We start from the raw sequence: 144,179 nt of genomic DNA, 5'->3' as shown, positions 1-144,179 counted from the left end.
AAATTAAAATAAAACATTTTATTTATCACGTAGGCGAACAAAGATGCACTTATTATACGTCAAAACGAAGCATAAGAATAATTATTATTTCTAAACAACTATTAAAATTACTTATATAATTAATTATAGTATATTAATTTAATTAAACTATGGACATTTTAAAAGCTATAAAAAATACAAGTAGAATTGACAACCTTCTCCTTTTTGAAATCGGGTAAAAATAACATTCACTCTCAATGTACTATGTTCGTGATCCTAAGATATTGAATAATGACTTTATCGATGACATTGAAGAGCGATTTTACCCTACATCGTAAAGGAAGGTCTGAATAAATGTGTTTCGGGTGCTAAGTGAAACTAGATGATATATTTTTTGCAATATGCGTGGAAAATATTATGCCGCCTTTATATTGAAGTGGGAGTGAGATAAGTGATTATGTGTATGACTTTTTGATATACCAGCAACGTGCACGGCAAAATGGCACCTACACCTGATGGTAAGTGGATTGGGCTCCAATAGAATGTCAACTAATGAGAGATGATTACCCCTCGGCAGACGCCACAATTTTGCCGGCCTATTGGAACCGAATAAACAATGAACCTGATTAACCTCAATTTAACCTTGATTATCCCCAAAACAAGACTCAACTAATGCACTTATTCGGATTATTCCTAACTTAGTACTATTCAAATACTATGCACTAAATCACTGAATATCGGTCAGTGGTTATAAATGGAAAGGTCAAGCCGTCTGCCATAGTTTGTCGAGCTCTCGTAATCTGCTTATAACTTTAGAACAAAAGGAAGGGAGTAACTACTTGATGCTTTAGTTCTGCGTAATAAGGTCAAGTTTAGGTTTGGCAAATATAGTTTAAGAATGTTCTAGAAAAAATTATCGTAGTCTATTCTAATACATATAGCTGAAAAGTTGGTTTGTTTGAACGTTATAATTTCAGGAACTCCTGGTTTGAATTGAAAAATTCTTTTAGTGTTAGATAGCATTTATCGGGGAAAGCTATAGGCTATGACATCATACTAAAAAATAGATTATAATACCTATTACTCTATAAAAAGTATTCGATTGAGCAATAATATTTCTCAAATTATTTAATGAATATAAGTATTTTAAAACTTGTTTGAAGGATTAGTCCGCGTATGACACATTTTCTCAAATTATTTCATAAATATTTTAAAAATTAATTTAAGTAATAGTCCACATTCTTGCAAAAACATATTTAAGGAATCAAGTCTGTCTACGTGCAGAGGTGACGTAAAATAAATGTCCCATCAATCTGGATTGTATAAAAAATATATCGTAACGTTGGCTGTGTTCCAAAAAGGTGGAATACCTCACTATTTATTGCAAACAATATCCTGACATGGTTTACCTCTTAAACCTTAGGAAAATTGTGACACCAACAAGGCTTTGTCTTAACTACGGAAAACCCAATATTATACAAAATTGTACAATTTTGTGCAATTTCTCAAATGTGTTTACCTCAAGCGTTAGGATTTCCCCGTTCCTTACCTTGTTCTGATTGTCATGCAAAAAGCGTGCTTACGTCCAACAATGCTCCTACTAGAATATTCCATCACATAGTAAAAAAGGTTCGGCAAAAAAAGCGTGATGGAAAACCGATTTCCTTTTACTTTTATTGAGTTTGACAGTTACAGTTTGGATTTCTGATTTAAGAACACTCAGGCTGAAACAAACCTTGACTTTAATTTAAATAAATAAACTAAAACGAAACAAAAAAGTCTGCTATAAATATAATGTAATATTTACTTAAATTATTCAGTTGTTAATATTAATGAACAAAGATCCTTTGAAATACAATCCAGGCATAGCTAGAATTAGCTTTAGCAAACTGAATAGTGTCTTAAAATCTATATAAAAAGGAAATGAATGAGATTAAAACAATAGCTACAATAATAATTCTCACGCTAAAGCAAATTTTTCTGTTTGTATTCGATCGAAAAACTCATTCGAGGTAGGGGATAGAAAAACAATTTTCCCACGAAACTCTGTATTAAATTAAGGTTGACGCAGACTTATCGCCCCTGCGTCACATAGGCACCGTCGCGTTGCCTTAAATAGTTTTCTAAAACTGACTTTATTTCTATTTGACACAAACAACATTTTATGTGCATATTTTATTTTTTGGAAATTATAATTTTGCGTCTACACGCTGATTCATTTAAATGTATTGTATAAAATATTTTATACTGTGTAAGCCACGTGATTGTCGCCCGATTTCAATATTCGTATTTTACAATGGAGTTGTGTAGATGTATTGCAATGCCATCCATCTCGGTGCCGAACAATCGAATACTTACAGTAAAATATACATTAAGAATGAGTCATGTCCCTTTTAAGTCGCCTCCGATTCTATAAATACATAAGCATATTTATGAGAGAGACAGATATTAACGTACCTATAATAAAAACAAATGCATAGGCTGAGTATTTGTCGCTCATTATCGCATCACCTCATTCTTCTCCTTAATTCTCAAGCGCAAATTCTATACCAAATTTATTTAATCAATTTCCTTTTGCGACAGGGGTGATAAGTGTGCGCCAACCTTTATATTATGACAAAGTGATATTAACGTTTTGCGTTATTGTTTCGTGTGTTTATTATTTCTGTTTACTATCTCGAAAAGTAAATTCTGTACCAAATTTATTTAATCAATTTCCTTTTGCGACAGGGGTGATAAGTGTACGCCAACCTTTATATTATGACAAAGTGATATTAACGTTTTGCGTTATTGTTTCGTGTGTTTATTATTTCTGTTTACTATCTCGAAAAGTAATATAGCGTCGGGCTTATCATTTATTTGGATAAAGTTTAAATACAAAATAAGAGATTTTTTTTACATTTTTATAAACGCGCGCCCTCTTATTGCTGACACTCAACCAATAGTGAGAGTACTAAGTCTTAGGTACTAAGTATAAAGAATGGCAATCGTGTGTTATTTTTTTAAAATTAGCTAAACAAATTGGCGACATCATACAACATTTATATGGAAATTTAGTTTGAGGATTTTTGTTTTCACGAAAATATTAAATTAAAATTTTACTTATATATCAAATGTACCTAGTAAAAGGTAATTGCAATTAATTTTAGACAAACTACAAGCAGTAACAACTAACATTTCAAATTATATATCATTTACTTCAATAGAAGATGATAAAAAAACTGAAATTGAAGTCAGATCTTAATGTAAACATAATGGTGCATTATGTTGTTAATTCACATAAAAACAATATTTTAATATAACACTAATATATAACAGCATAGTGGTAGTTCACGATTTTGTTAGCTTAAGTATCTCTTTTTTTATAAAGCCGTGAAAAACCAACTTTGTTGTTTCGTATCACAAAAATATTGCCCTAGGTCCATATTAAATTTAAATTGAACGTCTGCGTCATACATAAAGGGCGACAAATTTCATTTTGACCATAAATTATACTACGAAGATGTTATTTTGAACGCATTTATGGTCTTGCTGTTCCAAATGTGAATCACGCCAAAAATAACCTATATAATGATTAAAACGCTAATTGACTAAGCGACATTTAATTTTTCGAAAAATTTTGACTAGTTTAAATAAAAATAGATAAAAGTGCTGATTTTAAATATGTATGAAACTTTGTGTCTCAAAAAATGTTGCTTTAGTCAATTAGCTTTTCAGACGTCGATATTATTTTGGAATGGTTTTCCAGAACACGTTTTCCCTCCTTCCTATAACCTGGGGTCCTTAATTTTTTTTTAATATTTGTTTTAATTTCTCTACAAGATTTATATAGTCTGGCATATTTTAACATACTGCGTGAACTCCAAATTATATTGTGCTTAATTCGCTGCGCTTAAGTCACTTTTAGTTTAAATTATGTGCATGTTGAGTTTTCCTAACTTGGGCTCACATTATAGCTATAAGTTATAATATTTAAATTATTGTAATCGTAGCGTTAAGTCTGCTGGAAAACCTAATAAATAAATAAATATAACCTGGGGTCCTTCATCCGAAGCGTGAAGAAGCAAGGCAGGCCGGCATGACTATGCCGACCGTCCAGAGATGCTTATGTTTGTCGGTCGGCACTTTCTATGGGATTCATTTCGCTTAACATCTGGTGCAGTGCACTTTGCCGAGCTTACATAAAAAAAATCCTACGTAAAGGTTGTTTATACCTCGAACTGACTTAACCGGCAAATTTACGAACAGAAGCTACGATTTTATAAACAAAATGACGTGAAATTTCATCGCTAGAGTTTTTGGAGCGGCGCCAGACTTCAATAAGTTTTGTAGGCTCAAGTACCACGACTTCTTTCATCATACAATGCCCTCTTCTTACCAAGGTCAAAGAGTTTTGAGAACTTCTGAGTTGAACACAAAGTAGTTTTTTGTTTGGCTTATCACGAACAATGATAAAGAAATACATTGCATATTTAATATTTTTATAATTATTTCCCGTGAAGATAATCGTCTCGATCTAGAACATCATACCTATTATGGTATAAAAACGGTTTAAATAATTTAAATGAATAACTTAAATATTTTAATTGATTTCTATTTTGAGAAAATACGTTTGCATGACTGGAGGATTTTTGTCTTCCAAGTCGGGAACCAATTTATATAAAGGGTACGATCCACAAAAACAGATCTGATTTTTAGATAGCTGCGTTGTCCCGTATTATAAATTTTGATTGGTTACAATTATTTTAGGAAAATACCTTTGCTTGGGTGGAGGTATTGTGTCTCCAGTTAAGGTATGAATTTATATGAATGCAAACACATCTGATTTGTCCGTAATTAAAGTTTGTATTCAATATGGCCATAGACTTATCTTTTAATACACTGAGAGTAAAAATAAGCCTGGAAAAGCGAGTGTAAATTGCACCTCAGCCTAACCTTCCAACATAGATAGATAGATAGATGAAATAAGATAATAAATGAAGACTCATAATAAGTAATAAATGTAAGAGAAAAAGTATAAAACAAGAGAAAACTAAAAAAGATGAGACAAATACAAAAATTAAAGAATAAAAGTTAGAATTAAAACAAATAGAGAAAATCCCTTGTCCTCGATAGAGGGAAATAGAAAAAACCTTTAAAGATAAAGTGCGTTTATACCAACATAATAGGGGACCGGCCTATGCTTGATTTTGTACATTATTCTATATGTAATGGTTAATAATACGAAAAAGAAGCACTCCTGCGAAAACTGCATAAAAATAGGTTAAAAAATGAGCGAGTAATTCATATTTAAAATATTGTAATTTGCAGAAGTGGGCGCGATGTAGGGATATCGCTTCATCTCTTTCTTTAGCACGCGTCGTAATTCCCGATGACGTCACATGTGGGTATTTCGTCTCTTTTCTGTTTCTTGTTAATTACCCCTTCCACCGAAATTCAAAGACTTATAACTTGTTGATTTTTTACCGGATTTTAATAATTCTTTCGGTGTTATAATTTATATTATGTGAATATTTGATAATAGTAAAGAACAAAAATGAGTCCGGTACCCTATTAAAGAGCGAACAGCCAACGCTCTCCAAACCGTTTCCCTCGTCGCCTTGTCACATTTCCTCGCTAATAGCCCTCGGTCCAGCAGGCCATGTAATGAGCACTCACGACTACAGTCCGCCGCTTCCCATTTTCCAATATAGAAAGCAATCAGCTTTCGGGGGCGTGGGGCCTACTCGACCGAAGATTGACTCGCATACAGAAGGGTTAGACACCATACCATATTCCCCAGAATATGCAAGTTTTCAAATGTAAGAGTCGCTAAGCTTCTAAAAATATTATCTGCCTACATTGATAGGTGAAGTCAAGCCAAGATTTTTGTTATTACCAAAACCAGATAAATTTTAGTGGACCCTCCTTACGAATGGGGAACTCCCATTTTTCAGTCACGCCAACATAGAACCCCTTCGTGTCTTCCGTGGATGGCTGGGGGTTCACCTGGAATCAATGTTTTAGACAATTATTGACATCTTACTTACGACCAGTTTCTTCGTTGATTCATTGACAAAGTTACTGTTGGTCTTGGCCAAACTATGACGTTTATGTTATGGACTCTTATAGCTTTTATTTTAAGGGCGTTTCTGTTGTGCCATTTTTTAAGGCGTGTACTTTAGCGATTACTTTTACCCTTAAAAGTACAAAATGTAATATTATACAAGATACGATTTATAATCATGCGGAGCAGCGTGTAAAATATAGTCATTATAGTGAAGGTATGACGGTGGAGTCACTAACCTTCGTCATTGTTTTACCTATTACCAGCATCGATGATTGAAAAAGACCTCCGAATATATTGACGACGCTTCTGCACATAGGAAATTGCCTCATTACGTTATTTTTATTGGATTTAGAAAATTCGCGAACCCTGCTTATTTCATGGCTAAATGGGTTAGTATCAATTTGGTTATTGGTAATGTGTATCATGTATATGGTTTATTAAGCTACATCCATTCCGTAGTTTGAGCTCCACGTTGGCATAATATACAGGTAAGAGCTATTTAAAAGTATTTACATCTTTTTTAAGGTCGGTAAATAATTTACAATTACTTGTGCAGAGGCTCTCGGACTAAGTGTAAGCGTATGTAATTAATGTATATTGCCTTTTCTTGTCACTTCTTTTTTGCGGGCACTATAATTCTTGAAAGTTCATAAATTTTGTATACAAACCCGCCCCCCCCCGCGCGCCCTTCTTAGACTTTTTGATGGCAGTTTTTTCGATATTTGCTTTGGGGACACTGCCTGTCCCCGCATGCCGCCCCAAAAAAACCCTGGCAATTGCTATATAGTAAAATACATAAGCATAAACCAGTATTTATTCTCCCTAAAAATAAAAGCAGACTCTAATGCGTACACATTCATACAACATTTGTTTATAAAAAAAATCGGACAAAATCCCGAAATGATTACTTGGTCTGAGAATCAAACCGATCTCATATCGCTTTTCAACACTGCCATAAAACTCACAAGCTGTTCACACTTTTTAGCCATAATATATTTGGCAACGATTAATACCCAAGCCATGCGTATACCATGAATGACGGTTCGATTCCGCGGAACGTCTGGTTCGTTGACACCTGTCAACAATGTCACCCATTCCACGAACTTATCCAAAGTGCATCGAATAATCTTTGATTACCATACATATGGATAAGATATCCTTACGATGTTTATATGTTCACAATGTTGAGGCTATAAAATACTTTTTTATATTGAAAGAAGAGACGAGTATGTTCGTCCAATGATATTTATACTGAATGAAGAGACAAGCATGTTTGATGTTCATCCAATGATAGGACTGGAATGCTATTCGAAAGATTTGCAGCTAGACATATCTTTGTATTATTCACACATGTAATAACTTTGGTAAAACAATTTAAATTCAATAATTAGGCACTTTTTTCACTTTAGCTGGTGGTTTAGGTTATATTCTATATCCGTCTCATAGCGACCAATGTACACAAGGTGTTAAAACCCGCCCGGTGTCTACAACACGTCGTACATCAGCCTTTGTATATCCGGTTCCAACAGGCCGGCGTAATAGTATCAACTGCTGATGGATAATCATCTCTCGTCAGAAGATAAAAAAAAAACAAGACATCAAATCATCATACATATATAATATGACTTATGACTAATTAAATTTCACGAAATTATTAATTATCGACACTGCCACCGCAGTGTTCGTTGTACCTATAACCAAGTACATTATTATTGGCAAACGTAAATACAATTTGCAATGAGTAGGAATTCGAAATTAATATTCTCGGATATTGCTTTTATTACAAAATTAATTAATCCGTGTATACTCGACATAACAAAACTATTAATGCATTAATCCGTTGGAATTGGATAAGTTTTAAGCCTGTAGCCGAGCGCCGGCAAATTCGACTGCGGGCATCACGGAACTAGTATGATCATGTGACGGACAAAGTTACGGGAAATCTGCATGGATGTTGCTTAAAATATTAAGTTATTCTGGCCTTTTGACTATGCAATGACTGGAATTGGTTGATCGGTTGACCAGTTTTTTTTTTATCGGACCCTGCAGTATACACCGTGAAACCGGGTAGACTTAGCAACTGCAGTGCCCTGTAGGAAAGTGGGAGAGGATATCTAGGGAAGGAAGTGTAGGGGAAAGAAAAGGAACTCTCTTAACATCGGTTGAGGGGACAAAGCCTGGCAATGTTCGCGAATCTTGATAGCCCTTAATGTGTAGTTACAACCATGAGGTGTACACTGGGCTGTGTGCCTGGGATCGCGGCAAATGTCCCCCCGTGCATGGGTGTGCATTCGGTGAGAAGACCGAGCGCACAAGAATTGACATTTCAAAATGTAGACGTGCCTAAAACAAAAATATCGTGTCTTAATTTTTCTACTCTGAGTTTGATTATGTACTCTTAATATTTTTTAGCACTTAATTTCAAAGAAAAAAAATAAAAAACCAGAAAAATACTTTATGACGTCATACATATGGTTTAATGGAGTAGTTCGTTGGCCCGCCTTAATATTTATTTTAAAAACTAAGACACCGCCATATGTCAATGTCAATATTACAATAGGTACATCACAACTGTCACTTTCAAAGAGAGAGAGAAATAAAAATGACACTTCACTTCTTTTTTACTGCAAAGCAAAGGTCATTACGTCTTGAGCCGTATATATGACGTCATTTGCTGGTTACGTAGTTTTAGAATAAAACAAAATTTTAAGTGAAAATCATGAACGATCATATCTGAGTTGAGAAAAAGAAAAAATAAGGGTCTCATAATTTCATAAAATATGAACATTTGAGTATGTTTAAAAAATTAAATGTTGTCAATTGCCTCCGGGGAATCGGTTGACCAGTTATTGACTATTTCTTTAGTCTGTGGTAAGTAATCCCATAACAATCAAGCCTAATCACACTAATGATAGCTCAGTTTAGGAATTGACGTCAAAAACTTTCTACGTACAAGGTTAACGGTGTATAAATTCATCAAGTGATTATGATAATAAATTAATATAAATATTTTTCTATTATAAAATACGCAAGGGTCGTTTTTGATTTGTTCTGGAATTGAAATAAAACTATTTACGGATTTTATCGCGGTTATTTATAATAATAATAATAAGCCCCCTAAAGTCCAGCCATACGTCCGAGTCGAACACCAGACTCACGTGGGGGGCGGACACGTGATTTTTTTTATTTTACTGGCATGGCTAACATGGCTCTGGCAACCCATAAAATATGGAGACACGCTCGATGAGAAAACGATTAGAGTCGCTTCCCGGGGGCGATCGCCGGGGCGCACCTGGAGCCGGTGCTGGGTGCCACAGCATGCGAACCATCGGCGACGAGGAGCTGAACAGGCGGGCTCCCGTCGACAAGCATACTACAGCCGAAGACCAGGGAGGGCATGAGCCCCCCACATGTACAGACGAAACAATAGACAAGCATCGCTCAAGAACAACATCTTCATCTTCATCCTCAACACGTAGCCTATTTCAAACCCCTCCATCATCCCCACAATGGTTTGAACAACCTACATCCCCCTCAACGGTGTCGTTAAATACGCCAGTAGATGCTGTACAGGAGGCAAGCGCCAACAAACCTGTACCCACTGCCGGTAACAAACGCGCGAGAATCAGATGGACGTTAGAAATGAATACCCACATCTGGCGCAACTATCTAATGATCACCAAACTAGAAACTAAGAAGAGAGGCTACCTTAATTTACTACATGACAGGTTTTGTGAAAAGTTCAGCAACATTCAAATCCCAAAACAAAGACTGGGAGACCAATGTAGAGCCATAGTTAGAAACAACCTCATCCCCATAAACACACGAAAAGAAATAGAAGAGGAAGTAAGGATTTATCTACAGCAGTTATCACAAGATCCAATTGATACACGTACACATAGCACTCAAATTCAAACAAATAAGAGTAGAATGCAGTGGTCAGATGATTTGAATGAAATTCTGATTAGATGTTATTACGAAGTAACAGAAAATGAAAAGAGCACAACAGCATACAGACAAAAACTACACACTAAGTTTATTGAAACATGCCCTCACCTAAGTCACCTAACAGAACAGAGGGTTGCAGATCAGAGGAGATCGATAATTAAAAACAAATTAGTTAGAAATGATAGACTCAAACAAATTAGAGACAACATTGAAAACCAGAATCAAAACCCTAGGACACAAAACAACCAATTAACGCAGTCTAATAATGAAAACCCTCAACATAGTAGTACAGTAACACGACTCAACTATAATACAACCACATCAACTATAGATCATTCATCTCAGTCAAACATCTACCAACCACTAAACACTACATGCCACGAATATACAGATAACTCAATAGAACAAACAATAACACACAGCCCCGACATTCAGTTAAACTTAGAAGAAGACAAAGTAGTCAAAGATTTTGAGTTCGCTTTAAGAAAATTTAAAGACACTGACCCGACTCTTAGACCGTATATTCCTAAGCAAAAATCTTCCCGTAAATTAGCAAGTATTGTCGATCATATTAATAGCAACATTCTCACAAAATATTTGACACCGGAGCTGGACTTCACCACAACTCAAACAATTATTTACACATCTGCATATACAGCAGCTATATGTAACGGATGTAAAATTAAAGAAATAGGGTACAGCAGACAATGTTGTCAACAAAATTATATACCACCATGGCAAAAACGCCTTCAACATAAAATAGAGTCTTTTCGGAAAGCAATAGCTAGATTAACACAATACATAAACGGAAATAGAAGTCCAAAATTAATTGCACATATTGAAAGAGTCAAGAATAAATACAAAACTCATTCCCGATATGAAGAACCTAACCTAACTAACCAACAGTATTTAGATACATTAAAACAAAAACTTAATGCAGCCTCCAGCAGACTTAGGCGATATGTTACATGCACTCTTAGAAAACAGCAAAATAAACAGTTTATTAACAATGAAAAACAATTCTACAGGAAAATTACAGAAGACACACAACACGTACAAAACTCTACAAACTCTCAACCACCACAAACAGAAGAACTTCATCAGTTTTGGTCAACAATATGGGCTAACCCTATACATCACACTGAATCCGCAGAGTGGCTTAAAGAACAAGTACAAAACACAGATCACATACCCACGATGGAGTTTCAGGACATACCAATCACAATTTTTACAAAAATATTAAACAAAGCACACAATTGGAAAGCCCCAGGAACTGACCACATACACAATTACTGGTACAAAAAGTTTACCGCCTCACACCCTCTTTTATACAATCATATAAATAATTTTGTTAAAACGCCAACCTCAATGCCCACGTATTTCACCCAAGGTATTACATACATGCTGCCCAAAGATAATAATGATCACCAAAATCCTTCAAAATACAGGCCTATTACATGTTTGCAGACAATATATAAAATACTTACTGGGTGTCTGTCAGAGCTTTTATATGACCACATTATAACAAATAATATATTAGCAGAAGAACAAAAGGGTTGTCGCAAAAATAGCCAAGGATGCAAGGAACAATTAATAATAGACTCAGTCGCCATGAAACATGCCTTTACTAACAAAATAGATATACACACCATGTACATTGATTACCGCAAGGCCTTCGATTCAGTTCCTCACAGTTGGCTTTTATTTGTCCTAACACACTATAAAATACATCCATCCATTGTTACTTTTCTCCACCATACTATGCAGCTCTGGAACACCAAATTAAAAATAAATGGTAGCTCAAATATTCAAACTCAATCTATCCCTATTCGCCGAGGTATATTCCAAGGAGACGCCCTCAGCCCCCTTTGGTTTTGCCTAGCTCTAAACCCCCTATCTCTAATGTTAAACTCTACACAGTACGGACTCCCATTGAAAGCAGGACAACAACAGCAAAAACTAACACACCTCATGTATATGGATGACATAAAACTCTACAGCCAGACCAAGGAATCCTTACACCAACTAGCAGATATCACACAAACATTCTCTCGGGACATTCAAATGGAATTTGGTATAGATAAGTGCAAGACTTTCTCTATAGAAAATGGCACGATTCAAAAAATAGTTTTATTCTGTCAACGGGATGCAGTATAGATGCCTTAGCAGATAACGAGCTATATAAGTATTTAGGCTTTCAACAGGCACTTGAAATAAACCAGAAACTAACAAAAACAGAACTTATAAAAAATATAAACATAGATTAAACATAATCCTCCGATCCCGATTAAACTCTAGAAATTTAATTAAAGCTATTAACACTTTCGCCATACCCATTTTATCTTACTCTTTTGGGATCATCCATTGGACACAAACCGACCTAAAAAAGCTCCAAACTACTATTAATAACAAAATGACAGCCCACAGGAAACACCACCCTAAAACTTGTACACAAAGATTGACGCTGCCCAGAAAAGAAGGAGGGAGAGGATTAATTGATATCACTAACCTACATAATAAACTAATCTCATCACTAAGGAAATACTTTCACACACGTTCTGAACACTCCGAAATGCACAACTTAACATCACTCACAGATAAACGGTTTACTCCTTTAAACTTACACAATCGAAACACACAACGTAATATGAACGCACTAAGGATCCCAAAACTAAAATCGAGGAATGGAAACAGAAGAGCCTTCATGGGAGACACTGGCACGACCTACAGCAGCCACATGTCGACAAATCAGCGTCGAACGCATGGCTGCAGAGAGGCGAGCTATTTCCCGAAACTGAAGGCTTTATGTTAGCCATCCAAGATCAGGTGATAGAAACCCGGAACTATCAAAAGCATATCATGCGCTTACCTAACCTGCCCACCGATATATGCCGTAGATGTCATGGCAGCTCCGAAACCATTCAGCACATAACTGGAGCCTGCCGATCCATAGCACAAACTGACTACAAACACCGTCATGACCAGGTCGCAGCTATAGTACACCAACATTTAGCCCACAGATATAAATTCATTACAGAAAAAATGCCATATTATAAGTACACACCCACTAATGTCCTGGAAAACACAGAAGTTAAAATTTACTGGGACCGCACAATCATCACCGACAAAACAATCCACTTCAACAGGCCTGACATAACAATTTTCCATAAACCCAGTAAAACTATTTATCTCGTAGATATAGCAATTTGTAACACTCACAATATCGTAACTACACACAATGAAAAAATAGCAAAATATACGGACCTAGCAATAGAACTCAAGACACAATGGAACGCAACTACAGTTAAAACTTTACCCATAGTAATTTCTTCCACCGGCGTCATACCTAAGTCACTCCATGCTAGTCTCTGCACCCTCAATATTCACAAACTTACCTTCATCCTTCTACAGAAAGCCGTAATTCTAAATACATGCCGCATAGTCAGAAAATTTCTATCTCTTTCGTAATTACTTTCATATGCACTTGGCTTAGGCCCGTGCTAACCGTACCTCCGGATAGGAGAGATTTAAAAAATAAAAATAAATAATAATAATAATATCAGCCCTGTATTATATACTTGCCTACTGCTGAGCTCAGCCTCCTCTACTACTGAGAGGAATAAGGCCTTAGTCCACCACGCTGGCCTAGTGCGGATTGGTAGACTTCACACACCTTCGAAATTCCTATAGAGAACTTGCAGATGTGTAGGTTTCCTCACGATGTTTTCCTTCACCGTTAAAGCGAACGATAACTTCACAAAAAATACACACATGATTTTAGAAAAGTCAGAGGTGCGTGCCCTTGGGGTTTGAACCTGCGGACATTCGTCTTGATAGTCCGTTCCACACCCAAATAGGCTATCGTCGCTTTTTACTAGGCTATCGCCGCTTTTTGAATGAATGAATTTTATTTACGGACAAATCTATCAAGTAATGTATGAAGGTATAAGTTTATAAAAAAAGGTTATTAGTACTCAAAGGTTAACTTTTCACCCCCTTCTCCCTAAAACTACCCCCTACACGGCTTCATTACGTCGATGACGGATTGAAGCATCGTGTAGATTATAAATCTCAATGATGTCTATTGTAATATGTACAGCCGGGCACAAAGATAACTGAATAAATTAAAAATTTCAAATCACCTTTACATTACCCAGAGTTTCTTGCTCGTGCTTCTCTGGTGAAAACTGCTTTCCGAAGGTAGAATTAATATTGACGGAATCTAAATAATGTTTAACATTTTACAGATTCAAATATATTATTTCATTCCATTTCACTTTTGTGTCCGTACGAACAATCGTTTTTTCTTCACTGAAATAAACTTCAAAAGGCTTACTTTATTTTTAGAGAAAGAAAACAGAACACTTACTTGATTTGAAGTTCAGGCTAAGTAGTAAATAATAAATAATATATATTTTTTATTTAAGTGTGTAGAAGCGTTTGTGAAGTTTTCAATTTGTTCAGCTACTTTTGTGGCTGACTGTACATCAGATATGATTAGCAAGTCGTGGTTGGATTGGTATGCATTTTTGGCTAGCATAGTGATTGCGACTAACGTTTCTCAATCTACATCAGGACTTAGGTCATCATGTTTGTTCATTTTAGCATACAATGCTGGTTGAGTGACAAGTTTCTTGGATCGAGATCTTGCTGATAGCATAGTAGGAGCAGAAGGAGATATTTCACTACTTTTTAGACCGAAATATTATGTAGAAATCTTATTGCAGAAAAAGTATATTGGTAGACTCAGTTCCGAGCAAAAGATAAATACATACGTAGACAAACAATTTTCATAGACAAACAACAGACGCTCATAGAAAATATAAAATATATGGAAACGAGATATCCAAGCGATAGACATATCGATCGTATATGTCATTCCCATATACTTATTAAAATAATGTGTGTATTCTTTGTGAATTATCGCTTTAACGGTGATGGAAAACATCGTGAGAAAATCTGCATACCTGTGAAATCCTTTATAGGAATTTTGAGGGTGTGTGAAGTCTACTAGGCCGCACTAGGCCAGCGTGGTGGATTAAGGCCTAATCCCTCACAGTAATAGAGGAGGCCGTGCCCAGCAGTGGGACAGATGATGGGCTGGAATATTATTATTTTATAAATATATTTTTTTGTTTTTAATTAGCTTTAAAATTGTAGAAAGGCGTCGCGACTACGGCCCTTTCAATATTAAAGAAATTGATTACTCGGGCCTCAACCCAGCCTATTTGCGATAAATGGCATTATTAAGCGATCGATTTCTTGTATGACAGTCCTTCAAACAAGGTACCAACGTTGGCGATTTCTGCTAAACAGTGTGCAATATGAGATCAGATTCTGGTAACATTTACGTGATGATAACCGATACAAATCCCTTGAAATCCTTTGTTTCCTGCCCATTACTGCATCGCTACGCATAAGGTTGAGACATACGTAACGTCCCTATACATATCTCGCAATGTGTTACGTAACAACTCCTTGCGCGAACAATGCACGCAATGTACGTTGCATACATAATGTTCCAGTGAACGCATTATGTGATGTGACGCCATGTTTTCCTATATTGCTCTGGTTATATTTGTTATCTAATGTCTTAGTTAATCTAATTTGCATCGTATAATCAGAACATAAGCGGCGATAGCTTAGTTGGTTGTGGAACGGACTGCCGAGACGAATGTCCGCAGGTTGAAATCCTAAAGGCACACACCTCTCATTTTTATAAATTTATATATGTATTCTTTGTGAATAGTCGCTTGCGTTAACGGTAAAAGAAAACATCTTAAGGAAACCTGTATACTTAAAAAGCTCTCTATAGGAATTTTGAGAGTGTGTGAAGTCTACCAATCCGCACTAGGCCATCGTGGTGGACTAAGGCCTAATCCCTCTCATAGTAGAAGAGGCGCAGCAGTGGGACAGTATATAATACAGGGCTAATATTATATTAATTAGAACATTGGGTTTGTTTCCTTTATATGGATGATGCGGGCTGGAATCAAGACATATTTTTTCCATAAGCATCAGTGAATTCTATTAAAGAAAATATCTAGTAGTGCTACTGTCTATGAGCATTTCGTCGTTCAGTGATACAGAAATTATTTAAGTCTCACATTTCATTCAAAGAGTAACCGCACACCCCCAAGCCATCAGAAGCCTTTGAGCTAATTTTTGATTCATCAGAGCCTATTCAAACATAACAAAAGGTAGACGATCCAAAGCAGTACTTTATTTAGACTGACCCTTTGAAATTCCATGTTTAGATTTAGGGTTTATTTGCGTACTATGAAACAAAAGAGTACTCGTGCCCTTTTGTGAGAGGTCGTCGAGTGTTTACGAAACAAAAGATGCATCTTGGTAAAATTATTTTGTGAAAGAATAGGAAAGACTTTGTTATTGTGTAATAACATACCTCCTTATTCATAAACGTTATTTATCTAAGGAAGGAATATTGCTGTGATAACAAGTCTGTTTCTCAGCTTTGCTTATCTGACAGCTTGCTGTTTATTTAGCTTTGTATATCGGACAGCCAACTAGATTAAAGTTGTATCTCAATATAAGCCAATCACAACAGCCCTATATCTACGCACTACGAAGGCTACCATGCCGTCAAGCACTGAGAAACATACTTGTTATCACAGCAATGATCAGTCCTTAGAAAAATAACGTTTATGAATAAGGGGAATAGTGTTTTATTTACAACGTGCACGGCAAAGTGACCCTAGTACACATAGCGAAAAGAGAGTATTTAGTTGCACATGCCTATCCCCCTCTAGACTAAAAGACGTGAGTATATGTGTCTATTAAAAAAAAATTACGTCCCAATACTGTAATTCGTGAGAAAAAATGCTTCTTGTGACATCATTATCTCCTATCCTATTCCTGTGTAAATAAGGTATATTTTTCTCCAAGGCCAAACTTACTATTATCTAATACATTATCTGTAACCTTGAATTATACATTATATCCGCCATGTCACATGCAATTTGTCGCCAATCCAACCTACTCCACGAGATACATGAGTGTTTAGGAACAGGTTTGATCAGATTAGTAATAATCATTAATCAACCAACATCCCAGTAATCAATTTTAGATTTTAACTTGCTTTTCTTTGCGGTTCTACCCGCGTGAAAAAAAATCCGGGTAAAAAGTTGCTTGTAGCAGTCTGAGAGTAATGTAGCTTCCTATTAGAGAAAAAAAATCAAAATTGTTTGTGAGATTGATGCCTGAGATTGGTGCTTTCAAACAAACGCTTCAGTTGTATGTTTTTTTATTTCTTTTTTTATTGGTTTGAATGACGTGACGAGCTTGCCGTTCGCCTGATGGTAAGCGATATGACCGCCCATAAACAGTAGAACCACCATCCAATACCTCTAATTATCCTGACTCAATATTTTCCCTGGCTTGACTGATTAAACTGCACTTGATGTGAGCATTGAGTACATCGCAGTTCAAGAATTGACGTCTTGACTACGAATGATAGAGAATTCATAAAACGACGCGGACTTCGTACAAACAATTTGATGTATTTCGATTGGCCCTATATTGTAACTGTGCTAGAATACACGGAAGATATCTTGACCATGTTATGTGTAGAAGTTACGCTACCTATCCTCTCATGATATTATTCATTAATAAAACCACAGAGCCTATTTTTGACATTCCATCTTAATTCGAATATTACATTATCGTTTTTGCTTAATATTTTGACATGAAATTAAATCTGAAATCATCTATCAATTTATATTAATCTGAACAATTCATTTGTCTCAAGAAAATTCTAGAAATTTCTTTCTTGACACTTTTTATCGATGAAGATAGCGCGCCCGCTGCAATCGCATGCCCTCATTATATCAATTGAACCCTGCCCGTCTGATCTCTGTCAATGTTAACGTAGGAACAGCATAGCGACAGTGCTAATAGACGTACTATAATCTAGTCAACTCAGTAACCTGCTGACTAGTTTGATATTTTATAGATATAACTGACAGGTTCATACTAATTAATTTCGTACGTTTACGCGAATATTAGGAGATAAAATTGGTTTACGGATTTATCGCTGGTTTTTTATATTTCTCCGCGATAAAATTCGTAAAATAGTTTAATTTCAATCTCATCGCCATTTTGTATTGTCACGTGTGGATGGTAGCAAACAATACGTAATGATTCTAAAGCCTGGTGCAACTTCACAGCGCCTGCGCACCGCTTTAAAGTATGTCGTGAATGTGTTGATTATAGCAAACGGTCTTCCCTATTCCGCAAGCTGTAGAGATGAAGAAACTTCCAGTAATGACGAGTACCAGACTTTTATTTGCTGCCAGAGCGGTGCTATGATGCAGTGGATTAATACTTCAGAGTTTATCACTTTCATAATAGTTTAGTGCTGTGGCGCAGGGTCCACATAACCTGATATGTCCACCAGCTGCCCTTTATTAGTAGAATGTATGTAGAATTTAATTATCATTAGAACGATTTGCAGAACGTATTTATGCATATTAGTACCTACATATTGCTTCGGGTTCCCTTTCAAAAAATTTCACCTTTCGCCACTGGTGTAGTGATTCAACAAGACTCGATGCTCGATGAATTAGCACCTCGAAACGCTTCAAACCACCAGACTCAGGATAGATGTGCTAGAAAACACTAGGTAAAAATGATTGGTGTCCTCCAGTTCCAAGTATTTAAGTCTAGACATTGCTGTCGCCAGTCGACACCTGCGCGTTATCATGCGCGGAGACGACGTCCGGTACCGCTTCCCGCCGCTCACGATGTGATCAATGTTAATGATTGACGTGTTAGAAGACCTACCGCCTAGTAAATGAGTAACCCTTTTTGTATTGTTAAGTTACCCTACTGTACCAAATGAGTAATAGAGTATCGACTGACGAGAGATGATTACAGTTCACACGGTGATACAATTATGACGGACAGTTTGAAGCCGAATTTACACGTGATCCCGGAACGCGATAAACTTATATAGCCCAGTATTAGGTTTTACAACTGTTCGGTGGCCGATATCCGGGAGGATTCAAATATCCTATATCACTATTAAAATATATACCGCGTGTGAATATAGTACTCGTATATCAAAAGTCACAGTGAACAGGGTTTGCAAACTACAACGGTCGGCAGTATTATGATTTTCACTACTCACTATATATCGACTGACTCGGGAACGTGTACCTAGATGCGGTTTCAGGAGTTTAGAATTTCCATATCCAAATTGTTTGAACATAAATATTAAATCTACGTGTTCTATCTGTGCGTAAAAAGATCTATATTATCAATGCGCTACCCACCTTAAAGGAATATGAATAAGGGATGGTGTATATTTGGTCTCTCGGTTATCGCACTCAGCGTAGGAAACGCAACAAGTTGTCACTTTATATTGCATATGCTGTAGTGGTACTAACTCGGTAGAGCTGTATTCATGCTTCCGAAAACCATGCGCATATCATGACTGCCATTCTTGAATATATTGACTTCTGGACTGTTACGTCTTAAAGGATTTAATAATAGTATAACTACAAAATGAATTAACATCCACGAAAATAAATTATTTAGATTAATAGTTGTATGGTGTTTTTGTAATTTAAAATTTCCATACAAACGATATTTTATGATTAGTGTAACAATTGTGAGAATTCGTCAAAAAAGATGAGTGGTTCGTTTTAGGGGTCCACACTAACTACGTACAATTGTTAATTTATGCGCGAATCTCAAGTTAACGTTTATTTTATGCAACGTTTGTTTCGTTTTTTGATTTGATTTTCCCACACATGAAGTGTTTAAGGATTGATAGTGATTAGTGGTGCTTCTTCAATTTTTTATCGTAGCACAGCAAGATGTTTTTCTTCCATATCGGATCCCACATTCAACACCGGGGGAATCCTGCGAATGAGATGCTGGAAAACCTCGGCTTAACGACTGCAGAGACCTGGAGGAAATTTGGGAATAGCTGGGAAGGATAGAGAAACCTTTTAGGATGGGAGGATGTTAGAAGGCCAGGTTCGCGAGCCATGAAGCAACATATACGCGTGTAGAATAAAATAAAATTAATTGCTAATTATAAGAATTAAGTATTTAATGTAATAAGTATATTAGTTATAGCATCGTATTAGTGTTAACTGTAAAAGATGTCATAATTTCGTTTAATAAATAAATAAATAAAAAATAAAAAGATTATAGGCCTGAATGTAAATTGGTAGCCTGGAGCTATATAAACGTAACTATGTGCCTAGGGCCGCGACAAATGTCTCTCGTTCATGGGCGTTCATTCAGTGTGGAGCCCGAGCGCACAAGAATTGCTTAGGAGAAAACAGCAAGATTATTGAATACTGACATAGTAATTCTTATCATATTCTATACTAGCCGCCCGCTCTGGCTTCGCACGGTTATAACATAACAAAATAACAGTATTTCTCCACTATTTAATGGATGTTATTATACATATAAACCTTCCTCTTGAATCACTCCATCTATTAAAAAAACTGCATCAAAATCCGTTGCGTAGTTTTAAAGATTTAAGCATACAAAGGGACATAGGGACGGAGAAAGCGACTTTGTTTTATACTATGTAGTGATAAATAAAAATAAGAGAATCCTTTGAGGCTCGACCGATTTAGCTGATTTCTCTGTGGTGCAATTATTTTTTTATACTTGGTGTCATTAGACAAGGTTTGTATGATACAATTATTTTAGACAATTAATCCGGCAGGACGTATACGCCGTACGGGCTCCGTTAGTAAAAAAATAATAATTTATCATCATGATTGTTTATTTTTTACTTTTAAAAGTCGTCAATAAGGAAGACACACGATTAATTTATTTTTTAACACTAACGAGCAAAAAATATCAATAAACGTATGTTTGTTGTTTTTAAAAAATATATTAGTAATTGAAAAACAACAAAAAGTTTTGAATGTCGAAAAAGAAGCAACATTTATCAAAAAAAATATTAAACCTAAATTATAGTCTGTTATTTAAAATTACATTAAAATATAATGGAACAGTTAATAATATTACAATTAATGTTGTTATTCGAATGTTAAAAATAAAATTTAATAACCGTGTTATTTTATAATATTTTGTTTAAGACAAACATTTCCTACATACCTATCATATTTTTTAAAGTTATGCTATAGAATTATCTTACCCGTAACAATTCTATGCTATTTTCATTATTCTGTATGTAGACATCTTTGAGTAGATAGCCACGTCAACAAGTAAATTATAATTATTAAAGTAAGCTAATTTCAGTAGATATTTTTATACAATTGATTTACTAGCATCTCTCGCCTGATAGTAACCATGATAGCTATACACTAGTTTTTGCTAGCTGCTCCGTCCGTCGTCCGTCGAAAAAGTATACATTAAATAAAGATATTTTTTATCCGACTGTCAATTGAATACGGTTAGAAAGAGTCAGAGAGATACAGCGATCAAGCGGCTCGTAGCCTTTCCCGCCCTCAGACCCACCACTACAACTCCTATAAGCCAGGATCAGCAGTGGCACGCATTTTATGACACCGAGCGGTGAAGCTCGGCGAGTCTCAGGGATCTCTAATTTGTCTTTATATCAACAAGATTAATCAAATAGAAAAATAGAGGATTGGAAATATTAATTGTCCACTTCCCTCCATAGCAAAGCGGGGACAAAATAATGAACTACGAAGGCATTTAACCTCAAGTATAGGGACGTATACAACTAGATAAGACAGTTGTAAAGCACCACGGAGAACAATTAAACGAAAGGGTCCTATCACATGAGCTAAGCGGTTCGTAGGCTGGATATATAAATATATGTATAAAGTTTGTGCTATAGACTTGTAGAAAACCCCAGTATTGGCTACACAATATCATTATCCCTTTCTACAGAGTGCCCAATGTTATACGGTATTGCTCATTGTTCTATCTAGCAATAATATCCCCAGCACAATCACTTCGCGTTCCTTTACACCATTTTGAACTGAAATGAAGTTCAATATCAACTATTTCATTGACACTCAGTGTAGGCGTATAAGTCACGTCAATAGACGTTGTCACACAATACCATCAGATACAATAAGACACGAGCGCCGGCGCGTTACGCAATACGACGGCCATGGACGGACTTGGCAATACAATTATAAAGGAAAGATTTGTGTGATATATTGAAATGATTGGGGTCAAGCGTCAACAAACTTTAATGTATATACAGCAATGATGATCAAGAGATGTTATCTTCTAGCAGTTGTTAGAATAATGCCCGTATAAGTTGAAAAGCAGTTTTTCTTTATTGCGTCAAATGACGACACAAGTTTGCCGTTTGCAATGGTAAGCGATACGACCGCCCACAAGCAGTAGAAACACCATCCAACACATTGGATCACAAAGTATAGTTTGGTATTCCACTGCGCTCGCCATCCTGAGACATGAGATGTTAAGTCTTACGCCCAGTAGTTACACTGGCTACAATGTAAAGTTCACCACGAAGTGTCTCGCTTGAGCTATTGCGGCTTCTTTTTTGCTGATACTACGGTGGTCTCGGTTTAGTCGGATATTCCGCCGTCAACAGAACATAACTTCTTTCTTTATTTGACTAATATATTAGTTTCAGTGTTATTCACCCCATTACCTACAGTGTGTCAGAGTGAGCTCATATCTCATAACTCATTCGGGATATTAATCTAACATTCCGTGAAACATTTCTCATTTATAACTTAAATAAGTTATTTATATTGAAATTAATACTTTTATTACGTCTAATTACTGATATCGATTTAGCTATTTTCCTAAAAACCATATACACTACGAAGTCAATTACAACTTCGTGGATATATTTGTCTGAATTTATTACTTTACTATTATATTTACGAGATAATTAAAATTAGTTTCAAATGCTATTAAATGAAATTATTATAGAAAGGAGAACGCTACCACAGCGGCCAATGAATAATAAGATTTAAAGTTGTGGTTAAAATATTAATGTCCGTGTTTGAATTATTAATTATAGTACCATAAAATATTCTTAACTTATTTATGGGACATGAATATCGACCTATAATTAGACTCAGACCTTTACAAGGGGATTTAAATGTTTATTTTGCATAAATTAATGTGTTTGCGCTACGGCGGACATTTTTAATATAATTTTTGGAGGATACATCACAGCCGCTGTCTATGCGAATGAAATGGTGACAGCCTAGCGAGCATGGACTCTCGACATGAAAGTTGTGATTTTGGTTCCATTCAAGGCTCGAATTACACACATAGAAATATCAATATTATAAACAAACACAAAGTTGAGTTGTTGATTTTGTACAAAAGATGTTATATTTTAATACACGGGATATAATCATGGACTCTGTCAGGCACAACAAAACTATAGCAACGAAAGGTATCGTTATTATTGGAAGAAGAGTACCTGTGCCCAGTAGTGGGCTATTATGCACACAAACACGCCTGTAAACCCTAGACAGAGGTGTAAATAGGGCACCATCTTTTCGCCAAATGACTTCTGTCCCGTGATATTATGATTCAAGCCTAACGCCTTATCGCGCACAAATTCCAGACTCCTTGCCGCTATTGCGCCGAAAAACAAAATATCACTTCCCCAGGATTCGAACTCGAGACCTCAAATCGGTGATTATACCGCACCTTGTAAAGTACCTTCTCTTTTTATAATAATTGGCAAAAATTCCCCGGGAGAAATTTTAAAACATCTCGGTTTTTGTTTATATTATTATAATAATAATAATAATAATATCAGCCCTGTATTATATACTTGCCCACTGCTGAGCACGGGCCTCTACTACTGAGAGGGATTAGGCCTTAGTCCACCACGCTGGCCTAGTGCGGATTGGTAGACTTCACACACCTTCGAAATTTCTATAGAGAACTTCTCAGATGTGCAGGTTTCCTCACGATGTTTTCCTTCACCGTTAAAGCGAACGATAAATTCACAAAAAATACACCCATGATTTTTTTAGAAAAGTCAGAGGTGTGTGCCCTTGGGATTTGAACCTGCGGACATTCGTCTCGGCAGTCCGTTCCACACCCAACTAGGCTATCGCCGCTGTGTTTATATTATTAACATTTGAATTTAGAATTCGACAACGCTTTCAATATTAATGGTATTATTGCAAACTATAGCTCACGGTTCACCATGAAATAGTTGCTAACATTATTAATATAGGTTAGGTTGGGTTAGATTAGAACGTGAAATCTATATAACCGTTCTACTGATCCCTCCAGTGTCGATAACATGTTTCTGCCTGCGTTAAATTAAAAAAAAGTGAGAATAGACGCAGCCGATGGAGCGTTGCAGCGGGGAAGGGGGGCCGGCAAGTGGCTCAGTGCAAACATATTAGACAGATTGTTAAATGACAAATTATAAAAACTATCAACGACATATACAAATAGCCCACATGCGTCTTATTTTATACTGTAATGTCAGCCCACACTTATATCTTAATTGGTATCATTATACCATTTAATTGATTTAGAACTAAATTATTAGTGGTCTATATGTGTTTTGATTACAGATATAATAAATTGCTTATGGATATCATAATTATAGTATTACGGGATCCATATTTGTTAACTTTGTAAATTTTTCTGACTCTAAAGGATCTTATTTACCCAAAATATTTTTTTTTCAAGTTCTACTAAAATATAAAAAAAATTACGCCAATACCAGTTTTAATCAGTGAAGCCAAAAGAAATGTTGAGTCAGGATTGTGTATACTTTGTAATTCAAGGTGTTAGATGGTGTTTCTACTGTTCATGAGCGGTCGTATCGCTTACCATCAGGAGAACGGCAAGCTCGTCTCGTCATTCAAAGCGATAAAAAAAGTTTCTTCTACTAACAATAAATTGGTTTTATAGTTTGTAAAATTGATAATTATCTATTATTTGTTTCAAATGAATATAAATGTCATTCAACGCATATTTTTTTATATTTGTGCACATGTCTATCAAGACACTAGCATACGGGGTCGTAAGACATACTCCATGTCCAAAGGTTAGTATGACCAAAGTATTGTTTCGGTAAGTCGATTACGATTAACGCACGTGATACTGATTAATGTCAACACGTGATAAAATAATTAATAGTCATTAATTAATTATGTATTCTGCAGCCGTATTTCATTAATATCGGAGTATTAGATTTCACCGATCTAATTTGATATACATGTGCAGGAAATAGAAAGAAATCGTAAATAGTAAATACTTACATCTGGATTTTAATTTTCGGATGTGTGAAGTTCTAATATTTTTGGATTATATTTGAAGGTAGCCAGCAGTGGCGAAGGGTGGAAGTTTTCAGAAGCAAAAAAAATAGCCTTAATTAACATATCGCAGCCAATTTAACAGAAAACAAAAACTAAAAAAAAAATCTTAAAAGGGAAGCCGGTAGGAATCGGGTTGAATGGACGCTTCGCCACTAGTAGCCAGGTTATATTTTAGGATCCACGTGGATACGGACTTGTAGCTTTTTCGTATTTTTTTTTATTTTCATATATTTATAAAGTTGTAATGGTTACTAGATTATTAATACACTTCTGTGCACCAGTTTTAAAATGAGAGTTCAAGTTCCATTTGTGTAGAAACATTTATGTGATCCGAAAATTTTTGGGTGTGTTAATATCTCATGTAGTTTATACGACAGAATACTTGAATTTTATGTAGAAAATTGTATATGATATGTTGTTTATTATCGATTACCCTATGAATGAGCAATCGTGATATTTACCATACTGATGCGAGCGGCTCGCTCAAGTAATTTATTTGTTTGGAAATTGAAGATATTTTTTATTAATTTATTATGTAATGTGAGTACGTGAAATGATATCTTTGGCGCTTCTATAGCATAAATAAGTTGCCATATAAAATAAAGTAAGGTGTTATTAACTCGTATAATTTGTGCGATCTTTGGTACCATCATAAAAATTAGCAATTCTTTGCTGATGCTCTTAAAAAATAACTTACTAAAGTTTATTAGGAAAAACGAAATCTTATTTCGTGAAAAATATAATTTACAAAACAACGCATTAGCATCCTGGTTGAATGATCTTTCATATCAAAATACGCGACTTGGAATTCACAACAAAAATAATTTTAATTACGTAAAAAGTACTTTGCAAACTAAGTCCTTAAGGAATGAGGAACCGGTCGCCCACAGTACGTGAGATTTATGTTGAAACAGAAGATGGATTACATGCAATAACAATACACGTTGGGAACAGGGGACGTTTACAGGATAACCTACCATAACTCCTCCTCGTAAGGATGAAGTTTGATCAGATTGAGGGTTCTAACTAGGTCAGGGTAAGCAACCAGTCAAAGCTGACATCCTTGCAACTATTTACTCGTGAGTGACGAATGGAAGATCTTCATGGCCGCAAGGATGTTTCGTATGAATCTGAAATTTACCTTATTTCCTTAAACGTACGATACTAGACTTGTTTCTTAATGAGGTTTTAGAGATATGTGTTTGTGTAAAATGTTTATTAGTATTATTAGTTATACTGCCAAGATAAGTAGTAGTAGTCAGAGAGTAGAGTCTAGTTTAGTTTTAAGTAGCCTTCTTACATCTTCGAAATTTTGATGATTATCTCTCCAACATACAATTTTTCCTCCACTTGTAGTTTTAAGATTATGATGCGTCTCTGAGTATTTATTTTTATTAATTAGCATGATCTATATCCTTAAAATAACACTTCAACTTGTCCTTCATTAAGAGACTATTAGCATCAAGCTAAAAACTATTCCTCAACAGCCTTGCGATCATGTGACCACGAATTTTTTAGGAAGCGACAGTGCAATAGATTAGCTAGATTTTTTGCAGCATTAAGGTCGGCGAAATAGCTGTTTTTATTGTAATTAATTTCCTCAACTACCAACAAAGCATTTGCTAGAAGCTGCTATCAACAAATGCATGTTTTTATCGTAATGACTTCGTAACTTATTAATAAGAAACTTAGTAGTAGGTGTCACGTATGCAAATGTCTTTCTGGATGTACCTATGTTTTCTCTATTTCCGATCAATAGTGTCTAAGTATTATTGTTTTGATTTGAAGGATACGGTATTCCAGTGGCGAAGGGTAAAATCTTCTGAAAGGGAATCTGACACAACATGCATAAATGCATAAATATGGTCTGCAGAGAATTGTAATGATAATTAAATTGTACATAAATTACGAAAAGGAAGCGGACAGGAATCGGGCTATATGGACCTTTGCTACTGCTGTATGGATAGAAATTATTTGATTTGGACACTCTGTTGTTTCGGGGTGGAAGGTGGCGTACAGCGCCTTATTTGCGTTTTTATTTGAAGGTATAAGGTATTTGAAGGTTTTATTAATCTCGTCTTGAGGTACTTATATAATAATTATAAAAAAAAACAAAGTAGTGCCATATTATAATTTTATATATATATAAATAAGATAGCATGATCAGGACGTTAGTTTTCACAGAAACGGACGTGAAGAAACTTTGCCATTGCATTTGATGCTGCCATTAACGTTGCCAACCCTACTAAAAGGCCTATTCTAGAATCTTTATTCAATAGTACTAATCTACAATCACATAACTATCTAGTTTACCAGCTGTTTTCTATAAAAGATTTAAGTATATTTGCGTTTTTTAAGAACCTCCTTGTCCTAAATATGGGCAATGCACCATAATTGTGGATATTAAAAATCATAGTATTTTAGAACAAATTAATACACTTCTGTCTTAAAAACCCGACGTGCGTAAAGGTAGATGCTGGTAGGTATGAGTTGATCGTGCGCAAGTGCCCCTGAGGTCAAGGCCGCCACGATTACAGCACCGATGGGATGGATACAATTAATGTTAGTGCTCTTATGCAATAATGACTTTTATTGTTTTAAAGCTTGGACTATTTTACCTTGAACAGTGTACAATTTTAAAGTCCCGTGTAATGTTCCTTATACTGTCTTTCTAAGATGTTTCACTACTAATATTGGTATAGGCGGATACCTTAAATGACTGGTCAATACACACTAATTATTTTAAATAAAAATATTTAGACTTCTCCTTATACTGCGTTTCTAAGATGTTCGTCTACTTATATTGGTATAGCTGGATACTTTAAATGACTGGTCACCTCACTAATCAATTGAAATAAAAATATTTAAGTTGAAATAATTTTAATCAACGTTTTTTGTAGTTACGCTTGTCTAGATATATTGTTTGGAATTGTTTCATCTGAATACAATGTCGAAAAAATCTGCTTTCTTTAAGGACTTAACCTTTTTGTACCCTTACATCTGTTAAAAAGTTTTCTATTTTGGACATCTGAGCATTGTTACGGGACAAAAGCAGTTTTTTGTCAAAATCGATTCGATAGTTCAACCTTGAAGAGTCGAAACGTTCACTTTCGTATTTAGAATGTAATAAACTTAACTTTTAAATCGTACCAATCTTCAGCAAATTGGGAATGTTTACGTAATGAATGATTGAATTAATTGATAATAAAATCGTGTGCTAATGATTTTGAAATGTATAGGTTAGTTTTGTGGACCGTATCATAAGAAATATAAAACTAATTAAAATCATCCAATAAAGTTCTAAATTTTTGTTTTAAAATGGCCAGAAATCTTTTATCTTTTGCGTTTATTCGAAGCAAGTGATTCGGCCGCGGGTAACATCGCCTCACCTAAACAATTAATTCTTATAATGCCTTTTTTGGGTCTGCATGCTGTGACACCAAAAATTTCGTACCTACCTTTATTTATTTACTGCGCCTACCTTTATTATACAGTAAATAAAATACTGCAATTTGAATACTTAATGTTATATTGTAAATCTTTGTATGGAGCCAAGACGGTATAAAAATTAGAATATTATAAGGCTAAAAAAAAATAATTTATTTTTCAAGCGCTAAGCTCTGGACCAATGGCGTGACTTGTAATACAATGACATATCCAATTTGTTGGGAGCCCTTAAGGGCAGTGCGAACCCTTAAGCGCGATCTTAATTTAATGTAGGTATGGACCAAGAAGGACCTCTAAAGCTTGCGGGGCCCCGTATCACTGACAAACAGCATTAGCTACGTTCCCGTTCTGGACCTACTCTGCTCATTATTTTTCACTAAAAGGAAGCTAAAATCTCTGAGGTCATTTTTTATCCCAAAAGACTTATTTAGAGACGGAACTGATAGCAAAGGCTTTATTATTTTATGCATTTATCGTCCCCAAATCACTTCTTAGTAATTCACATGTTTACTCATATTATTATCGTACGGTCTTGTACACACAACAACATCATTTTGGTCAACATTTAATTATACAGTTCTGAATTACCGTCCATTAGGTGTAATATGTGTTTTGCCCTTTTAAATTCTGTTTACCTTGATAAAGATTGTTGCTTTTTCCTTATGCCCTTGTGTGTATTGGCGGGACTACTTTGCATATTTTTGCAGATATACTCGTTGGTACTTAACTTTAGTGACAGAAAGGTATCGCGTTTATTTTGAATCCTTGGGTGGTAATCAGTGGGAGAAGACATCATGCTCATAATGGAATCTTCAGCTTGTTCTGTTGTTACTGGGGTCAGGCGATGTATCTACCTTCATATTTAGTAAAAGGTTGGCACAATTTTGATGATGGTCGAAGGAAGTTATCTCTTGTAGTTGACATTATGGACTTATTAATGCTCTCATATTGCCGTGTCAGAAAAAACCTTTAGATTGGTTTCGGCGAAGAATTTTCACTAAATAATTCCAATCTATATTTAATCCGATACCGAGAATGAACCAATCAATATAATTCATTTGTAATCATGTCAAAAAAACTATGTTCTGATTGGTCTATTTTTAGGATAGATCGAAAAAGCGATTGTGATCAGTTTTAAAAATGGCGGTAAATGTGGGAGTTTAATCTTATTTCATAGAGGTAATCTAAAATAATAATTAACCCTACCATTGTCTATATTTGCGAGTAGTGAACCGTTTCTAAAGTGTTGTGGAATCATGCGTCGGTGCGCGCTTGTGTAATACCGGCCCGCGAATTTCACTGCTCGCAGGATGTAACAAGGTCATCAGTTGCATGTTTTTAACGCTAGATGGCGTATTTTTATATCTTTTTTGGTTAACGCGTTAGTAAATGTATGCACTAATGCTACACAAACAATTACGACATTTATGTTTTGAGCTAGATGAACAAATAATGTGTTAACTGATGTAAACGAAAATTAGAAAGGATGGTGGTAGCGCATGTCGGCGTGAAATAGAATGAACCAGGTTCTATTGCATTCAAATTCTTTATGTGTCACAAGTTTTTATAGTCCCGCTATACATTTTCCTGGGATAAAAAGCCTTCCTTCCCTTATGGGACATATAGTTATGAGATTATTCTCAAACTATATCCAGACCAAATTTCATCGAAATTGGTTCAGCCGTGAAAGCGTAACAAACAGAGTTAATTACGCATTTGTACTTATTATATATAGATGGAAGCATAGCTATGTTTATCTTTCACGTGACTATTCAAATTGTTAAAGCAAATAAAATTGAGTTTTTAGAGCAAAAAATAACAAGTTATTGCAGATTCGTTATTTATTTTAAGATTAATAACGCAGGTACCCTTAGCAGTCTACCTGCCTTTATTAAACAAGTTAATTATCGGTGAAGTATTTTTAGAAATATAAAAAAAATATCTTGAATAAACATAAACATAGATAAAAACATCTTATACAGGGTCTTTTTTATTGCCTTAGTAGGCAAACGAGCTAGCGATCCTCCTGATGGTAAGCAGCATCTGTTGCCCATGGCACATCACACATTGCTTTTAATGCCAGAGGCACAGACAAGCCGTTGCCTACTCGTTTTAGCAGTTTAATGATTTTATTTATAATTAGAACATCCTGTAGTTGTAACATTATAACTAGCTCCAATTATGTGTAACAATAAAAATAAACTTAAATGCACAACATAAGTACTAAGATGCCACAGCATACGTTGAAAAAAAGTAACACCATCAAACACCAATATTAATATTGATTGCATGATAAAGATCAGTAATGTGAGACAGGATAAAACATCATATTATTCATTATAATAGAGGTACATATCTGTTTGTTATTATAATTACTAACTGCGGACTTACTACACACGCACACACACAGTGATACATACACACACTCACGCGTTTTATCCTCGAAGGTTTGGGCGGAGGTGCACCGGTGCATCCACTTTTCGTTGTGTGTATTCCGTGATTCTCATGATGTGAAAAGGGATGAGCTTATCGCATAATCGGGCGCAAATTCCAGACTCCGAGCTGATACTGATTAGTAAAACCCAATATAGTTGGCCGACCCGACCGAAACCCGAGACCTCAGCACTGCAGTCGCACCGTAATACAACTACGCCACCGAGGCTTAGGTACTTACCAGTGGCGAAGGATCCATATAAACCGATTCCTGCGGATTTCACTTTATGTACAATCTAATTATCATTAAAGCGATTTGCAGACCGCATTCATGCTTATTAGTACAGATTTGTTGTGTTGAGTTCCCTTTCAGAAAATTTCTCCTTTCACCACTGGTACTTAATAATATCAGCCCTGTATTATATACTTGCCCACTGCTGAACTGGGCCTCCTCTACTACTGAGAGGGATTAGGCCTTAGTCCACCAAGCTGGCCTAGTGCGGATTGGTAGACTTCACACACCTTCGAAATTCCTATAGAGCACTTCTCAGATGTGCAGGTTTCCTCACGATGTTTTCCTTCACCGTTAAAGCGAACGATAAATTCACAAAGAATACACACATGATTTTTTAGAAAAGTCAGAGGTGTGTGCCCTTGAGATTTGAACCTGCGGACATTTGTCTCGGCAGTCCGTTCCACGCCCAACTAGGCTATCGCCGCTTTTTTTTTACCACTAATACTTACTATCATAATATTATGTAAGAAAGAAAGAAAGGAAAAAGAAAGAAAAACGATTTATTAGTCACAGTCGCAACATAAACAAACACAATGTACAAACCTCAAATTACAAATAATAATAAAAAATGGCTGGTCGCGGCTGTGGCCGGTAGGTGACCATTCAGCATAATGTGATGTGGTGCGAATCACAACACAACGCTGTTTTTCAGTAGTCACCTAAGTATATGTCGAAAATGTATAAAAATAAATCTACCCTCACTAATTATTCTGCATTTTCCTGCCTTCTTTATTATCCTCTATGACTAAAAGTATTCTGCATTTGCGGTTTTCTGGTAACAATAGGTATTCCATGTAACTTGGGGATAAATAAAAAAATACATAGATTTATTTAAGGCAAGCCAAAACAAAAAAAAAGCTATTTGGAACTTGCAAAATAATTTAAAATAATATTTAATTCAGATTAAGGGATAAGCAGCAGGCAGACGACACAAAGTTAAGGGGATATAAGAAGGTGGAAGAAATTGAAACGCTTAAAAAGTCTTATTTGAAGTACCTAAGTACTTAATGACAACCTTTACCTGAAAGGGCATCAACATCTAGTGAGGGTTGTATCTTTTCCTTCCGGCTTACGTACTTTCTCGATACCTTTCTTCCGGTAAGTGGCGAGTACTTTCCACTGCGCGTGGCATTATCAACGCGACAATTGTTTAAATGTTACAATTACGTAAATGCCATTGTAAATTGTGTTTTAAGTATTTTACGTATACAACTATAGAATCATAAAACAATCAATGTTTATGTTGATTTGTCGGTGAAATGTTTTACACTTGTTTAATGCACAATTTTACCATGGTTAATCGAGAATATTTTATAATCAATATTGGGAACACATTAGCGACTTATATAACGCGTGCGATTTATATTACCTACCTAATTCTGGTTACTTTGCATTGTAAACAAAACAATGGTTTCAAATTTATATTTTTTGTTTCAGATCGACAGCGTTGACGAGTCACATTGACGCCGCGGGACATTAAATCAAAGCTCCGGCGTGTAGTTCTCGTGGTGTTGTGTTGCGCCCGCGCCTCGCCCGCCCGCGCACGGCCCGCGTCGCACCGCACCGCCTGCGCCACTCGGTCGCCGCGAGCTGTCAGACGTGCACGTATTGCCGTCTCATGCGCGTTCCTCGCACGATACTTTAGTGACTTATTAGTTTTAACACGAATCCAACACGCTCCCGCGGTTATTGTGTACGAGTGAATCTCCAAGAATTTTAATTGTTACCGTTTTTGCCAACATTTTCACCTACAAACGAACAAGTGCATCGAGTGTAGAGAAGGCTGCATTCCAAACCGGTGTCGTTCTTTAACGGGCGAGCTGTGCACTGTGTACTACTTGTTGTGTATGTGTACTTTATATTAGCCGCTCGCGTGCAGGGGAGCGCCCGGTGTGAAACCTCCCGCGGGACACGTGGGAACCGGGAACGCGAGTGTTGTCAGAATGTAATGTAGTGATCGTCGACGACACAAAATGGCTCGAGAAAACGAGCGGCATTGCCTCGACGCGGCCGCAAAAAGCCAAACGGAAAGATTGCAAGACGCGGAAAAAACACCGACCGATTGCAAACCTAACGGTCTGCGAGTGCGCTTCCTGGACGAGGAGGGTAAGACTGAGCGCACAGTCAGTGCAGACGAGGTGGACTGCGCAGTCACGCGCGTCAAGAAGATTCACATCCTGAAGAACCGCAGCTCGAGCGAGACCAGCATCCTTCTCCGCAATCCTTCGCTCCTGAAGCGGCGGTCTAGCGACCGACGTCACAGCGACGGACTGGCCGATTGTGCCAACAACAATTCTGCTTCTAGCGAGAATTTGAACCGCGAACATCGCCCCGAAGACGACACTACCAAAGATGCGCACGGACACGGCTTTAAGAAAAACTGTAACGTGTACAGCGTACACCAGGCGAAGACTTTGACGCCAGAGCGGAAAAAGACTTTGCCGCTAGCAATGCCGCGACTTATTGGCCACCGGCTGCAGGAGGGTAAATCGATCCTGCCGGCAGAGGTGTGTCTTGCGGAGGGACTGTCCGGGAAGGACTTCACGGCGCGCGCCATCGGCCGCCTGTCCCGTGGTATCGGCAAGCTGCTGCGCCGCTCCAACAGCGTGCGCATCAGCGATCCCGACCCCGTGTACAAAGTGGCTTATCTAGGCAACGTCCCCACCGGCTGGGCCAGAGGTAAGTCTTATCTGTTCTCGTAATACCTTTGCTGTCTGGTATCCAGGTCAAACATTGCGAAACTGCGATCGTAAGAGCGGCACCGCACTGCACATGCAACGTCTAGTTACGATCGGGTAAAAAATGTCGATAAAGCATTGTGCTGATTACAACATGCGTGCTCATACAATACAACGCGGCACGTACCCACCTGTGACTTGGTTTGGCAACAACAACTACACAACACTAATCTAGATATCGATAGATAAGCTTGTAAATGTTCTGGTGTATTTTTTAAAAGACAAAATCCCGATCCTTGTCATACAAAAGATTTTAAAGAGTCGTCACAAAATATCGCGTACAGTCGTTTAGAAATGTGAACTACAGCTGTAGAAATCGCTCAATATTATATAAAAACAAAAATATTATGTAACATTTATATAAGTTACCGCTGATATCCATGCATGTCAAGATACTGCAAACATTTCCGCTTTAAAAAGCACATTGTAATTGCTTTATACCTACTCATTAAACATTTAAATCGCAACCTGAATGTAAAAAAAAACATCCCTATAAACTTTTTATAAACCAACAAATTATTTCGGAGTAACAAACAAAATAAAAACTTGTAATTACAAACCAAACATAAACCGCCAATTTCGTGTTTCGTAATTAGCTACATTAAAAAGAGCGAATTCGCGAAACTGTTCTCGAACTTGGAACTAATACACCGAATATTTTGTTTGTTCAGGTGTATCGGCCGCTATTATAAAACGGGCAGTAGTGCTTGACTTCACGATATCACACGCGAAAGACCGAATGAACCGAATCTTCGATGATCTAAAGAAACATTGCGTAATTAGTTCAAGGTAAATCGTTCGACCGAATCGTTTCGTTCACCAAACTAGTAGGCTTATTATTGATGATTAAATCCAGCGGAAAAACATTACCCTCAAAATATCTACTTGACTATATTACTTAAGACGTAGGTACAAATAGCATGAAATCGTTATTATTTTTTTATAAATTAATAATTTCCTCCCCCCAATTTTTACTCCTTCCAGAATAAATATTTTCCTGGGATAAAAAGGAGCCTTTAGCACTCAAAAGTAATGTAGCTTCCTATTAGTGATTTTTTTTAAATCATTTTAGTAGTTTCTGAGATTAGCTCGTTCAAACAAACACTCTTCGGCTGTATATGAGTATAAATTTAATAGTAGCATTTAGGCCAGGAAATAAAAGGGCGCCATTTAATTGCAATTTAAGATTGGCCACGGCAATCCGTGGACCATGAAAAAGTGTTTAAGTAAAGTGAAGTCTTATTTACCGTAATTAGCTTATCGAATTGTATGTTTAAGTGCTGTTATTACGCAACATAACAGCTCAAACAATCGTTATATAAAAAAGTAATTGGTAATTATCTCAGAAGTTTCATAAAAAAATAGGCTTAAAAATAAGTATAATGAATGGAACATGTTAATGCAAGAATACCCGGAAGATGAATTTCGAGAGGTTCATAAATATTTAATTTCGTTAAACATATACAGAGTGAATTAGAATTAATGATCAGTAAAAATACCTGTTTGATATAATAAACTTCGCCCCTCATACATCTCCGTTTATTATTAAAATTTCTTTACAACAATCATAAATGTCATATGACAGATGGCAATACCGTTTAATGAAAATGTATTTCGTGAAATTATTTTAAATTACGAGCTACTTTTGCTAACAAAAGCAAAGTAAAAACCATATGTTTTATTATCATTTCAAATAATAATAATATTGGAACATTTTATCGTAAATTATTATTGTCGGAAAACAGAAAATGAGGTCTTTATTATTTTTTTTTAAAATAAATGTCAAAATTACACTGCATTTTATAATTAATATGATAATGGATTCTTGAATGATAATGGATCTTTGAATATTTTAATTTTATTATGCAACCGCATCGAAATTACAGTTCGTTTGTAATAAGGATCCAACTCAAGGAACTGGTTCGTCATTTCAAATACAGAATGACATGTTACATCACTAATTTTCTTCTGCATCTGTAAACAGCCATTACTTCCGTGATTGCCAATCTTCACTTCCCTATGATAATTTAAAATGATGTAAATCGCGAGCATTATCAACGTAATATTTGACATTTATAATTATTTTTGGATAAAGCGAGTTTTTAAAATATTTGACATATTTTAATAAAATGAGGTAATTCAAAATAATCATTCATTTACGGGTTAAAAGAAATTTATTCTCAAAAAAGACAATATTTAATTACTTAGGAGTAGATGCAATATTGATCGGTATTCAGACAAAGATGCTCTTCGAACACATTCAACGTATTATTTTGTAGTCAAACATCAGTATTTGTCTCTAACATATTGAGCAAGTTTTTTTAATTACATTGTTATTTGTGATTTTATTCATAACGAATGCGTCATAAAATCCTATCATTTCTTTTAAGGCTTACTAAAGTTTATCGATTTTACATTTACGATAGTGTACATTGTAATAAAGACAGTTTGCAACACTGATGTACTAATAGACCTGTTCAGGAAAATGAATCAATTACAAAACTGTGTCGCAATCAAATTTCAACGATAAAAATAATAACAAAAGTACGTAGTTGAGTAAATGCTACCGGTTGCTTATTGAATTATGTACAATATTCACTTTTATCCGCATTTATGGATTACATTGTAGTCATTTTCCACGATAAAATTCTTAATCTTTATTTTATCTCATCTCAGTTATAATAAAAATCGAGCGAATATAACAATGTCTATTTTTTTTACAGTACAGTTACGAATTATGCATTTCTGGACAAAAAAATATGTCCATAAAGTATTCACATCTTATTGATCGGTTTACAAATTAAAAACGTAGCGTATAAATCTACGTACTTATATTCCTCATGGAATTTCAAAGCCTTGAGCCTGCGCGACGCATAGCTTACCCAGCGATGCGACAAAACACATTACTAAAGACAATAACACTGGACTGATATTTCTAACCAGAACATTGTATTTTTACCTCTCGTTTGTGCGTGTGTTTTGTTTATGCGAAGGAGAACGAGATTCGGTCGCTGCTGACGTTACGGCCAACTAGAAATACCTGTTACGTTCAACCGAATACATCCCACCGAACCACTTAAATACGCCACGACTCATATGGCGAGATATTCGATGTTTATTTGGAAAGATGACGGTTCTACTAAGCCTTTATTAAAGTACAGGGAAAATTCTTGTAATAATTCTGTACACTAAAACGAATATATGTCTATTAGACTACAGTGAGAATTCTCGTAAACATTCTGTAGACTAAAACGAATATATGTCTATTAGACTACAGATAGAATTCTTGTAATCATTCTGTAGACTAAAACGAATATATAAGTCTATTAGACTACAGTGAGAATTCTTGTAATCATTCTGTAGACTAAAACGAATATATAAGTCTATTAGACTACAGAGAGAATTGTAATCATTCTGTAGACTAAAACGAATATATAAGTCTATTAGACTACAGAGAGAATTGTAATTATTCTGTAGACTAAAACGAATATATAAGTCTATTAGACTACAGAGAGAAGTGTAATCATTCTGTAGACTAAAACGAATATATAAGTTTATTAGACTACAGTGAGAATTCTTGTAATCATTCTGTAGATTATATATCTATCAGTGGCGATGGGTGAATTTTTTTGAAAACGAACCCGATACAAAATAGATGCTATGCATAAATGCGGTCTGTAAATCGTTCTAATGATTATTTACGAAAGTGAAGCCGGCTCGAATTGGGTTATATGGACTCTTTGCCACTGATATCTATGCACATTGTATACTGCCGTGCTAAGCGCAAAAGCGGTATGTCAGGAAAACCTTATTTCGAGATAATCGAAGCTTTATAAATATAGTTTTGCATGTACAACCGAGATAGAGAAATTCTTTTAAGGTTTTTTTTAACAAGTTCTAAACAAGCTAGTTAGGTTAGTTCATTGGATGGGTATTTGACGACATAAAAATCAAGACTGTGATTTTTTTTGAGATACCGCTTTTGAGTTCAGCTCGACAGTATAGCCACGCTACAACTATTACGAGCTTGAATGGGCCGGTTTGAAGAGGCGGTATAACTTGGCAAAAAACTGATAGCAAGTGACAGCTTGTCGCGGACAGAGGGTTGAGGACTAAAAAAACTCCTAACTCAAACAAAAAACACATAAACTGCGTTGTTAAACCATTTTAACGATAGTTTTTGTAAGAGTTATTGGTCTACTGTTTTAGCTTGAATGGGCTTATCTCTGAAAATGCTTCGATTTTGAAAATTCTTGAACTAATGGAAATTTGAAAAGCTTCTACTACTAAATATAGTAAGACTAGCGACCCGCTTCGGCTTCGCACGGGTGCAATATTTCTCCACTATTTAATGGATGTTATTATACATATAAACCTTCCTCTTGAATCACTCTATCTATTAAAAAAAACCGCATCAAAATCCGTTGCGTAATTTTAAAGATTGAAGCATACATAGATAGGGACAGAGAAAGCGACTTTGTTTTATACTATGCAGTGATACCAGCCCTGTATTATTTATACTGGCCCCCTTTACCACTGCGAGGGTTTTTCTATCTCTGAGTGCTATAGGTTTTTTCCTGAGCACGGGCCTGACAGATACTGTTTACAATATACAAATATATATAAAAGTATTAACGGTAAGAGATAAAATGTATTTATAGATGTAAAGCTTTACAAACGTATAATTTTCAAACTGTTTGAAACTCGCACTTACATACAAAGAAAAATATCTATTCCAGATTTTATGATTGATATATCTCACGTTTTATGGACCAATAAAACACAAAAATAACCAATATCAACTTTCTGCATACATTACTTATATTGCTTTGAAATTTATGGCCCCCAAAACCGCGAACGAACTACGCATACTTTTATTATAAATTTACGATCTGCGAAGGAGTCACGCTGGTGGGAAGTGATCATTCTAAACCTCAGTCTATCAAAAATACCATAGAATAAAAAACCGCGATAGAATCCGAAAAGTAGTTTAATTTCAATGTCTAACCTTCGCGTAAACATAAGAAATCATTATGCAATACCATAGTTACACGTACACAGATTTAACATTACCAATCAAGTGGAATATTGTTAAAAAGGACAGGCTCCGATCCTAGAGTTCTCGAATCAAATTACGACTTACGCTGATTGCTTTCGGATGACTTATTTCTAATTTAGACAATAAAATGCTTTGTTATTTTTATCAGACAACTAACTGGCCTGCGGCTCCGTTCCGTAAAAATGTTTTTCGGAATCCGGTATATTTTCCCGAGATAAAAGGCAGCCTATAGCACTCCGAAATAATAGCTTACTATTAGTGAAAAAAAATCAAAATCGGTTTAGTAGTTCCAGAGATTACCGCATTCAAACAAACTTCAGCTTTATAATACTAGTATAGATAAAATTCATTTTCAATTGAATAGAAATGGTTTTACACTTCAATAGTCATTCCGCTTAGTTTGAAGATTTCTTTTTTACATAGCTAGTATGCTACTTAATTAGTTCTATTCCAATGTTAATTAAAATTAACATGCAATCAATGTCATCATGGGATCTATCTTTTCCTGATGTGTACATCAAAATTGATATAATAATTACAATATCTTACTAACAAGGAAAATATAAAGACGTGCGCGTAATTTATACCTATTAAAATGACCTCTAGTCATTCTAGACCTTCTATTGTAAACTACAGCCCGCATGTGGTCAGGATCTATTTAAAGGGTCTTTTGTAAAGAGGATATAATCATACAAGGATAACTTAGTATTTAAATAGATTTGTTTTGTGTAATTTCAGAATATTATGTTTTTTATTGCATCTAATGTCGGATGTATAAGATATTTTAAAACTGATATTCTTTCTGGATTTCTATGTCGTTAAAATATTTTAGAGCTTACTAGTTATGTATTTTATTTCTTAATTATTATAAGTGAGTTTTAATACGTATAATTTTAATTACGTAAACTGAGTTTTGTGTTGCAATCTTAATGTTATCACCAAGTTATTAAATATATATAATTATTTTTTATACGTACGTGCACGGCAAATTGACCCTGAACCTGATTGTAAGTGGAGTGGGGCCCAATAGAATGTCGACTGACGAGAGATGATCACCCCTCAACAGTCGACACAATTATGCCGGCCTGTTGGATATACAAAGGCTGATATTGGAACGCGACACACTTACCTGGGCCACTATGGCGGGTAATACCTTGTGTACGGTGGTCGCTATCCTGGTGGATATTAAATATATCCTACCACCAGCGATCAAATACCACAGAATACACTACAGTAGGTACTAGGTGCAATTATTCCGTTTCAACACACTGAGTAATTATTTGGCCACGACACAATAAGCATTTAGCATCACGGCAAAATTTACTAAATAAGGAGAATTTGGCACAACGATAATTATACTGAAATGCATTAAATTTGAAATATAAAAACTTCTGTTTTATACACAGTTGGTCTCATTCGTTTACTGTTTCTTATCTCGTGAGAGGTTTTGTGTTTGGATATATTTTTTTATATCCAAATGGCCACTGCAGAAACGAGAAATAAAATTTTGGGTCGGTCAAAATAAAAATAAATAAAACAGGAAAAATATATATGAACGCGCAAAAAGTGTTATGTCGGTATGGCTTTAAAGCGTTGATGACGTTCTCGGCACGCACTTTGACTACAGCGAAGTAAGGAAAGGCAATGGTTTTAATATCATAATGCCTATGTATTAAATTTGTATTCCGCTATAAAATGGTTTCTACAGATCGCCAATAGAGGTCTTTCGATTCGTCTTTAGTGTATAACGTTTAAAGGTTATATTATTATTTTTTAATTTCATTTATAAGTGAATTATGTAAAAGTATATAGTTCCCGATGAATACGTTGGAAGCGCATCGTAACATCGCTCGTTGTAAAAAATACGCCGTCTGTATATCATCTACATATACAAAAACTTCACATACGCATTTATAATACTAGTGATAGGAGGACTCCTCTCATAAACTGTCCATAGGAAGGAAGACTAGATGTTCTATTTATGTAATAAACATTTTCTATGGAACTTGTTATTGCATCTCCATGATTTTCCCGTAATTACACATTTATAGTAACTGCATGAGGATACATTGAACTGTAAATTATAATTGCAACTTTAATATTCGCATCCTTATTACTTATAGTGTTTAACACATCATTCCGTGAATGTTTTCCAGCAATAGTTCTGTTTAAAGTTGATGAAACGGGCATTTTGCTCGCCGTGGTAAGCGCTGTCATTTAAACTTTGAACTATAAAGTATTAATCACTCCACTCCACTGCGGTCATCCTTCGACATTAGACTTATATTACTTAGTAATCCAGCTACAATGTCTTCAAATCCAGTAGTACTAACACGATACATCTGGCATTGTACGTAAATGATCCAGAAGTTATAGAACGCTGGTTGCGATGACAGCCCTAATCCTTTACCTAGTGCCTGTAGAATGTGGCGATCCAAGGACACGAACTTTATCTTTATCTATTATATTGCCATTACTGCTAGTATTGTATATTGACGATCGAGAAACTTCTAGATCGCTCGAAGTAAACTCAGTCCTTTACCTAGTGATCCTATGGCATGAAACACTTCAAAGTTCGTTACTTGTAACTAATTCCACATTCTAGGAGGCAGGACTGGTCGTCTTAATCGTACTAGGAATAAAACCAGCCGAACTGCGGCTTTCACTAGCCTTTAGCATGCATCTGAAGATGGATGCCGCGCCGTGCAGTGAAAGTAACCGCGCAGAATCTCCGACTCCGTACTTTTACTTTTTTTAAGAGGATGTTTTATTGTGTGATTTGTATTCACTTGTGGTGCACAGGTGTGTTCGGTCTTGTTTGAACATCCGCCACGCCTCGATCCTGAGCATTCTGTATAGCATTTTTTGTAGTGTTTTAAAGATTCAACTTTCGATGATTGTGAGCGTATTTTTTTCAAAATTATCGCCGAAATCCAGTATATGACCGTACACTATACTACCATTCTTTGTTAGGTCAAAAAGAACATTAAAATGTATCAGATATTGTAATTTAAGTATCTGATTTTTTTGTTGGTGTCTTAATTTAAAAGAGGAGTCTATTTATTTCTTAGAGGGTTACCAGCCAGTTATTCCTCAAAATATTAATTACCGATAATGGACGTACAAAATAAAGTGATGCGCAGTAGACGTGTTAAGGTAAACATTTTACATTATCTACTGATTGAACCATTGATACTAGAATTTTCTTTGCTTGAGCTACCTTCTGGCGATAACATACCAGTGGCGAAGCGTCCTTACAATTCGATTCCTACCGTCTTCCATTTTAGGTTTATTTACGATTGTCTTAGTTTTTGTTTTCCGATTAAATTAGCCGTGATATGTAAACTAAGGCAATTTTATTTGGTTCAGGATACCGTTTAAAAAAAATCACTTTTCGCCACTATAACATACTATAGTAAATTTTATAGATTCTTTTGTCTTTACTGGAGGACCATTATTAATAAAAAATAGGAGAATCTACATAAAATCAAAGGCGAGAGGGCCACGTAATATTTTCTTAGCATTCTTTCTATCTTATCCTCATTAGAGTGTATAAAACCCGTTCAGCTATTTATAATATATGGACGAATAAATTCACAAACCGCAGATTATAGTGTTTATATTCATTTATAAGTCATTGTTATATAAAGTGTACTTATTGTTATTGGCAGCTTATTAGGCTAAGAAAGGACTAGTTTTATTTTTAATGTCTTCTAGTAGTTTTAAGGGACTTCATATGCCACAGATAAATAATCCTTATCTACATGATTTAAATCTTTTCACCCTAAACTATACAAATGAAGAAACAATTAAAAACCCAAATTATAATTCTAAATATAGTCTTTTATGTACATTATACCTCAGATCTGTTGAAAAATATTTGTAATACGTATACCCGACTGCTTACAGGGTGACGTAGATTATCTAACTGCGCAAAACGTTCAAATCCTTGTTAAACAGATTCCTCTGTGGTAGCTGTAAACATAGAGATAATTTTAATCTGCAAACTTCATTTAAAAAGTTATTACTATGAACGCATTGCATTCTTTGGCCTTCATTCATTTTAAACTGTCTGCCCTCTGATCTCATCTGGACATGTGATCAATATTTAAATATATTTGTATTGTGTCGTTTGTATTGCGTTATTGGCTAGCGCATTATTAATTAGTATATCAGCCACGCCTTAAGATTCTTAGGTAGATACTTCACATTCTTTTTAGTTTTTAATAAAAAATTACTTAATGACCGATAAAATACTGAATTTCTCAATTGTGGCTCCATCGTTGACAGACGATGATTTTGCCAATGTCAAAGTTAAAAGTAGGAAAAGTTACGGTAAATTTTTATGGGTCTAATATCGTATATAATATGAGTTAGTTTTTATTAGGAATTACACGAGTTGAAGCTTGAAAGTCAGTCAGTGCGAACAGTATTTTGTTTTTAAGAAGAAAAACTATGCACTCACAATAAATAACATTAGAAAGAAGGTTGCGTTCATCTTCAATAACCACTGTTATTTTCCGGGTTTTAAATGAAAAATATTCATTTAACACAAAGGATATTTGGCTACACATAACAAAGTATGAATGTAACAGTAATTTACAAAATTAATAAATGTATTGACAACGGTCACCACAGTTCACGCTAGGCAAGCCTGTATCGTGTACTCCCGTGACGTAAGAACTGTAATTTTCTAGAACAAAAACAGCTTACGTTCATCAGGACGTGATCTTACTGTATACAAGTATGTTACGGTTTTAGGCATAGTAATCTTTGTTTGCTTAATATCTATCATGTATACCTTATATCGAATTATTAAATATTCTTTGTACTGTAAGTCCTTACTGCAGATTCTAGAAAAATTGCCATATAAGATTTTTCCTTTCTTTCAGTCTCGTGTGCTAAAATCCGGATCCGTTCAAGAGTTACTACGTCTAATTACAAACTAATCTTCACAATCTATCTTATTCATATTAGTACATTGTAACCAATATGGATAATCATGTTAATACACCTTAAGCCTCGACTCCTCATTGTTGGATAACTCAGTTACGTCACAGTTTGCGTCAACGTTAAGCAACGTTGGAATTTAAAGCCGACATTTCGCGCAAATCTTCTTGGTATTGGAGAAAAGTGATAGGCCGAGTGTCGTAATGAATCTAAATAGATTAAATAAATACTTATCATAATGCGAGACTTTTGTCTGTTATGTCAAAAGCAATGAAAGCGTACGTAAATGTCCGTTTGGGTTCTACAAAAGAAGTTCGGAGATAACAAACAAAAAAAATACAGTCGAGTTGAGAACCTCCTCCTTTTTTGAAGTCGGTTTAAAAAGAAAACAGATCAAGCAATCTTAATCTTCAATCCGATTCAGAGACTTAACCGATCACAATAACTCATTTGTAAGCATGTCAAAAGAAACTTTGCTCTGATTGGTCCATTTTTGAGATAGAAAAAAGTGATTGGGATCGTTTTGTAGGATATGCGAATGAAGTTAAAATACGATGTTATCTATTTTAATATAAGCTATAGAGTTTCTTTGAACGCGCTAATCTCAGGAAAGACTAAAGTGATTTTGATTTTTTTGTTACTAATAGGAAGCTAGGGACAAAATAACCTATAGCACTCAGAATAAATCCGGAGTCCTATAAGCTATTTTGTCCGGGGAAAATACAAAGTGGTAGTTTATTCACGCGGCCGGAGCTGTGAGCAAAAATGAGTTTCTTATAATTTTTTTGGGGGTGTTACTAAAACAACCACATCAAAATTGTTTTGGAGTTTGCGTAATAAGGTTTTATATGTTTCATTTTTGTTGTTACATTAAGATTAAAGATTGTAGTTATCTGGTCAATGACATTTACTTAATGTAGGTTAGAAATGACAAATGTTCTTAATACAAAAGTTACTTATAAAGCTACTGGGGTCTATTCCCGAAATCGTCTAAAAGATTGCATTACAATGGTTGACAGGAAGCGTCTACACGGTAATTTGAATACACCTAACCCTTCACCTGTACGTGTAGGACGCGGTCGCTCTGACTGAACCCTCGCGGAAGTGCGCTTCGTGCTCCCGTCTCCCTCTCTCCCCTCTCCGCTCTCCCGTCTCCCTCTCATTCACGTCTCCAAGTTTTTTTTCCACATTCCAAGCACCATTGTTTGCTTGGTCGCTCCCACCGACACGGTCATTACTTCAGCTTTAGTAAGTCAACCTTAAAGTGAGACGTTACGGTTGGTTTTGCGACGCAAGAGTAACAAGTAGCTCGGTTACTTCACGCGGTTTGAACTTGACGCGTAGACATTTGTGGTTAATGCGTAAGTAAAATACTAATACTTTTAAATGCTTGTTTAATTTTAAAAAATGTACCTCAAACCACAGTATAATTACAATTGCCTGCGTTTCATAACGAAAACTTAGTATGAGTTATGGAGTTTGTACTAGGGGAGCCCATGAGGATATTTTTGGATTTACTCAAGCATGACATTAAAATATTTTACTCCTACGATCCAATCTTCCAAATTCAATAGATCCTCACGAGTCTCGAGGAAATTCCCATTTAGCATCGTCGGCTCCTCTATTATTGGAAATCACTCAAAACATTACTTCTCTAAATTAATACGGCTTTATTTCTGTACAATTGGCATCCATAGACTCTTTCTACCCCAAATTATAAGACTACTAAAATACATAGTGATGAATTGCAATTGAATTGAGCTCAAGGAACGTTTCAAGATATCAAATACCATAGATAAATGCGGTTCGATAGTTAATCTCAAGTTATCGCAGTGGTTCAACTGAGAAGTGTCACCTGAACGTGTATGTAGGTTAAATAGTGATAACGGCTAACCGTATGGTTATCAACTGTGAACTCTCGCGACTGTTCATTGTAGATATCATTTGTCACTTTTTATATGTATGATACGTTTCTCCCCTTCCTAGATCCGTTTCCTTGCGTCCGTCTTGGAAATCAAACCAGATCAAACCAATCTTGTACATGACTTGAACACAGACGGCGAAAAATTGGTTCCTTAATTGCACCTCTGCCTACACGTTCGGGGATAAAGGCGTGAAGTGTGTTTATTAGTTTTGTGTTATGTATACTATGCCCCACTGCTAGGAATGGGTCTTCTCTGGTACAGATAGGGGCGTTGGGCCAGTACCTTGGTCTAGAGCAGCTTGGAAGGTTTCACATACCTTTGAAATTCTTAGATATGCTTGGCATGTGGGTATCCTCAGAATGTTTTCCTTTGAAATTAAAGCGAGCGATAATTTACACTTGCACATGCAACTTCAAAAGTCAGACGTGCGTTTAGTTTTTGCTGTCGTTCGTCTCTCGTCTGTCGTTTATTTCTAACTAGGCTATCGCCGCTTTTTCAAGTGCAATTTTTACAATAATTTCCAACAAACATTTTTAATTACAACCAAATTGATTTAACAGTTCTAAGCGTCCGAAGAACCGGTTTGGTCGCATGTTAGGTCCCGCGCGTCTCCGGCGACCGCTAGCGACCGCTCCGCCATTCGACAGCCGCCATTTTTATGTTCTTTTTTTGAATATTTTTGGTTTATGCATATTTGTGACTCTGTTAGCTGTTATTAAACTCGTAATTGGTATTATTAAAATCTTAATTATTTTGCCTATAAATCTTTGTTTCAACTTACGTTCATAATTGACATGTATTATAGTCATTAAGATGCGAAATCGGGTTTTCGTTTTTTCAACTTGTATTACATTATTAAATTGTTATATAATTGGTATAGTGAATGAATATGGGTTGTGAACTGTGATGGTGTATGCCCAGGTTGAACTATTAATTTTTGAATTCCGCAAAATTCCTTTACTGAAACTGGACGAGGACTGGAATTCCTGCTAGAAGCAAAAGGCAATTATTTCGCCTCTGCCTACCCCTACGAAATATAAAGGCGTGATTTTATGTCTGTTGTTTAAAATCATGCGGAACTTGGTACCAAAACAATGATACGTTCACAATCGCATAAGGAAATCGTTGAAATAGTTATTTCTTGTAATTATTAATATATTGATAATGGTTTGCCGACATGCTGTTTATCTGACTAGCCACCTTGACACGGATGCCAAGGGGATACTTTAATATCACGCCACGAATAAGGTGAATTTCTACCCTGGTATACTTGGATGATAGGACAGTGCAGGGGAGTCAGTTGTTCATGAAATGAAGAATGAAGATGTTATTGGTTCTGGATAGAATTTATAAGTACTCCAAGTACATCCCAATTTTATCGGATACCCTCTAAGGGTGTAATAATTTGTTGAGCTAAAACATGGACTCTGGGTGACCTCAATCTACATCAGTGACATGAAATAAGATAGAAGAAAATGAAAATAATATTGATATAAAACTTAACCAGATTTTTTCCAAAATGCAATAACAATATAGTTTGTCTACAACGTATCCAATGGATGCAATGGAGCCTGCTGCGTGTGCTCACGTGGTCGCTCAAAGAAAGCGTAGCGTGAAGGTCGCCCCGCATAGCCTACTGCCCCCTGCGCCCCTCCGCGCTTCACTTGACTTTTACGCGTCCTCCTTATAGTATATGCCAGGGATAAATTTGAATTTCGGCCTTTGTAGGAAGTTTATAATCGATTTACTTGATGTTTTTTGTGTTTAATTAATTTTATATTAATTTGGGTATGGTCGATACAATTTTGATTATAATAATGCGGTAATTCTCTATTAATACAACAAATACGTTAAATAAATTACATAGCAATTAACAACATAGATGATTTTGTTTGCGGATCTGGCGATTTCTGTTGGATACCTAAAGAATGTTTTTATAATAACCACCGGTGGTTTTAATCCCATTGTTCGTTTTTACGAAGTATTATTATAGTTATCTAAAAATATATATTTTGCATTTGTGTTCCCATGAAAATAAAAAAAGTAAAATACAATAGGTAAAATGGCGAGTTAATATTCTTTAAATGCAAATTATGTTGCAAACATGAATGTCCGGCGTGATGTTACGCTCTGACACACACGGAGACAAACACACACATACACATTTATTTTGCACACCAGCTTGTGAAGAAAGACAAAAGATTTCACACCACATATTATGCATACGATTATATCAGCTCTGAATATAATTGTATGTAATGTTTTAAGTTGACTTTATGCTTTACCATATTGTAGAGTAATTTTGATTACCCCATTAAGGGCCGTTCAAGTATTATAACTCAATTTTCGAAGATTTTTGAGACCCCACCCCCCATGTAACGCGTCGTAACGTTTTCCTGTACTTCCCCGCCTCTCCCTCCAAAAGTTATGTAACTCTAAAGTGTAATTTTTTTCTAATATTCACAATTATGTTACGCAAAATACCGGAAAGCCGCTAAAATACCTTTATTATTGTTTAAAAAAAAATTGTTACATAACGCTTTGTACGAAACCGCCTTCTACCCTATAACGCATCGTAACGTTTTACAAAACCCCCCCTCCTCCCAAATTGCGTTACGTAATACTTGAACGACCCCTTTCTGAGGGACTGCCCAACCACAAACTAAGCAATCAACCAGAACGGCATAATACCAGCAGGAAAGAGGTACTATGCAGACCATTCCTCAGGCCATGCCCAACAATTAATTAATTCTCTATGCCACATATTATTGACAGTGAATAAGAAGCACGTAACACAACGCGTTTCGTTTAATATAGTTGAAATTGCCATACAGACTACCATTCCGCACTAATTTCACGAAGATAACGTAACACGGCCGCGTTTCGGGTATACTGTCATAGAGAATAAGGCCTCAGTATGCTATTATATAGTAAAGGACTAAGAAACCTATTCTATATCTCAGCGTTTGGAACTTATTAGCTCCGTTTCGTTTTGGCAAAACCCAGTATTATATCGAATATATATGTAATAAGTTATTAATATAGCTTGATGAAACTCGAATTTCAACTCGTATTGCTAAACATGAAATAAACGAGCTGTCGATACATTCCGTAACTTTTGTATCAAATGTCACGTGAATGTAAAATTAATATTCAAGAATTATTATTGGTAAACAGAAATGTACGAAATGTAATATTTAATATGTCGGTGTCGTTTATGTTCTCATTTTGAACTTATTTACGTAACGGTTTCTCGCATATCAAAGGCGGTAATCGGAAGTTTCAGTGCCTCAATTTTGTTCAAACACTTTGACAAATGAAATGTAATTGAAATTCGGGATTTCTTGCTTTTCTTATTTAAATCATGCATAGCAGTGGCGAAAGGTGGAATTTTTCAAAAGGGAACCCGACACGGCATATAGGTGCTAATGTGCAGGAATGCGGTTTGCATTTCGTTCTACTGATAATTAGATTCTAAATAAAGGGAGACGGCAGATATCGGGTTATACGGATTCTCCGCCACTGATACATATATACAAATTGGGTGACTTCTCGCGAACCAAAAGGTTCGGCAACTCATATCTGTGCTGCACCACCAGGCTGTGGAATGGTTTGCGTTACGTTTTCCCTCTTTCCTATAACTCGGGGTTCTTCAAACGGAGCGTGAAGAAGTAATTATGCAGGCCGGCATGACTGTGCCGATCGTCCGGGGATGCTTGTATATTTTGCCGATTAACATTTTCTTGGGCTTCACTTCGTTAACATCAGCTGCAGTTAAGCTTCTGTGCCGAGAAAATAAAAAAAAAATTATATGCGCCATAGCTTTTTAACATAAAAGGTCCTAAATCGCTAAGTATAAGATTTATATAGGACCAATGCCCTATCTATCTCTAGCGCCATAATGTGTCATATATCTTTTGACATACATATACAAAACAGGTACAATGATACAAACTGTGTGAACAGTAATATAGCCGTAACAAAGGAGTTGTACTTATTTTAATACTGCACACGTATTGCACGCCGGAAAATATATGGAGTGAATTATGAAATATTTACAAAGCATTGTTATAGGCGGCGGATGTCGCACGCGTTTTGTCACTTGATTACAATGCGAAAATATTTAAATTCGAGTGTGATATATTCTGTTTTGGAATTTGCGTGATTTTTTTCAGATTTTCGTTAGCCATGACCATAGCACCTACATCTAGAATCATGGATCTATTTTTTTAAATATTTTCGGTGTATTCTAAATATTCTCTCTGTCCGGTCTTTTTAAATAAACCATCCTAATCTTAATGTTCAATCTAATCCCGAAAACAATTCAATCAGAAAAGTCATTTGTGAGCATGCCGGAAATACTTGATTCTGATTGGTTCATTTTAACGATCGATTCAAGAAAGCGATAAGGAACGTTTAAGAAATCAGCGTTAAGGGGAAACGTTACATTGTGCATTTTTTGGCGTGTACTTCAAACAGGAATTTACATCGATATATATGTACTACGTACTAGATCTGGCGTACTACACTCATTGTGTTCGCCTGAACTGTACTGCAATCCGAACACCTGACTCAGTATGATTTCAACATTGACAGCGTATGGTTATGTACGGAATGGCGCTTATAATATAAAAACTCGAGTCTAAGTGTAAACCTGGATGTGAATAAAAATATTAGTCAAATTATTTGTTGTTCAAGTGAATAAATAGGTTATAATAGTGAAGTTTTGGTTGCCATTTTAGTTCATATGTTGAACAAATAGTTTATATGGACGTTCGTGTCTATAGAATATACGTTAATAGAAATATATAAACAGACATCTATGCGGTTTTATTTAACACAGAATGAATCTTGCATACAAGGGACCTACAGATAGACTAAAATATTCCATTAGTCCACATTAATATCCACCAACGAATTTCTACCAAGTTGTTACGCATTTAAGTATAATTTACAATGATAGCAATTAAGACTGGTCATGTCGAGGTGCTATTAACGTCGCCCGATTATCTGGTTAATGAGGTTATGACATTTGCTCGTTAGAGCGAGATATCGCTGTCTCTTTCTAACTTAGTGTAGTTAATGTTCCCAATGTTAATTCACGAAAATACTTTTTGTTATCATTGTTGATGTTAAAAAACGTTTTGACTGCAATCACTGTATTTTTTGCGACAAGTGGGCTTAATGTGGGTGTATAAAACTTAAAGGTAATGGTCCGACTAGGTCCGTTCGCTCATCTGAATTTACTCGCCAAAATTAGGAAATGGTGAATGAAAGCATCGCTAGTTTGTCTTCAGTTTCCGTAGGACTATAAAAAATAAAATAAATTAAAATGCTTTATTCATCACGTAGGCGAACATAGTTGCACTTATGATAAGTCAAAGTACATGAGAATATTTAATTATTACTTAATTAAATTAGCTTATATAAACAAAGACAATTTATATTGAAAATAAAATAAATTAAAAATATACTTAGTAAACAAAGAAGCCGGCTCGGGCTGGCAGGGAAGAAGAAGAAGAGAAGACTTCATCAAAGCTACTCTTTGAACTACTTAATGCTTGACATGTTAGCCGGCTAAGATGACAGCTACATGACAGTTAAATGACATTACGCGTGTCACGGGAATATAACTATTATTTATTACATAATAAGGTTATTTTTCCGTGACACGCGTAATGTCATGTAGCTGTCATGTTAGCCGGCTAACATTCCAATCATTCCGATGGCAAATAGGTTAAGCGATTTTATTTGCTACCTGCCGATATCTATATTAATAGTTTGGTCTTATTTATTTATATTTTACGTTTGCAAACATCAACAATGATGTTTTCCTCAATCGGTACTAGGAAACCATGTACAATTTAATCGTGAAACAAACGCGACGTTACTATAGATTAATGCTATTCGTACGTGATAAACCTTTGGGTATAAAACACGAGGTGATAGAAAATTCTCTGATTTTAACTTTTATAGCTAAAAAATAAATTACTAGGCTGACCTTGCGAATTAAATCCCATATTTCTGGAATATTCCGTAATAGTGGTCATGTGATAGTTTAAATAATAATGGACTAATTAAAAACTTGATATTCTCGTATAAAGAATTAATGATTTTATAACACCGGAGCACTTATGTTTTTTGCTATTTTATCTTTTTAATTATAACAAAAAATTGCACGACATTCATAATATCTATATATAATTATATTATAAAACAAATTATGTATGTTATCGTTTTTGTCAAAATCTAGTGAACGGATTTTTATGAAATTTGGTATGGAGATAGTTTAAGGCCCTGGGAAGGTTATAGGCTACTATCCCAGGAAAATATATAGCCGGACTTTTATCCCGGAAAACTCCTTCACGCGAGCGAAGCCGCGAGCAAAAGCTAGTTTTTAATGACAGAAATAAGTTCGTCTCGCTTTTGATTACAAGTTATTTTCAAGATAATGTCGAGTGTTAGATGTCATTAACTCTTTACTATGTTGCTTCCTGCGTCCTAATGTACGCTAATGAGTTTTTCGAACCGAAGTTATCTTTAGTTAACTGTAAATTAATCAATGAAGGAACGGCTAAAACAATTACATGTCCACAAGATATTTGAAATGCGCTCCGACGCCATTAAATACATTATCTTTTAAAATTATTTTTACTTTACGCCCTATAGTAAGTTTAGAAATCCGTATTATTCATCGAAGTCAGTGATATCTCATAAGTCTGGCGTATTAATTCTCTCAAATCGTTTATTATAGCTGCAGAGGGGTTTTATAAGGTATTGCGTTAATCCTGTAAGTTAACGGGGAATATTGCTACCATTTTTCGACGGCAAGATCCCCCCGAAATGTCTTCGTTAGTCGCTAGTGCCTCATTATTTAAAAATGAGATGCTACATGTGTTTTTTGCGTACTAGCGGCGCCCTATGTTATTTTTACACAATAATTTATACATCTATATATATAAATGAATCCCTATTTCCCTTGGTCACGCCATCACTCGTGAACGGCTGGACCGATTTCACAAATTTTTTTTTTTGATGTGTTTGTTATTGTCAGGAGAAGGTTCTTATGAAAGAAAAAAAATACATAACTGTCAATTGTTTGAAATAACTGTCAGCGATTGACAGAATGCCACTGCAAATTCATAGTTAAGACGGGACAATTCTGTCGGGTCAGCTAGTGTATTTATAAATTTAGAAGTAATTTAAAATTTAAAACTATGGACAATATATTTGGCATTTGCCTAATGAATGCACACGTGACTACTGTCCCGACTAGTTTGACCACTCTTGTCTGTTTTGGGACTTTAGATGCAATTTACGGCATTTGTCCGCTCTCTAGTTTACATTTTATAAACAAAAATATTTTAAATGCATTTGGTATTAGAGTTGCTTTTAAAAGTATCATTTTTATTATATAGATTGCTGATTATTGTGTAATTTTATAATTTGTTAAGTCTTATAGTGCATCCGCGTCGTAATGTTTTTAAAAGCAACGCTTTGAATAAATATATCTGTAACTAGTAACTACATAATAAATCAAATATGTAGTAATGATTTCTTAAGTTTACGCGAATGTTAGACATTTAAAAATTAAACTATTTTACGGATTTTATCGCGGTTTTTTTGACGTTTCGAAGACTTTGCAGCCTGTGGTCACGGGGGGAACTGAGGTATTGTTCATCCGCAAAGTCAGAGTAACAATATCTACCTACACTTTACAAATATACAACTTTTTAATTTTTTTTAAGCTGTTAGTGGTCCGATAAAATCCATAAAATAGTTTAATTTTTAAATGTCAAATATGAAGTGTCATCACTCATCACTTTGGTTTTAGTTCGAAAATGTATATTTTTTTCTGTATTTGCTATTGTATTTTGTCTCTATTTTCTGTTGTAGACTTTACAAAAGAACAATCTTGAACTCATTTTGCATCACAAAAGACATTGAGACCGAACATCTGTGCAAATGTAATGCAAAATACACCTTAGCCATTAAGAATTTGGAATTATTTTTTAAGGACACGAGTTCAATGTGCTGTTGTACATTTTAAAGTAATTTTAAACTTGGCTATCAGTGTGTTAATATCCCTTGAGGTAGATTTAATTTTCTCCGCTTTATAATGCCCTAGAGGTTTAAGGTTATTAATATATTGAGGAAAAATTGTAAGGTCGCAGATTCGTTTTGGAATAAATGAGGCATGAAAATATTGTAATATTAAATATTTTTATTATTCATAATTTTCTAAGGTATATCTGAAATCATTAGTAAAAGTTAATTAACTATGGGACCATATAATCTGATTCTTATCGGCTTCCCTTTAACAATTTATGTAAGCAGTATAGCAATAAATGATATTATTAACAAATTGAGAATTCACATTTCTAGCATAGTGGGTTAATATCCAATTATAATTAGTTTTATTTCTAGCAGTGGCGAAGGATCTATATAACCTGATTCCTGCCGGCTTCCCTTTCGTAACTTATGTAAAATCTAATTTTCACTGGAACGACTTGCAGGACGCATTTATGCATGTAAGTATGTATATATATGTATGTCGGGTTCTCTTTTCAAAAATATCACCCTTCGCAACTGTTACCTAGGTATGTTTTTGTCGGGTTCCTTTTCGGAAAATTTCACACTTCGCTGCTGGTAACTGAACTATTTTACTCATTTATCTGTGATTTTACATTAGTTCGTACGTTAATTTTACGAATATTCTTCAGATACGTGAGATAAGGACATAAATCTTTCATTAAACAGGTTATACGCTTACATACTATGATTTTTGTTCGCTAATTTTTCGATAAAATAATTATAGTATTTTACAACTTATGTCAATTTGTTTTGAAATTCTTTTTTAATTTGCCGCCGGATCAGTAAAAAGATTAGTGACTTCATCTATAATTTATTATTCTATCACAAAATTCGTGATTTTTGTTTTTTATTTATTTGTAACCATATGAATAAATTACTTGATGTAAAGTATCACTGTAAATAAAGTTTGTTAACGACTAACAGCAGTATTGAGATTGTGATGTCAGTTTGTTTTGTAAAATGTATTAAAAAATTAAATTATATGCTACAATCAATTGTAAATAAATAATTAGATTACGATTAAAAATACTGTTAAATAAACATACTTTTATGTATGTTGCGTCCGATTTAGTAGGCTTAAGAAAATTGTGTTATCAGGCGTCTGCGCAAGGTCTAAAATGCTTTTTGATAATATAATATAAACAAATGGCTGTGTGTGTCTTGCTTAACCGATTACGATAACACTTGTTATAGTAACTAAGATTATCGTTCTGAGTATAAAGGCTCGTCAAATGATTTACTGATATTTACCAAACTTGTAATAAATAGGGTTCAAAGTTCCCTATAAAATATCTGATTATAGACTACAAAAAATACCAACATATATTTTTATTATTAACATAATCTTGACTCCTGACTACACATCAAAACACAAGTCTTCTTTCGTAACAGCCAGAGTTGAACAAATCTTTTGCAGATCACATATTTGTCTCTGAGCCGGGATCAAACATGTGGAGTGTTTTTTCATGAAGTCATCGCTCGGCGCATCATGCAGGCTAATTAATATTTTTGATACAAAAGTATCGTATCATGGACAATCTTTAAAAATATATACGCACATACATACAAACCTGATATATATACATGAGTGTTTGTTTGTAAACAATAATGATTTGTAATCAGTCTGGAGTTTGTAAGACATTTTATTATCTCGAAGTGTAAACGTCAGACTTCATCGCTTCCATTAAATTGTTTCGAAGTATTTGGCGTGGAAACAAGTATTATTTTATGCGGCCAGTGCGTTCAAAAACACAAAAAAAAGAAAAATAATTTGAAGTAACCTTTTTAAATTATATTTAGCGGCCAGTACGTTCAAAAAAACAAAAAAAATATTTAAGTTTCCTTTTTGAATTTGAAATATTTTTAAAAGCCAACAGGTTGAAAAATAAAATAAAATAGTGGTCATTTTGCCACGGCATTTAAAAGTCGCAAAGGCAATCTTTACCTTTTAACACATTTATATCTGACGGTCTTCGAACAACTAGCTCGTTTCTTGACCTTGTAAAACGGCTCATAAATAATGAAAAGGAAAAATTACGGATAATACGGATCATATTGGACTAGTATTATCGAATAGCATTGTTTTTGCAATTTTTGTAGACCATTCACCTCTAACATGAGGTCAGATAACGATTCGAGGGCACGTGAAACACCGAAATAAACAATGCACAATGGATATCAACTAAAACAAATGTCAACGTGTTTGAGATGGGTAACGGTTTTTTTATGTTTACAATGTCTTGAATGTTATTTCGGTATATTTTAGGAGTGCAACACTGCTCACATTTAACTAATTGGCAAGTGATTTTTTTACGTATTATAGTTTATTTCTAATGTCTTTGTAACAAGGTATTATCTTATACGAAATATTATGTGTGTTGATTTTGGTCTATAGTTATAAAAAAAGGTTATAACAAAAATAATCTATACTTATTACTTCTATATTATTATAATAAAGCTGTAGACGTTTGTTTGAACGCGCTAATCTCAAGAACTACTAAACAGATTTTGATTTTTTTTCACTAATAGGAAGCTATATTACTCCTGAGTGCTTATATAGGTTTTATCCTGGGAAAAAAACATCCCGGAAAAACATTTTCAAGCGGGCAGAGCCGTAAGCAAAATACCTAATGAAATCACGTGCCAAATCATTTTCTTATAATTAGTACAATATAATAATTATTAAATGAATAACAAAGATAAAAAAATTGTTTGGGTTTTAATTACATATTAATTATTTTGATGAATAGGGTTTTTGTGTTACGATAAAATTACAATGACCTTATAGCAATAAAAAGATATGCGAGCGTTTACTCTTAAGAATTATTTATTTATTTACCATTTATACACTAACTTTTGTTCACGGTTTCACCTGTATGAAGGAGTTTCTCGGGATAAAAGTCCCGCTATATATTTTCTCGGGATAGAAAGTAGGCTATAACCTTCCCAGGATCTTAAACTATCGCCATATCAAAATTCATAATGGAGTGGAGGAGTACCCAACATACATATAGATATACATACAAGATTTTTTTTTTTTAAACGCATCAAAGTATACCATCACTATTTATTGTGCATCAGTGTCTCGTAATTGTTGACTTCTGGCCTCTTCCAGCGATAGCCCTGATTCGAGGTTCAAACCCGAATAAGATGTGCCTTCAGCGTGGTCGATAAACATAGTTTGTAGCGCCTAAAAGCGTTCACTCAAGGCTGGTGTAGGTGTATAGCCCAACTCTTGTCAGGTTATCAACTGTAAGATAAAAATATAATAGCTTCAAGCACTAGCTGTTTCTTCAGCTACAGTGCGCTTACGCTAGTACTTCGCGCTATAAAAAACTATAACTCCTAATGTATCATGATGAATCTAATGGAAAAGTACGTCTTCTAAATGGTTTCCTCAAATCAAAAAAAAGATATCACAAACCCGCCCTGTAATATACAATCTTATTGCTTCGCACAGGCCTCTAGTACTGAGAGTTTAGATCTTAGCCCACCACGCTGGCCTAGTGCGGGTTGGCAGTCTTCACATACCTTCTTAATTCTTTTGGAGACTTCTTATGTATGTTTCGTGATCTTTTCGTACAAAAAAATATATAATTATAATCGCATATATTATATGTAATAAAGTATGCTAATATATTTTTGACTTAGCTAAATAGCGTTTTATTAGCCCACAGTATAATTAAACGATTTTAATTTATAAACTCGAATTATTTTTTTTATATAAGTTAATAAATAATTAGTATATTTTTATGACCGGCCGACATTACAGTTAAAGTACGTTTAACGCAAACCTGAGGTCTCGTGATCTCGCAGAAGGTTAAGGTTATTTTTTTAACTAGTTTTTGTTCATATAACTGATTTAACACGGTTTATTGCACGGAAATACAACATTCTGTTATAAATAACTATTGCATATTCATACAGTTATCCTCATTGTATTGACATTCTTTGCATTCTTCTTGTTTTTTTAATTTTGTAAGTAAATAAATGAGCTAAGCTAAACTAAATAGATACCTAAACGTATTTTTTTTTATATACTGTACCTACTTTATACACTAATTGATTTTGAAAAGTGCAATATTAGAGCTTCCCGCCCGTTCTTTGCTGGAAACTGCTTTCCGAACTGCCAGTACAGTAAAAATTGAACTAAATCTAAATAAAATTTAACCCCCTTATTCATAGACGTTATTTATCTAAGGACGGAGCATTGCTGTGATAACAAGTCTGTTTCTCAGTGCTGACGGCATGGCAGCCTTCGCAGTGCGTGGACATAGGGCCGTTGTGATTGGCTAATATTGAGATACAACTTGAATCTAATTGACTCCTATTTGTTTTTACCTGGGGCCACACATCGTTCAGGGCCACTGTCTGTATGCCAATTTAAATTGTCATAAACGCTGTATATGTAATGTGCTTGTTATGAACTGCCAAATAACGATAGGGTATTAGGGCCCTGCTAGAATAAAGTTTAATATTTTTTCCTATCACTATGTCGAGGCTGCGTGCCGCGGCGCGGCGTGGTGCGCACGCGCAGCCGTCCTTGCTACGGTCGACGGCACACATACCGATATCCTAACAATACTAGTTGGTATGGATGTTTCGATTTAACTACATTGTTATTGTATTTAGTATTCGTTAAGCTATAATGGATTTTATAGTCAGCTACTTATAGTTCTTAATTGTTATTGTGGAGCAGGGGATTACAAAACTACTCTCTTTTTATCGGTAAAACCATTTGCGATAGGAATACGTTAAAAGTGATCAATTAGGTAGAGAAAATTTTGCATGCAATAAACTGCATTCGATTTTCTTATTTACGTTCAATATGTCTGTCAATCTAATTTAAACTCTAATTGCCTTGACCGCGAATCGAATTTAAGATCAGTTCCCTTGAAACAAACTCGTTAAGTAAGAAATATATATGTTTACCATGAGTGTTTTTCCGTAAAAAGTCATTGATAGACCAGGTGTGGTAACCCTACGCATCCTAAGAACATTGATTTTCCTGTTATTTGTTATGTTTAAACTTATTATATCTAACGCAATGCCAAATATGGGAATGCTTATTAAAATTCAGGAGAATTGTTTTATTCTTGCAATATTTTTTATGGAATAAATAAGTTCCCAGGCTACTCGTTTAATGATATTCACGACCATCTAGTAGTATATCGGAAATACCAACAAATGTCTGAGAAATAAGATGTTTAGTACCCAATATTTAAACGCAGAAGATACATTTTCCTTTGAACCGAGTCATTACATTACTTGCACTTGGAGGAAGATTAGACAAAACGCTCAGGAATCACTTACAAGAGACACATCTACTTCCTTATTAACATTGTACTTAGTGCTAATTTTGAATCGTCAAATAAAACTTGTATATCAAATAAATTAAAGCCCGACTAAATATGAATGTAAGACATTTGAACAATTTTACTCTGATACGTGTCATTCTAATTTGTTCATATTACATTTTATCCTACGTATCAATATTATATAATGGTTCAAATTATCCCTTAGTCAAACATTGTATGATCTTAGCCTAATTAGTTTGACGTATATTTGCTACCTTACGTCACTAATGGATTTATAGGTATGTATAGTACTCAAATACAATTTCGCGTCGTAGTTTGAGCATGATTATTATCTGCTTAATCTTGTAAGCTCTATAATAATTTGTGCAGACATTATCCAGAATTACGTAACTAAATAAATGAACTATAGATTTAATCACACACACACTCTCACGCAACTGGTACACTAACTTTCCGCCGTGAGTATTCTGTCCCAGAATGTGATAGGAGTAGGTCTATCGCTATATCGGTCACAAATTCCAGGCTCCGAGCTGAATAGAAAATCATTTTTTTTTCTATTCACTTTGCCCGACCTAGGATCAAAATAGTCCTGTATGCACCGAAAAAGGCCAACGCGGGTTTTAGTTCGTATGCCTGGTTGGGGTATATAGGGACTAAGGACTCGATTCAATGCTCGCTTGATGATATACTTCCGAGTGTCGACATTGACCCGTAAGACCGATGGAACCAACATAACAGTTCCACTCACCCTCCAAGTCGTGGTAGGTATAAAACTTTATGCATTATATATATTATAAACCATGTCTACACCTACTTCTTATAGAACCTTCAATTTGTTTTTAATAAGTGACCAAAAGAACAGGAACAACGTTGCTCAGATCATTCTAAAAGTACTGCATGAGATGGGCACGTGATTCTGACACAAATCCTAACGGCCGATTTCAATAAATGATTCCAATCACTACCTTCAAATCGAGGCAAATGGACCAATCAGAATAAAGTTTGACATACTGACAGATGGCTGTGATTGGCTTGTCCTTCCAATTGTACTAAGTTAGGGATGGGATCGATAACGGTCGCCTCATAATGCCCAGTGATGGCTTAATGTTTGATCAATGTCGGGAACACAATTTACCTCTCCAATTAGTTTTATTGTAATCATGCTCGAACGCGTCATAATAGGTTCGGTAATTGACGATATGTTTACGTAATAGTGGAAAAACCATTTACTATTATTAATAGTCTATTAGGTAAATCGTTGTGATTTTAGTTTATCTCTAAAAGCATATGCCCACGACGTTATTCACGTGGATATGAATGTGATCACGTATAATTAAGAAATAACATAACATGTAATAAGAATAACATCAAAAACAAACATTAATACTACATTTGAGAGAAGCCCTGGCTTTAGTCTGTTAAACGCAAAAATTAATACGAGATATGAAATGAAATGAAATGATTTATTTGAATCTGTAAAATGTTATACATTATTTAGATTCCGTCAATATTAAATCTAAACTATACAATTAAGACATAATATAATTAATATGTAATAATAACATCGAAAACAAAAATTTATACTACAATTGAGAGAAGCCCTGGCTTTAGTCTGTTAAACGCAAAAATTAATACGAGATAAACTATACAATTAAGACATAATATAATTAATATGTAAGAATAACATCGAAAACAAAAATTAATACTACATTTGAGAGAAGCCCTGACTTTAGTCTGTTAAACGCAAAAATGAATACAAGATAAACTATACAATTAAGAAATAATATAAATAATATGGAATAATAACATCGAAAATAAAAATTAATACTACAATTGAGAGAAGCCCTGACTTTAGTCTGTTAAAAACAAAAATTAATACTACATTTGAGAGAAGCCCTGACTTAAGTCTGTTAAAATAAAATGTTGTATCTCGCTTATTGAAGTGTTTGCTCATCGCATGTGTATTCAATTTTGTAAAAATCCTTAACCATCACGAGCGTTTGCATAGATTGGTACCATCGCTATGTAAATGAATTGGCCGCTGTATTGTTCTGTTGAGTACTCGGTTATGCAATTAGCATCATACGTCTGTTTGTGTTGAGTTAAATAAAATTATCAAGTAGCAACAGTTTCTGATCAAAGTGTAATTATAGCAAGAAACTAATATGACCATCGTGCGAGGCGTAACTTTATGACAGACTTTTTAAACGAACAAAAACTACCATTGTCCAAATAAACAGGTAAATTGGTGCTATTTCGTAATTTCGCATGTTTTGATGACCCTTGAGTTTTTTACTGTAATTTAATGTAATTGATGCAATCATTTCGAAAATAGATGTTAGTCAGCCAGGCAGAAATCAACTTAGCAACAGTTTTGTTAGCATTTCCACGATTTTGCATGTTTTTAATTATTTCTTTTAAATTATATTTTTTATGTAATGTTCACGTTTGAATATTCTAGCTTCATTTGGAAGGTTAAAATGGAAAGAATGAATGAATGAATGAATCTTAAATGGGAAGTTTAGCTATTTTATTATTATCAAAACACTACAATTGTACAGTTAAAATATATGCTAACACAGTAATAAGTTAAAAGCGGAAGCAGTGACGTTACGGCCATTACAGTAAAGGCGTGCAAGAGAGATAGCTATTCTCTTACGCATCATTACAATATTACAATATTAATGTTCTTTTTTGTTGTGTATAAAGTTAAGAAAATTTAACATATTATGTACGTATTTAATAAAATAAAATAAATTTCTCGAACCACAATGAAAGATAAGGCGCAGTTTATGTTTCGGTTTGATACCTTTCATTTTCAAATTCACGGTATTCAAGGCAGTTCGAGTTATTTCCTTTGCTATTGGAATTGTGATTATAATAAAAACAAGCGAGGAAAATCAATTGAATTTTAATTCAATGTCGAACGATAAGAGTTGTGCGTAATGCTACTTGCCTGAATCTAAAACAATTTTAAACTTGTTCTTGACATAACTTTATTCTTTATTCTCTTTCTTCATCATTGAGGAACAAATAGAAATCGTATACAAAGCAACTAATAGAATACTACGCTTTATTATAAGTATTGATGAATGCGCTAGTAAAACATATTTATTTATATTTGTATTGTTAATACTCTGTTGCTGTACTCCTTTTTGTTTTTTGGTTGTTATTATTTTATTATTGTTTTTAGTGTGTGCCTTCCTTATATTATTATTTCTATCCTTCTTCATTTCTTGACTACGCCTTTCCATTTGCGTCAGAGATTTTTAATTGTGAATAAACACGAATTTTAACGTATTTTTTGTTTTTAATTGGTTGTGTCACGTACACAACCAATTAAAAGATATTTCTGGAGATTATCTTTTTCATACCTTTATTTTCCTCGAGGCCTTAATGTGAAAGTATCAAGGATTTTACCTGCTTTAACAGAGTGAATCCCCGAGACTACTCGGAAGTATTTTGTCAATAAATATGCGTGTTTCGTAGAGGGAAGCGATACCAAGGCCTGCTGTTGACCTATAGTCCGTCAACCGGTCGAAGTAACCTCATAGTTCATTATACATCTATGCTTTTGTATACGCGTAATGTCAACGTATGCTGTCATGGCGAGCAAGCGACCCCGAAATAAGAAAGTGGTCGCACTTGAGAACAGATGGTGGTTAAAGTTCAATGTACTATGGTTTCAACATTGTTCAAGATATTTACAAAGTCTCTGAAGTTATCAAAAGTTGTAAGCAATGCCAGAGAAGCAAATTTAATTAACACAATTGATTGAATTATCACGTAACAAATTGCGTCACTATCAAAATATATAGTAAGTTACATAATTGATACAACAATGATGAAGAACTTCCACAATACTAAAATAATTCTAGTTATATCTGTCGATATTTTCATAAGTGTTTAGGGTTCTGAAGCTCAAAACATACCTTCCATTATACTAGAGGTATTCTGGTAATGTAGTCTGTCGATATATTCATTATTCTTTAAGGTTTTGTACCTCCAAACGGAACCCTTATCGGATCACTTGGAAACCTCAGTGCGCGAGTCCACGTGTCTGATTTTTAAAGGTATTTAAAGTACCAATAGTTTACCCATATAAATGTATTTGTGCAGTTTTCTAAATACCCTGATTGTACGTACTCGGTTACTCCTTTTCTACAAAACATTAGTAACGCAAACCCGTCTATTAATTCTATAATTAATAAATACTTCGCGGCTGTGGCATTTAAATTTATTTTAGTTACTATAGATTACATAAACGCCCACGACCTTCATTTAGTTCTGGTTGCGAAAATTATTCAGATGACGTATACAAATCGTTTAAAATATATATCGTGATGTTCGCGCGAGTCGTTTCTTGCTATTAATTTAGCTTTTTATGTGTATAATTATAATAAATATTAATACAATCATTCACACATGATTCTGATATAATTAATACAAGTATTCTGGGTTCCAATAAATCATTTAGGTATATTTTAATTCTCTTTAACATCCACCGACTATCTTCAAAGTATTCGGTAAAATTGGCGGTTCGTCAAAATTCTCAATTTATTAGTACTCAATTTTATAATATGAAAAGTCTACTTAATTTATATGTGTCCTATTGTTATAGTGTACTAAGAACTAATCACGTCGCTGTTATCTAATACACTATCAGTGTCAATTTTTTTTTTTTTTTTTTTTTTTAGCAAGCATTCAATCTCTGCAGTCAATGCTGTATGTTAAACGCTAAAACACACGAGTACTCATCGCACATTTGACATTGGCAGAATTGCCGACATCTGCACTAATTGCCATAAAAAAATATATGAAAAGTCTTGTGGTCGAAGTACTTCTAAAAACGTAATAATCGTGATGTCCAATATGAGTAATGGAGTGCGACGCGGGCCGCGGCACAATGCAATCGCATCAAATCACACATGCGCAGCACACATAATGCACGCCATTCCCGGTACACTTTCATAATTCACTGAATCAGGTCATTCCGGATGGTCAAGATTGCAGTTAATTTTCTGACACATAAGGGTCGTCTGCTAAATGCGTGCATCTTATTCACCTGTAAAAGTACTAGTTTCCTAATCATAGCTAATAAAGCAATTAGTGTCGTAGTCTGGTTCCGATGTAATTGAAGCCGGATTAATAAGTATTAACTACTATGCTACTTAATGTGTTAAAGCGAAAATGATAAATATTACTTTAATAAATTTAGAAGCTGTCCAGTTACAAGACGACCTAAATAGAATGAACGACTGGTGCAATAATAATAGAATGTCCCTAAATATCAGTAAGTGTTATTACATCCAGTTTACGCGCAACAAAATTACTAAATCTAATAAGTATTACATCCACGGTCAGGAAATTACACAGGTAGACACAATTCGCGATCTCGGTATCTTGATTGATAGCAAATTGAAATTCGATACACATATTTTAAACATAACTTCGAAAGCATTTAAAAGTCTCGGATTTGTTATACGCAATAGTAAGGAATTTAAAGAAACTAAAACAAAAATAATACTTTACAACGCTTTAGTGCTTCCTATCCTAGAATATGCCAGTGTAGTGTGGAACCCTCACTATGACGTCTATATAAAACGTTTGGAAAGTGTGCAAAGACGATTTCTATATCATCTCTCTTATGGGGATCAATTAGTCGCAGAAATACCTCATTACTCAGATCGCCTGAAGTACTACAATATAAGTACCTTAGACGCACGCAGAAAGATGATTGATCTATTATTTTTGCAAAAGATGTTTAATGGTAGGTTAGACTGCAATGAGCTTGTAAGTGTCCTGAGTATTAACGCCCCAGCTCGAATCCCACGAAAAAGCGTATATAATCTTTTAAGTATCCCCTTATCTAAAACTAACTTAGGTCACTTCGCTGCTGTGCCAAGGCTCTGTAGGCAGTATAATGCTCTTGCAAAACGCATGACCTTGATATCACGGACATTTCTAAGTACAGGAAACAAGTCCTGCAACTGTTACGTACTCACAATTAATAATTATAATTAATCACATTTTATTTTATGTTTTGTCACTTCTTATTATGTTTTATCCCTTTTGTTTGTTATTCTAAATTTTATTAGTAACAAATATTATTATTTTTGCCGCTGTATTAATACATAAATTTGCATGCTGTGGTCTCCTTTAATTGAAGAAGCACGTCACATTGTTAATTATACCAATATTACGACATTGTATTTATTATATGCCGTGTATCCTTTGTTGGAGGTCCTTAAATAAATAAATAAAAAAAAAAAAAAAAAATAAAAATAATAAAAACAAAATCGGTAGACAGTATTTATTTAATAAGATCACCAGAGCTAACGATATATTCAAAATCTTTGCTCAAAATAAAAGCACCCACTTTTCTCGGATACATAAGTCATATAACAATACAGAGAAGAGTGAACCTTCAATAATCAGGTCATGTTAACCAAGGTCTATCAAATCAGCAGTTTTTAAGCTATTTCTAACGTCCAAACATTGGCGTCCTCAAACATTAGCAAGAGAACATTCTAGAATAATAGCTAGATTAGTTCGAAACCTGAATGAACCCTCGGAGGCGCGGTGGCGGCTGGATCGGTTCGGTCGGCATTCGATCCCGTTACACTAACGGCAATGCGCACGCCCACCATTAACCATTTAATCGTCGGCTTTTATTTATCGCACAACTGCGGATGATTCCACGTAATGATAGAATAATATCAGCCCTGTATTAAACACAGTCTCACTGCTGGCTTCCTCTACTACTGAGAGGGATTAGGCTTTAGTCCCCCACGTTGGTTTAGTACGGATCGGTAGACTTTACACACACACAGTATTGTCAGTTTGTAAATTAATTAATAATTAAGTTCACTGCTGGACATAGGCCTCCTCCAAAGATTTCTAGACGGACCTGTCAAAAGCGATCTGCATCCAATGTGTTCCTGCAACCTTTATCAAGTCGTCTGTCCACCTTAAAATAAATTGTGTCTAAAAATTATCAGGTTACGTTTGCCTTACTTTTACCCATTTAATGCAAATTAACGTATACTTTAACTGAAGATCTGTGGGTGAAGAAAATACTGTTTATTTCTTTTTGTATATTCGGTGTGCTGATTTCGGTATTAGTTTTCCTTCAAACAAAACCTCGACAACGCCGTTGCGGTTTGTTGTGAACTATGGTAATCATGTGGTCATCATAATGATCTATTATGTATTGCATGTGGTTATGTAATGGCTTGACACGTGGTAACAAGCTGACAACCTAGTTAAATTAAATTCTGATCGGCGGGGATTCCCCTAGTTTCATTAAAGTTTTCATTATGATTATTAACTTGTACTGTGTGTATAGACATATTAAAAATTTAATTATGATTATTAGCCTGCAGCCCGTCTGTATACATATTGATTCGTTAGTTCCAATATCAGTTAATTTATGAGAAAGCATGGAGTTTGCTTCGTGATATAAAAGTCGAACTATGCTTTTTTGCGCAATAAAATTAAATTATATGTTATAGAATTTGGTATGTGTGTGTATTTTTAAATCCATTTAGCAATTGTATAAAACATTTTTGAATTTTATTTATAAAAAAAATTCTCACGAAGGCTATAAAAGTAACTGTTACATAATAAATGTATAATGATATATTTAATCACAGCTATAATTAGCTTTGGCATTTTATCCTGCGTAGATTCACTGTATGACGAGCCGACCGCCTGATTTAAAGACATGTACAGTCAGCCACAAAAGTTGCTCAACAAATTCAAAACTTTAAATCGCCAGTTACACGTTCAGTTCAATTCAAATCATTGTTTTCTTTGGGTGAAGTAAAGTACATTTTGAATTTATGTTGTGAATAACAAAAAATGTTGGTTGGAAAACAAAAGTATATAGATTTGACGTTAAGATTTAGTTTAGCCATGTATGTGGGTGTCTGTACATAGTAGCAATGTTGCCCACAACTTTGAACTCTATATATAACTGCGTAGCACAATGTATATTACTATTTATAACGTTCATCTTACTAAAATAAATCAGTAAAGAATTTTTGTACGTTTTTACTGTCAACGTGTCAATTGCTAGACGGAATTAGATGAAATTTAGTACACAAATAGACCATGTCCCGGAAAACTAGCATGTTGCTTTATTATATAAAAGGTTTTTCTCCCAAGAGAAGCTGTGAGCAAAACTCAAATTGTTATAAAACGCTTTGTATACATAATGATATCTTACGTTTACAGGAGTGTTAAGACATTAAAATAAAACTATTTTGTTAATAGTAGCTTTGTATACATTCAAACATTCCGAATATTAAATGAAATGGCTGGAACCAAAACGCAAACCGTGGTGATGTCATACGCTCATAATTCTGATCACACAAACATGCGTGATTAAACGAATCGATGAAAAAACAGGTAGGAAATTTGGCCGCGTAAAAAATATTTGCAGAAAAAATATTAATACTTTTAACAATAATTATCCTTAACCTTTTCTTGATAAAGTACCTTATTGGTTGGACCAATGATTTATTTATGCGTGGATTATAATTGAACGGCCATGTTTTTTTTATCGTTTTTTGCAGACTATAGGCTGGGTTCAATACGTCATTTTCCGGTAATTTTGCTTTTTTAATATTTGATTTATATGGAGGGTCTTGGAGGATTAAAATGAGAATAAAAATAGAAAAATTCAATTTATGGGTAATTTGTTCGGGGCCCGATGCCATGTTTGTATTTTGTCAAAGGCTCGGCCAAGTGGCCTTACTGCACTTGGTAAGTGAAGTAAAGCCAAAATATTCCGGCAAAACATAAACATCCCTGGACGGTCACAGTTATGCCGGACTGGTTAATTGCTTCTTCACACTGTTTGAATGATCCCAGGTTGTACAAAAGAACACGTGTGCTGGCAAACTGTTCCACTGCTTAAAGGTGTGACAGAATTATGAATTTTCGCAACTTGTTTCGAGCCGGGGTTAGATAGATATGAGAATGTTTTACTCTTAAGGTTTTTCTCTATTTGTTTTTATCGAATAACCGGGGCAATGTGGAGCACAATACATATTTAAGGATGTTGCAGGAATGATTCAGCTTAGTCTTTGCTTACATGCCAACCCTTTGAACTTTTTCACTCTTGAAATAAAAGAGTTTGTTTATGGTCAGTTTAGTCATAACTATTAAAATATGATCTGTTCAACTGACGGTGAAACGAAGGGCGTAGAGTAATTTTAAAACTGTCCAGTTTTAAATGATCGTGTGTAACCAGCATAATGTACACGCATATTAAATGTATGAAAATTAATACTTATATAAAAAAATATTTAATGCCGACATTATATTATGACGCTTTGATTTGTTTTATAAACGTGTTTGTAGTCTTATACATTCCGCGCGGAATTTTTGTCACGTACAACTTGCGACAATACATGCCACTTCTACAAGACTATAGGATAATTAAACGTCGTTGGTAGTAGATTTTCCTGATGAGAGTTCTTTTAAGTAAACATTAACGCATTATTTATTGCTGCTGTCAGGTAGCAGAGAACAAATACTAATTACTGAGATCTGACATGAACATGCTACAGTGCTTTATGATCAAAAATAATAGTCAATATTTTTGTTTATGAGCCATTCATTTTAAGCGTGATAATTACTTTGTCATTGATAGGTACAAATAAATTATTTACGTACGGTAGCGATACACTAATCCATAACTCAGTAAATCCTTATTTCAATACCTCAAGGAATTCGTCCAGTCATACATAATTCAAACCGTGGTCATTCGACGGGTTGTCAAGCAGCTATATATTTTTTTGCGCCGCAGCGTTAGCTAACTTAATGTTCTGAAACGAGACAAAAAATAAAGAGCTCATTTAATTGTTAGCCTTTGATAATTACTTAATTGTTGTGATTCTATTTCGTATGTATGATTTAATTGCGATAATTATGAGTGATAGAGATGTTATATATTTTAAGCTTGTTAATGCTTTAACACAGGTTAGTTTCTTATAAGACTGCTATGCCAAATATAAACATCTAAGTAATTCAATTATACTAATGAGATGAATTTAGTCTAAGTACCTTGTTTTTGTAATGCTGTACCTATTTCTAATTTTAATTCATTATATTGTATAAAGTTGAAGCTAGAAGAAAAGCTGCTTTATCCCAAAGTAATATAGTCTAATTTTACTAGAGAACAAACGTTTACCCGGGGAGCCGCAATTTTTTTTAACAGTTATGTCATCTAGGACTTACAGTTACGTCATCTATTGAAATAAATCGAAATATTAAACTATACTATCTACTGGTATATTACATTTCGATTCCAATTGAACCAGAAACTTCCCTCGGGACCCTGTCCCGGGCGACACAATTAGGGCAACAGGCATTTAGCGTGGATAACTGGATTTCGTACACGTTACAGCTGAACGGATACGGGACATCAGAATTGATTTTGGATATCTGATCTGGAATTCGATGATGAAATTTTGGAAATGTTAGAGATGTAATCATTCATAGCGTCAAAGCCCACCGCAGTCTCACTTCAAACTGGTTTTATAGACAAACAAAACATAACATTACCACGTATGTATATTTGTTTAGATGTAAAGCCGTTGGTCGTGCGCCTGAGCTCCGGTCATGTTGGATTGCCGTCTCACCGGACTATGAGAGTGAAGGAACAGAGAGTGCACTTGTGTATTGCGCGCACACTATATCTTCTGCATATTTGACTGATCTCCGTTGCGATTGGCTGCCCTGGCCGAAATTCGGTTAGGAAGGAATTAATTGTTTAGGTGTAGCTTCCGACCACAAACGTAATGCAGTCGTGTACGGAGATAGGTACGATCTTTCTACACCCATGAGAGCTAATATGGCAAGTTGTGTTTTCGCTGGTGGTAGGATATATTTTATATCCGCCCGGATAGCGACCACCGTACACAAGATGTTAGAACCCACCACAGTGGCCCTCGTGTGTCGCGTTCTGGCATCAGCCTGTGTATATCCGGTTCCAACTGGCCGGCATAATTATGTCGACTATCGATGAGTAATCATCTTTCGTCAGTCGACATTCTATTGGACTCATCTCCACTGACCATCAGGTAAGGTCACTTTGCCGTGTCCGTTTGAAAGAAGTTTTATATCCAATATATATCTATTTATAGAAGTGACGTCAAATATGAAATAGACGTAACTACCGCAAATAGCCCAGCACAAGGCACATAACATTTACAGCAGTAAAATTAAGAAAACATTTCAGACATGTTTATCGATAACGTAATTCTATAAGAGTGCTTGCATATTTGCAACTGTTTGCTTTTAAAATTACATTATTACCAACGATATATATGTACTACGTACTAGATTTGACGTTCTGAACATTCACTGTGTTCAACTGAATTGAACTGCAATTCATTCAAACTGACTTTAGTATGGTCAATATTGATAGCTTGTGGTTGTGTTCGGAGTGGCGTTCATGATAAAAGAACTCGAGTCTAAGTGTAAACCTGGATTTGAATGAAAAGTATTAGTCAAATAAGTAAAAATATTTGTTGTTCATGTGAATAAATAGGTTATAAGCCTAATAAATAGTCTAAAAGGCCATGTAAGTGTGTCGCGTTCCGAGATCAGCTTGTGTATCCGGTTCCAACAGGCCGGCATAATTGTGTCGACGATCGAGGGATAATCAATACTCGTCGACATTCTATTGGACCCCACTCCAATTACCATCAGGTGCAATGGGGTCACTTTGTCGTGCCCGCATAAAAAAACAAACTTAAACTCAAAGTTTTTTTTATTCAAACAGTTTTAGCCTCTTTTGAATCTTCATGGATCTACTAACGCTTCGTTTTAAAAAACAAAGATATCCCTGAGAGCGGTGACAGAATCGCAAATAGTTGTCACACTATAGCCAGAGCATATTGCCGTTCCACGTGCCTATAGCAATTTCAGACATTATATTCCAATCCTAGACAAATCAATTGTTTTTTTAACTTTAGAAATACTTCATTCAGCTTTTTTATGAACTAAATTTGATATCACTAGCAATGAGATGACTAAAATGAGGCAAATATCCAATTGTGTGATGACTGTCTCATACAGTCAAAGCTTTATATTCCTGTTTAACCAAATTTGTAAAACCCAACCACGCACTCCTACTCATGCGATGAAAACATGAATTTATAACGAGCAAAAAGCAGCTTCAAAGGACAATAGAATCTGATACAAAAACTCAAAGCCTATTACAAAATGTTTGAAGTAATTGTATTATCATTTATAGTTTTTATAGCTTAGTTATTGAATATTTCTTAGGCCTACTTTGGTTCATTGACCGCAGTAACATGGACATTTAGAATATACTGAATCATCTTTTAAGTTTTCTATCATAACTAATACATAGATACGAAAGGTCCTAAGTTTCTTAGTGAATTAACTCCAAAACTCATAGCTAAATATCTGAATAAAGTTTGATGAAGTTTAATATACAGATTGAAATTTTGGGAAAGATAATATGGGACGTTTTATCTTCGAAAACGAGTGGAGCTGCGAGCAAATGCTAGTTGTTTCACGTATCGTGTGAAGGAGCTATAAGAATTGAGTTATGTCTTGAAACGCGGCCAAAGGGGGAACATCTGGCGAGTGCAAAATGCACCTCTTTATTTTTATTATTACTCCGTATAGGGTTGTCAAATAAGAATTACAACGGTATTTTAAAAACCAAAATGTTTTGGTTACGTGTGCAAAAAGAGGTCAGTAAACTTACAAATGTCTTGAGTCATTTTAGATACAAAATTAAGAGCCAAATTTTTTTATTTTGTTGATGTTAAAGATGTAGTTTGTAGATGTAGTTTAGAATAAAAATGCTTAAAATAACCTAAACTACGGAATATTATGTGATCATTATTTGTTAGTCATGACTAAGAAATCTGATCATACTTATATCCAAACATCCAGCTGATTATGTGCTTAGCGATTTCGTGTATTAAAACCTCTAGGAAAGCATGTAGTTTGTCAAAGAGAATTAGTTCAGTTATAACTGCCAGCCCTGTCAATACCTCGGTATTCCAACTAAAATGCTAAGACCGTTTCTGATTCGCAAACAAACGTGTATTTTATAGTTGCTTTTTCATTTTTTACTGTCATTTCGTATTTATTTTTAGATTTCGAACCGGTTAGTTTCTAGAAACATCTTCCAAGGAATGTTTTTTGTAATTTGTTTTTATAAGTTACATATAAAACGAAATTACCCAAAACGTGCACACAAACACGTTTCATATGAGTTTTGATTACATCTAGAATGTTCGGTTGTTTATACTTGTCTAGATTTTAGTGTATTCCTAGTATTTCATTCTGCATCTACGTAATATTGTTGGTAAACTCACTAATTTAAGTTTAATGATTTCTTATGTTTACGACGCGAATGATAGACATTGAAATTAAACTACTCCATGACCATGAAGGCTGCAAAGTTTTCGAAACGTCGGGAGAAAACTAAAATATAAAAAAACCGCAATAGAATCCGAAAAGTAGTTTAATTTCAATAATTTAAGTTTGTTAAGACGTAATATAAAACAATAATTTACGTGTTCCGATGCTAAATTGCTTTAGTAAACCATAATCAATATGCCAGGTGGCAGAACTATCGTATGTAGCAACAATTATATATTAATATCAGTGGGTGATAAACGCAGTGCAACGCTTCACAGAGTTTTGTAATTTAAAGTTCTTGATGGTTATAAAACGCCTACTATCACGAACGACTTCAGGGAATCATTTATTTATTAATAAATATTTAAATATGAATGAATACCTACTAGATGTAATCATCCGTAGTAATTACTAGTTACTAGTATTCTATTTTATTACCACAATTTTATTGTTTTCAGTGAGGTGACAACCCTAAGCGCTATTAACATAAAATATCTATATTTCGCTGACAATAGTCTTCACCAAATTGTATTGAAGATTTATATTCTGTTTCTTATAAAACCGTGTTTATTTTGCTAATTTCTTTGCATTCCAATTTTGTTATCTGAAAATAGAACTCCTGTAAAACAATTACTTGAATGGTAGTCCTAGCTAACTTTCGGTATAAAACGATTTTTGGGTTTTGACCGAGTTCAACTGGGGTCAAGTGGTTGCGACTGGGTTCTATTTGCAGAGACTTAGTTTGCTTTTCGTTGAGCCTATTTACTTTTGAGTACGAACCCAAAAAGATATATATGTTATCAGATCATGGCATAAACCGTAACTTACAAATATCGACTAAATAATATTATGTATAGAACTTAAATTCAATTGTTTTCAAAATCCTTCAGATCCAAATAATTTCCGCTATTAAATAAACATTATGTTACACGCAGAAACAACGCACCGGGTAATAATGGCTGTTTGAATTACACGTGTTAAAGTGCTCGATTGTAAAAAAAATCATAAGTAGTTAATATACTTTGAAGTTCAAATTTCGCTGAATTGTAGATTGATGTCAGAATTACTATATTAAAAAATGATTACATAGCATCTGGTTCAGAGTAGAACTAGTTCCTCCATAGCCTATATGCCACAACAAACACAGTATTCAAAAATCCCGTACAACGTTTCAGAAAACTACAATTCCATCTTCTTCTTCGTATTCTTCAATATGAGGGTTTCTTTCTTCTGCATTTCTTTTTCTCAAACAACCTTTCTCCATCTGTTTCTGTCTCAGGTGGTGTTAACTCCATAAGGATACCGGATTCCATAAGTACTATCTTAAAAGCATCACTATAGACTCCGGTTAGACCCGTTATGAAAAATATTGCGTTACGTATACACTGATGTTTACATAGTTATATGTGTAATGTTTACCGAACGCGAATATGCAAATCCTATGGAATTTGGTAAACATGTTTAACATAACTGAGCATTGGCAGTTTCCAGTTCGTTTACATTATAACTAGTTTTATTTAATATTGCAGACATTGTAGCCAGTATGTGCAATGAGATTGTCTTGTTAAAGGTGCAATACTTTGTAATAGTGATTTTATGTCGGTATATGCGCTGGTGTTGATAATCACGAGCAATCATGTCAAAAATATACATTTAGATAACAAAGTACCTTCCTAATACAAATACAGGTCGTCGACAGAACCTCTTTTTTTGAAGACGGTTAATATTAGGTTTAAGAAAAAACAGTTCTTTTCCGTCGTAACATAAACGAAACCAAAAAGCCCTAATTACATTGGCCGATTCACTGCACATACTATGAACATAATATTCACGATTCAATAAATTATAAAGACGGATCAGGATGTATGTGACTTTACAACATCCCCACTAATCTTCATCTAATTACATTCACTCACCGTTCCCACTTATTACCAATTAACCTGACCTGCGCACGCGCACGGGAAGCGGCGGCGCCATCTTCTTCCAACGTGACTTCCTTTGCCTTTCCACTGCTTGTCAACTGTCAATGTTTTATATAATGTTACGTTGTAACCGGAAAATTTTAGACATTTATCATGCAATAAATTTGAAACCATACGTTATTTATTATAAGAGTTACTTTGCGATGTTATATTTATATTGACTATTAATCTTTAGAAATAAGGGTTCTTTTCGCATGTCATCTATGATATTTGACCTCATATGTAATAGATGGGTGTCATCTTAATTATAATTATGTAATAGCGGTTCTGTTGAGTCACTGATGTGTAGATTGATGTGATTATGTAATTTTTTTCTAACGCTTACTGACAGGCCACGACACGCCAAATCATTGTCATTAAAGGATTTTAAATCTTAGTATAATAATATTAGTGATTGTATTAGCACTTAATGAGGGAGAGACTAGTTTGGCACACCGTGGTTAGTAATTTCGTCCTTCCCTACTCGTTTGCCCCGGAAAGCCGTGAGTTTTTGTATCTACCTAAAGACTGGCAATGCATCTATGATATCTTGTATTTCTTTTATTAATACTGCGATAATCACCTATCAGGTGAGTGACTTACTCATCTGTCTCTTTAGAAAAAATATATTGGTAAAAGAACATAAATGAAATACATTAGTACGAAAACATATTTATAATATTATATTGGTAAAAAATACAAATAAAATATATTGTTAAAAACATAAATGGGGCAGGAAGTATAACACGTGTACTGAAAACTTACTCGCACTTGTGCAATCAAACATTTCAAAACAAAAACAATTGAGTTTCGCAATTTTTGCGGTTGCTGATTCAAAGGTGCTTATAATGTAAAAAACACGAGACTCCGTGTCGTTTCTTTGTGATTGGTCGAGAGACGAACACGTGACTAACGCATTGGTCTCTCCACCAATCACAATCATGAATATAAAACGACATCGACTTACGAGTCGCGTTTATTTAGTTATGTAAGGGTTAGTAAGTCTGAGCTTACTAATAAACGTTATTATTTAATATTCCACATAATCGTTTTGTCACATTCTTCCCTATGTCAAATAATTTGAATTTGAAAGAGACTAGGTTTGTCACGTACGCGTTCATTGCCAAAGCCTAAAATAAGTTTTATCTACATAAAAAAAGAATTACTAGGTTATTGCGAATTCTCGAATCTTCTAAAATGAAATACAAGTCCTTTGTAGTGGGCAATGAGTGTCAACTACAAGGACTTAACCGTCAAAACTTTCCGTCAATATTTGATGATAGGAAATATAGCACTAAATTCACAAAAACATATAAAATATTTTTATTCAAATGGACCTTTAAATTTAAACTATATTATAAAGGCAACCTAATTACTAGTGGGTTAAAGTGTAAATTTGCGATACCCGCATAGGTCCAGTGGCACATACACATCCTGTCCACTCGCGTGATGGCCCCGCTGACCGCGGAAGTGGTCGACGCAAAAAGATATAAAACGCAAGTGAAAGTACGCAGGAAGCCTAAAGCTGACACACTAACATCTTAAGGTTGTCGCACACTAGTTGAATCGTATCGTATAGCATTGAGCAAACAAAACGTTCTATCAAGGCATATGGATCTTCTTTTTGATTCTAATCTAATACGTAATTCGGTAAAAATTCACGCGGACTGACCTTCTGGAACAATTACTTATATAAAACACGAAAAAGACACCTAAGTTACTATAACCCTTCGATCTGGTGACAAAATAAGTCTTAACATAACGGAATTTAAAATCCTCATGTCCTTATTTACACATAGCATTATAATAACTATTCCTTCCGCGGAACGCATCTTAAAAATGCATTAATATAACCCATAACGCATATTTTCTATATAAAATATCCATGCGATATTATTAATAAAAAGTTGTCTATGCTATAAATAATAGTATCTTTGTGTCAAGCGTGGCGATGTGATCTGCATGAATGGGCGACGAACTTTAACTCAACCTGTTTTGACCAGTTTACATGTGCGGCTTCATTGCACTTGATGGTAAATCAAATACACAGGTGAGTAAAGAAAATTCACGATTTTATGTTAAGACTCGCGATTTCCACTCGTTGAAAAACCTTATCAGACCCTTCCGACGAATTTTGTTTATACGTTAATTGGTACATCTTATATAAAAGACTTTGGTATATGGCATTAAACGAAAACCCTTCATTCGGCACAATTTAAAGGAGCAGGGTGCTGCGCGCAAGCAATACCGTCCGCATTAGTCCCTTAACCCTTTGGTGACCCTTTTAGTCACCTCTTATGATAGGTATACCGTAGTTGAATTCTTCAAACGCCACCAATCCATAAGGCGAGCTACGTTAATGCCTTAAGAATCGGCCGACATAACTGGATCATACCATGACCGTGGCATGAACGTATTAAGCACAGAAAACACGACACGGACTACAATACCCACAAGAAGATTCAAGGTATTTAGCACCCCTTTCGCCCCTCGCGCGCACCGCTTCGGCACGTACCATACATGAAGCGCAGTGGATTGGCAAAATATTTTCGGCCGACAATTCTTGACGGTCCGTGCATGGCACGCGACGGTGTAGGCCGGTGACGGAACGGTCTTGAGCATAATCAATTTTTTCAATACAAAGCATACATTTTTGCCTGACACGATCCATCACGATCTTAATATTAACGAGTGTAGTGAGCAAACTCATTTACACCAGTTTTATAGTCTGATCAGTGCTCACGTTACATATAACGGAATATTACTTAATAAAAACAGATAGGATATCATTATACCTAGTCTTTTTCCGGCGTATTGTTAAATACCTGTCAAGATAAATGTGTTCCTGTCTACATATTTTGTGCTTGTAAGAACAGGTTTATGATATCTAATACGAGTGATCTGTGTGATTCAGGATCGATTCTCGGGTTGGTCCAATTATATATTTTGTAATCGAATGTTATATTAAAATATAATAATCTATTGTACAACACTTATTTTGTTGTTCTTCTTTTTTTTGTTGTTCTTTTTCAAGGGCACCACTGGCATTACCTACTATAAACTAATTTAATTTAAAATCTATAAAACGTTACTTCAGTTAATGAGTTTAATATCACGATAAATCTAGAAGTTTCTAAATCTTGTCAGTCTGTCCGGAAATACCTTCCCGATAAGTAATGCGTAACCGCTACGCTGTGGAGGATGCGGACACGTCACCCCGGGCCTTTTAGCCTGGAATATTCCTTCGACATAGTTGGAAATACCTTTTGGGTCACATAAAATTGTTTTTACTACACTGGTTGTTAGTATTGGCCACTTTTGGGCAAACATAGTAATATTGAAATTTCGAAATAAACCACATCATCATCTTAAAATGTCAGATGTTTCAAATCTTAGAGCCTAATACAGGCTATGTTCTTTAAAAAGGAATAACAGTGCTCACACACTGATTATGATTATTTTAGTGAACATTGCAAGACACTTGTCTTTCGTTGGATTTTAAACTATATTGTACCTAACATAAGATCCAAAAGTCATTAACTATACAAAACATTGATAACAACCCAAGCAACTGGTTACATACATATTAAAATGTACTAATTATTAACATATACGATTACGTTGGTTCTTACCTGCGGGCTAGTCGCTCTCGCAAATAATTACAATATGAATATTAAATCTATACAATTGTACTGTACGTTTAAACATTTACGTATAATATCAGTAATGTTTAGAAAACTTAAGTTATAGGAATTTATATGAAACGAAGTTTAACCCGTATGGAAGCACGTGTGGACAAAATAGTAGATTGAGCCATATATGTATTTACTAGCGACCCGCCCCGGCTTCGCACGGGTGCAATGCTGATACTAAATACACTACAGAAAAACTGTGAACGTTGTATATAAAAACATAGCGGCCTGCTCTGGCTTCGCACGGGTATAACATAACAAAATAACAGTATTTCTCCACTATTTAATGGATGTTATTATTATACATATAAACCTTCCTCTTGAATCACTCTATCTATTAAAAAAAACAGCATCAAAATCCGTTGCGTAGTTTTAAAGATTTAAGCATACATAGGGACAGAGAAAGCGACTTTGTTTTATACTATGATTACCCTTTCTTTTACATAAAATCCGAAAACAAAATCCAAACGCACATACGAGGCGCCAGATTGACGACTGACCGGCGCCTTGTACCCTGTGGATGGAACCTAGAGAATTCCATTGCGGTATCCTCTTGATGTCGGAAATATGACTAAATGGGGATTTGGGTAAGACCGTTGAAACTAACAACCGTTCCAGGCGCCCATCAGTGGCGATAGCGATAAAACTGATTCCAATCGATAAAAAAGAAAAAAAGAAGATGCATAACTATACTTAGAAGATAAGCAAAGAACCGGCTGTTGACACGTGCTCAGCATTGCCTGTCAACAAACATCGTAGATCTCTAGATAACCTTTAAGGAAACGTAATTTGAAACAGTGTAATAGGTTGCTGTGGTAAAGCTGCTATTTTTACTATGATCTCATCGTCTTAGTGTATAATCAAATTCAACTACAACGTCCAGCGATAAAAAGAAATTATTTCGCAATATTTCCATTCACGTTAAAAGTAGGGCGAGCAAAAAATATTAATTAAAAAATCCAAAAACTATCAAAACTCCAGTCCATTCACCTTGAATCGTAAAGTATAAAGATATGTAATCGATTGCGTAACTTGGACGCAACTCGCAACCGGCAACTAGTTGCTCGTCGCGTAGAAAGTTATCGGATTGAGGTCACATCGTCGTGCGCCACTTCCCAACATGTATTTTGACAAATGATATTGCATTGGCAATCCAACACAACTGGAGTTGGATTTCTGGGTCGTGTTGGATTTTAATGTGAAAAATGGATTGCCCGGATTTCTTCTCAAGTTTGCTTATATCGATAGGCTCGCCCCCTATCATATAATGGGACGGAACACACTTGGTGTAAAGTGGGTGCCCTGGTTGCGTATCTGCATACTTCGGAAATAAATGTGTGATGTTGTCTGTGTGTGTAAAACAAAAATTAATGTTCTGGAAATCCCCACAAACACATAAAATGTTACAGGTGGTAGTAACAAAAGAAATACGTAACGCAGGTGAACATTGTGGCCGTTTCTGCGCATTATGGTGACCGACGACCTTCAGTACATGTGTCATGTGACACCCCCCCCCATTAGTCACGTTGACATTGTGTATTGTTCTTTTCTCTGAAAGTTATGTATTTATTTATTATGTTCTAAAAGTATGATGTAAGTGTGGCAGATGCTAAATTATCTCATTGATGAACAGGCATGATCTAAGGGAGTTTAAGTTCGATTCCTGAGTTAGGAATTTACTTCGACCATTTACTTCGAGTTTCGATCCATTTCGTACGTTAGAATAGATAATTTGAATCTTAAATGGCTATAGGCTTGTAATAACTTATTTATAGTATATTAATTTCTACCTTTTTTTTAGTCGGCAAAATGTCACCTGATTCTAAATGATCCTATTTTCCAAATAGACTTTAACAATTTTAAAATAACTGTCAATTTCCCTTACGAGACACTAACACTATTCCAGTCGAGCTGGCTAATTCCTGCTGTAGACAAAAGTCAACGGAGGGGGGACATTTGCGCAGCAGGTGTCACACCATGCCTTCCACATCAAAACGACGTGCGCCTTTGTTAATTCAGTCTTCTAATTTGTTCCTATTACCATCTAAGTACGCTGCTGTGTATTAACGTACTCTGGAACTATGGAAATACATACTTACTCAGTACCATCCTTGGAGTTTAACCCATTTACCAGCGGAATATAACGTTATAATATACTACATAATAAGGTTATTTTTCCGTGACAAGCGTAATGTCATGTAACTGTCATGTTTGCCGGCAAACATTCCGATGCTAAATGGGTTAATATTGGACGCTAGAGTTTTGTCTCCCATGCAACACAAATTCCACAGCGTGTAAGCATAAACTCTTAAGAGTGTATCCCCAACCAACTCTACAGCATCTCTTTCGTGTTAGCATAAACTCGTTAATTATAAAACAATATAAAATATAGCAAATCAATGGAGATATTTAAAACAAGGCTAAGAAAATTTGTAAGGGAAGAAATATCTTAAATACATGTAAAGATTGATTGAGCTAACCATAGTTTTAAGTAATTTTAATTTACTAACACTCATTGTAAGTGGACATCTTTGTCTTTAATGAGTAAAATAAATTCTCTAAACCCAATTGCTTTCACTGTCCCGCTCCTCCACAGAACAATCCTATTGTTAATTGCATTCATTTTGTCTACAATTCGTGCCATCACACGAGTCGTGATTAGCAACTAACGAGCAACTGCTTTCATCGGGAGCGTGACCGCTATTGTATTTGCAATTAACCTCAGCAATTTGTATCCCATTGTTTGAAAGTAAGATCTAGACATGCTTTAGGTTTAAAGAGAATGCCTGGCATGCTTGAATTAAGGACGGTTCGATGGAGAATATTAAGTGTGGAGCAAAATTATCAGGAGAAAGGTAATACTATAGTATATTTCTGAGACCGAGCACTGTTGTTTTTGAGTAAAGAATGTTGAAGCCAGTGCTGTAGCTTAAAGTTAAACCTCAGAATGACAAGACGTACATATCTTTGTAATTTGATGATTCTTTGCTATTTTAATCAAAATTAAAAATATGCATACAAAGAAAGAAAAAGAAAACTCATAACCTGATGAACTAACGAAAAACCGAAATGTTATCTTAATTATGTAAGTAATAAAGGTTGTTATTAAAATATGCTGTTCGTAAGTAGTCATGGCTTAACATTAAATTGGAGTAAAAAACAGTCACCTTTACCAAATACCCTGTACTGTAATAATACTTGTATTCCTCTACTCGGGTTTAATACATGACTCACGAGGGTTAACTATCAAATCCCGCAGGCCACAATTACTCATAACTCGTGCGGTCATAGTAGATTGACTTAAACGAATTAAAAGGTCAATATGCTTACCGAATTAACGAGTGAACGAGTAACTTAGAATCTAGATTCTGGATTGTATTTTAATCGACATTTATTTGGTCTTGTAGCAGAGAATACGGCCTGCGGATCGGAAGTTGTTAGGTTCGATTATCAGATGTGGCATTTTATGCGGATTTTAACAAGCTTTCAGACAGATCCCCCAAAAGGATTGTTATGTAAAGGCTGGGTCCTAACTACGCTAAATCGTATCTACATAGGACACTTACTAAATATTTGCCCCGATCTCGTATAGAAGTGAGTTTGACGCGTTCTGGTCTGTCTTTGTATCAAATATCCAAATCCATTTAGTGATTTATACATTCATATACATTAGCTGTTTAATAAAATAACAGTTAAACAAAATTTACTTGAAACTTGTGAAACATGCACTTCATATATTAAAATTCTAATATATACCTATCGTGTTTATGACCTTCTTTTAGTTGTTTAACGCTTACTAAGTTATCTCTATGAGGTTCTGTACAAATATCAGCTCGGAATCTGGAATTTGTGCCCAATATGGCGATAGGCTCACCTCGTTCATATCATGGGCCGGATTACACACTACGGAAAATGGATGCACCAGTTCGGCCTCTGCTTACCCTTCGGCGATAAAGGAGTGTGCGTAAATTATCCCTATATCTGTATGAAGTGGTTCAGTGACTGTATGAGAAAATCCTTGATGCAACAATAGAGCGGGAGAGGGGAACGGACATTTACAACTTTAGCAATATCCTGTTGTGAAAACTTGACGCGAACCAGCACAGAATACAACGATTTAGATTATTCCATTTATAATTAAAATAAAGATGCATAATAAATGTTTTAGTTTATTACTTATAAATAAGTGATATAATGTGTTGATGACAAAACCCGCCATGACACATCGGTTTTCTGTAATGAAATAAATAAACTGCGATATCATTTGTGTATTTGAATCTTACTTTTGTGCTTGGATTTTCGGGAAGAAGGTAGGTTAGTCGAAATATCGGTCTTTTAACTGCCCCTATTCCACTCCGGTGAGGCGTCGGGACAAGACAAAATTATTCAACAAGTTGGCTCAGTTTTTACGATTGGTCGGCGGCTTGATAAATTTTGTTAGAAAAATCTAACCTAGGTAACAACCAAGACCTCCGAATTCTTTGTATGTTGCTATTAGACAAACGATGGAGTAAAAAGTGTAATGGATGTAAAATGGATGACGCCTTATGTATGAAATTTTTCTGTTCAATTTCTCCTCAAATAATTTATAAAATACCGGTTTCTATTAATCTTTATGTTCATAAACAAACATACGTTTATTTTAGCCAATGAACAGAATTAAACGAATATTTATTAAAATAACTGGACAGCAAATATTCACATCAAAGACTTCATAACAAAATTATTAAATTAAATTGTTTACAATTATTTCTGACGTGCGAGGAGATTGAAAAAATTAAACATTCAGCTAACTCGTGTTAAATTCGCTTTACGTCATTTGGTCGGTTAAAATCCTATGTGCGACTTCAGGGCTTGTCTATCAAGTTTTTTTTTAAATCTTTATTTAAGGAGCTTGGTCGTTATTTCGCGACTATGTCGCTCCGTACGTCCACCTTTACCCGTGCCTACTGTATTAAAGATGATTAAATATATTGTTAGGAACTCCTGGGCTCTCTTGGCTTGCCGGCAAGCCAAGACAGCTACATGACATTTACGTGTGTCACGGGATTATAACCTTATATATTACATAATAAGGTTATTTTTCCGTGACACGCGTAATGTCATGTAGCTGTCAATGTTTGCCGGCAAACATTCAAGATACGTCACGAAGTATATTGGTGAGGTTATTTCTGACAGTTTTTGCTATAAAAATTGTTTGACAGACCGAGGTCATTTGGTCATTGACAGCTTATAAATCTTTTGTTAGGTGAAATAGTGAAATTATTTCTCTTGTCAGTGATTTTTTATTTTTGACTGACTTCATTATTTTAATCAAAATCGCTTCAGTTACTAACAACATAAAGTTTCGGATTCTTGATTACTTTCGTTATTTAAGTCTTTGTCGGCTGACTTCAAAAATTGCATAAACCATTTTCGATAAATTAAGCACACTTTATCACGTATAAACGAATGCAATAACAACGCTGTAATGCATTCAGGTCGCGTCGAGTATTCGTGCTAATTGCATTCATAGTATGTACGAGTTTTTAATTAACTATGGAATCATTACCGTCCGTTGTCAATGCTTAATCGTTTTAATGAGGGATTTTATATAAGTGAATTACGGGACGAGCGTGTAGCTCTGATGTTGACCTACGTGGATATTGATTAATAAAATCAGATAGCTGTCTGGAATTATGCATTAAAAAATAGTATCTTAAAGGGGCCCCTACGTGTTGGATCCATGTCCTCACGCAAGCCTTCCAAAAGGACCGGCCTTTGTACCGCGATTTCTCGCAAGAAAGATACAATATAATAAAAAAAAAAAAATAAAAAAAACTAATATCTACGCAAAATGAGCTCGTTGGCTGCTAGTATTCTGACTGATCTACTGAATAGTGTGTACACGTTCGTCTAGTAATTACACTGCTTTCCAAGTCCTTATACAGTATGGCTGTCTTAAATGCTTCTTCACTGACTGGAGCCATGACATCAATTTGACGTCAAATGTCTGTGAGATTTCTTATCTTTAACTCCTTATTTAGATTCTTGCCGAGTACAGACAAATAGTAACGAACGAGTGTGCAAACAGCTGATACGGGTGGATTGTTTTTTATTGCTTTAAATGACGAGACGAGCTTGCCTTGATGGTAAGCGATACGACCGCCCATAAACAGTAGAGACATTACCAACAACTTGAATTACAAAGTATTGTTTGGAATTCCACTGCACTCGTTATCTTGAGACATGAGATGTTTAGTCTTATTATGTCCAGTAGTTACATTGGCTGTGAATTCGTTACCCATAATTCATAGTCATTTTAATGCACAAATTATTCGCCAATATAATCAGTGAATTCTTCGTCAAGCTATTCGCTTAGAGACTAAACGTGGCATAAGGATAAAAAAAACAACCATTCACAGTTGCCTTGACTCATCCCTTTTTGTAAATAATCGCTGTTCATTAATAGATTTTGTACCAAATTCTAAATGTCAATGACTTGCAAACGAGATTTATTTGGGCTCACGCTTACGTATAAATCGGTTATACAACAGTTTTGTGTTTTGTAATAAGGTAGTTTCAGTTCTTAAACTTCTATGATTGGATGTAATTTCCTTGACGCCTAGAAATATAGAATACATGCATCTCTGGATCAGGTGATTCCTTAATCTAATACAGGATTATCATCTAGATTTCTAAGTATTTTATTTTAAGTTTAGGTGGGAGGAACCGGTAATGTCAACCTTACGATATTATAAAATTTGGAAAATATGCCCAAACATAATGTGCATAGGGTTTCTATTAAGTTAATGTAAAATTGCTTGAAAGATGCCTACACGTTATTGTTACCGACTTGTTCTTTAGTTTTAGCTTAAATGCATTATGTGAGTTCAGTTATATAAAACCAAGTCTTACTAAGTTATCAGATTGTCACAGAGTATAACGTCGCTAGTTGTCCCATTATATTCTATTACGAGACGATTTAATTGTGCGTGCCATCGCGTTTCTGCTGACACCCTGATGTCGCCGCGTGATAGTAGCGGTACTTAATGACACATTGTATAAAGAACTGTTATTTCAAGGTAGCTTGGGGACATCTAATATCCTCAAACCATCATAAAAAAGTTTGATTTTTATATCAGAAATAAAAAGTACATTTCTTGAAAAATTTAATAGGGATTTAATTTTGGGTTTTATATTTTTGTCAATTTGTCGTATACGGTTTAGTGCAACGATTTTGATAATTTAAACTATATTTCATAAACTTGACCTCTACATAGTTCTATGTATATATACATAATTGTATTAATGAAAACATAGCGATTTTAAAAGATAATACATCTTTACAGTTGTATAACATAAATCAAGCGTATTTTAACTTTAATTGTGGGAATCTTTTGAATTGTTGAATTCAAGTTCAGAGGTCATATGAGAAGGATAAAACAATTTAATGCATTGGTGCGCAATTTTTTGGTATTTTTATGATGACGTGATATCATCTCACATTTTTGCAATAGTTAAATGGTTATTGGAATAGAAAAAAAATATGGCGAAAAAGAAAAACAAAAAAAATGATGGCCAATTTGCGCATCCATAAGAAATTATTGCGGTTTTCGGGATAACTTGAATTATATCCATTAAATACGTTGTTCCATTTATGCCTCGTTTACCCCGAAAACAGGAAAATAATTTTAATTAATACGAATACAGCTACAAATGAAATTGAAATTATTTTGGAATATTATTGATCGTGTTTAACACCAAAACCGAGATAAGTTTAATAATTTAATTTTATAGTTGTTTATGACATACATTAATCAACGTACTGAATTTGTTAAACTTAACGTTGAAGGTTTTTTTTTATACGATGACGGCAGAGTGACCCCTCTGCACCTGATGGTAAGTGGAGTGGGGTCCAATAGAATGTCGATTGATGAGAGATGATTATCCCTCGGCAGTCGTCATAATTATGCCGGCCTGTTGGAACCAGATCTACACAGGCTGATCCCGAACGCGACACACTTACGTGTGCACTATGGCGGGTTTTAACACCTTGGGTACAGTAGTCGCTATCCGGGCGGATATAAAATATATCCTACCATCAGCAAAGCAAGTGAAACTAGTATTGGCATGCTGTGGTGACCGTTTTGACAGATTATAATAGTGAGAGGAAAGAAAAACAAACCCTGCGTACTGTATAAGTATCTGAACATATTTGAAACTTCAAATAAATAAAAAAAAGTCGTTTAAGTATATTTCTTCACGAAAATAAAATACAAGCATTTTACTTTACTTTACACAAACAAAAAAAAAATACAATTTCACTTAACGTGTACATGCGATTTGAAGTATTGGATTTGTTCAGCTACTTTCGTAGCCGACTGTACTAGTTTTATATTTGCTTACCCCTTACACATAATTTATGATACAGACTTTAAATAATTTTACATATAAAATATGATTCAGATTTTCATAAAACTTTGTTTGTTACAGGTAAGCATGCTGTTATATAAGAAAACTTCGGGTAAATTGTTCCGTACAAATCCTACAAACTGTATATCTGTGGTGCATCATGCTATCAGCTAACTGGAGGCCATAGCCTCGACCTCACTCCGTAGTTTATTTTTTTATCGCTTTGAATGACGAGAGCTTGCCATTCGCCTGATGGTAAGCGATACGACCGCCCATAAGAAATAGAAAAAACCTTGAATTACAAAGTATTGTTTGGTATTCCATATCGCTCGCCATCCTGAGACATGAGATGTTAAGTCTTATTATTTCTAGTTACACTGGTTACAATGTACTCAGTAATTAATAGTTTCTTTTTATGGGTAAAGTCCCTCGTATTAAATATTGTTATCTTAGTGGTGTTACAACGTTGTTTGAGTGTGTTTTTTTTATTTCGTGCATTTACGATCGCCAGTAAGTTAATATTTGGCGATACGTATCTTGTATATACGTATCTATAACGCAATAGACAGGAAAGGATGGAGACAGTTGGAGAAGGCCTATACCCGTGAAGGGACCTTGACTTCTTGAATATCTTAAACATTTTATTTTATTTACTTATATATTGTAAGGCATGGAAATAAAGGCTATATTATAATTATTATTATCTTGTATACGTAATTTGTTGCTAAAGTGATGATTTTAACCTCGCAATGTCCTCGTAAAGCCGCTAGAAAATTTAAAAACTAATCAATGTGCTAGTGTCTTCGTTGCAACTAGAACACATATGGATAGGGATTATTTTTATTTAATGTGGAGTCTTGAACCAGGTTTTTTTTGTTATTTGGCAACTGGCTGGTATATTAATATAAAAAGAAGGTTCAATGTCCCTTATTGTGACGACTCATGAATTTTATAATTATTAAATATTAGGGATACTGAAGTAGGACATTTTCCCATAAACGATGTTAAAATAAAAGCCACGATATTGCGTAATAAATTATAATAAAACTTTTAGAATATATTTCCAAATTTGTTATTGTTGCACGTAAAAAAAAATATTAAAATGTTCTGCTAATAATAAAACAGATAATGAGTTTCAGTAATCTGCTTTATGGCATAATATAAATAAAATCAATATTCCCGTAACGCCGGAATTCGACAAGATATTTGCATTTGGGTACAGGAAAGAGCGGAGGAAATTTAACGCACCAAGCATTGTAAGCAAGTGCACGCGAACTGAGTAAATATTTTTAAAACCAGCAATATAAAAGTGACGCATTTGTTAGATAATTTGGGTGCTGTAATAGTTTGAGTCATAATGTGCAATTTTAATCAGTGAAGGTCGTGATTTGATAAGCCTCTTTATACTACTATATTATGAATGTGAAAAATTTAAGGTGTATGTATACTAATTTTAAAAGAAGTAAAATAATGAATTGAATTTGGTGGAAATATACACAAAGTATATTCTCAGGGCTGGTTTTAAATGTAGAAAGAAAGGAGTTTTTTTGTCAATAAAATCTAAAGAATATTAAGTATAAAACACACAAAAAGAAACTTAAATTGAAGTTGTCACAAAACGGCTCGCACTGAGCATAACATGGATTTTGGATCTTGATGGGCAGCTTGATGACGTCACGGAGGCCAAGACAGACTTAAATTTCAGATTATGGCTCCATTATACCTATACAACTATATAACTGTAAGTCTTTTAATAAATGTAATAAGTTATTTTCCTTATGAAAAATGCACGGTGCTAATTTTTCCTAAGAAATGACTCACGCAAAGAACGGATTGTAAGTGAATAAATACAACATTTTTAAAGGTTTATAATTCTAAAAATATTCTGATTTCATATTAAATTCATTTTGATTGATTGGGATTTTCATACCTGACTATTATTTAATGTTTACATTCTTTCTGTATATTAATGAAAGAGATAGCAAACCTTAAGACAACAAATAATAAACTCACACTCTTCAGTAATAAGCTACAATATTCTCTAAACAACGTCACACTGAAAGAAACCGACGCAGACCGGGCAGACTTACTATAGATATAGATATTATGTTTGTATATTTCTGAGCTCATTAATTAATACCATCTTTACTTGTTTTATAATCGGAGTGCGTGTACATTCTGAATCACCGTGTAATCGGCTTTATACGACTTATAAACAGACATTTAATTCTATAGCAAACAATAGATAACGCTAATTAACGAAGGTTTAATAGTTTCGTTTAAAATGTAACCTTTTGCATGTTATTTTAGAGTATCAATTACCTCGCTAGTAATGCATGTTCTGAAAATAAAGCTTCTCTATGATTATTTTAACTATTTCAGTATGTATTACTCATTACGTATTTTATTACTCATTACGTATTTTATTAATTGAACTGTGTAGTATTGCTAGTCGGTGTGGTGTGCCGGGGTTTCGTCCTATAAATAATTAATTTATTATGAAATAAAACAATTTAACGGATTTTCTCGCGGTTATTTATATTATTATTTTCTCTTGACGTTTCGAAGACTTTAAAGTCTCAATGATCACGGGGGGGGGGGGGGGGCTGAAGTGTAAGTCGTCCGAAAAGTCAAAGTTACAATATCTACCTACATTTTACAATTATACAAAATTTAAAATTATTTTTGCTTTTGACGGTCTAATCTACGCAAAATGAGCTCACAGTCATGAAGGCCTGCGACCATGAAGGCTGCAGTCTTGAAACGTCGGGAGAAAATAATAATATAAAACATAAATACGTAAAATAGTTTTATTAGAATGTCTAACATTCGCGTAAACAAAAAAAAAAAACATTATTAATAAATTTATTGACATATTCGTGTTATAATACATAATACATACATTTCCTCGTTCTTCGGCTGCCTTTCTTATAATTATTTGTTTCGAAGTATATTTCCTCTTTATCTTTAAACAGGCGATAACTTCTGTAACTGAGTCAAGGTATGTTTACCAAGGCAATTAGACCTCTGTAACACAGTAAAGATACTTGTAATTATCTGTTATTTCAAACTCTTAAGAGTTAAATTTCATTGAATACTCACTTAATAACCTAATGATATCGCGCCTAAAAGTAATGAGAACAACCTTACTCAAACAAAATTCGACCTTACCCATCTATAAATAGAGATAAGATACATAGTTAACAATTCAATGGCCAGCATTCCTTATTTAGTACAAATGACGCTGTTAAGTCCATATTTGGTGCACGTGCACTGGATAAGCACCGCGCGGCGAATGTTAATGTATAATGTTTACATGCCATTATTACGAGTAATCAATCCTCAATTGTACGAACTACGAAGCTATATTTATGTAAAGACTACGTTTGATTCATATTTAATACATAAATTGTTATTATTCAGTTTTATAATGAGAATTATTAAACTGACAATGTGTGTTTCATATTTAAAATGCAAATTGTTATTATCCTGGTTTTATATATAATATTTATATTATTAAACTGACAATATGAATGCGTACCTAAAATTGAATTGTTAACGATAAAAACATGTTATATTTCAAATTACTCACATTTCTAAATAATATACTTTTTTTTCTTGCCTCATCATTTCACTGGGCGTATATATTTTCGCAAAATTTAAAACAATATCGCCTCTTGTATGTACGAAGGGGTGGCGGGGGTGGTCGAAGTTCCGCTATTGGATACGTAATTCCGCCACCTCCGACATAGTTCCGATATAAGTGCTAAAGTATATTTAACATACATATATAATTCATATCTATTAAACGGTTTAGTTTGATAAACTAACCTCTATTACTTTTAAGCCTAGGTAGAGCAAAAGCTTGTATAGATTTTCTGCTATGATTTGTCCGGTACAGAATCCCTCAGAGCAGTTGACAAAGGCAACTTCGTAGGAAAATTTAAATGAAATTCTTGGACTAAATGTTTGAATACGGGTGTTGGGTTAAACAGACAGGCTTGGGATAAAGGTTGGTAGAAGTGGAGAAACCTTCAAAACCGCCACCTGTCCATTAGTTGGAGCTTCGCCCACAATTACACACTGATGCCATTGACATTTCATTATTTCGGCCACAGCGTGGGATAATGTAGGCGCCGTAAACGCCTAGACTATAAATTATGTTGCTTCGCTTACATAATGAGGCTGGACAGAATGGGATGTTAAGCTTTATGGTGCGAATTATAGATTAATCTAAACTTATTAAAACGGTAGTCGATTCGTTAATTTATTTGCGTATTTATATGTTTTAATTATAACCGATATTCTAATAAAGGCAGGTTAAAATCTACATAATGATATACCTCCATATCATTAAAGCAACAAAATTATTCCAAACGGAGAAAATGGCAGGTAGAAAATAAAATCAACTTTTATATCTTGTTTCTATATGCATATCATATTACTGCATAAAGTTATTAAAAGTATATTTTGTATATTTTGCAAACAGATTTGGAATGAACAAAACATCTATTACATGAAGACGTAATCATCAAAATCAAGGTTAAGAATATGCTTGAAAACGTTCCTAATGATGAATGAATGATTTATCGAAGTGTGAATAGTTGATATGAAACTAATTTATCATAAATTATATTTCTATACGGCGTGGAATGCGCACAAAAACTAATTAGACACAAAACAAAATGTTTTGTGTTTCGATATAATATATTTTTTTATAATAATACGTCAAATTATTCACATTGTCCTTCCTAATGTGTTAATTATTCGTGGTAGGTCTCTCATATATATATGAGAGTCCGCCTGGGTAGGTACCACTGCAATGTCTATTTCTGCCGCCAAACATCAGCGTGTAGTCACTGTTGTGTTCCGGTTTGAAGGAAATTGTAGCAAGTGTAACTACTGGCATTAATGAGACTTAACATCTCATGTCTCAGGATGGCCAGCGCAGTGGAAAACAATACTTTTTAATTCTAGGTGTTGGATGGTGTTTATACTGTTTATGGGCGTATCGCTTGCCATAAGGCTAGCTGGTCTCGTAATTCGAAGTAATATAAAAAAAAATGTTTTAAGTTACCTTATTCAAACGCCTACTAGCAAAATTCGCAAATCTTCCATACTAAGTACTTAAGAACTTAACTGAATTATTTAAATATACATAGATTTATAAGACAATCATAACAAAATATTAAATTGGTATACGAAAAATCATGTTTTAATCTTGCGATGTAATTATTTATATAGGTAACAAAATAACTGCCGCGATAGCGTAGTATTAGCAAAATGATATCGAATTTGTCTACTTAGTACTAGCTCGGAGTCTAATGTTTGAACCCGATATAGGCTCGCCTATCACAGCATGGTACGGAACACAAAGCGGAAAGTGAGTGCACCAGTTGCGCCTCTGCCTACCCCTTCGGGATAAAAGGGTGTGTGTGTTACCAAGTAATGATTTGGTGCACCTCATTCTGTAGGATATGATACATATTTTAAATGTTTACATTATTAATTCCTCTAGCAACTGATGTATGGTATACTCTTGTTTACTATGAATTGCTGACAACAAGAGACAAGAGATATTATATCATGATATAGTCGTAATAAAGTTGAATTAACCATAAAACATTATTTTGGTAGGATCCAAATATAACAAAAACGTAATTATGATTGATCTACACCAGATAAACAGAACGATTACATCTATTTGTCCGTAATGAGTAATGACAGCAAATTTTTTATAAGCAATCATAATGTAATGCAGATCGATTTTCTAGACGACACGTGGCAACTGATAAGAGATATATTCCTTATCCACACATTGATACGAATATTAGTAAACTTCCTGGTGGATGCTATTCGATATCTTTTTTTTTGTATATGACATACCTACCTTTGTTAGGCTAACATAGGTCGACTTATACAAAAACACCGGACTGTTGGGTGAGCGCTGTAAGCACTCGCAACCATTGAAAATTAAGCGACCATGCTGAGGGCAAATCACTAACGGACTACGAACCTCGAGTCAGGACGGTCACTGGGAGAGAATTGAGACATCAGCGATTAGGGATGAGCGTAACAATCTTTCCGTTACTGACTTCGTCGGCACGCGGGTCGGATCCATAAGAAAGGTCGGGGGAGAATGCGGTGAGAACTTCAATCTTGTAGAGTCAATATTTTGTACCCGATCAGAAAGTGATGGAATACATAGAGAATATCTCGCCATAGGCCTCTAACGAGTAGTACTATATGCCAGGTTTTTGTAGAGTAATTACTAGGCTTTTTGGGCATATTCTTATGTGTAGTAGCGAGCGTAGTGGAGTATTCCGCAGTACTCTATAATACAAATATCGGTATAATGTTGCTACTGCTTATGAGTGTCGTATCGCATACCATTAGCCAAGCGGCATGTTCATTTCAATTGCAATAAAAAGACGCGCGGTGAAAAATACGTATGTGAGCGCGAGGAAGGCAGCGCCTAGGAAGACGCACTTCATTGCGTGGAGTTACAACACAACTACCTACAACTGAGATTTGAAGTCAGCCATTGGTAATTCAATCTTCGCCAGAATCATTCCAGTATTGGAAGTCCATGACTACAAACTAGCACGCGATTCACGCTTGGGTTTTCATCGTGTGAGATCGTTATCACGTCTGGTAAAATATACAGAGAACCCTCCATTGCCTTGTTTACATCCTATAACTCTTAAGCGGAATAATATGCCAGTAATGTTTACACAGTACACGTCAGCATCATACAGGAATTTTCCTGTACTAATCTATAGATTAACTTCATTTTTTAATAGTGGCTATGCACATGCTTTGGTTTTAATTCAGATAAAGAGCGGCTTCAGAATAATTCATCTAGCAAACAGTTCAAGATGTTTTCAAAATCTAATTATTATCTTATAGAAGTGCACTTTGGCGAAGAAGCATAAACATACATCAATCTTTGGTATTTTACCTAATAAGTTTGTACAATTAGTAAAGTATACACGTAACAAAATGGATCGTAAGTTCATTCAAATTAAATATTAAGCTAGAACGGGTGTAAATTCGAGAGATCACACAGAATTAAGCGGATCAAATGTTTAACTTCAATTAACTTTGGGGTTCAAGATGTCTCTAAGTCAAGCGTAAAATCAGTTCAACGGTTTAGCTGTAAAGGACAGACAGAATTTAATCTAAACTAGTTTTTGGCCGCGGTTCTGCTCGTGTTAAATCCGTCCGTATAAAAGTTGATTCAAACTATATACAGAAGCCTAGCACTCCATCACATCCTAATTTCAATAGAGAAGATGGTTGGAAGCTTGCACAAGCATGGGATCCAGTTCTACATTTAATTAAATCGGAACCCAAAAGACCAGCTGCCAGACTTCAAGACACTGTGAGCTCATTCTGCGTAGATCGGACCACAAACAGCTAAAATTTTTTAAAAAGTTGTATAATTGTAAAATGTAGGTAGATATTGTAACTTTGACTTTACGGATGAACAACACCTCAGTCCCCCCGTGACCATGAAGGCTGCAAAGTCTTCGAAACGTCGGGAGAAAATAAAACACCAATACCGCGATAGAATCCGGAAGTTAGTTTAATTTCAATGTCTAACATTCGCGTAAACATAAGAAATCATTATTCCTATTTTTTAAACAATTTTAAGAATTGATCCCACATTTTTCCTTACAAATAAATGAAAAAACCCAAAAATTCTTATACGTGCACGGCAATTTGATCCGATTGCACCTGATGGTACGTGAAGTGGGGTTCGACTGAGAGATGATTACCCCTCGGCAGTCGAGACAATTATGCCGGCCTGTTGGCACCGAATAAGATTGTAGTTCTTGCAGTCGAGACAATTATGCCGGATTAGTACCGAATAAGTTTGAACTCCTTACATATAGACATACAAATTTATAATATTACTATAGATGAAAATCGTGTTAAACAAACAACTCGTGCCTCGCTAAGATTTGTAGCAAGTAAAATATCCCGAGTGCCAATATTTCTTTTAATGTATACTGTGGAAAGTTTTAGTTTGAAAACGCGTTGATACATTTTAAGAATAACTTGTTTTGGAGATGTTGAGTCTATAAAATGAAATTAAATTAAAATATTTGGACCCGTAAAATAACACATTATTAAGATTGCGTTAAACTTAACTCTACCACCAGTTCGGAAAGCAGATCTCACCAGAGAAGAACGGGCAAGAGATTCTGGTGTTGCTCTTTTCAAAAGCAGTTTAAAGTAAAAACTACAGTACATAATAAGGACAACAATAAAAAAAAACAAATGTTTTTTTATTGTTGTTTAGAGCATTTCATTCATATGCTATCAATATATTTCAAGAATTGGTAATGCTTGTCTTTTCTGACAATTGTCAAAAATTAAACCCAATAATTACCGGGAATAATGAGACTGCGCGCTATCCTCTTTGATCAAATTTTGTGTATTGAGTTATTAATTGCTGTTTATTGTTGGTCGTGGGGCGCACTATCAAAGAGTGATTCATTAATCAAGTCTTATGTATACTGTGACATAATCATGTTGATATATGTGTAATATAGTATTATATTCGCATGAATATCGACCACCGTACACAAGGTGTTGAAACCCGCCATTGTGGACCACGTAAGTGTGTCGTGTTCAGCCTGTGTATATCCGATTCTAACAGGCCGGCATAATAATGTCGACTGACGAGGGGTACTCATTTCTTGTCAGTTGACATTCTATTGGACCCCACTTCACTTACCATCAGTTGAAGTTGAGCAACTATGCGCTACCCGTAGAAAAAAAAACATACTATCAAATTTGTTTATACCCGCACGACTCGACTCAGCAGTCTCAGAGATGTAGCAAAACTAGCAGATGTGTTTTTTTTGTGAAGTTATTTTGTTATGCCGTTTTCTGTTCCATCAATCAGTAAAACATTCACAATTCCATCGTAGTTTTTACGCGATGTTCCAATTCCATCAGCTATGTTTACATTCGCTCTATAAAAACTTCGCGGATCCCGGAATGCCAAAACATGAGTTGTAAAATAAATAAATGCACTATTTGAAAGTGTGCTCTGAATGTAAACTGGAATTGTTTGTAAGCCGCTGCAAATACATTACACGCGATTGCTAGCGGCTTCCATAATACTACAGAGCCGATAAAATTATTAAGTGATCGGATCCGAGGGCTATAGCGTGATATTTTATATATTATGTTTGATTGTAAGTGCCGTTGTGCGATTTGTTTTCTACGATAGTTTTTTTCCTCATACAAACTTCTTGTAGAACCAGTTGTGATTTAAGAATGTTCTAGAAAAGGGTTAGAAATCAGGCAGAATCTAGAAGTAAAAAGAGATTAGTAGTAAAGTGTGTAGGCAGGAGTTCTATCTTTCTAGTTTCTGTAATAAATATTTGTACCGATATACCCAAAGTTTAGCATAATTTATACTGGCTGGAATTTCACAACATTTTATTATAAGATACTCTGCCAAAATACTTTTATAAATTTCGTCACAGAGGAAAATTTAATTTTGTAGGAAAACTCGAAGTTTTCCTTATTATTTGCAAATAAGGGAAAACTTTATGCGAACGTCTCGATCGACAAGCATCGGTTTTTGCAAAACATTAACCTCATATGATCGTAATGCTAATGATTTCTATAATAACTACAGAAAGTGAAGTACTAAACCCCCAGTAAGCGATAGTTCCTTTTGGGTGGGTATTGTGTACTTCTGCTTTTAATATTTCTCCAGCCAAGCAATATACAACGAACTGATGTAAAGGGTTGTAGTCAATTGCTGGAGCTATGACGTAATAGCGTAGGATAAAGAACGCAGTATGATGACATGCGACGGCTTTCAATGTTCTAGGTAATGCTCTCTTTCCCTCTCTCTCTCATTCTCTTTCTTCCAAGTTATAGATCATTGTGTGTCATTTGGGCTGGATTTCCTCTTTTTTCTCGCTCTAATATAATTAATATAATGCTGATACTAATTATGCGCAGTCGTAAACATTTACAATTATGCGACCTGTTCACTACGTCATTCGTTTGTATAGTTATATAATGTATAATATATATAAATGATGATATAGTTTCGTATATTTCAACGCGCTGATTACTGGTACAATAAAAATGTATTAGGACTACCAAATTAGTGAGTTCTAAGTTGAGTTGTAAAGACTACTTCTGGCCCGACATCGGGCTTCTACGGACGGAATCACGAGAAAAATTCAGTAGTGAACAAAACTTTAAATATAGTAACACAGTGTATATAATATATTAATATCAGTCGTATATTATATACTGTCCCACTGCTGGGCACGGGCCTCCTCTACTACTGAGAGGGATTAGGCCTTAGGTCGCCACGTGGGCCTATTGCGGATTTACGTAGACTTAACACACCGTCAAAATTCCTACAGAGCACTTCTCAGGTAAACAGATTTCCTCAGGATGTTTTCCGTTTGCCGTTATAACATTCATAACACAGTGAATGTTGCAAGAAAAAAATATTAATATTTCAACAGTAAAACTAGCTTAATACGTCATTGTAAATCCAATCTTACAGAACTGTATTTATGACATTCTTCGCAACACTTTTTGTCCTTCGACATGCGTTAATTAATATTTTCAAATAAAATGTCTTATTTATAATATTTATTGCATAAACCTTAAGTGACTTTCAATCAAAATTTATTATGAATAGATGAACCTTTATTCTTTATTTTTATTGCTACAACGATATATATAACATATTCATGATTTCTATAGAATTGCTACTGAGTAGAATTTTGTTAATGCAAGATTCAGATAGGATTATAAGTAGGACGAGGAAGACGGGATGTTGATCTAATGCATGGTCTCAATTCATTCTGTAGACATGTTACACTTCTGCTTACCCTCGATAAAGGAAAACACATGATAGCTATATATATAACATTGAACTGCGCACGCACAGCCCCGAGCGATCACGTCACACTAATTAAGCACCCGAAACGACAGGAAGAACGAATCAACCATCAATGCCGGAACACGTACAGTTCCTGCGAGATAACGTCACTGCTGTCATTCGTGAACTTTGCGTGAAGTATTATCGTTAGAAGGATTAATATACAAAATAACATCCAAACAAATTGAAAACATATATACCTTCCCTTTTTATCACCCCCAGCCCCCATTAGCTTATCCGTTTGTCAGCCACCAACAAAGTAGGTAAATAATGCACCTACATAATAATTTCTTATGTTTACGCGAATGTTAGACATTAACACCAATACCTTACCGGACCTTAGTTCATATCCACGAATCCCCATAACCATGAAGGCTGCAGTCTTCGAAACGTCGGGAGAAAATTGTAATATAAAAACCGCGGTAAAATCCATAGAATAGTTTTATTTGAATGCACCTAATTCTTCGAAGTTTATTTCTTATAACGGGGCCACGCTAATGTTAATGTTTAAGGTGTTATCCCTATAAATAATCAGTAGAAATATAGTAATTCAAATCCGTTTAACTAAGCTGGGAATAGTAAATTGAAAAACTAATAAAAGGCTGTAATATTTTTTTCAAAATTGTGTTAGACATCAATTCCGTAGAATACAGTCATTAATTTTTTTTAACAACTGTACTATATGATTTTGTTGCGTATATATAAGTATATCTTACAGCACAGCCACAATGCGTCATTACCTCAGTAAACAAGAGACTACCAATATGTTGATATTACATCTATGCGGTTACGCAAGTCGCTTTCTTTCTGCGGGCCGCGGGTTATTGCGTAAACTAGGGTTGTCAACTATGTTGTATTTTATTAGCTAATTTAAATTTATTAAATGGTGATACTTTTGAGTCTCAATCATTTAACACGTTTGTTATTGATTACTAAATGTCAGTAGCAGATAAAATTAAACTGTAAGTATTACTTACTTCGATCTTCGGCTTTACCTGCGTGTATGTATCGCGGAATAGTATTCCCCTTATCACTTTTACAGAAAGCAGATGTACTATGTTACTTTAGAACTTGTTCTGTGTGTAAAATTTCACCCAAGTTAGACATTTATAATATTCATAGGATTTTATCAGTTCTAATACTAAAACGTCCCAACAAGTCTTTCTCTTATTGTTTATACTAAAGTCTATTCATACAGTCAATATACTGTCAAATCGATGATAATCGAAGGCGTCTAGACGTCTGTACAAAGCCGAATAGTGACAATGTTATTCTGAAGTGTACCACCTGTTTTAGTCACTCATAGATGATATCGGCATCTTGAACATCAAACACGATAATTGCTATAAGAATAAACAAAAACAGACGACGTTTCTATTTGAACGCAGTAAGCTCTGTTTATTGTAAATTAAAGTATTCTTTTCTTTTATTTTTAAGTAATTAGACAAAACATTATTGAAACATGTTTTTTATTATGCCTCTGACCATCTACAAATTGTTGTTCGAGGATAAAATGTTCTGTTGATTAAACACCCGATTCTCAATAGATCTTTTATCTGATTTGTAGTGGTAGTCTTTGAGCCCTATAATCTATTGATTCCCAAAGTGGTCCAGGTGGACCCTTAGGGGCCATGACGTGGGCGTGACCGAAAAATGGGGATTCACAATTTGTAAGCAGGGGCAAGCAATACCACGAAAAGTTATTTGGTTTTGATGGTAAAAAACTAAAATGTTGGCTTCACTTCACCTATCAATGTAGGCAGATAATATTTTAAGAAATTCAGCGACTGTTACGTGTAAAAACTCTCATATTCTGGAGAATATGGTAAAAATTTAGGTGCACCGGACAGATCCGGACGGTCCGGTCCACCGGAAACAACAAAATTTTGAAAGTGGTCTATGAGAAAAAAAAATGGCAACCTGTGCTATAATCCATAATCTTAATATTATTTCCTTTCCATTTGTATATGGCGTCAACAATACCAAAATATAATTATAAAATACAGTTCTAACATACTGGCAACCCTAGCGTGAACTGTCGCGAGTCACTTCCCGTCTTTGTTACGCAAGTGAGATTAATTGAATATTTTTATTAGTAGTAATTTTAGGTAATACGCGTATTAATGGAGTGTAGAAAGTTCTTTGTTCAGCTAATAATTGAGGGTATAATGTAATGTTTGCTATTTTTAATTTGGTATCTATTGTAGGGCATTATATAATGTACAGTGGCGGCTTTTACCGACGCGAGGCCCCGCACAGAGCCAAAAAGTTTTCCGATTGTAAAAGGTTCGTAAGTATGCTAAAAAAGGACCTACTGGTGGTAGGTCTCACATATGTGAGAGTCCGCCTGGGTAGGGACCACCGATGTCTATTTCGGCCGCTAAGCAGCAGTGTGTAGTCACTGTTGTGTTCCGGTTTGAATGACATTGTAGCCAGTGCAACTACTGGAAATAATGAGACTTAACATCTCATGTCTCAGGATGGCGAGCGCTGTGGAATACCAAGTGGCCCACATACGTGTGATGCATTACGGGATCAGGGGCCTTATTCTCTATCCCGCACGTTATTTTGACAGTGTGTAACAAGCACGTAACACAACGCATCATGTTTAGGATTATAGAAATTTGGCTTACAGAATACCATTCCACACACATTTCTCGAAGATAACATGACACGGCCGCGTTAAGCGTTTACACTATCATACAGAATAAGGGCCCAGCCTGTGTATATCCGGTTCCAACAGGTCGGCATAATTATGTCGCCTGCCTAGGGGTAATCATCTCTCGTCAGTCGACATTCTATTGGACCCAGTTCCACATACCATTAATTACAGTAGGGTCACTTTAGCGTGCACGTAAAAAAAACATTACTATTACTAATCCTATATTATTAACGGGATAACACTTATCTTTGCCATAGAATAAAACCATAAAATTGATGTTGACCTAAGCTTTGTTCTTTTTTGCAGTCATTAACTTTATTAATCAAATATTGAAATAGCTATTTTATACGTACTTGAAGCTTAGATACGCTAGTAAAACTGCGGTATATATTGTTCCACAGAATAATGAGACTAAGTATCATCACCGTTAACAACAGGACAAACTATGGGACCGAGTTTGCCAAAACGGACTAAATACTTTAAAATAATTTTGTGGATTGTTATAGCTAGATTTTTGTATGTATAAAAACATGAGTCGAATGGTTTACGAATACTTTTTTGTATCAGATATAAATATTATTATCTTGATGTGTTTTGCTAACAGTAAACTATCGTGTTAAATATTAAGATGTTTTCGGTTAATTTGTGGGTTGGAACATTTCGAACATTAAAAAATACAAAAGATGATTCTTTTGACAAAATAAAAAAAACAGTATTTGTACCAGTTTTTGTCCACGGCTCGGTCCCCTAAAAAAGTCTTTCCAGGATAAAAGTGACGCTTTATATTTTCAATCAGAAATAATATAGCTTTCTAATAGTAATAGAATTTTCAAAGTCGGCTTAATGAGCCAGATATTAGACACTACAGAGCTACAAACAAACTCAAAAAATGTTCCTCTATAATTTTAGTATAGATGAATAATGTATGTGAAATAGTGGACGGTCGTTAGTATAAAAACAGCTAATTCAGAGAAAGGGACCTCAAACTTCAAATTCCACGCCCTCAAAACACCGGTAGAGGTCACACTAATTCACACTATATTGTACAAGACATCGGAACTTTGTCGACCTACTAAACAACACAAAGAAAAGTAGCAACTCATAAATCTTATTTTTTGATGAATACTCAGTGACAATGCTGAGGTCTTGGGATCGAACCCCGGGTCGGGCAAAGTGATATTGGGTTTTTCTACCCAGTATCAGCCCGTAGTCTGGTATTTGTGTCCGATATGGCGATAGACTCGTCCTGTCACATAGGACGGAAAACGTATGGCGAAAAGTGGGTGCTCTGGTTGCGCCTCTGTATACCCCTGCGGGGATAAAAGCGTGATGTTTGTTTATTTTTTTAAAGTCGTGGTAAGCCTCGGGTGTGGTTATTGGTTCGTATTTAAAACAACAATATATTACCTTTACGCACCTATTAATACACTTGTTTATATTAAATACAGAAATAGCGAGCGACTGCAGTGTTTGCATTTCGAAGAAATTTCACAGCATGACAAATGAGTTCCGTGAAACAACCGACCGAATCAAAAGTTACGAACGGAGAGCCCTTTGTTAGGGATCCGAGGCTTATTAATTTGTTCGGGTAATATTTATTTTAGCATTGTGGTTCGATTTTAGAAATGATATTTCTGAGAAATTTTATTAATTTTTTATACTTGAAATAATTGCTTCGCCGAGACTTGTTCCGGGTCAACGGGTGTTAGATTCAAAATAACTGTTTAAGTGTTCAATCATAACGTATTTTGACACAAGTATAAGCGGCATGTTTTGTTAATTTCAAAAATGGAATGTGTTTCACTAGTTGATGAACTGATCTCTCGTTACTGCAGTATTATTTCTAGATTTTTCTAATTCGTTCTTGTTTAGGTATAAATCATAAGTACCATAACAATACGGTTCTTTAAAAGCAATATTACTTTTTATCGTGCGGAGAAAATCGAAGTCTTTTGTTGGCGGAATGAGGCGTGATATCAGGGGTGTCACACATGAATTATTTATTCAATTAGGGTTGGTTTAATCAGCAGCGTACTTTTGAGATAAATTACTTTGACATGCAGATAACATTGTTTAATGGTTCTCTATAAAAAATATAAAAAGTATTATTATATATTTTATAATTAGAAGCTGGCATTAATTGCTGAACACATCACTTGACGGATAAGCAAGTCAGTCAATCAACCCATGGAAGTACTAACTAATTTAAAGCAGTTACTTGTAAATTGGTAAAATCTGAAGTTATGTTATTAAATAATATACAGCTTAAATTGGCCGTTCAGTGAACGAAATTCAACCGTTAAATTGAATATATACTATCTTTTTTGTTTTTTTTTTTAGTCTGTTACTCATATTATACGGAAAAAAAATTTTTTTGGACTTCTCTATAATTTGATATTCTTCTCTACATTTAATTATGTCTAATCTGAAAAGGGATAATAAGAAAAAAAAATTCACGTTTTACTATAAATTGCCTAAAGAAGTGTTTAAAGAGCGGTAGTTTTTTGATAAATAAAGAAAATATATAAAAATGAAACAATGTTTATGAAATAAGTAGCAACCATGGATACAGGTGGAATACCATTATAGCATTGTTCGATGGGCGGTGACGCGCGAGCATTGTGCCCGGTCACGTGACACGCGTCACACGCGCGTATCGGAATGACGTCATTTCCTGACCACTGCATGTGCAGGACATTGTTGACGCAAACCGAATATTTTGGGATATTCCACATTACATTTGTTTGTTATTCTTTCTCTTTCACACAATCGTAAGAGTCGATATTTTTAACTTTAATAAAATAGAAATAATAAACATATACTTTCGATTGACCTGACCAAACCCGAATACAATTCGCATCAAACATACAAAGTTTTAAAAATAGAGATGAAATATTATTTAAATATTTATATCTGAAAAAGCTTTTATTCACATATATGACCGCTACTACATTAATATAGATATGTAAACGCTTTTAGGTCATTCAAACAGCGAACAAATACGATTCCCATCTGTATGTTTTAACATAAAACAAGCAGATAATCCGATAATCGCTTGAATGTTAAGCAAATACAATGAAGTGGGTTTATGTGTCGTGCTGTTGAATCGTGTATCTTCACGCTATGCTTTGTAGAGTGCGGACGTGGCCGGATGTGGATTACATATATCTTTATTGTAATATAATCGTACAAATCAAATTGGGTCACTTATTATTCAGCAGAACACACAGAAACTGTGTTAGATTGTTATTAGAAACAATTATCAATCCATTATTAAAAGTATATGCTAATTTAAGATTAGATGTATTTGCGTGCCAAATTAAGCTAAATTCATTCAGAATAGCCAAACGTCTTCACAAACATTCGCACTTATTCTAACTGAAACCAGTAGGTCTTAAGACCCTTCCTCGAGCAAAAGACCTTGAGCATTCGTTTTCATAAATTCTCGGCGCGTGCGTTATGGCAGAAATATGCAAAGATTTAACAATAATTTATTTAAAACATCAGATCTGTTTAAAACAATTTAAACTATGAAAATATTTCTTATTAATTTGTTTATATATAGTGTTTCAAATTAAAACGATGTATTTCGGTGGAATTGCATGGAATCAACAATTTCAGTGGCATTTTATTATGAAATTAGTGACTCATTATGTAGATAATTGATTGAAATATTATAAAAACATTTCAAGTTAATATTACATATTTAAAAATATAATGTTTTTATGTTTTATAAATTTTGAGTAAATGGCTTCTCAAAATACGCTTAGTGCGCCTTAACAAGTTTCAAAGGTAATAGTAGAAATCGTCCAATACAGACCTCTTTTTCGCTGTTGGATATAAATATATTTCGCTTCACATTTAAACGCGGAAATTCAACCGCGATTTCTCGTTTTATATTTCGGCTTTGTTGTGTTGTCCTTCGGTTTAATTATTGCAAAAATGTGACAAAAATTTATACTGTAATAAAAATAACATGAAGTGAGTAAATTTTACGAGATTGGGATTTTAGCAAAAAAAATTTTTTGTTTAAATGTTAACTTATTAATAGCCAATATAAGATTGATTTTATTACATTAAATATTAAATTATTTTTCGGATTTTATTTCTATTATTTATATTTCTCCCGAAGTGTAAGGCGACTGTTACAATTTAACTTGTAGGTTTGTATAATTGTAAAATGTAGGTAGATATTGTAACTTTGACTTTTTGGACGATCCACACAGACCCCCGTGAAGGCTGCAAAGTTCTTCGGAACATTCGGAGAAAATTATAATATAAAAATAGCGATAAAATCTCTTTTATTACAATTTCTATAATTTTTGTAAACTTAATAAATCATTACATATGACATTAGTCGATGAATAATTATGAAAATGATGCATCGACACAATAACAATGACGCAGGTTCTAATGTAGGCAACGTCGGCAGAAATGGGTTGCTTTAGTACAAAAGTACCTTAACAAAATTTCAAATCGCATTTAAACTTTTGTATCCGTATAAATAATTGTTTCTTCAATAAAAATATTGTGGCTGACTGTACATATATCCCGTCTACGTTAACTGTCAACAGCAAAATACGAAACACTCGAAACTGGATATCAGTGGCGAAGGGTCCATATAATCCGATTCCAGCCGGCATCCCTTTCATAATTTATGTAAAATCTAATTATCATTAGAACGATTTGCAGACCACATTCATGCATACTAGTACCTATGGATGTTGAGTCGAGTTTCTTTTTGGAAAATTTCACCTTTCGCCACTGCTGGATCTTCTGCTTGGCGATTATCCCGACCTAGGTGCTAGGGTCCGCCATCCTACTTCGATTTTTCCATTTCGCCCGATCTTTTGCATCAACACCGCCACTACTGGATTTGAACGACTTAAAAGTCTTTTTATAAAGTCTTTTTATAAGTACATACATACATACCACGCTTCTATCCTACAGGGGTAGGCAAAGACTATGGAAAATAAAATATTTCATGAATAAATAAAGTACTTTATGATTATACAACTCCAATAACAAATTCATAGACAGTAAAGCGTAAAAACGATATTTAAATTTATTGCATTATGCAAAGTTTATATCGGTTGTTCGGGTCGTTGGCCTGTTACAGTGAGGTCGCGGGGCAGTTCCCGGCGAGGTACATTGGTTCATTAGTTATGAACTTTTTGTGTACAGTTCAAGAGTTCAATTTGTTAGTATTTTGTGTGATTTTTAACCGTATCTTATTAAGTGTAATTTCGTAAAATGATTGCAACTAAATCTTGTTGCTGTTGGATAATGTATTAGAGTAGTTCACAAAATGTGCGTAACGAAAATGTTTGTTATTAAATTTTGTTAAGCTTTTTTGGTCTTATCTGCTTTATATTTGTTATATTATTTGACAGAACGGATAAACTAAACTAAGTCAAATAGCAAAAAGAAAACAGATGAGACAGAAAATTTCGTAACAATATTTCATAAAAACTATTTCGTTACGTACATTTGTTCTAAGAAATTAATTTAACTTCACCTAAAGCTACAAAGCCCGCGAAAGCTTCACACATTCCTCGATTCTCGGTGAAAGCTGTCGCCTACTTACCAGACGGCCCTTAGCCGAGCTTCGGATCGTAAAGTGACGTCAGCATGAGAACTCAATCAGGGGTCTTATTCTCGACCATAGTGTAAACTCGTAACACGGCCGTGTTATCTTTGTGAAATTTGCGTGGAATGGTAGTCTCTATGCCAATTTAAATTGTCTTAAACGCGTCGTGGTGCGTTACGTGGTTGTTACGCACTGTCAAAATAACGTGTGGCGTAAAGAATAAGGCTCCTGGTTCGTACTAAGGTCGATAGTTCAATGTCACACTTACCGATATAACTAAGTCATTCGAACTATTCAGAAACCTAACTATATTTATGAACTTTGTGGGCAACGGGGTTTGTGGTATTACTGAATTAATGTTTAATTATACATGTAAAATAATGTTTTTCTGGAACGATGAAAATGATAAGGGCTATCATTGTTGTTTTTACAAAAATAATCTGTGTATAAAAAAGTATAGGCCAATTTTGAACCTCCTTTTTTTGAAGTCAGTTAAAAAATTATAATCGAGATAAAAAAACATTTGAAACTCAATATGAAGTTAAAGACAACGCACGTATTCCATCGCAAAGATTTTTAAGATGCACCGCCAGAGGCGCGAAGCCGACGCGTAATGCATACGAAATTAGATCCGGGGTGCGTTTCCTCCGAGTTTCCTCGTGTTTTGAGAAAACGACGCGGAACTCCGCATTAGCATTCTGCGTGAGACCTAGGATGTAGTTCTCACTTCGAACCTAGATAATTGAATGGGAAGGTGATGAGAATACAGAAGAATGGAGAAATATTAAATTTGGTGAAAGACTTCAATATACATTATAATCTTGTAAATGCCATTGAACCGATTTAGATATTCATCATCATTCGCGTAAACATAAGAAATAACAATTTTAATGAAGTTTAGAACAGAGCATGATTTAATCCTAAGAAAGGATAAAGATGACTTTAGCTATTAGCTTGATCATCGTTCATTTCTCGAACTTATATAATGGCAATTAAATTAACCACCTTCACAAAAATAATTTCGTGCAAAAAGCAACTATCGACGAGTTAAAAGGAAGTTAAAAGGACCTCGGGTATAAATTTAGACGCTTAAAGTCATTCATGGTCATGGAAAATGGTTGAACCCAGGCATTCGTACGAGACAGGAAATTGAGATAAAATTATAAACAAGTACTGAATTTAATGCGTCAGTGACGTGGTTGTATTACGGCACAACTGCAGTGTTGAAGGTTCGATGGTTGGGTCGGGTACAGTATGAATTTGTGCGCGATATGGCGATAGGTTCGTTCCCTATCACATCATGGATCGGAACACGCATGGCCAAAAGTGAGTGTACCAGTTGCGCCTCTATCTACCCCTTCGGAGATAAAAGGTGTGAGTGAGGTCGCAAGTTTGTATGTAATTGTGAATTATCGCTTGCTTTAACGGTGAAGGAAAACATTATGAGGAAACTTACATACCTGAGAAGTTCTCTACTGGAATTTAAAGGGTGTGTGAAGTCCACCAATCCGCACTAGGCCAGCCTGACGAACTAAGGCCTAACCCCTCTCAGTAGTAGAGGAGGCAATTGCTTTGCAGTGGAACAGGATATAATTCAGGGCTGATATTTTATAGGTAAAAGCGGCGATAGCCTAGTTGGGCGTGGAACGGACTGCCAAGACGAATGTCCGCAGGTTCAAATCCCAGGGGCACACACCTCTGACTTTTCTAAAAAATCATGTGTGTATTCTTTGTGAATTTATCGTTCGCTTCAACGGTGAAGGAAAACATCGTGAGGAAACCTGCACATCTGAGAAGTTCTCTATAGGAAATTCGGAGGTGTGTGAAGTCTACCAATCCGCACTAGGCCAGCGTGGTGGACTAAGGCCTAATCCCTCTCTCAGTAGTAGAGGAGGCCCGTGCTCAGCAGTGGGCAAGTATATAATACAGAGCTGATATTATTATTATTTTATAGGTCACAAAACATTTTTGAAAATCTCACAGTTTCATAAACCGGTAGAGCAATACGGTAATCAATGCTCATATGAACAAAGAAATTATCTTTAATTCCTTTTATTGCAGGCCGCGATATGTATTTTATGTATAAGCATTAAGGAAGTTTAAACCGGTCTATCCAAACTAGTTTTTTGCAATGTTTATTGAAATTATATTTGGCAGCGTCCGTAGCATAGCGGTTGATGAGCTCGTTGCAAACCGAAAGGTCGTGGGTTTAAAACACAAGAGAAAGGAAGCCATCAGTAACACAAGAAACACCAACAATCTAGAATTGGATGGATGCGTTGCCGGCCCTGTGGGGAAGGAAAGAACTGTATGAAACTACACACCAATCCGTTACGTCAAGTAATGGCTATATTTGTGGTTTTTTTTTATAAGACAGCAGTGTTACTTATTGAATAGGCTATTTGACGCTCCCTGGAGCCATACCGTATGTATGTATGTAGGGTATACAGGGGTTCGGGACTCGGTCTAATCGCTCGGATGATATACTCCCGAGTGTCGACATTGGGCTGTGAGACCGGTGTAATCAACATAACAATTTCACTCCACTTGGAGGGTCCAAGTGGTAGTCGCGATAGTGGTAGTCGCGATAACTTTCTCTCAACCACTTCCAGAAGTATGACGACACCGATAAACCGGGATCATCAGTGCTACGCATTTTATGAGACCGAGCGGTGAGGCTCTGCGAATCTTTGGGGGTATTTATCTTTCTTTTTCCCGCAACGATATTAATCAAATAGAAAGATAGGAGTTGGAAATTGGATTAACAACAGGTCATACCAACATCGCTTATTGGCTCTCTTCACTAGATTTAGATTGTTTGACTATCACTAAATCAGAACAGACCCTGAATAAATGTTGACACGAAAATCAATCCCAGCGCGAGAATTGAACTCGCGACCTTCACGGCCTTGTCCGTAGCGTCACTGAGGTCGTTCGGAACGTATGTGAATCGATTTTTAAATTGTATTTAACATTAGTTAACAAAAGAATGTTGCTTATATGTAGAGAGGTAGAGAGATAAATTAAAAAAACATAAGAGGGAAATATTTTAGCGGGCAGTATCAGTCATGGCCCTAAAATACTTAGTACTCTTAGGGCCTTCTTCACGAGTTTCTAGTTAATTTTATTTGACAGTTGTCGTATTACATAGCTAATGTAGATAGTACTCATTTCATTACCATTTATTCAAATAAGGACGACCGATATAAGTTCTTCGGAACATAGTGTGATTTGTTTATTAGGTCGGGTTATACATTTATGTGACGAGTAGCATTTACTCAGATTTAAAAAGGTCCACCACAGTGACAGTATGCTTAAATTGTGCAACCGGTGTCCCAAAACTTGATTCCAAGTAGCATATGATTATCGTTTCCAAAATCTTCCTTTTGGTTTTGTCTAACCGGCTCAGTTCATAAACAAATTATTCACGTAGAATTAATGTTCCATTTCAATTTCAGTCTTATTTCTTTATAATATATATAAATAGACAATGAATGTACTGAGACGTCGAAAAATAAAAATGAGCTATTCTCAACTCAGATCCGCCAGATGTTACGATAACGATGTAAATAAGTGCAAAAAATTGCAAAACGACATAATTCTTACGAAAATTGAAATGTGCGAATCAGTATCTTTTTTTCGCAATACACTTCACATTCCACAATATTGCATTTCGTATATGTCGTGTTGCTTAAGACGACGAGGATTGTTTATCATTAAATAAATTAATAATTTTATATTATGCTCGCTTGTATCGCTTACCGGGCGCGTCACGATGCTGCGGGCTGCCGTGTGGAGCGGCGCGGCTAGAAGCAAGAACAAACCTATGGGGAAGTATGAAACACCCCAAAAGTCACCGTCCGAGCGACAATACTAGCGTTTTGTACCAAGCGGCGATTGACAGCGATGGGTAAGCGAGACAGATGTAAAGGGAAATAGGAAGAATGCCCAACACAGAGCGGTGCGGGGATAGCAGCGTCCGTCCTCGTAGTACGTAGTATTGGAACCGCGCCACGCACTACACCGCTTGCCGTGCCGCTCGCCGCTAAGTATATTTTTGTGGCGAAGCCCTAATAAGTTATCATGGTTCTGCATAGAATTCGTCAAGTTTATCGTTCCAAATTGTTACAGTAACTGGCATTCGAAAAAAGAGGAAATTCGGACTGGGCATATGTCATAGCATTTTCTCATACAATATTATAACTCAATTCGGAGACCGAACCCACTCTCACCGATTTTGTAGCTTAATTAGTCTTACCGAATGTAAAAAGGTCATTGGCCCGTAGACCATGGGATAATAAAGTTGAAGCCTATTGAATTTAACATTCCGGCTCGAAGGATCAGTTTACGAGGGGCCGATGACCCGATGCACGCCCGAGGAAAGTGAAAGTCACTGATTCACAAGTGTTTTAATTTACACTCGGAATAAACCTGTGAAGTTATACTAATAAAGTATTTATTCTATGGCTATCTTAAATAAGGTTATTGAATATATCGGAGGCCATCTGCTTCGATCTATTTTTACCTCCCAGCACTGTTACGTTCTGGATAGAATAACCAGAGCATCTATTGGACATCGCGTCAAGTTACTAAACGGACTCATTGCAATGCAGTATTAAATATCGCAGGAGCTATATTTTCGTTTTTGACAGGTACCATTACGATAGCAAGGTACTTGCTCGTCTCGCCACGCAGTTTTACAAAAATATTGCAAAATAATTGTGATGTTACTATATCTTTTGTTTAACGCTGCAAACCTATTTTTTTCACGAGCTCTTTCAATCTGTTTTTTTTTTCTCTTATTTTACGAAGTATATGACTCTATAATATATCCCTTAATCCTTTTGAACTTTCGAACTTTACCTACCTCATAACACGTGAAAAGTCATTTCAGTTAATTCCTCAGCTTAAACCTTCCCATCAAATGACACTTCGCAATGCTTCCCACTCTTTTATATAGGTATGCATATCCATGCAACTACAGCCCGCACACCAGCCCCTACGGCTTCATTCACCCTTTCTGAAAACAATAGCTGTCACGCGGCTCGTGACTAACTTCAGCCCGTAGGATTACTGGCGAGATGGATTAACGTTTTAATGAAAATGTAGGGAAGATTGAAAAGAAAGTAATATTTAACGTCTATTGTTACAGAGAAAGTAAATAGATTAGTTTGACAGTCATTTAGGTCTTCAAGTTGGTTCCTCCAGTCTTACGACCCAATGTCGACGTTCTAGAATTAAAGACTATAGTTATTAATAAATTGAACTCAGTTTCGCTCTGAAATGCGATATGAGCTGTGACGCTGTGAAATTAAAGACAGCATCTCAAGCTAGTCGCTGTTAATAAACCGATATGTGACGGAATTTGACAGCTGATTATTTTTTTAACATGATTTTGATTTCTTTACTTAACAACCCCGACTTAGATAACAAGCTCTTAAATGAATGCTTCAGCTTGGTTTATAAAACAGTTAAATACATTAAATGTCTACTTGGGATTTTACTATAAGCTGAGATTTATTTACTAATACAGCTCGTAGTCATATAGGTCCTTAGTAACATATTAAGATAAGTTGTGTCTCAAAGAGAAAATGAGAATCCGGTCTGCACTGTCCAGCGCTCTAGCGTTTCCTCGCTGACATTGTAGTATTGAAATTCAGTTACTATGATCAGAATAAAAGACGGAGTATATAATCTTCAGTACACATCTGATTATGAAATCTCAGGTCTTTTTTCTTTGGACGAATTTTTAATCAGATAGAACCAAAAGTTAGTGACAGAAATTATCGAGAGCTTAGTTTCCGCTCGTAGACATTCCAGCTGTCGTCTGATGCCGAGTGAAATGAGGACGATAGTAGTATATCAATGTTCTATGCACTTTCTATCTTAATGGACAGTTCGAAACATCGGGCGATGCGTGCAAGTAAGCAATTTAATATCTAATAGCGAGAAATCTAAAATATTCAATCACACGCGCCCTAATTTCCCTTCAAACTCTTTGATTTCCTATTTCTTTATGTTTAATTTCACATAGACGTTTGCTTGCGTCTCGACCTGCATACCAAATACGATTGGAGCTGCATCAGTAGCATACACTGCTTCCTTCACCTTTATTTCTTTTGTGCTTTTCAACTTCAAACTCTTTTATTTCGTATTTGTTTCTTATGTTTCATTTTACATAGACGTTTGCTTGCGTCTCTATCTGCATAACAAACACCATTGGAGCTGCATCAGTAGCATACACTGCTTCCCTCACCTTTACTTCTTTTGTGCTCTTTAACACTACTGTTAGCTCGCCTCTCCACCGCAAGACATTCAGAGTTCCAAAATTTCATCCATTATATCTATTTATTAATCGAAAAAGCAAGTTTAAAATGTAGCGTGGGACGCCTTCTGGCCAGATGGCGACGGCATCGGCTGGATGCATAAAGCAGCAGACCGGGCTCTGTGGCGTACCTTAGAAGAGGCCTATGTCGAGCAGTGGACTGCAATGGGCTGATGATGATGATTATTATGATTATGATGGTGATGATATAGTTGATGATGAAGATTGTGGTAATGGCTGTTCCAACAATATGGTCGAGACGGCTCATAGATGCCATAGACATAATTAGCACCATCATAGCTTTACAATTCATACGATTGCTTATTTATTAACTACAATAGGTGTAAATAAACCTAACGTCACTTCTTTCTTGAATCAGTTCCTAAGAAACCGTTGCTAATTTATCAAATAAATACACTGTGTACGTTGTAATGACTGCCCAATTGGCACGGTTGTATGAATCGTGATTACCACTTTGTAAACACATCACGCTAATAGAGTGATCACAAATTAATTACTACACTTTAGACACACAACCGGGTCGACAAACGTGCCAAATGCAAACCGAACTTGTCAGAGCTTAGTGCTTATAAAGGAAATTAATTAATACAGAGTTGTCATTAGGGCATTCACTTTTTGCTGAGTATGTTCCGCCCAATGATGTGATAGGAGGCTATCGCCATATGGAGCAAGAATTCAAGACTTCATTCGAAATCTGGACTTCATAGCGTTGCGTACCGTGAATAAATTGCGTCACCGAGGCAGTCATTTTTAATTGTTAATCTTATTCCTTTCAAAAAGGCTGATAAACGGGCAAATGGTTTACCTGATGTTAAGCGATAATCGCCCTTAAACACACAATTCCGGACGATTAATTCTTTACCGGCTTTAAATGGAAAATAATAGGAATTATGAAAGATAGTGTGGTTGTTTAACATCCTGTTATCGATTTGTCATATTATTCCCTTGTATAATTCAACGGCACGACCTACCGCCTGTACTTCGCACGGTGGTGTGTACAAAACTTTACTTTGCTTATGAGAGCATGCCGTGGACAAACAATTTGCACAAACTATTCACAATATTTGGTATCACACATTTTTCTCGCTTCCTTATTATTAACACATTAATTTGCTAAACAGATAACTAAATATTTACAAATATATCGCGAAATAAGGCGTCCGGTATGAACAAAGAAATTTAAAGTGACTTCGCCAAGCGCAAGGAGTAACTTATACGAGCACCTAATGTGAAATGACTATCATCCATATATACTAGTGGCGAAGGGTGAAAATTTATAAAGGGAACCCAACATAACACATAGACACTAATATGCATAAATCAGGTCTGCAAATCGTTGTAATGATGAATTAGATTTTACATAAAATACCAAAGGGAAGACGGCAAGAATCGGGTTATAGGCCTTTCGCCACTGATATGAATCCCAGCTAGCCGAATTTCGGCCACGGCGGCCAATCTCAACGGAGATCAGCCAGGTACGCAGGATATATTATGTGCACAAGTGTGTGCGCAATACACAGGTGCACTCTCTGTTCCTTCACTCTCATAGTTCGGGGAGACGGCAATCCGACATGACCGGAGAGAGATCAGGCGCAGGACCAACGGCTTCACGTGCTTTCCGAGGCACTGGGGTATCACACCGCCAACTTACTGACTCTGAGCTGTGACTGAGTAATTTTTAAAATGGAAAACCCAATCACAATTATTTTGGCCCGGCCCGGGATTCGAACCCAGGACCTCAGCGCGGCAGTCGCACTTGTACCGTGTACACTTACAACTACGCCACCGAGGCAGTCAGCCACTGATATACCCATAATTCCGTGACAGACGCGCATGCGCTGTCAGATTTAAAGAAGGAATGGTTATTAGGAAATGTATGGTGCGGACTGAAACACAATAGCTGTCAATTCGTCTGTTTTGTATGAGACAGTGCTACTACTCCGGTCGAGCTGGTCCATTCTTGCAGTAGAAAATATCATCGGCTTGACTACCAATTGGCATATTAAAGACCACTTTTAAATAGGTATACTTAAAAGGTCGGTAATGTCTACATGACATTTTTGATATCTGGTCAGGAATTAAAAAAAAAGGATGGCAGTCACTTATATCAGAGACCATATTTTGGATCTCTTGGTTAAGAGTATCCTATGCTATAAATATTAAATTAATGGATGAACCAATGCTTTTATAAAAGATATGTATATGCCAATTACCTATAAATAAATACATAACAAAAAATGGTAGTTTTGACATAAGTAAAATAAACTTAAAAAGAGATGAATTATTGTTTACATTATACATTATATGTGGACTGCATTTTGTTTAAATAAAACCAATTAATAACCGATAAAAATAAAAAGGAAAAGGACACGATAAAAACATATACATTAATATTTTTTAACCAGTTTATTGGTTGTAACAAAAACCCGTCAAATCCAGCGTATTAAAGATAAGTGACAGCTAACCCGTAAACGGTCGGCCATTAAATACGAACATAACGTTTAATGAGCCTTTTTATTTCACACTGACCGGGGCTTTTACGATTGTCTTGTAACCGTTTTATATCGGATCGACCGAGAGGCGCCGTACGATTATGTCGTACTGGGGCCTTATTCTCTATCCCGCACGTTATTTTAACAGAGCGCAACAAGCACGTAACACAACGCATCATGTTTAGGACTATAGAAATTTGGCTTACAGAATACCATTCCACGCACATTTCTCGAAGATAACATGACACGGCCGCGTTACGCGTTTACACTATCATACAGAATAAGGGCCCTGATCTGTCGCTTATGAAATTTAATTAACTACAGCTATGTTTCTTGTGGTTTAATGCCTCTAACATTGATAAACTGTATATATCTATTATGTTAAATTATCATTTGGTTTTAGTAGTTTTGAAGGCGGTTGAATTTCTGGTAAAAGGTTTTTATTTTTTTGTGTTAGTAATATGAAAAAAACTTCCTCGGTGGCGTAGTTGTATTGCGCAGTCGATACGGCTATCGTGCTGAGTTTTAAACACTCTTCCTTCCCTGAAAAGGGAAAAAAGGAGTGATGTTATATATGTATGTATGTATGTAGGATGTAGACTCAACCCAACCAAACACAACAACATAATTAAAAACGTCACAAGAAAGCAAAATTCGCAATTTCGTTTACTTGAACTACATAGTTATTCTAGTTATTTTAGTTTTAAAACAAAATTACTGAAGCGATTTTGAAAAAAAAACTATGGGACCAATCTGAAGGTACGTTATTTCGAATAATAAAATAATTCCAAATCGGGTTCATAAATAACCAAGTTCTAAGCAAACAAATAATAAAAAAACAAATACACTTTGAATTGATAACTTCCTACTTTTTTTTGAAATTGGTTAACAAACACTAAACAATGATGCGGCGCAAATTGCCATCAAACTGTTGCGATATTAAATAATATTTGCGTAGAAATAAAAAGCTGTCGTCAAGTGGGGAATTTCACACGAATCAATGTTCAAGTGTTACTACAACACGTGTTTGTAAAAATGTAGCAAAAACTATATTATAAACAACGTGATGACGCAAAACAACATAACAACCTATACAAATAAATGAAAAAACTTCGTTTTGATTGGTTCATTTTTGAGATATTTCAAAAAAAGATATGGGGATCATTTATTTAAAATGGCGGCGTAGCGACATTTTTTTCAAAATTGAGTTTTATACATATTTGAAAACAGCACATTTTCCTCTGTTTTTTATACCTAGTTCTAATTATTCGATAAAATGTGTCGTTTAGGTCATTTAACCTACCAACCGTATAATCATTAGTCCCGGGACAAAGAAATCCAGAACCATTCTTTTCACTTACAGCTTGTGCCATAAGATTCTCATCTTGCACTAATTACGTGATATTAAAATAAGTATCCCTTCCTTACTTACGACTCTCTTCAACTCTCATTCAAACTGTGCTATCATTGTCACGATCATGCAAAAAAAATAATAAGATGTCTAACGTTCAGGTGATCTTGTCAAGTCGTTTTGATGATTTAAAATAAAATATACGAAGGAGTGGATTGAATCATAAATCAAAGAAGTTATGGATATGGGTTCCTCATGCCGTTGACCATTTTTAGTAATCCTTTTGTTTGTCAATTTTCTGATTAATGTAATTTTTATTTAGAATACATTTTTATGAAACTGTGTAATAACTCTTGATCCCTAGAAAAGACTATGGTATAATATAAAAATCATTAATACATCTTATTGTCTGTGACTTTAACCACCAAGAAATTGACTCTATGTCGTATTCCATTTTCAAAATCTCCAACGGCCTAAAGAATATCTTAAATTAATGTCGCTTAATATAAACAGGCAACATTGTCGGTTACGCTTCAAAGTACACGATCGGATTATCGTGCAAAAACAACTTGTTAATTGTGTTAACTTGTTCGTGACTTACTATTAAATTATAGGTAAATCATGTATTTTTTGTGTACAGTAACTTCGTGTATATATGTATACGTAATTATCGAAGTTTTGGGTAAACATTAAGGAAAAACAAAATGTGGAATTTGAAGTACAGTACCTGTTTTGTATACTTCGTAGTATAATTTTGCAACAGTTTTTGCTCACATGTCCTATAAACTAAAGGTCAGTGATATCATTAATATTGCATCAAAAATATCAAATATTCGAAAAACAATTTATACATAAAGCTATTTCAAACTTATAATTGCCTATAATAATGAATTAGGAGTAAAATATTTTTAACTAGCGACCCGCCCCGGCTTCGCACGGGTGCAATGCTGACTATTTAATGGATGTTATTATACATATAAACCTTCCTCTTGAATCACTCTATCTATTAAAAAAAACCGCATCAAAATCCGTTGCGTAGTTTTAAAGATTTAAGCATACATAGATAGGGACAGAGAAAGCGACTTTGTTTTATACTATGTAGTGATAAGTGTCTTAAACCTACACCTACTTAGTGTCCGTACGCCCCCTGGAGTCCTCATCTGTGACAAAGGGTCCATATAAACTGATTCCTACCGGCTTCCCTTTGAGGAGAATCTAGTTATCATTAGAACAATTTGCAGAACGAATTTAAGGATATTGGTACCTATGTTGTGTCGAGTTCCCTTTAAGTAAATTTCACCTTTCCCACTGGCCTTCATTGCAAATCAGAGCTGCAGTATCAGTCAGGCTGGTATTGCAGCAAGGAGCTGAATGAGAGTCCCCGTTGTTATTACAAAGGGTATTCTTACTTTTTCTTTATATAATTTGTTTTCCTCTCCTATTCCTGTACATGTTGTACATTAGGCGAAAAGTGGGGGCTTTGGTTGCGCTTCTGCATATCCTTCGGTGATAAATACATGATGTTGTGTGTGTACATGTTATACTATTATTGTCCTAATAATAAATATTTCCTTCTTCTTTAAAGTTATGCAAAACTTTGTTAAAATGGTATAAACGGTAATAAGTAGGAAAAACGTTTTTTTTTAATCTCTATATTATTAACATTATAAAAAACAGATGCACAAAAATACGCATGCGTAGATTTTTCACATCATTGATTAGTTACATTTTAAAGTGTAATACGTGAACTTGATAAATTTCTTTGATTAATCATCGATACCTACTTTTAGTATTACTACCATTGGTAAGTACCAATGGTAGTAAAACTAAAAAAAACAGTTAAATTGAGAATCTCTTTTCTTGAAGTCGGTTAAAAAGAATAAAACGCATAAATATTATTATCATTATACCGCTTATCGAAATTTCCAGAATTAATAATTCCCAATTGGTCTCAGTAATTGATATAAGGATATTTATATAGTTTATGTAAGAAGCCACATCGTAGATCCAGGAAGGAAAACGATCCTCACAATAACAATGAGCGCTGTGGATTGTGGTTAACGATTATACATCTATATAAACAATAGATCGGCAGATACACGCACACATACACACTTTACTTAACACGCCTTTAAACATAGGAGTAGGCAGAGGTGCAATCAACGCATGTTGTTATGTTTTAGATTTTAATTCAATATGTTGTTAGTGGTAAATGCTGTGTTCACCTATTAGTAGCACACATATCAGATGCTGTACCTTATCGATTTTTTAATATTCATTGATGTAATATGTAGTGCTGTTGGTGTAACTTATTACAAATAAATAAACGCATCCACTTACATACGTGCGTATTCTATCCCATGATGTAAGAGCCTATCGCCTTATGACGCTCAAATTCTAGATTCCGGGTTGTTACCGAGTAGAAAGACCCGACCTGGGCATCGAACTGGAGACCTCAGCTTTGCCATCGTACCTTAACACAATTAAGCCACCGAGGCAGTTTAAACAGCGCCAGATATACGCATTTATTAGACGTATAATAAAAAATGTGTTATTGCTGGACTTTATCGGATATTTTTTGTGTATTAAATGGCTTTAATTACTATACTTTTAGTGAAAACGTTTAGAAACTTGAATCAGAGGTCACCTATATTTATGTTAGGAGTCCCTTTGAATGTATCCATAAGACAAATTATTTACGTGGTAAAATATGTTTTTAGCTATTTCGTAAAAAATCCATGTGTGACAAAATAATAATGCGTCAACTGCGAATAAAATAATATAAAACAACCAGTTCCAAAACAAATATATGTGGATTAAACTTACATTTTCCTCTACTTAATGCGGCAACTTATAGATAATTTTCATGCCATTTCGAAACATAATAACGTTTATAAACTAATGAGCATTATCAGTAATGCAAGCCACCATTAAATATATAAATAGTCATATTGCCCAATGTATGAAGCAAACACTTAACCACAACGACAAACATTGCATTATAATCGAACCAGTAGTTAAGTATCTTGTTAATCTTCTGTCAGCGCATTTCAATTGTCAAATTGAAAATTGGTTTCGATTCTAACGTCAGACGTTAATGTGATTTGTGATTTCAAACACACATTATTTGCCTCGAATTTGCTTTCTACTTAATAAGCCCATCAAACACTGTGATACCAAAATACTCTAGGCTTACCTTGCGTGCATTAGTTTGCACCCCTGTTCCCTTCATTGATAATATAAACGTGAGAATATAAAAAACAATCCACTTACATTATCTTTTTCTTTGTTTCCAGGCGAGAGCTGTATCGAAAAGCCACTGGCGACACTATGGCGCAACTACCAGCAGTCCACCAAACCCGACGTGGTGATGAAGTTATCCGTCACCAACTCCGGCCTCAAGGGCTTCACCAAAGAGCACGGGCTTACCGAGTACTGGTCCCACCGCATCACCTACTGCGCAAGCCCGCCACACTACCCCAAACTATTCTGCTGGGTCTACCGGCACGAGGGAAAGAAACTCAAGCACGAACTCCGCTGCCACGCCGTCCTATGCACCAAAGAGTCGATATCAAAGAAAATTACAGAGGAACTACAAGTTAAACTGAAGCAAGCACTAGTCGAGTTCAAAAAGGATAGGATTTCGAAGCAAAATGCGAGGTTAAGCCTTGCAAATAGCGTATACGATAATCCAAGCATGCCTCGCAGAAAGATCCTGTTGAGCGTCGGCGCTATGAACTACAGGCCGCCACTCGAGAGATCCAAATCTGCTCCTAAACTGGGTGCGATCGAAGAATTATGCTCCGAGGAAGATGAAGAGGAAGCAGAAATGATTGCACGTGAGAACATTACCAATGATTGGACACGGACTTCGTTCTCTAAAAACATGGAATTGGATAGTACATACTCCACACAGACGCTTGACAGGCGGCGGCCGGAGATGAAGAGCCCGAGGAAGATGTCCTGCCCCGAAGGCGTCATGAACCGCACCCTCTCTGACTCTGCCACCGAAACCGTCACTATCTCCGACGAACTCCTCGACCTAATAGCTAAAGAGAGCACGAAGAGTGCGGCCGAAACCCAAAACGACGAGACGCTGGAGGCAATAGCCGAAACAAACGAACTGATCGACGCGGCGGCTAACAAATTGTCGAGCAACTTCCTCGTCACGGACAGCGACGACGGATCAGTATCCTCGGGCTGCGAGACCGCCAGTACAGCCGCCTCGGACACGGAGCCTTCGTCGCTCCCGTCTCTCCCTCAGGAGGACAAGCACGCCGACGCGGAGCCGAGTTTCGATCATGACGCTAGCAGAAGTTACACCAGCGCCATCGAAACGAACGAGGTGAACCACGTGCCCATTGGAGAAAAGGGCGGCTTCAGACGAAGATCAACGTACCCGCCTCTCAGCTCCAGTATTATAGAGTATGAGGGTAAATTTGAATCTCTTATCGACAACCTGACTGATGTGGACAGCCTTAACTCCAGCACGGAGACGGACGTGTTCAAGAGTGTTGGAGATAACGATAGCGCTTGTAGTGACGAATCTGGCTACTCCGAACTCTTGGATGGCAAAGAGAGCATCATTGGCAACACCATCATGGTTTAATAACATAATATGGTGGACTTTAGCGACCGGAAATCGACTGTATAATTAAAAATGTGGTATTTTAGATAGTTGTGGTAAATGCTTAGAAATATTTACAAGTAGTCTACTACTGGCTGTCGACCTAGACGCGCCGAAACAATGCACATTATGTTAGGCAAATTTTAGAAAATACGATATTTGTAAAGTGAAATTTGAATTTGTACATAACAGGGTAAGCGTTGTACTTTATCCAGTAAAAGTAAATTTTAAATGTTTGTATATATTGTAATTTAAGTTTGAATTTTAAATGAAATATTAGAGATTTATCTAGAATTATATTTAGTTATATATATTGTGAATGACCTGATATTGCACAGATGATGTTTAACCAACAGTTTGAGTCGAAAGTTGAGCCCGCAGCTCAGATACTGTGACGCCGCGGATACATAAATGTATGACTGGAAATATTTGGACTTAGTCAATGCCCTTTTCCCAGCTTTTGAACTAGTAAAGTGTGTAGGAAAAGTTGTGAGCTCGCGAATGTTCGTAGTTCGTAACGCTTTAAACAAGTTATCTACGTAGTGCTAACTTATTTAAAGTTAAATGTGAAGCAAAATGAAGTTATGTAATTGATTTATTGGGAAACTCGAATCACGGACGCTAGAACAATTTCCGGGTTTTATTGAGGTTGCTTATTAAATCATCGACACACGATCTGGTTTGCGTTGATGATTAAGTTGAGCGAATGTATTCTCCGTTTTCATAAACGTATTGTAAACTGCAATATGATTAAGTATACATATGTTTCGACTTGATGAAATCTGTGGCAAATTTTTATTTGTAATTACTAATTTATACATGAATTTAACTTATTTACTATGTGTCGAGTCCCGCGTGGTGTGACCATTCTGTATATTTTGTATGTCTGTGTTGTGTAGTTTTCTTGTCTGTTGATTAAACTATCATACTGTTTTTTCTCACCATCAAATGGTATGTAGGTACTTACGCATTCCACTTGGAAATACACCGGTCGTTCAATATTGTAGTGATTGAAAACAAAAATAAACTAAAAAATATTTATTTCTTGTTTCATTCCTAAAGCTATAAGATTGATTTTGACCCGAAGTTATTCTGGAAGACGGCTACAATAAATTGATGGTAATTGTGTAAACGAAGCTAATAGTAAACTACTAAAAATCAATGTTCAGTCAGTCATGTTGATATGCTATTAAAATAAACCGTATAGTGATTACCAATACATTTTGAAATAAAATAAACCGCATAGATAAACAAAAGTCTGCGAATAAGCCGCAGATTCGATCTCTGCGCAAAGACGTTCAGTCTTACTTATAAACTTGTTTTAGCGTCAAAAGGTGATTAAGAATTGCTTAAATAGCTATCAAAAACATCACCGGTTTCCTAGTTTAAACTTTATTAAGAAACAAGATGGCGGGTTTTGACTCACAGCTGATCGAGTAAATGTGTGTTTTATCTAAGCATAACAGGGGCCTTATTCTCTATCCCGCACGTTATTTTAACAGTGTGTAACAAGCACGTAATACAACGCATCATGTTTTGGACTATAGAAATTGGCTTATAGAATACCATTCCACGCACATTTCACGAAGATAACATGTCACGGCCGCGTTACGCGTTTACACTAGCATACAGAATAAGGGCCCAGTGCGAAATTTTTATAAGACTGAAAATATGTAACCTGCAAAATTCCGGGCGTTCCTCCCTTGATTGATTCCCACGACATAATGTGTTGGTTCGAAGCCATGAATGTGTGATTTTGTACGTATTGATAATATATGAACTGATGAATATATGAACTGATTTGACTGCCTTAAAAGCGTAGTTACATTACGGTATGAAAATAGTGCAGAGTTCTCGGGTTCAACTCCCGGGTTGGACCGTATCTGCCCGGAGTCTGGGATTTGTGCCCGATATGGAGATAGGCTCGCCCCCTATCACGTCATGGGCCGAAATACACCGGGGTGCACCAGTTACGCCTCTGCCTAGCCCTTCGGGGACAAAGGGCGCGAAACATACCTACGTGTATTTGAGGAAATCGGAGTTCCGCTGGATCATTTCTAAAAGAAAGATTGATTATCTTTTTGCGACATAAGGGTCAATGCACGATAAATAGGATAAAGGTGAAGGGTCGAACCAACCCTTACCTTCGAGTTTGAGGAAATTATGTACAAACTAAAAGAATTAAACATCAAGTTCTGCTACTTTCTTAGAACAGGTCAAGTCAGCAAGTGGGTATTTTACATACTAGAGCCCCGTAGCCAATACGACTGCAATCGTTAACGCTTATAGAAACCTTAAAAAAATATATGGGAATGACATATCTAACGCTAAGTCTATCGCTAAGATATGTCTTTCGCGATACATAACGGTAGCGTCAACGATTGTAAAAAAACATCTATGCTATGGCTTCTGATATACTTAAAATAATAATGTGATCATTACTCCGATTTAAAAATAATGCATAGTTGTGGACAATAAATATAGACAAAGCGCTTAACACACTGATTGCAGTGCCAAATCAATGAATTGTCCAGTGCTTCGCACCGAGGTGTTGTCCCTCACTGACCGTTGGCTGCACGACGCGAGTAAGTGAGACAGCCTACAAACAATCTGCAGCCTGCACGTGCGTTGCGCCCAAAAAACAACTGTCACACGAACCGCAGTTATCCTGATAACTTTAAGACCTTCCTATCCAAATACTTGTACACACATCTACCGTCTAGTAAAACACGTTCGATTAATGATCACATCTAAGTACGTTACATATTCAACCGAATTACCATATGCAGGGCATACGTTGGAATCGGCCATGCATGACGCCATCGCCATCTGTGGCTTGTGACAACGAGACGCCATAAAGCATATTTAGCACAGCCGCGTATGATGGTATACTAGCCGGGAAACTAGTGCATATTACTGTGATATGGGATTTTTTTGTATGTAGCTACACTTATAAAAAATGTCCTACAACGCAGTGTGCTCATGTTGTTTGCCGGCTATATAACTAGTAGTGGTAGTGTATAAGCTATGCACGGAAAGGATCCGAGTTTGGAACCCAGGTGTCCTATCATTGGGTTTTCCTGAGATGACTTGCTCGGGACTTTAATCTGTAATGGTAAGAGTGCCTAGTATTTAAAGTATCAACACCATAAAGAATATATACCATATATACAAAATGCTATATTTATAAGGCCGTATTAATAAATCAATCTCACTTTGACAAAAATTTCAAATACACATATATAGTCTTACATATAAAAATCTCGCTTAGTTAAAACACAAATTTACTCGATCAGCTGTTAGTACACCCGCCATCTTGCCTCTTACTAAGGTTTAAACTAGGAAACTGGTGATGTTGACAGCTATTTAAACAATTCTTAATCACCTCTTAACGCTAAAAGAACTTTATAAGTAAGACAGTTAATGTATTGAACTATTTAATAAAGGAAGCTTAAGTTGTCATTTAAGAGCGTGGTCTCAGCTGAGTCGGCGCTGTTATAAACAAAACACCTGTCAAACTCCGTCACATGCTGTGAGTTAAGATATTATTCGAAATGTTGATATCTATTCATGTAATAGTGGCGATCTTAAGATGCTAATTTTAATATGAGAGCGTCTCAGCTGATATCATACTTCAGAGCGAAACTGAGTTGCATCTATTATTAAGAACCATAAACACATACAAATTTTTATTTGCTCATTTGCCGATAAATGCATTAAAAATAAAAGGATAAAATGGGTACTGAGAAAGGAAACAATATTCGTGGTCATGACTTCAACATATTTTGGGAGTCATTGTAAATTGGCACAGATTGGTATTTTATAATTTCCTTATTTATAATACTTGCAGCGATATTTAAGCGGCTATCAAAGGTTGCCTTAACTGAGAATATGCGACGCTCTCAGCACATTTTGAAGTTATGTAGTTACAATAGCTGGTAAGCAACTTGACCACTGCACTGCACTGCACAGGTATTCTCAGACATTACCTCGTGGTCAGTGACGGATTAATTTTTAATGAACCCATTGATTTTGAATGATATATCAAAAAAGCGGTGATAGCCTATTTCGGAGTGGAACGGACTGCTGAGACGAATGTCCGCAGGTTCATAACCGAAGGTCATACACCTCTGACTTTTAGTTGAATTTATCATTGACATTTAGTGATGTCCCTTATATTGAAACAGTTTAAAAAGTTAACTTTTTCGAGACGTTGAGTAAATTAAAAATAATAAAATCAGATTAATAAGACTCGTGGGGCCCCCTTTCGGTGGGGCCCGTAGCAATTGCCGCTCCTGATACGTGGTTAATCCCCTACAATATTTTGTTTGTACTTAAGTATATTACACTAACATTTTAATCTACAATTATCGCTTTAAAGGTGTACAATGTAAAGAAAGTAATAAGAAAAGTTTTTTTTTTGTTTTGTTAAGCCAGGCCACTATGTCCAATATTTCAGAAAAAGAATTAATTTACCTGATATTAAACCTTCGCCTAATTAGTTTTAATCAAGTTACTCATATTAAGGAGCGCAAGATAATATAAAACTTGCATTCATGCGTAACCTTCAAAGGACGGCGAGGGCGATACCTGACGTGGGACAAAAACCCGTCCAACCTCAACATTCGTAAGTATTTACAACATATTATAGCTTAAGTATATTGCAATACGGTTGAAAAAGTACTTAAAGACAAATTATCGTAAGTTAAATTACGTTAATCGTTATATAAGTTGTTTCGCAAGAAATATATGAGAATAATTATAATGAGAAACTCTCGGTTATCGGATAAATAATATAATTATTCATATTTTCATCAGATATACTTATTAGATACCACCTTTTCATTAGATTTTTCCCGCCCTCACACCCGCCACTACAACTCCTGTAAGCCACGATCAGCAGTGACGCATTTTATGACACCGAGCAGTGAAGCTCGGCGAGTCTCAGGGAAAACTAATATGTCATTATCCCGCAACGAAATTAAACAAATAGAAAGATAGGGAGGAGTTGGAAATATTAATTGTCCACTTCCCTCCATAGCAAAGCGGGCGACAAAATAATGAACTAAGAGGCATTTTAACCTCAAGTATAGGGACGTTTATAGCTAGATAAGCCTTTTCATTAGCGCCTGATCGTAAGAAAAGTGCAGTTAAAATGATTATAACGTCTATCAACAAGCCTCATCACGTTCATCGACGAACACCGGAATTATTTTGTGACAAAGGCCTTGCCGTATTTGTTGAAAAATGAATGAAAAAGCATTCCTGCAAGAGTTCAATGATATATTCCGGCTTGTTCTAGAGAATATCATTCCTGATTATTTTTTCAGAGCGATATCTCAGTTTGTCAATAACTTAAAATTCAACAAGATAGGCACTGAAAAAGTTTCGCAAAAAAGCGGACAGGGTAAAGCGACGCTTGCACTTCTACTCTGTGTAGTCTAGCATCAAGCATCGCAGCTATATGTTACATTCTATACCAACTAGTATATGTCTGTTCACATCCCGCTGTTTCCTCGCCGTCCCGCCCTGTCCGTTGTTTGACGAGACCTTTATATGAAATATTATATATCAATATAAATAAATAGATTTAATATCTAAAATCTTATCTAGCGCCGCCAAGTTACCGGCAATAATAACCGTCAATAACCGACCCCACAACATCCGCAGCTCACCGCAGGGCCCCTCATTATAAATGGTGTTTGTCCATTGCCACCGACATTGTAATTGAATGACTTCAAAATCGTGACAATATTATCTTAATATTTACGTTACGTCTTCGTGGCAAACGTTCGTCATCCGAACAAAACAAGTAAATTGTCGCTACCACTACCAATATTGCAGTCAGATAATCGATACTGTAATGAGGTGACGTATTATCATTAATACGAACTACATAGTCTATTTTGCAACAATATTGATGTATGGTTTTATACATTGTACGTTGTTACCAACACCGCTGATACGACTTTTCTGCACAACATACATTTCTTTCAATTCACATTAGGCGACGCTCTGCTATGACTTGCATTGATGAGAGTTTTTAGACAACACGGCAAAATTAAATAAATAACCAAGATAAAATCCTAGTTTTATTTCGATGTTTAATTTTCAATTAACATAATAAATCATCAATCAATCAACGCGATAATTTACTGCTATTAAACGTTTCTGATACCTGTGCCACACCTAACGCCAATACGAACACTCATCTCACACTAGAGTAATAATCGCAAACTATAACAGTTGTGATTAAACAATAAATAAGTGATTTTAGTTTCCTTCCATTGCACCCAAGACTCGCAATACGCACCTACACCACTGCTTCAACAAACCATCTAATTTTACTGAACAACTGAATCATCGAAATGGAGATCTCGTCACGTCGCGTCGGTCCGACATTATCGGTTAGACATTAATCTCGTTTGACGGTGTCGGCGGAAATGGATAAATACAAATTGTTCGGCATTTTCCTGTTCTAATTCTTGTGGTCTTAGCGGGATACAGGGAAGTTACAGATTCTATGTTACACAAATTATTACTTAAAACTAACAGTAAACCTGCTCATAAATACAGAAAATTGAATTCTTATGTTAGTGAAATTATAATAATACGATATTTCAACAGGGAAGATGGTTTGAAGCTTCCACAAGCCTGGAATCTTGTTCTACATTTAATTAAATTGGCACCCATAAGACCGGCTGCTAGAATTCAAGGCACTGTAAACTCATTCCGCGTAGATTGGACCGTGGACAGCTAAGAAAATTAACATTGTGTATAATTATAAAGGGTAGGTAGATATAGTAATTTTGACTTTTCCGTGACAACGAGGTTGCAGTCTTCGAAACGTCGGGAGAAAATTACTATATAAAAAACCGTGATAAAATCAGTAAAATAGTTTTACTTCAAGGTTCAACACAACATGTTAGACTCCGAGTTGACACTGAGCAGAAAATCCAATGTGTAACCTGACCAGGAAAATATAAAACCTGCTTTGTTAGCGCCCCTTTTGCCTGTCCGTTATAAAGTTAACGATGTCAGTACAAAAAAAAGATTCCATATTTTACTACGACATGGCAAGGGTTTTTATGTTCGTGGTAAGACTAACTAAATAAGAGTATACTTATTACAGATAATTTGTGAGAAGCCTTTCATTCATAACTTAATGAAATAGTTGTGTTGTGGCCCCGTCGCTATGGCTACGACCCGGTTCGATTCCCGGCCAAGGGAAAATATAGTATTGACCGGCCAATTACATGTTGAAAGAACGTTATACGTTCGATATGTTTTATTTTAATTAACTTTTAATTCCTACATTATCGGTACTTTTTTTGTAATTATACAAAGACAGTGTAATTTTAACATTTCGTTAATAAATTAAACCAACCACAATCTTTACCTACGAGCTGATACTGATAGCGGAATACACCAGGCGAAAAGGTGCACTAATTACGCCTCTGTTTACTTTAAAGATAAAAGAATTGTGTGACAAAGACCAGGCTATGTTCTTGAAAGGTGCATCCGTGTATTGTAACCGGACAAGATAGCAAAGCCAATCAGACGACCGACTAACTCGTTTTAAAGGGCAACAACCCTTTATAACAACCATATGGCTCACGCAAAAATATGGTTCATGAGAACTGGTCATAACAGTTATAACTGTAAAAAACAATGCAGAATTTAAAAAGCTATGAATAAATACAGGTCACAAGCGGAAGCTGTCACATTTGGTAATTCAAAATTTAAACAAAGAACCTTTGTTCGTTTTAGGCAATCTATTATTTAGTGTTAGGCTATTCTCACAATCTGATTTGTGATAAAAATTGCAATTTGTATTATATTCTAAAAAATATGTGTGTATTCTTTGTGAATTATCGCTTGCTTTAATGGTGAAGAAAACCTGCATATCTGAGAAGTTTTCTATAGGGATTTTGAGGGTGTGTGAAGTCTACCAATCCGCACTAGGCTAGCGTGGTGGACTAAAACCTAATCCCTCTCAGTCAGTAGTAGAGGAGGCCCGTGCCCAGCAGTAGGACAGTATGTTATACAGGGCTGATATTATTATTATAGTATTATATTCTGGCAGTAGAATGTATTTTATATGCGACCACTGTACGCAAGGTGTTAAAATCCGCCGTAGTGGCGCACGTAAGTGTGTCGCGTTCCGGATCAGCCTGTTCCAACAGACCGGCATAATTATGTCGACTGTCGACGGTTCTTCATCTGTCGTCAGCCGATATTCTATTGAACTCCATTTCACTTACCATTAAATGTAGTGGAGTCACTTTGGTGTGCCCGAATAAAGACAAATAAAAAAATATTTTTTTATAAGCGAGAGATCCTCGTAAGTTATTCAAGAATATACTATGCAGATTATTCTAGACATATGTAAGTATTTTGTAGTAAGTGAATTCATTGTTTTGTTTCTGAGGTGGGTCGCCGAGATTTCGGAACCACTCAGTCTAGACGTTTGTTGAATATATAAAATAAGTAGATTGGTACATACACAATATTGTTATGCAGATAAAAGGTAAATACCTAGTGTAGTGCTTGAGTATAATAAAATTATGTTTAATAATTATTAAGTACCTACAATAATTAATCATGTGTAATTAAATACGTATCTAATGCTAAATATTAATGACGTCACACAAATTGTAAATACTTAAAAGTTATTTATGCGCCTAATTCATTTGATAATAAGGTCATTATAATCTCAAATAGTCAAAAATTAATAGTAGGTAAGTACTTATTTAAGATACTTCTATCGAAGTAAATTTAATTGCAAGTGCAATATAGTAATTAAAGTTAATGTTTGTCATTGTAATAGAGGAATTAGGCGCTAAGATGATATGATTTCATGCGTGAGCAGTTCATTCCTTTTTCCTTCGTTTTTATTGAACACTTACAAAAATAATGAAACTACATAAAACGAAAAGCATTCTATCAATATTACCGCCATCTAGTGGCCACATGAAGGAGCCTGAAAGTGAAACGACTATCAACAATATTCTTCCAATTCTGAGTGAGCTCTAATATTGGTTAGTAGTTATTTTTTTAAATAAAATATTTAATAGTGTTATTTGAAAGTATTCTAATATTAATATGTTTATTGCTTTAAAGAATACTATGTAATATGGAAACTTTTATTACCGCCATCTATATTTTTTTATAGAAAACACAAAAGGAATAAGTTTCTATTATAGTTCCTAGTAGCAACAATAGATGTCACTATCACATTTACACCGTTTCATTAAATGTGCATAGATGGCGTTAACATCAATCGTGCATTAGCCATATTTTAAGAAAAGGAAGAAGACTTCTGTACTTAATAATATTATTATAATATAATTATTATTTTCGTTTGTACATTAAATATTTTTGAAAAAAACTATACTTGACCTGTATGCAAAATTGTCAAAAATAAGATTAAGGTAATTTCAAGTAGGGACTTATTAAAATAAATAAAGCGTAGGTAAGTATTACACATGTTTTAGACCTTTAAGTATATTAATTGTTAATGAATTCATGTTTTACACTGAGACATATTTTAGACGTCTTTGTGGCCTGTAAAAAAAGTTGAGAGCGGCTGATTTAGACTTTCAACTTAACATTATAATATAAATCTAATTTACGAGCTAAGAGCCATACAGTGCCTTGAAACTTATATTTTTTGATAGCATTGCCACGTAATATTACCAGTACTGGCGCTTCCAATCAGGCGAGTCACCTGCTCAGCTATTGTTTATAGAAAAAATTCTTCCAAATTACCTTTCAAGTAAATTTTTAAACTCACCTGCTCATTTAAAAGATCTTAAATAGGCTATCGGTAGCAATTACGATCTTCCAAGAACGACTTCTGTGAGCCCAGTTCATTGTACAAATCAAAGGCATTGTAAATTATCACGTTACAAAGATGTCAGGAGACAGGAGATCGAGGTAAATATTTTGGTCAGTTATTGTGATGGGTTTGTGACGCAGCGGGAGATTTGGGATCTTTGTCTGTAGTTGTTTCACGTGACTAATTTGATTATTGAGTTAGGATGACACGTCATGGAGTATAAGAGGTAAAAAAAAATGTCGTGCGTAAATTGTTGGTATACAAGCATATAGTTTTATTCAAAATTACTTTGAAAAATGAACAGACATTCATAATTATTAAAAGAGATGTACAGACATTGAAAAGTTACGATTTTATTATATACGTAAAAAACCGTAATATTAAAATATTTAAATAAATAGGTAAAACATACAGACACTGAAAACCGAACCAACGGATGTTCAAATATTTAAAGAGGTATGTATATATTAATGATATTCGCTGTACACATACTTATTGCAAAGACATCGCGCGATACCAATTTTGATGTAAATGATTACAAAAGGAAATTAAAAAGAAAGACAAATAACCTGATCACACGAAAAGAATAACAGCTGGTGATGCATGTAATTTTTCTTATCAGCCCGTACGTTTCAATATTATATTCTACTAGCGAGCCGCCCTAACATTGCAAGGGTGATCATATATACCAAATTTTTTTCTGCCGTACAAAACATTAATGAAATGACATACACACATTCCTCTTGAATCACTCTATCCATTGGTGAAAACAGTATTAAAACCACTTGATAGTTTTTGACTTTGTCGCGTTCAGATAATATAAAAAATAAAATAATATTGAAAACATTTACATTCGTCACAAACGGACACGGCACCGAGCGTAAATTGGACTGCCTTTGATTCCTTTATCTCAAACAATTGAAAGTAAACGCGCCAAGCACGTCGAATGACCACCTACGGCTGGTGCAAATTGTGCAAGGTGCACAAACGGTAGCAATGGCTGGTAAAAAACGTAACGAATTAACACGAATGCTTTGACAATCTACTGGTGGTCTTCTATTGTCTCTTTAGCAAGACTATAGCGTATTGTTTACCTGTGTTAGTTTGGAAAATATATTGCAGTAGATAGCAAATAAGTAACAAAAGTATCTAGTGTGTTGTAGAGGGTAAAGCAGTGCCATCTATTAATGGGTAATCTAAGTTATGTATTCTATAATGTATGGCTATGGTGATGCTTTTTTCCTACTATGAGGCATTTCCTCATAGATAAAATCATGTTATCACGGGCGTAGCCTAGTTTATCGGGGAGTTAAAAAAATAAAACAATAAAAATGTAAATTGAAAAATATAGATAATATTCATTTAAGAAAAATAATAAAAGATTGTCTTAAAAGTCTAAAGCTATCAAATTTTAGTTGAACGAACTTTTTCCAGGAGAGTCGATGGAACCCCAAATCCCTTCTCATACAAGTTCTGCTAGACTCAATATCCTTCCTCACTTAGTTACCATTGCCCTAACTCTCGAAATTATCTATTGAATTTCCTACATGCGCCGCGTCGGCACAGCGAGTAAAAACGTCGCGGTAGTATCCTAGCGAATATGGAACAATTCCGGACGATCGTGTCCGAAATCAACGAAGCTGCACTTGCCTACTGATCAACCTCCCAGAGACTGAGTTCCCGTCTATTCACTTCATACAAGGATACATACTCATATTTGGTGAAATAATTTTATTAGTTCTTACTAACTGTGCTCGCGACACCGCCCGCGTGGAAATCAAAAGTTTTTCCCGCGTAAATCCCACGGAGTTTTTACAACCACGCGTCCTCTTCAACAGTAATCGTTATATTTCAGTCAATTTACATAAAACCGTAATATACTATTAACCTAAACCTTCTTCAAGAATTGCACTATCTTTTAGTAAAAACTGTACAAAAATCCGTTCAGTAGATCACAGACAGCTTTTGACGACTTTGTTTTATAATATGTATAGATAGATGCCACGAAACGTTTACCATCCAGCATCGTTGGTATAAAAATATAGCCAAGACAAATTATCAACGGCATCTAACATTTAGTCCGAACCTAGTTTACGGTAGCGGACCGCCGAAACGAGATATCTGATTAGACGACACTGACGAACCGCGCCGCGATCTTTCGACGATTAGCAAACGTTAACATGTCTTTATCGATAACGATTGAATTCAGCAAGTGAAGGGAGGAAAGATGTATAATGATATCGTGGATTCATATCTAATTATTATATATTTGTGACTAGCTTTTGTTTGCGGTTTCGTCCGTGTGAAAAAGTTTTTATGAGAAATTTTTTTGTCGGGTAAGAGTAAGAACTCACTTAAGAGTTAATGTACCTAACCAATAAAATACATAACCAATTTTGATTTTTTTTCCTATTAGTGAATAAAAAATTGGTTAGGTATTTTCTAAGATTAGCGCGATCAAAACTCTTCAGCTTTATATATTAGTATAGACTAGATTTTATTCGACATGCCGCCCGACTGGAATTAAAGCCGAACGGTTTATTTTTTAGGGTTCAAAAGTAGCCCGCATTTAATTTTAATTCAGGGCTAGGTCAATCTGTGTGAGTAAAATTCATGTAGCGGTTGTGATTACTTTAGCAACGTCGAAATCAAACATCGAAATATCTTCATAAAAATCTCATTATTAATACAGCATTCATCATTCTGGTAGACATCAAACTTCTTCACTAACTTTATATTATTAAATAATTCAAACTCCCAGTAGCTTTTTGTATACAGTCATGTTGTCACACGATTACCACCCATTTTCAATAACTGATCCCAATGTCAATCATTTCCATGAATGAACCAATCAAAATAACTCTTTTGTAAGTATGTCAAAAAAACTCCGCTCTGATTGGTCCATTTTTCAAATAGAAAAAAGTGATTAGGATAGTTTATTGATTATTGCGGTTTCTTGTCTCTACATCTAAAAAAATATTTTCCTAAATTCCTATTTTGCTAATATTTTGTAAGTCGACTACGGTTGTCATTTAGTCAAAACTAACCTTGTGTATATCCGGTTCCAACAGGCCGGCATAACTGTGTCGACTGTTGGAATCATCTCTCGTCAGTCGACATTAAGACCCCATTCCTTACAATCAGGAGGTGAGGTGACTTTGCCGTGTAAAAAAAAATAATTTCGCCAACCTAAAGACTAGATCTCCTACTCCGCCAGTAGCACAAGTAAGTGGACTACGGAGGTAGTCTTTAAAGCGTGCAATCGATGCCGCGCTCCGCTTTGTCGCCGTGCCCAATCGCGTTTGGCCAAATTTGAACACGTGCGAGGCACAACGAGAGCATTCTAGTTTCTATTTTTAATGTTTTTATGGTGAAATAGCATTCACGTTTTTGACGCGGCAAAAAGTTAAGCGTTTTATAAAATGATTTCGTTTACTTTTTTCAAATTTAATCTTGATTTATTATAATTTTTACAAGTTCTTATCGTATGTTGTTAATATTTTAGAAACTACTTATAACGCATAAGGAAGTAGCTTTTTTGATATATGCATTGGCTAAGGATATCCACATGAAATGCCAAGACAAAAAAAAATCATATAATTTGTAAATTCAACTTGTAATCTTTTTCATGTAACGGAGGAAATATCTTAGTATAACTTAAAAATTATAAGAAATTTCTATAACATTTAAAACTATTACTGGCAAGATCTCATTGTGCCCGCGCAGGTACCGAACCCACCACCGAACGGTGTCGCGCGGCGCGCTCCACTTGCATTTTGGGTTAACATCCATGCGTCCGCCGTGGCTTACTGAATGATGAGCCCACTCCACTAATTCACTCCAAATTACTACTTGATGACAGATATGATAATTAAGGAACGGGTCGGATTGAGATCAATGATCTTTAACAAGACGTGGTTCATTTTATAAATGACTTTGGAAATGTGTAGAAATGCCTTTAGCGGTGATAACTGAATTAAGGTTTTAAATGTTATTATAGCTTCTAAGTACTAGTACACACGGTTGATAATAAAAAAATACCGATGATATAAAGTAGTCACAGGATTGACAGTGTTATGATTTGCCATTAACATAAAAGGAAGACTTGTTTTAACAAAGTTTTGTATCATATTGCTTTATGCTTCCTGCTACGTTAGACTTATAGATACATATATCCGCAGGTTCAAATACCAAGGGCACACTCTAACTTTTCTAAAAGTTATGTGTGTATTCTTTGTGAATTATCGCTTGCTTTAACGGTGAAGGAAAACCTCGTGAGGCAACCTCGAGAAATTCTCTATAGGAATTTTAAGGGTGCGTGAATTCTACCAATCCTCACTAGGCCAGCGTAGTGGACTAAGGCCTAATCCCTTTCAGTAGTAGAGGAAGCCCACGCCCAGCTGTGGGAGAGTATATAATGCAGGGCTGATATTATTATATATTATATATAGGTATTTAAAAAGTATTTACACTGAGTGTACGGTGTACAGTGTCGTAGTCTAACCCAGACTTAACTTTCTATCTCTTTCCACAATCCAAAGCAAATATTTTTTTACCATTCTTTAATTTTGTTTTACAATATTTTCACAGTTCATTCAAAACAAAAGCTTACTTAGCAACATATTAAACAACACAATCTAAAGACATTGAGAAACATTATGAAAAGTTAAAACACTCGGCACATGGCCAATGGGCCAAACATCGGTCAAAAAGGTTTTCAAACTTTAAACAATATACTATGATCGAAAACACATGCGTTCGTAACTAATTTGATTGTTAAAGAAATGTACAAAAGATAATTATGTTTCTAATTATTGTAAAAATAACGTTTTATGTTTTTTAAATTGTTTGCCCAAAATGTGTTCACGCTTAGCACGTGTAGGAGTGACAGGATTTTGTAAAGGATATATTTTAAGGCGGTTTTAAAAAGCAAATGCAGGGTCCTGATAAATGAAAGAAATTTATTGTCTTGAAGTTCAAAATAATAGAAAAAATAGGACTGTCTGTGAAGCAATTGCTGTGTAATAAAATTATAATAAATAAATAAATAGGTATGTGATATAAACTACGGTATTCCGTCTTTAATATTCCTTGCTCTCTTGAGGTTAAGAAACGATTTTCGCCCTATTGCTAGTGCAAACAAGAAGGATCTAAAATCTCGACATTACCTCTGTGATGACAAACAGTTAATGTAGCGATACAATAAAACAAATATTGACTCTAAATGAAAATGAACTATTGAAAATATTTTTTATATTTTCATTGCATTAACATTATTTAAATTTCTTCAAGTGAAAATATAATTATTCAGCTAAACAAACCTTGGCTGTTTTTTTTTTTTTTTTAATAACCTTGGCTGTTGTTGGGCTAAAACAATAAAATAAAGACCGGCTCGGCCGTACTGCGCAAGCGTGCGGGTCTGGCGACCCACTCATGGGATGGGCGACCGTTAAGTGGTTAATAGTAAAAAATTCAAGATTTTACGTCACGTACAAACTATTATTTGGTTAAGTGTAGCATTCCATAGGACATTATTTTTAGCTAGTGGGTCATTTGAGGTATATGATCTCTACTGTCCACAAACATAGGCAGTATAAACATGGATGTTTGCTAATCCACCACCATACCCAAAGTGTACACGCCATAGTAGGTCATATTAGTGTCGCGTTCCGGGATCAGTCTGAGTACATCCGGTGTCTAACAGGCCGGCATAATCATGTCGACTGCCGAGGGACAATTATCTCTAGTCGATACTCTATATTGACACACTCCGTTTACAATCAGGTGCGTAAGGTCACTTTGCTGTGCCCGCACACAAAAAAACATTCATAATATTAAAAAGCCATGGATGTACTTTTGTCTCAAAAAAGGTACAGGATTGACAGATGTTAGCTGGGAGTTTGGACCTTTGGACACCTTACAAACCAAACAAAACGCCACAGCGTTTTGGTTTTCTTTTGTGAGACAGTGAATTTCCTCGGCCGAGCTTGCGCACTAGACAAACCTGTCTATAGCATGGCTTTAAAAATAATGTCTCGTATTATTTGTAGTGGAGTTTAGGGCTTGAATAAATCCTATAATTTCCTTCTAAAATTTCATAAAATTCTTAAAGATCGAAGTTTTCACTCATATCGTAGGTGTTCTTAAACAAAGGAAATATGGCCGAACAAGTTTTACGACTACGTACTAACATGCCAAGGATCCAAAACCACAGTTTTTGCAAGCACGTACAGTTAAACAAATTCATGTTAACTAGCTAATTGTCGTACTAAAACTAGACAAACTTAAATATATGGGTATAACGACCGCTCCACAATTCACAAACCAGCTTTGATTTGGTTTTATTGGTAATAAAAGTAAATCACGAGTGGTTCTGGCGTAGTAGGAGAGAAGGCGTTAAGTAAGAGAGACAAGGTTCGATACCGCGTCGATAAATATTTGTTGTCCTTTGTGGTTATTACGTCTAAATCTTTTAACTGTGAAAGTATTACTGTAGTCTTTAATTGAAACAATAATATACCTTTTTTAAGTATCAGTTTTACAATGTTAGAACCAAGTTTTGTGTTATGATTTATAGCTAGTGTTATTATTGAATATATTTGAAGTTACAACTTCCACAAATAGCTAATGCCTTAGACACTAATCATCTAAGTTTAAATACCAAAAAGTCCAAATACATAGCATTCTCCAAGAACAGCAGTTCAACCTCTGACCCTAAAATCCACTTAATAATAAGAAATATAACACATTATAACAACACTCTTACTTTGAAGGTAGAGTTATAGTGACTTGTAGAATTTAGCAAACCAAATATCTAGATGGCATCGCTACTGTGTTTACCGACTGTCCTTTGTTTTTAAAAAATACAAATATCAAATATACCCTGAGTGTGACATTGTGTTATTCATGACTTTCCAAAACCCTGTAGTTTTATTCAAAAATATCATTAAAATTGTATCAAAAATTTAATTCTTTTTTTTCGCGTCATTTCTTCGAAATGTCGGGGGAAAATTATAACATTAAACCGCGATAAAATCTGAAAAATAGTTTTATCCAATGTCTAACATTCGCGCACAAAAAACAATCATTATGTATCAAAAATGTTATGAACCGGAAAATCGTCGGCGTCAAATCGACTTAGCACCCTACGGGTCACTTAAGCCGATTATATTTGCATCAGTTTACTTTCCCCTACCTGTTTACAGGTAACCGAAACTAAATGTTATATTGGCCAATAACTTTACTGTCCCGCATTGTTCCGGCGGCATCGTTTGTCGGTATGTTTGTTTGTTTTATTGCTTTTGTACATAATGGTGTACAGTTGTGTTGGATTCTTTTTATTACGGTAAGCAATTTGGAAATATTGAGGTGGATACGGTATTTTTACTTTGTAATCCCGTGTTCAATGAAGATGGACAGAAGTGTAAGTAAGTTATTTACTTCATCAAAATTACTTCAGTCCCATTGAACGAGTGAGCCAGTCGTCTATCAAAAATAAATGACTATCTCTGACAAGTTACGTGTTCTTCTAATCCAAAAAATTCAAATCAAAAATCCTATTATAATATATGTATACATACGTTTCCACATTAAAAATTGATTTAGTATCAAGATTCACAACTTACAGACGGCCTCTAGATCAATAATATGAAATGATGTCCCAAAAAATATTTAAAAAATTACGATTCCCCCGCTGACCCACTATCGCCCATCCCATCCACTACACCTGTTATCTTGCTCTCAATTAACTCCACTAGTAACGGTCTGTCGCCCACAAATTGATATATTCACTGTCAAAACATAGTACTGCTTGCATTCATTATGATTTTTTGTGGCATTTATAGAACTGTGCTACGACTATAATTATAAATAAATATATATTATAATGTGTATAGGCTTTTATAAATAATTTTTATTTGTGTGAGAAAAAGGTATCGTTTTTGAGTTCACGCGTAAGTTTGCTGGTGGTAGGATATTTTTTATATCCGCCCGGATAGCGACCACAAGGTGTTAAAACCCGCTATAGTGGCCCACATGTGTCGCATTCTGGGATCAGCCTGTATATATCCGGTTCCAACAGCCTGTCATAATTGTGTCGACTGCCGAGAGGTAATCATCTCTCGTCAGTCGACATTTAAAAGGTCTATACTCCACTTACCATCAGGTGCTGTGGTTCACTTAGCCGTGCGCGTTTAAAAAAAAGTGTGTTGTCTTTCAGTGCTCTTTGTAGATACAACCATTTTGATAAACATTCTAGCATCTAATGAGATTTTTTGAAAGAATCACTAAGTTTCATAAATCAATACGGCAGACGATATTTCACGCATCAATTATTAGAACTACACCGAGTTGAAAAAGTATTATATATGTGACAATATATCTAACTAAGATAGCTATGTTTTATCCTGAAGATAGATTCTTAAGTGCCGGAGTCAGAAGTATTAGATAGTGTAGTAAATATTTAGCATTATTATAATACAGATGAATTATGTAGAGCTTACTTGCCTTAGCAACGATATTGAACTCTATTTTGATTTTAATTATATCTTTTTTTTCTGTTTAAGGTAATCTATTGTAATGTTATTGGTTATACCTATTGGTATAATTTAATTTAAACTTATCTCCTAAACCTAAAAAATTCACTTCAAATTTATTTGTGTAAACTGTTTGACTGGTGTAAAATTATTGTATTAATTCATGATATAAATTTGTACTGTTTTTTTCCTAAATAAAATAAAAAAGTAGTATTCAAACAACAGATATTGCGCCTGAGTCTCGTTTCGGGATGATCTTTTATTGCATCATAAACCTCTTTGTTAACCCCATTTACAAAATAGCTATGTTTTATTGTCTTAATCCTACGTTTGTAACGGTCACTAACTTTACTTTTGGAGTCTACAGTTATCTATAAAGACCTTGACATTATTAAGTTCCGAATAAGCGAATACCGTTTGTCGCAGGTTATCGTGAAATGTTGAAAAGTCTTTTTAGTGCTAATAGTTATAAGGAAAATAACTCGTGTAATAAAAAAAAAGTAGAGTTAAAAGGGTAATTAATAAAAAAAAAATATTCGTCTTCATTGAGGGATACTATGTTTATACTTGTATTTTGTTGAAAGGCGTTTAATCATCTCAAACGTAATTAAATATAAAACAATTGCGCTACAATTTCATTAATAATGAAACAGTAAGGAAGTGATTGTAATAATGTTCGAGTTGTGATTGGATAATGCGCGTTGAAATCTTTATTAAGAAACTCTCTTGTAGAGTCGTTTATTGACGATTGTCTTCATCGATTGTATTTTGTTTTATAACTTTAAGAATTTTTAATTATTGTTATTTGCATACATTTGTGTCGTAGAAAAGGGATCAATTTTTTTTTATAGCGCAACGGCTTGTAAACGATCGAGTGGGTCATTTCAATTAATAATCTAAACTTTATTAATTCTCGTCAGTTTTTGTGAGGTCGACGTAACTCTACATGTAATTGATACATGACTCTATCATTCTTAAAGCTTCCACGCTTTAAATATGATAGAGTCCGTCTGTCTTACTCTACGCAGCAGTTAATAATTTCGCAATATTTCATACATAAATCGTCATGAATGGTAGAGTAGGCCAGTTTTTGTTCCTTGTAACAACATCATTACGATCAGTCATTGGTACCGTAAACTTGAAGCTCAATTACCGTGTCAGCCTCTTACAAAGGTTTTAATTGAGGTATAAAGCAAGTTATGTGATTCCTATCACACGATGTGATAGAGCGAACCTATCGCCACATCGAGCACAAAATCTAGACTCCGGGTTGGTAGTGAGCGGGAAAACCTTATATTACTTTTACCAACTTCGGATTTGATCCTGGGGCATCGGAGCGATGTCGTATCGCATACGCAATATGATACTGAGGCATTCAGGCAGCAGTTTGCTAAAAAATATATATTTGGACCGTATTGTGTTACCAACAACATTTGAATATGCGTGTCATCGACGTTTCTAATAATTTTATGGACATTTTACCATAAAAATACGTCGCCAAAACGAATGAATTATCAAAATTCCTCAAATATTAGTGTGTTTAAAATTAGTCACTCGCGAATAGTGTGCCAGTTCGCACCGTTAGTGGGTGGAACGAGGTCGGGGCCCCTGTCCCCCGCGTGACCCCCTGACCCCCCTGATGATGCTGTATTGTGCAATCACGAGCACATGTGGTCAAAATAAACAGTTATTCATAATTGGAATATTTTGCACGCGACTGTGCTCACGTTTGAATGTGTGTGTTTATCACATTATGACAATTGTATGTGTTTTAATTTGTATGTTGGTGTAAAAAGGATATTTTTTGTTTTGTTTTCTGTTAATAGGCCTGTTCTAGATTTTTGGCATGTTTTAGAAACAGGATATAAATACATATTAAAATTGACGAATAAATATTACAATAGAATAACACGGCCGAGTAAAAGCTTCTGCACACAAAGCCTAGAGCAAAAGCTAGTAATATAGATTTATCCAACACTAATAACAGTTGTCCAATAAATATTGAACAATACGTACAATATTATTATAACATTTATAACCCTTAACTAACAGTAGTTGTTGACAGTAGATAAGCCGGTAAGGCTGACGCGGCCCACGTGCCTCGGCGGAGGAATAACGGCTTATCTGCAAGATAAGCGGTTATTGTTAGAACGAACCTTGTTTTATACTTTGTAATTGGTTGAGTCGAAATAAATTAAATTTTATTTAATTAAAAAAAAAAGTATTATACCATTGATTTTGAATGCTGATTGTTGTATAATTTTGTTGATTCTAAGTTTAATTAATAACAGTTACTCCGTGTCGACATTGTATTTTGTGCTGTACGACACCGTTTTGAGTGTTTGGGTTCGAATCCCGGGTAGGGCAAAGTGATATTGGGTTTTTCTACTTAGTATTCCGGATAAACTCGCCTCTATTACATCATGGGACGAAACGTACATGCGAAAAGTGGGTGACTGAGCACACATGCGAAAATGGATGTCCTGGTTGCACCTGTCTATCCCTTCGGAGATAAAGGCTCGTTGTGTGTTTGTTTCATTTAAGCTACTCCAGATACCAGATAATAGTATGTTCTTTTTGAACTTGACTAGTTAATTACTCAATATTCCGAGACATTATGAGAATTATTCTTTGAAAGAGACGAGTGGATTATATTGCCCTATGATGCTACGTAACTACAAATTTTATTCGGCAGTAAAATGTAAGAGTATACCTGCCAAAAGAAACTGTACCTTTTAGCTAAACCTATAGAGTTCTAATCTCAAAAGAGCTTAGTAGCAGTAACTTCAGCAAGGAAGGTCAAACAGCTTATACAGCGTGCACGGGCTCGGGCCGGGCTCAGAGGCACTGTGTCACTGTGCCGGCCCGTGTCATTACATTCGCCGCCGATTTATTGCATCTCACTGGATGCGGTGGTAGGTGATGAGCGACGCGGGCTAGATGATATTGATAATATCGTCTATATCCAACAGGCCGGCATAATTGTGTCGATTGGCAAGGGGTAATCATCGTTCGTGAGTTGACACTTTATCTGAACCTTAAATTAATTAACTGACAGGTGCAGGGGTCACTTTTCCGTGTCATCAATATGTTTAAATCTGCTAAAAATATAAAGAAAATTAATTAACTTAATCTATGACATACTATACCTTATTCCTAGAAAATCTTTTGACATCAGAAGTCGAAAAATACCTATTAAAAATATATATTCTGACCTAAAACCCTTAACAAAATTATAAGTCATACTATAATAATAGTACCTAATTGTTAGAAGCAATTTATTCCAAATAATCTACACATATTTAATAACATCTGGTTACACAGGATCTCCTTATGAAAATATCATATATTGGCCTTTGCCGAACATGAAGACATTATAAGCTAATTCAATACATAATATATGAAACTTAATTATCGTATTATGCGAATATAATTCGCTTAATTTAAGTTAAACCGACAAAGACCTGGAACTAATTATACACGATCAGTCGTTTAACGTTTGTCTAATATATATACAATGGTGGACAGTAAAAAGTTTGAAAAGTAAGCCGACACTTTTAATCATCCCCTATCAATGTATAGTAATTGACATTACAAATTTTGCATCCCCTATCAAAGTATAGTCGTACATGATAGTCACATTTACACACAAAGGTTAAGACATTGAAAACGTATTATATGGACCTTTCGCTATTGATAAGTTGTGCTATTATTAGATTTTTATGACTACTATCAACAATAATTATCGAATATTATACTAAGTTATAACTAGCGGCGATAATCCAGTTAGAAGTAACAAACTTCTATAAAAACTTCAAACCATACACATCTGAGTTTTTGTATGTGTGTAATAAAAAGAGGAATGTTACCAGCCATGTATTATATACTGCCTATTGCTAGAACGAGTCTCCTCTACTGTGGTTTGGCAAATATCACATACCCTCGAAATACCTATATAGAACTTCTCAAGTATACAGGTTTCCTCACGATGTTTTCCTTCACAGTTAAAGTAATTCACAAAGAATACACACATAACTTTATAGAAAAGTCAGTGGTGCGTGCACTTTGATTTGAACCTGCGGACAACTCTTCAACCCCTTCCACTACCAAATATCGCTGCCATTATGATAAAGAAAGACATCGTGTGGAAACTTACGTAGAATTTCTATACAAGATTATCGAATATATAATGTGAAGACTGCCTATCCGCACTGGCGTGGTGGATTAAAGCTTAAACCATTTCAATATAGCAGCAATGGACCTATTTATAATACAGTGCTAATATATATCCTCAAATAAACGCCGCAATTTTCTTACACGTGTCATCTTTTAAACAACATAAAAATTACCCTGTTTGAACATACTGGCGAGGCAATTCTTGCCAGCGTTGGTAGGCGAGACTCGCCTCAAGAAACTTGCTGCAAGAAACTCTTTTATTTTATACCGTAAAATAGGGTAAATAGAGATGAAGGCGAATAAGCAATCTTGGTCGTTTATGAGTAAATATAATATTATTCGCTCCTCTTACCACCAAGTGTCAATTTAGATACCATAAGAAAGCGATGCGCGTCCAATCCTTAGTATAATGACGCGGTAACAACGCATGATATATGACGAACAGACACTCCCTCTGATTAGTATTACTGTACTATGTATGCTTTTGTCATATGATGGATAGCTAGTGTGATGATATTTTGGTCTAGATAGAAAAATATGCTAACTGCTCTATGTAGATAATGATATACTTAATCTTTGTAACTTAAAAAGTGTATAATGGTTATTAAATATTATTTTATGTTAGAAGCTTAGTAATAGTATACAGGGTCATTT

At 35.2% G+C, this 144,179-nt stretch overlaps 1 protein-coding gene across 1 annotated transcript; it reads left to right on the top strand.

Moving 5' to 3' along the window:
• Positions 1–32,971: 32,971 nt before the first annotated feature.
• Positions 32,972–122,015, top strand: LOC115455593. The gene is made up of 2 exons (XM_030184218.2): positions 32,972–34,099; positions 119,644–122,015. The coding sequence occupies exons 1-2, from the start codon at positions 33,394–33,396 to the stop codon at positions 120,954–120,956; spliced, it is 2,019 nt and encodes a 672-aa protein (XP_030040078.2). The 5' UTR covers positions 32,972–33,393; the 3' UTR covers positions 120,957–122,015.
• The last annotated feature ends 22,164 nt before the right edge of the window (positions 122,016–144,179 follow it).

The sequence above is a fragment of the Manduca sexta genome, chromosome 28 (assembly GCF_014839805.1).
Source record: "Manduca sexta isolate Smith_Timp_Sample1 chromosome 28, JHU_Msex_v1.0, whole genome shotgun sequence".
NCBI classification, from domain to species: Eukaryota; Metazoa; Arthropoda; class Insecta; order Lepidoptera; family Sphingidae; genus Manduca; species Manduca sexta.
Note: the sequence above shows the minus strand (reverse complement) of the source record. Positions and strands in the feature narration are given on the sequence as shown.

What these genes read in the sequence shown, in the direction of transcription:
- LOC115455593 (XM_030184218.2), top strand. Translation starts at nt 33,394, where the DNA reads ATGGCTCGAGAAAACGAGCGGCATTGCCTCGACGCGGCCGCAAAAAGC. An exon ending in CCCCACCGGCTGGGCCAGAG is followed by an intron (nt 34,100 to 119,643) that starts GTAAGTCTTATC and finishes CTTTGTTTCCAG; the next exon opens with GCGAGAGCTGTATCGAAAAG.